The sequence below is a fragment of the Bactrocera dorsalis genome, chromosome 2 (genome assembly GCF_023373825.1).
Source record: "Bactrocera dorsalis isolate Fly_Bdor chromosome 2, ASM2337382v1, whole genome shotgun sequence".
Lineage (NCBI taxonomy): Eukaryota > Metazoa > Arthropoda > Insecta > Diptera > Tephritidae > Bactrocera > Bactrocera dorsalis.
This window is the reverse complement of record NC_064304.1, coordinates 12501843-12646021: the sequence shown is the minus strand read 5'-3', so window position 1 is coordinate 12646021 and position 144179 is coordinate 12501843. Positions and strand designations below refer to the sequence as shown.

At 35.7% G+C, this 144179-nt stretch overlaps 3 protein-coding genes, 1 long non-coding RNA gene and 3 other non-coding genes across 15 annotated transcripts; 4 read left to right on the top strand and 3 right to left on the bottom strand.

Moving 5' to 3' along the window:
• Nucleotides 1-64588: 64588 nt before the first annotated feature.
• On the bottom strand, nt 64589-65891 carry LOC125776311 (uncharacterized). The gene is made up of 3 exons (XR_007421625.1): nt 65329-65891; nt 65137-65261; nt 64589-65075 (listed from the first exon to the last, which is right to left on the bottom strand). It is a non-coding gene; the product is annotated as an uncharacterized LOC125776311 (long non-coding RNA).
• A 1295-nt stretch (nt 65892-67186) lies between these two features.
• On the top strand, nt 67187-111339 carry LOC105227557 (transcription factor IIIB 90 kDa subunit). Of its 2 annotated transcripts, XM_011206961.4 has the most exons (8): nt 67187-67391; nt 67463-67952; nt 68024-68128; nt 105722-105871; nt 109263-109489; nt 109862-110616; nt 110684-110808; nt 110870-111339. In XM_011206961.4, exons 2-8 carry the CDS (start codon nt 67511-67513, stop codon nt 111010-111012), a joined length of 1947 nt encoding a protein of 648 aa, XP_011205263.2. In that variant the 5' UTR covers nt 67187-67391; nt 67463-67510; the 3' UTR covers nt 111013-111339. The 2 variants fall into 2 exon arrangements, with proteins under 2 accessions (XP_011205263.2, XP_011205262.2); XM_011206960.4 differs by having other exon boundaries at nt 67187-67952.
• Nucleotides 69119-93802, bottom strand: LOC105227556 (BTB/POZ domain-containing protein 6-B). Of its 8 annotated transcripts, none has more exons than XM_011206952.4 (7): nt 93331-93802; nt 77426-77997; nt 72341-72871; nt 72118-72268; nt 71836-72052; nt 71312-71769; nt 69119-71249 (listed from the first exon to the last, which is right to left on the bottom strand). In XM_011206952.4, the coding sequence occupies exons 2-7, from the start codon at nt 77823-77825 to the stop codon at nt 70721-70723; spliced, it is 2286 nt and encodes a 761-aa protein (XP_011205254.2). In that variant the 5' UTR covers nt 77826-77997; nt 93331-93802; the 3' UTR covers nt 69119-70720. The 8 variants fall into 8 exon arrangements, with proteins under 8 accessions (XP_011205254.2, XP_011205256.2, XP_049306586.1 ...); XM_011206954.4 differs by having other exon boundaries at nt 72118-72265; XM_049450629.1 differs by lacking the exon at nt 93331-93802 and adding an exon at nt 91900-91921.
• Nucleotides 108946-109018, top strand: Trnak-uuu (transfer RNA lysine (anticodon UUU)). Its single transcript has one exon. It is a non-coding gene; the product is annotated as a tRNA-Lys (tRNA).
• On the top strand, nt 109660-109732 carry Trnak-cuu (transfer RNA lysine (anticodon CUU)). The gene has a single exon. It is a non-coding gene; the product is annotated as a tRNA-Lys (tRNA).
• Nucleotides 111340-112208: 869 nt separating the features above from the next.
• Nucleotides 112209-113834, bottom strand: LOC105227555 (serine--tRNA synthetase-like protein Slimp). The gene is made up of 2 exons (XM_011206951.4): nt 113385-113834; nt 112209-113312 (listed from the first exon to the last, which is right to left on the bottom strand). The coding sequence occupies exons 1-2, from the start codon at nt 113739-113741 to the stop codon at nt 112230-112232; spliced, it is 1440 nt and encodes a 479-aa protein (XP_011205253.2). The 5' UTR covers nt 113742-113834; the 3' UTR covers nt 112209-112229.
• A 2417-nt stretch (nt 113835-116251) lies between these two features.
• Nucleotides 116252-116324, top strand: Trnak-cuu (transfer RNA lysine (anticodon CUU)). Its single transcript has one exon. It is a non-coding gene; the product is annotated as a tRNA-Lys (tRNA).
• The last annotated feature ends 27855 nt before the right edge of the window (nt 116325-144179 follow it).

Here is a 144179-nt window from a genome sequence, read left to right as displayed (position 1 = left end):
AAAAAAACGCATAAAATTTGCAAAATCTCATCGGTTCTTTATTTGAAACGTTAGATTGGTTCATGACATTTACTTTTTGAAGATAATTTCATTTAAATGTTGACCGCGGCTGCGTCTTAGGTGGTCCATTCGGAAAGTCCAATTTTGGGCAACTTTTTCGAGCATTTCGGCCGGAATAGCCCGAATTTCTTCGGAAATGTTGTCTTCCAAAGCTGGAATAGTTGCTGGCTTATTTCTGTAGACTTTAGACTTGACGTAGCCCCACAAAAAATAGTCTAAAGGCGTTAAATCGCATGATCTTGGTGACCAACTTACGGGTCCATTTCTTGAGATGAATTGTTGTCCGAAGTTTTCCCTCAAAATGGCCATAGAATCGCGAGCTGTGTGGCATGTAGCGCCATCTTGTTGAAACCACATGTCAACCAAGTTCAGTTCTTCCATTTTTGGCAACAAAAAGTTTGTTAGCATCGAACGATAGCGATCGCCATTCACCGTAACGTTGCGTCCAACAGCATCTTTGAAAAAATACGGTCCAATGATTCCACCAGCGTACAAACCACACCAAACAGTGCATTTTTCGGGATGCATGGGCAGTTCTTGAACGGCTTCTGGTTGCTCTTCACCCCAAATGCGGCAATTTTGCTTATTTACGTAGCCATTCAACGAGAAATGAGCCTCATCGCTGAACAAAATTTGTCGAACAAACACATTTCGAACCGAACACTGATTTTGGTAATAAAATTCAATGATTTGCAAGCGTTGCTCGTTAGTAAGTCTATTCATGATGAAATGTCAAAGCATACTGAGCATCTTTCTCTTTGACACCATGTCTGAAATCCCACGTGATCTGTCAAATACTAATGCATGAAAATCCTAACCTCAAAAAAATCACCCGTTACATGCAACATTTACACATACCCTTAGCCAGTAAGTGTCTACAAAGCCACCGAAAAGGCATTTCACACTCCTATCCAACAACAATGATATTTATCTCGTCTGCGTTGAGTAGCCAGAATGTCTTGTTTCTATGATTGATAGCGTTTGTAGCCGCAAAGGAAGCAACTACAAACGGCCAAAGATAACCAGAAGATATATAATTCTTTACAAATACTCCAAAAAAATTAAAAGCAAAACCCAAAAAGACATAATAATTTGAAATAAAAAAGTGTCTGCTAGCAACAATGTTGCTTCCACCTGTAATAAACACATCGCGCCACAGCCGAAGTCTGCCTCAAAGCAAATTCAACGTGAACCCCAAGTCAAGTTCAACTCAATACTACTGTCGGGTGTGTTGGCTGTGCCGCCACCAGTCAAGTGCAAACGAACTCGAGGCGAGACACAACTCAAAGTCAATTTGACTACAATCCACCGCAACTGATTGCCTTTGAATCGGCAAAGACGCCAGTGATCGTTATTTATCTGCATATGCATTTATTGTGTGTGTGTACGTATATAAATCATTTTGGCATTGCACATGTATGTGTGTACTCGTTTTTTGTGCGGCATGGAAAAGGTTTGTCCAAAGTATTTGTGGCTGCTGCGAAAATTACATTTTAAAGCAATGCAAAGTGCCACAGCATCTTCTAGGGTTATTTGCTATTAAGTTGTTGGCTGTGGATAGGAAATTGTTGTTATCATAAAGATGAATGGATTACTTAAAGTACATATCAGCCGGCAATTCATAATGCAGCCTGTAATTCATTGTGCCTATTGACAGGCAATGGAAATCGCGTCTTTCAGGATCAGCTTTAGTAAAGCTTCTTTAAGGGGTTAGGTGGGTTTGAAAATTTCAAAAAATCGATTCTTTTTGTTTGTTTGATGTAATAAATTCTACAATACCTCTAGAATATTGTCCTAAGTTTTAAAGTTGATCTGAGTAATAATTTCGGAGATACAGCCTTGAGAACTTGTGCGCTCGAGGCAAACTGCGCTAAGTGCGCAAAAACGTGTTTTCTCGAAACTGTGTTTTTGAAGTCGGTGCACACGATTTCTCGAAAACTTATCGACCGATTTAGTTCGTATTGTGTACACGTTTTTTAAGTAACATTATCTAGTTATTAAACGAAGGATTTTTTCTTGTCTCATTACAACTTATTTTTTTGACCAATAAATGGCGAAAATTTGACCAAAAAATTTTGTTCAAAGTCTGTCAAATATCTGATTGCTTATATTAAAAAAAAAATCGTAAAAATACCTTTTTTTGTACCTTTGAAACCCACCGTCTTCCATCTTCCATATGAAAGACCAAAATCTATAGCATTCTTAATATACATCAGTAGGAGCAATAGCAGTGGTAGAAAGAAGAGCTATAACTGTATCATAATTTGGTATTTGGTAAAATATGATATTGACAACATACAAGAAGTAAAATTTTAAGTTTTCAATATTACATACTTTGAGCTGAGTTATATATTTTATATACATAGTTACACGTAAACAAAGGCAATACAATTTTCCTAAGCAATATTACGTGCCACAAACGTGTGTTGCAATCGAGTAATTAAACAAATGGAAAAAAATTTCATCCGACCTCCCTGTAAAATCACCACACACTTAGGTATTTTGCTACAAATTTATTGACATCAAAAGATATACTTTGTTGTATTTGACGCCAGTAGCCAAAAAGGCAATGCGGCAGCCGCAAATTAGCCGTGGTTTTTGGCTAAAACATTAAGCACTTACAAGAGCGCCAAACAGCAGCGTGTTAAAAGCAAGACAAGAAATAAAAATGAAGTCAAATTAAAAAACCAAAAATAGAAAATGTAGCAAAAATCCGTATTTGGCGCAACTAGTGGGAGTAGAGCGCTAGCGCTGATAAAGACGCCCGAAACGGCGGAGCACCAACGGCGGGCAACGTTAATTTTTATATGCTACTTAGATATACAAAAGTACCACAAGTATATATACATATATATATATAAATATGTGTATGTAGCGCATTTATAAGTGGTGCATATCAGCTCCAGCGTAGCGACTACTTGAGGTGCATACCTCCCATAAATGCCTTGCAGATAAATTATTCCCAATTATATCGAAAACAGCGTTGCCCACCCGCTCATACGGTCGGCGAACGGACAGTTACACTCATAGATTTTGATATTTATCTGAGTGTAAAACTTTATTTTAATTTTTTATTCACTTAAATTCACTTAATTGAATGCGATTTGATTGCAAACTTTCGGCGTTGCTTTGGAAATGTACCGACTTTCGGTGGCGATGAAATGATAACAAATTGCTCCATAATATCTGGAAAATCGCTGGCATTTGCTAGTGTTTTTGCTGAAAGGTTGCAACTAATTTACTTGCTATTGTTGTTGTTACTTGGTGGTGCACAAATTGCCGTTGTGCAAATGGTAAAGAGGGCAATTGCGAGGGCGTAATTAACTGAAAGTCTTGTTGAACTGTGATAAAAGAAACATGTTGGACCGTGTCGGCAAATAGGGTGTCTTGAAAAGTCATTTTTGATAAATTATTGAAAAAAGTCGTCAAACAAATTTTAGGGGCTCGGAAGATATAACGATAGTCAAAATAATTTTTTCCAGTAATTTAAAAAATTTTATTATTATATAAAGAAAGCTATTAGCAAATTCTGCCATATCGAATTTAATATTTAAAAAACTTGTATCATTTGTAGGGACTACCATTATGGAGTTCAATTAACATTTAGCTCGTAGAAAAATCTATAAAAAGGAGGACAGAAAGCTGAAGAGCATAGAATGCAGTGGCGGCTTTCTCCTTTTTCAAATTAGTTCTTTTAATCTGAACAGGCAATATCCATTATTATCTTGCGTTCTAACGTTGGATCTATGTACATGCTGTGAAGTCGGCAAGCTCTAGTCGCCAATCACAACTTATGCGTCTTCTTTTGGCTCAGAGTAGAACAAAAGAGGTCTTTTATAACAAATTTCTTGTAAGCTCAAAATGGTTCGTCGATTTATGAGGGTCTGGATATTCATATCTAGGAAATTTGGGTGTCATAAAGGACCTCCGCTCCCTAGCGTCGAAGTAGGATCTTGCATTAGCTTTGGTGGGAGAATCATCCCTACGACGTAAACGTAGCTAATCTAACTTTTTTCCAGCGTTGGGCACGGATGTTTCAAAAATGTGATCATAAGGCACGGTAAGGTAAGAATTATAAGGTACGGGAACATTTTTTGGTTGTGGAAAGCATTTTAGAGTTTTCGCGTCTACTTCGGAGCTGTTTACCGACGAAATAGTTCAATGAAGGCTTGGCTCTGATATTTATGTAGAATTTGGGAGTGCTCAAAGTATGCCTTCGCTTCATTGAATTATCAAATCGCAGGTCAGTACAAGTGGCAAAGTTGGGTATATTTTCCCTTAGCTAGAGGCGGTCTAACTAATTTTTATTTCTCTAAAATTAACCGCCGCGTATTCAATTCCGGCTCCAATAACCTAAAACGATCTAACAAAAAATTTTTTGACGAGATGAGGCATCAAGAGCTGAAGCCTTAACCCCCAATATTGGTAGTTACTCTTAAGCATCTCCATAAAATTACAAGATTCATCGGTTATGCATCTGCTGCCATTGGAGAATTTTTGTAACCATTTGTTAATTATTTTCCTTTCTTTTTTTTCTTAGTTTAATCCGAATCTAGCATAACCTGACTTAAATGAACACTACCTAACCTCACATTGTCTTCACATCATCAAAAATTCGCTTTATACCATAATAATATTTTACTATTTGTTTTCCTCTCATAAAATTCATTTATTACTTATTTATTTGCTTCAAATTAATTAGCAATCAGCATAAAAAGGAGTAACGCCAACGGCTTTCAATAACTAGTTTGCTTGTCAATCAAATTAATCATTACAATTGTATAATTATTGCATTCATTTCATAAAACGTGTCTCTATGTATGTATTTAATTTATTTAGCCACTCATTTTTGCCAGCATTAAACTGTCCGTTAATCACTTGTTTTTTATGTGAATTTACCGACTTCGTTAGACGAGTGGACGCCAGACAGCGCTCATTTACTCAAGCACACCGTTGGCTCATTAACTGACGGAGACAATAAACCGGCTTGCCAATGTTGTCTTTGTTGCTATTTTTCCGATTTGAAATTCGATTTTCATTGCGATTCATGATTTTTTTTTTTATTTCTTTTAAATTATTATAATTGTTTGCATTTTGTTATGAATTGGCTGGCAATGCAATTATCTAAAGCCGTCACAGTGTTTATATTAATGGCGGCACAGGTGTTTTTGAGCTGTTGCATTAATTCGATAATAAAAAGCAGTTTATGTTTGAAAAATAATTTTATACAAATATGGCAGTTTGCTTAGGAAAATGTCAATCTTATTTAATTTATTAACTACTTAAAATAATTTTGAGGTTTCGAACTTAAAATTACGGTCAGATTTGCACAAAAATTTGTACTACTGTTGCTACTTTGTTGGTCTCACTGATTTTTGAATTGATTGAACTTTCAATATGAATAGTCAATATAATCAAAATATAAAATCCAATTTTATTGCATTTATAAAATCAACCAAGAGTTTAAGCAATGATTTTGCTACAATAATTGTGTCGCGATTGCCCACCAATTCGAATGCACGTTACTAGCGCAGCCTGCGCAACTGCCGGCACTAAAACTTTATGCGCAACCATCAGCCGCTATTCAGTCGGCATAACACAGAGATAATTGCAATTTACAAGCAATCGACGGGACGATAGGCAGTCGTAAGATTCGCTCTATTTTCGGCCTAAAATTTAATAGCAAAAGTTGAATTATGACCTAAGGCCATACACAACAACCAATGCTCACTTATATATAAAAATAATAGCACAACAACAACAAAAACAGATCAAAGTGAAATCTGCAAATGTTATGTTCGCTACATATAAACAGGCGTTGGAATTAGAGAAAAGCCAGGCACCGGCGATTGTAGGTTGTCAGACTGCGCACATTTTTGCAGCACTAGCGATTTGTTATAGCCATAAGCAAATGAAATTTCAACTAAATAAAATCGGCAATAGAAAGTAATTTGCATATCGATTATATCGTAAATAACAACAGCAACAACACTGTAACTGCTGCTTGGCACGTTGGCCGCAACGGTTATTGCGCAGACGGTAGACGCGTGGCACACAGCTTGTGGCAATGATTTCAGTGGTGAGGGTGTTAATCAGTACCAATAACAATTGTTTGTGGGCTTTTTGGCACGATTTTGCTTTTTTGTTACTCTTTCTGTAAAACTTTTAATAATTTCTGCATTTAACTGAAACGAGTTCGTTGCTAAAGTCTTTCGTATATGAAAATTTTTTTTAAATGCAATATTTTAGTAAGTAAAAATCGAATAGTTTTTAGCCCTTTTATGTATAAGTAAGTACATTCATATTACTACCTTAAAACCGCATACATCTTCTCAAATCCCCTCAAAACTTCTCCTCATGAATTTGCACTCATTTTATACAAACTTCGCAATCTGACCTCCAAGTTCAACTTCAAAGGAATGTACGAGTATTATACAAGTATATGCACAAGAAATTGCAAACACACATACACATACAAAATACCAAGTGCTTTCTTCCCAACCGCTTGTATACCTTTTTCATATCGAAGCAACTTCCGTCAGCAGAAACCACAATCGCGAGGTTAAAGAACCGCTCAGCTAAGTTAACTGCGTGAAATTCCTGAAATGCTTGCGGATTGAAATAAGAACCAACACAACAACAAAGAGTAAACAGTATTATATTCTAATTAAGCAAGGAAAAGGCAGTCATGCTAGTATAAGCAGAAATCTACTAACCACGACGCTGACACTGCTAGAGCCTCAAATGTGCACGTGCAGCAAGTTAAAGAAATTCGAATTATTTAGGTGCTACCGTAAAAGGTGCAATAACAACAATTGCAAATAGTTGCCTGCAAACCGTTAGCGCCAATGCACTTAAACGATAATTAATTAGAGAAATTGGGTTCAGCGCAAGCAAACTGCAGAAAAAAGAGAAAAAAGAGCGAAAGGTATTCTAGAGATCACTTAGAGAAGTCAACAGCGATATTCTATTGAAGCTAAGCGAGCGCCAAGATACCTAAGCTGAAGGCAACTTGTGCCACATTTGCATTGTGGGCATTAGAACATAGTTAGGCGTGGCAAATTTACTATGCAATTCACCAAATTAACTGGGCACCTTCTATCAGTAACTAATTGTCGTAACTTTCTCTAAAGCGTTATGTAAAGCAGATTCACTGAGCTGGAAAAACTAACAAAAGACCACAAAATACCAACCAAGATATAATTTCCGTTATTGTATTAGAGTTGGAGATGTTTGCGACTGGTGGAGTAAATCTCAGCCAAATTAAAAAGTAGCTTTCATTTGTAGTTAAATCTCAAACTGACGACACAAAATATGCTATTAAACACATTTTTAAATAGAAATATTCCTTGGGAGATGCTTGTGATAAGCGATTTTATAGACTACACATCTGGCCTTAGGTTTTGAAACTATTTCGAAGCCTTGTATATACATTAAGGAACCATGATTAAAAACCTGAACCCTTTTCAACCAAATGGCGCATATTTCAATCACATTTATTAGCAAGAACATTTACTTAATAGCAATTCTCAATCACCTTAGACAGTGTAGTGCTGATGTTCTTATAATCCAATAATTATTAGCTTCAGAAACTGTGGATCCGGAAACATCGGTTGACAGACAATATGACCACTTTTAGTCATCTGACATATAGGCATATTTTTCTTTTCATAAAGTGAATAGCTTGATAAAAACTAACATGACGGCTTGACACCACTCACACGTGATCTGTCAAAAAAAGGTTACTGGAAAAAGTACCGATACTTGGATCACCCGTTAAAACTTAAGGTTGGTTATAACTCGGCCTCGTATTTTCTATAAAAGTTTTCTATATTTATAAGCATAACGTACGCATTACTTACAATATAATGAATTATATTAATGTCTATAAAATTAAAATTATGAGTTTTCGGACAAATGTGAATTGGTATGCTCATCGTAACCTTTCATCTTTCTTTAGATAGTTTATCAAGTCGGATAATTCTGTTTTCAGTTTTTAATCGAGTATAAGATAATGCTTAAAATGTAAAACCTTGAGTAATGTAGGGTAAAAAGATATATTTTCTTGTATTTCATTAGCGGTTATATCGTTGTTTTACAATTAGGCGAGCACCTACTTCTCTTAGGGACAATTTTTTTTACACCTGTACACATGCAAATATGTACATACGAGTACACAAACGCAACTGACGCTTTGAGTATGTGTTCCAAAAGCAAGCTTTTGTTGCTTTTCAGATTTCAAGTGAATGCTTTGTTTGTACATTTATAGCTTTCAAATGTAATTGCGTGTCTATCAGCAACAACACGCAACCTGATAACAGGTATTTTGTAGCACTAACCACCACCTCCACCATAACCATAGATACCGCCTTAACTACCTCCACCGCCACAACAATCGACCAACTGGTTACTGCTGCTGTCCAGTCCATATCTGTGCGAAATGCAAAACGAGTGCACCAATTCACCGTTACCCCGCTTCTACGCTTCTCCCACCGTAAGAACTTATTTATGTTGGTGCTCAACATGAGAATTGCATTTTGCTACAGAAAAGCCAGCCAACGCAACCTACGCAATCGGCTGGGTGCTGCACTGCATGTTGCATGTTATGAGTGTTAGAGTTGCACACACACTAACACACCTGCACACTTCGGCCAGCGTACTGGTGTGGGCTGAGTTCTGAGAATTAATGTGATTTCCAAGCTCATACATATTTAACCACTTAAATGCAGGTTAAATGTTTCTCTAATGAGTGCCGTTAATCAATATAGAACGAAATTAATTCGAAATCTTACAGTAAGTGATCGCAAATTTCATACTAAATATATGTACAAGTATATACACATATATATGTTCTTGGAGATATGGTAAAATATGGTATGTATAGTAACAGTGTATTATAGTCTGAATCTAGTGTAGTAAACGCTTCAAGAGGTTAAGTTAGGTTAGGTTACACTGCCTAGCTGTCACGCCATACATAAACCTACGGGTTTTTTGTAATGCCAAATGGAGGTTTATTAATACGAGCTGAAGTGTTGCACGACCTTCAACGTTTTCAGTTAAGTTTTATAGAGTCTTGATAATTAATTATGATACTTCATCCAGTTTCTTTAACTTCGAAGCTCCCAGATATCTACGCCGAGTTCTAGATAAGAGCAGACATAAGCAGAGGAAGTGTTCCAACGTCTCTCTCATGCCAACTTCCCTGTATTTTTCTCATCAGTCATAGTTAATAATGTCCATATGGCTCTCAGGTGATGTCAGTAAGTTCTTTGACTTTGGACAACAACCGTCCCTCAGTCTTTTCGAGATCGTATGAGTAGAAAACCTGTATGAGATCTTGGCGATCTTTCAGCCGCATTCCCGACTTTGTTACAAATTATTCGGAGAAAAAAAGTTTGGGTTTTTCATGAGTTATTTATAGCTAGTTTTTTTTAGAAGTATTCAATAGACTTTTTTTGAATAGTCGATTATTTATTCCTGCTGAAGTCGAGAAAATGTGTGATGACCTTTTGTTCACGAAAAAATTAACGAGATGTTTAACTTCGGCTGTACCGAAGTTGTAAAATCTTTCTTTTATTGATGTACGAGGTGTGTTCAAAAAGTATCGCGAATCGTAACTGACAGTTTTCTTCGATTGCAGGGGCGTGGTGCATCATGACTCCTTGCCACAGGGAAGAACGGTCAGAGGAATATTATCTGCATGTTATGCGCAATTTGCGCGAAGCAATCCCACAGAAACGCCCGGATTTGCGGAAGAACAAAAATTGGCTTTTGCACCACGATAATGCCCTTGCTCACACATCGTTGCTTGTGCGCGACTTTTTGGCCAAAAACAACACACTAATGATGCCGCAGCCACCGTATTCCCCAGATCTGGCCCCCTGTGACTTTTTCTTGTTCCCTAAACTGAAGAGGCCCATGAAAGGACGACGTTACGCTTCTCTTGACGAGATAAAGACGGCATCGAAGGAGGAGCTGAAGAAGATAAAAAATGATTTTTTGAAGTGCTTCGAAGATTGGAAAAACCGTTGGCACAAGTGTATAATATCTCATGGGGATTACTTTGAAGGGGACAAAATAGATATTCATGAATAAATAAATAATTTAAAAAAAAAAAACACAAAATTCGCGATACTTTTTGAACACACCTCGTATCTTGATTTTAACCCGTCAGTTTGAATGGCAGCTATATGGTATTCTGATCCAAGCTACATTCATAGATTGTAGCATTGCTTTGGACAAATTTTTGTTACATCCTTATATAACAAATGATCCAAGTAGAGAAAAAAATGTTTCCGTAAAGAATGTGTTTCACGCGTTTCACTTAATTGATGGTCACCGTCCAGCACGCAGTGAACAAAATATAAGAGTCATAGCTGAGAGTGTACACGAAGACCGTGGAGAGTCGATTCGGCACCGCTCACAGCAACTCGGACTGACGTACGGAACGACTTGGCGCATTTTACGTCAAGATCTTAAATTGAAGGCGTACAAAATATACATAGCTTGTGTAAGAACTGAAGCAGTTCAATTCCTAAGTACAAAAAGATCCGACATTTTCGAGCCAAATTTTGTTCTGCGATGAGGCGTATTTCTGGCTCAATCAGTATGTAAACAAACAAAAATGTCGCATTTGGGAAGAAGAGCTACCTAAATTTATTGAGAGAACACTTCGGTAAGCAAAAAATTTTGCTTTTTGGGCCAGTCGATTGGTCACCAAGATTGAGTGATGTCACACCTTTAGACTTTTCCCTGTGGACATACTTGTATGTAAAGTAGGGAACCTCAAAATGGATCACCCTTTATGAATCTTGTAAATATAAATTTAAGAGGTGATGAACTAGTCCCTTATTCTACTATGTGTCTTTTAGTGAGAAGCGCTTATATAAATGTATATATAAAATTGCTGCTGCAACATCACGCACGATATTTTGACAGCTTAAGGCTAGACGTAACTCACTTCTGTCTTTCTTTGTCTCTTTTCCCATACAATTGATTTGGCGCGTCGACGCCAATGCTGTTGAGCATCGTTTAACTGTTTTTGCTGACTTCACGGTTGTTTGCTTAGTTGTTGTTATTTTTTTGTTTGTTTTTGTAAACAAAAATGCCGTAGCTTGACACTTTCGGCTCATTTGCGCAAGCCAAAGCAAACACACAAATCAAAGGTGCTGCAACATGCACGTGCAACATGCGGCACGAAAAACTGAAAAACTTCAAAAATTTTAACTTTTAAGAAAATTTGATTGCTTGATTGATGATTGCCATAAAATGAGGTTGCACGAAACGCAAACAAGCCGTGCTGCATGTGTTAGCTTCACACCAGCCGTTGTGGCAGTGGTTGCAGAGAATGTGTGGAACAGTTAGAGCTAACAGAAGACACAACACTTTGCAATCACCCATCAACGTCAAGTGTCGGCAGCAACTACTACACTACAATTGCAACAGTTGCTGCAGCACTACCGTTTACAGTTGCACCGGTGCCGTGCAGCAGCAGCACTTGCTTGTTGGCAAGTTGGTCAGCCGCTTGATTTGTTGCTACAACGGCAGTCGTTTTAGCAATCACACCAATTCGGTTGACAGGCGAACTTCATGCATTTGATTTTATTGTTTATTTTTTACGAACCTATTTCTCTAAGTATATAGGGTGGTCCTAAAATTAAATATTTTATTAAACTAAAATGAAATTTAGCTTTTAAGCAAGCATAGTAGATCTGCATTTGAATTGACTTGAAACTAAGCAATGGGCGGGCTATCGCCTACTTTTAGGTCAAGTCTCATCTATTTGAAATCAGTAGATCAAATTGTACCAAACTTGCTACAAAGCATCCTTTCGACATCCTTCCATTATCCTTTAAATATAAGCACTTTAACTAGAAATAACCCTTTCAAAGCCCAAGACACCGAATATGAAGACCTTAGTGCTCCTCGTTAAAAAAATAATAGTTCTGGAAATACCTTAACCTAAAAATATAATTGTTTTTCCACAATCTCTTAATATCTTCGAAAATAATTCAACAAAGAACTACACAAATTTGGCTCCAAAATACAATAATCCATACAACTAAAGATTTAAGCCCAGGATGTTCATTAATTACTGCAATTATTGAGACATCGTTACTTCGATATCCCCTTATCTTTCGAGAATCTATAAAACCGACAATCTTTCATCAGAATCATTATTTTTTTGGATCACCCTTATATGTCGATATATTGCTTTTATTTGTTATTTTTTGTGTATTTATCAGCCATTACTTAGTTTACTGTTGCTCTCATGCACGTTCGCTGCCCAGGGTGCACGCAGCAGTTTTACCTTTCACAATGACTATTGATTTGTTTCTACCATTTATGACAATTCAACTGCGTTCATTCATTTTTCCCCTCGAAAATTTGCCGTTTTTCCTCAGTCACCTTAAATGTTTGTTGTTTTTGCCTTCAAACATTTTCTTATTGAATTTATGACAAATGTCATGTCGTTGACACGATGACGCCGTTGTCCTTCTTTGAATGCACGAAAAACACTTTTTCTACGCTTCCAAGTCTCCAAATCATTTACAAATAAATATACACACATACATAAAAAAACTTTTTATAAGTATTGATTTGTGTGTTTGAGGTTGTTATGAAGTGTCGATTGTGGCGCGTATTTGCTTGTAATGCGCGTTAATTGTTGTAGCGGCAGCAGCAACTCAGACAACTCTTCAAAATCACAACAATCATCCACACACACACACACGAAGTGTCACACATACATATGTACACATGTGTGGCTGCCCAAAAATGCATCGCCGGTTGAGTGGCACTTCTAATTCGTCCCTGTTAAAGTTTTTAGGGAATGCCGCTAAGGCACGCGGCGGCGCAATGTGCAAAGACTTGAAATAAGCGTTAAGCACGCTCATGAGTTGGTTGCTTATGAAAGATTAAACGCCGTCGAGTTGCTCAAGTGCTTAACGTTTATACATAAGTGTGAATTTCCTCTTCATCTTCGGCGCGGTAATTTCAGTTTGAGTATTTTCAATTGAAATTATTTAGGTAATTAATGGGCAACTGAAATTTGGAATATTATTATCTGAAACGGTTTTGAGAATTAAGATGACGAAATAGCAATAAAGAAGACGACAAAGCTATCTTCGTTACTCGTAGTTTCCCCAGAAATCGAGATAAACCATTTCTAACCCTTAAAAATTCCTGAAATTATCTGCTCAGCGGAGTATTCTCTCAATAAATCTATCCACTGATACGATGTGTTGGAAATGACGCCATTTTGGCGAATTAAATTTCGCCGAGATCACGAGCTTCGATTTCAGGCATCAAATAGTCGGTAATCATAACGCAATAACGCACCGACATCATTTTTGAAGAAAAATGAACGATGATTCCATCAAAATGTTTTATTTTTTCTGGATTTAATGGCCAAAAGCAGCAATTTTACTTGTTTATACATATACCCATTGAGCCAGAAATCGCTCAAGAAAACTTGGCTAAAAAAATTCGGATCTTCTTGGTACTCTTCAAGAGACTATTTTGTTATTCCACATATACTACCGAGGTTACTCAAAAAAGGTATTCGAAGTGTGACTAAACCTCAAAGAATCAGTGAAAAAAAGCTCCTGGACTTCGATCGACCTATTACCCTCTTAGCAATAGTAATGAAGTACATTCATTAACAAAATATGATCGTATGAAAACACGCTTTATGTTTAGGATTCAAGGGAGCTCTAACTAATCAGATACAGGTATTCTAACGTGCAAAGTTGTATCGGACAGATTGTAGGAAATATTGAATTTTCTCGCTGAAAAATAACTTCCTTAACATAGTTTAAACATCCAACATAACAAAAAGAAGCTGAGCTAAAACTCTGGTCTGTGCTGACGATCAATAAAATCTCCAAAAATACGTAATTTTGAATTTGTTATAATATTTTTCGTACGACAATTATTTTGTAGGTTCCTGTTATCCTCCCATTAAAGCAATTAAATTCACGGTATATTATATTATTTTTCTATTAACTTGCAATAGAAGGCTAGGCGTTCTTCAAATTAACTAGCCATAATTGATTTCTAAATCAATTAAATTCCAGGCAGCCCTAACAGCAAGAATTCTTTTCACTTTCCACTTATCTTTAAACAAATTTATTTATTCCTTTTGTTCTTTGCTCCCAACATACTGCCAACCACCTGAAGGAAACTGGCAACGCCACTGCCACCCCACGTTTAATACTCGTTCATGACATTTAATGTACAAAGATGATACTTGCTAACATCAACCGGGTTTATCCAATTAATTTTCTGTTTGCCTTAACTGATCGGTGACTAGCAAAGTGCGCCTGCACCAAATGGGCCCTCTGCTTTGTTGAGATATTAATTGTAAATATATTTATAGATAATAGATATTGATTATTTGTACTTCGTTCTATCTATGCCTAGTGGGACTATCTTAAATCTAGAGGATTTTTAATGCCTGAGATTAACTTCAAGGATTTGCTCTTGCAAACTAGGTTAGGTTTTCTGTATAATGATTTATTGAAACTATAACGCTCAGCTCTGATAAAAAGGTATGTCGTTTCCCTAATATTGAAATATGTTTTGCTTATAGGACCCAAAAAATAATCAAATTCAATATCAACAAATTATCAATATTATAACAGATATTGATTTATTTTTAAAATATTTTACTTCAGCAAAGGAAATTTTTTCATAAGTATTTAACACAGCTATAAAATTTACTAAAATCTTACCTAACTATATTAAAATCACTAAATTTGGTATGCGCCTTCGATAAAATCATTTCAAGATGAGCTTAAATATAGGCAATAGTTTCAGACATTTTTTTAAATTATTTCTGATTTTGGGCGATAGTAACTGTTGTTGCTATGAAGGAGGTTTCTAAAACCTTAGGAAAGTATCAGCTTCGCTTTAAAAAAAGTTGCAGTTACCTTATGTACTCAACATCCTAAAAAATAATGCTTTTGATTGTAATAACTTAGTTGAAACAACTGATATCATAACCAAGTGTAACATTTTAAATGAACTCTAAAGGCTTATGCCGGATCACGATATTTGACCACCTACTGTGTCTTTGATCCATTTTTTTACCCTGATTATATATTACTATCTCAGAAATTTTACACATGTTCTTTTCTCACCAAAAAGCTGCGCATTTCTAGGAACCGGCGTTATCGGACTACAATTGGATATAGCTACCTTACAAACTGAACAATCAAAATAAAATCCTTATATGGGAAAAAAGCTTTCCAAATTAAAATTTAATTTGACAAATTATTATTATTTTACAGAAATTAGCATTATTATCTCAAGCCAAAGTTAAAATCTTCATAGAAATTATTTGGATTGGATCCCATTCCACGCTTGTTGTACAAAAATGAATAAGGTTTTTGAACCCAAAAAAGATTCACGTCTCTTAAACCACAAAATCGTTTGAAAAGTCAGATTAGCTTATTTTAAAAATTGTATAAAGACTTTGTGCCTACCAAGCTATTTATACCTATAAAGCTTTGAGAAAAATAATTCTGAAAATTTTACTACGAGATTTCGAAAAGTTCTAGAGTAAAATCTCAGCAGGAAAAGGAGTTTTAATTTGACATCCCATATTAACAATAACAAAAAAATGGGACTCAACAAATTCGTTTCTCATGTCTTTGGCTTGCAATTTCAAACAAGTACAGGCAGCAAGTGTACGGCAAGTTCATTGCAAATAATTCAATCCACGCCCAACAATACGTAACTTCTCGACTGTCAATTTGCAAACCAATAAGATATGTATCGCTAAACGAACCATTAAATTGGCAGATTTGTAAGATGAAATTGTCCTCTGATGATCATCAATAGCCACTTAATTGCTTCTCTTTGTTGTCCACTTAGAGATATTGCCGCTGATAAGATAAATTTTCTGCACATGCACATATCTGCCTAAGTTCTTACATCTTTAACTATATACTTGTATACGTGTATATATTTTTAAATATATTTGTGTACTTGTGTATGAGAAATATATAGGTTTAAAAAACCTGTACCTACTCGCTGCCTGCATTCTAATTGCGTCATTGTATGCGCAGCGGCAGCAATTTATTGCAAGTGACTTGATTTAATTTCTATGCTTTTAATCGTTGCTATTACAACCGCCGCAATTTGTGGCTCGCGTGTCGCGGCAGGCAACCAAAGGCAAAGTAAGTTCATCATTCTGCTACGCTGTGAGTCGCTTGTGGCAGCGTCATCTAATTAATACACAACGGGGCGTCCGAGTTACGGCGGCAGCGCCACTTCTGCTTCGCTAACTCAGCAAATTTGTTGCCTCTACGAGCTTTCGTACTTATGCAGCCATTTGTTACACCACTTGCTGCCATAATACATATATAAGGTAAAAGTACCCAGTTTTGGTTTTGTATTTGTGGTTTGCACTGTTGGTTTTGCTTTCTTAAGAAGAGTCTTTTGAGAATTTGTTGCTTTATCCACATTCAGTTTGGAGACTTTTAGCTAAGCCCAGCTTACTTGGTCTGCTGACTTCTTTTGTGGCGCCGCCACTTTGCGACATTTGCCTGTCGATGTGCTTTAATGTCTTAGCAAATGGCTTCAAGTGAGCGGCTGCTTGTAGTGCAACGCCCTTTTTCCGGCTTCTTGGCAATCTAAATATTGTAGCTTTATCTTAAATACAGTCCCTTTGATACCGCGTACTTGTCACTACCGGAAATGTTGTTTCTTACTATTGCTTTCTTCACTTGAAAATCGATACCAGGAAGTTCACAGCGAATAAGTGATGTAATGTGTGATGAAAACAACAACAAGAAGTAATTTCATTCAGAAACATAGACTATTTGATTTTATCGAAGTTATATGCAAATATTTAATAATACATTTATAATACAAATATATTCCTACCGACACTTTACTCAAGTATATTTTGTATATTTTTGTCAAAATTTATGTAAGCGCCTTCGGAGGCACTAAATTAATTAAAAAAGGAGGTAGCCTACATTTAGGCGCTTAACTTAACTGATTAAAAATGTTACAAACCGAACAAAGGTATTTTAAAAATATTTTTTATGACGAATATTCAATACCTTTTAATTATAGATTCCTTTTGAACTCTCCTTTAGATGAAAGAATTTAAGTCTTCTGTGATTTCCTAGGTGTTTGAAACTTGTAGAAATGTTCCACAAGCTTCGCTAACTTTAAAACTCGATTCTTAAACATTTTCTCATTCTTCGCATGCACATATATTTATTATATTAAAACTCAAAAAAGGAAACCTCTAAAAGGACCCTAGTTTTTCAAAGAAAAAAAAAACAGGAACTTTAAATTTAATTATGAATATTTATTATCATTCGAAAGAACATTCTTTGGCTTTTATTTTTTGAAGATTATCTCTTTCAAATGTTGGCCGCACCTACGTCTCAAACGGTCTATCCGTTGAGTCCAATTTTCGATGACTCGTAAGTATGAGCACATTGTCCACATAGACTTTAGGCTTTACATATCCTCACAGGAAAAGTCTAAAGGTGTGATATCACATGATTTAAGTGGCCAATCTACCGAAATTATCTTCTCATCGAGATGTTCTCTCAATAAATCCACTGATTGATGGGATGTGTGAGAAGTGGCACCGTCTTGTTAAAATCAAGTGTCGCCGAGATCACGAGCTTCAATTTCTGGCATCAAGTAGTCAATTATCATGGCGCGATAACGGTAGCCATTGACGGTTACGTTTTCACCGGCAGCATTTTTGAAGAAATGTGGATCGATGAAGCAAACCGTTGTTTTTCACCTAGTTATTTTATATTATTTTATTTTACTCCTTGTAAAAAATATGCATTTATTGATTCAGAGCTCAATACATGTTTACTATTCTGCGCTTAGTGTCACACAATTCTGCTTGGTGGCAACTCTAATTAAATTTTCTTTGCCAATGTGAGCAAACGGAAAGTGGCACTTGCACCGTCTGCCACTTATAGCCACAGAAGACAGATTATAGTGCCCAAACGAGGCAGGCTTTCCGCGTTCCTCTAGATTGTGGCTGGTTGTGGTAGCGAATGTCGGATATCCCCGCCACTCGGCAAATAGCTTCTTACAAGTGCCATGCTAATGACGTTAATGACATTTCTATGTAAATGTGAGTGTTGACTGCGCTGAGGCGAAGGAGCGTCGTTTGCTGTCGCTGAAATGTGGCAATATTCAGTCGAGCCAACACAAATGTGGCTTGTAGCCGTTCAGTTGGAAAATGAAGCATGTTGCTGTGTGACTTTGCATGCACAGCCTGTAAGCTGTGCTCTAAGTGATTGTGCCACATTGAACGTCTGATCTTCAATTTGCATTTTAAATAGCTTTAAATGCTGCGCAGCTAGTATGCTGACAATGCCGCTGCTAACTAAGCAAGGTGGCAAGAAAGCAATCTCGGCAAGGCAAACAAGTGCACTTAAGCGCTCATTTCGTTGCGTACATCTCTATATTGCTCGATGTGTACAGGTGTATATGCGTGTGTGGGGGGAAGTAGTTACTGCCAAGTAAGAGGAGGTGTTTAGAAAGTTGATTAAGGAAGCAACCAGCAGCCGTTGGCCATTCAATGTTGATTGCTCGAGCAGCGGGTGTCATGTAGAACATAAATCAAGTTGCTGAGCAGCAGCGAGCACAACTAAATTTTAGCACACAAAGAACAGCATAGCCTGCAGATGTGGAGTCACAGGGGGCGTTGGAGAACATGCGCAAGCGACAATGTTGTTGAGAGTACTACTTGCCGGGTACGCTGCTGGGTGTTGAAAAGCATGTAAAAATGTTGCAAGCGCAAAATGTTGCTTTGCACTTTGCTGTTGTTTGGTTGATCAAGTTTAATGACTCCCAAAAATTTATTTATATGTGACCATTCTTTAATTTCAAAGTGAACAAAATACGTAAAAACATTTGAAAATTTGAAAATAAGAAATTAAATTTTACTGCACTAATCTAGTCTTTTACACCCTACATACATACATTAACATTGATAAAAAATGGCCCACAGCAATTCACGCTACCATCGCTAATCCATTCCGACACACCAAATGTTATTGCTTGTTGCTGGAGCCAACAGTACCAAGCGCGCCATAATAATAATGGATGCGATTTTACACCTTTAATTATATGGCTTGATTTTCAACCATTGCCATCGCAGTGAAATGACAGTGAATTATGTGCAGCCGATAGAAGGAGCAGCCGCAGCCGCCTGCCAGCGACGGCCACTGCGATTTCGATTTCTTGCACATTTTGATGTGTTTATTACGAGCGGGCGTGGTTGCCGCTTAGGTGCGCGCTCGCTGCTGCTGTTGGTGGCAAATAATAAAAATCGCCAGCCGCCGAGGTGCCGACTCGCCAAATGCGGCTTGTGGCTTATCTACAAGCCCTTAAATCCAGTGTTGGCATTTTGAATTATTATTTGCTAATTTAACCAGCTTTAGGTGTTGAATTTTTCTCTGATTTTAGCGCGGCATATAATTGTTTCATAATTATGGGTTCGGTGATTAAGTACTAGCCGATTATGGTCATATACCATACTTTTCATTATCATATATCTTTGGACGTGTACTTGGTGTAGCAGTTTATCATCGTGAACTCAAAATCAAATGTCAAGGCAAACTCGATTTTTATTAAACACCACATTAGGACAATTTTTCAAAACTCCAAAGTGATAACCTCGAGTTTGTGCTTAAACTCAATTTTACCGTCAATCCAGAAATAGTGTAATTAAATTACCATTTATAAACCATAAAAGGAGGTCATCAAAGTGCATCTCTTAAAGCAATTGGATAGCTGAAAAGCCGCTCTTCTACGCGCTTCTTAAAATGATGAACGAGCCTATTATTGCGTCTATAATTTCCGCAATCCATCAAATGGTGGTGTAATTAAAAACATATTTACCAAAACGTTGCTGCGGAGCTGACACGCAGACCGTTCTGCGGAGTGCTTGCTTTGATTCTCTGTTTTCTGCTTAGTATGCAACTTTATTGTGGCTTGTCACTTTTATTGCAGTATTCACCTATTTTTATGACAAGCCCAAACTCTGTCTATCTTTTTTCCAGGTTAAATTCCGCAAAATTTTCTCCATGCAATAAAATATTTAAGCTGCAGTGAAAAGCAACGCTTAGTGCACTTTTTCGCTTACTCCTCTTGGCTGTAGTATATTTAATCTGACCATAAACTACCCTGTAGGGATTACAAAAATAAACTTTTTTCAAGGCTCGTGAATAAAATAATTCCATGTTCCATGTCCTGAGCCTAGACCAAGTATAGCATTTAGATAATACTTTTAATAATCGTCTTATTTCACTTCTGCATTTCTCTTTCTATGGCATATTCAACCAAAATAAATATTATATATACTCTGATCTACCGATACCAGTTGAAAATATGTATACCTATGTTGCCTACAATTACGCGCTTTCTGAAATAAATGTTCCAGCATATATTTAGCAATGTTCCCCACCATATTTAGCAAGTTTATATTTTCGTTTATATCTTGATGTTCTGCAAGTTAGGCTAGCTTGGGTTAATCTAGTAGGCAATTAGCCACGCATAGACCAGTTTTGGTCCTTTACAATACCAGATGAAGTTCAGTTGCTACGTCCATGCGGAGTAGTCATCGTCTAGGATGTCTATGCTTGACGCGAAATTCAACAGGCTCTGTGGCCTCACTATCGATACGTAGCGTAGTCTTGCCAACGCGGGACAAGTGTGAAAGCAAGAGATTCTCCATTCCCTTTCCGACATTTCCTGCAATCTTCTCGATCTGTGAGTACGATCTCTTCTATCGAGTGCCAATATGAATTTTTGCAGTTTGCATCCAAGTAGCTCATTTCATCGGGTTGCGATTTTCTTTACCATGCTTCTTTCGAGATCCTCGTATAGACAATGTATGGGGTTTCCAATATTTATCATGTTTTCGGATGTTCCCTACCATTGACAAACTCCTCCACTATTTCATTGCCCTCGATGTTTCTATGGCCTGGCACCCAGTAGAAGTGGAGTTGCTTGCTTCTGACAACACTTTCCACTGCTGCCCTACTTCTCTAGACACTTCTGGCCGATATGCGATACGAGGTTACTGGCTTGAATATTACTTTCAAACGTGAGAGTACTATATGCGATATTAATCACAAGTCATACTTTCTATATGTATCAACAAAATTAGAAATATCTTCGGTATCATATTCAAAAACTTATGATGTTTTTTAGCATATATCTAAGAGACATTTGAATATCTGTACGAAATACCTTAGACTGATGTTTTTACTTTCAAATAATATCCTTTGAAACCGCACATGATTCTGTTACCACAAATCTTACACGAATAACTAAAGTCGTGGTTCCCGTTTTAAAAGTTAAAGTCCCAATTAGGTTTGATGTAGAAGTCGGAAAGTATAGGAATGTAACATTCCTACTTCTCAAATCTTAACCTTTTTAGAATGGTGTCTGCTAAGAACTATTAAAGAGACCATTGCCTTGGTATTTATGAACCAGAACATAAATATAACTAGTGTTTTCCTACAGAGTACATAGCCCACCATCCAGCTTCTTTCTCGATTAGTTATAACTAACGACTAAATGAACTAACTTTATTTTACACAGTTGCTTATGTAAAAGTGAGTATGAGTGTCTGCAGCAAATTCCGCTTAAATGAATTGCACTAATAATTTACAATACTGCCTTGTCACAAGCACTTTATCTCTAAAAGCTGTTTTGCAAATCTGCAATGCCTTTGATGACTTCATTTCGAGAAGCCAAAATACACATACTTACCCGCACATCAAACGCGGTAGCGGCGGCAGTGACTATGATGAATTGCTACTAACCTCCTTTAGGCGCAGAGAAGGCGCGTCTCTCTTGGCACACGCCGCTATAAAATTGTGTGCAATTTGAAAGTTCTAGATAAAAAATAACAAAATTTACAGTTGAAAATTGGGCCGAAGCCACGTCGTTTAATAGCTCAACTTCCCTTGTGTTCCCAACCAAATTCTTGTCTAATTTCTTTCTAACTTTGAGCGCTTGCAAGCCTTTCTTTCTTATGTGTTCTTTCCGATATTTAACAATTGCATTCACCCATTAACTCTTGTTCAGTACACTAATAAAAAAGAAGCAATTTTCGTTTAACTTTTTACAGCTACAGCAAATTTCCATCAACTTCTGCCCTGACACTGATCGGCACAAATAACATGCATTCATTAAAAAATATTTTACTTCCGTTTGATGTCCGAAAGTTAACTTCATTTTTATCTTGCCTTTATGTTGCTTACTCCCTATTTTGCCTTGAACTCGCGCAAAAGCTGATTACAGGTTTTTTTTTGTATACATAGGTAGATTTAAAGTCTACTTACGAGTATATTTGATTTTTTGCGTACGCCATTTTTTACAAATAACTAATTTCACATTTTTAGTACATTATGATGCAGTGATTTCTGATATGAACTGATAGGATGAAGAGACTAGCAAAGTATTTTGGTTCATTTAACCTCATTTTTTATTACCCGTTCAGAGAAATTAATGATCGTTCAATATTGTTCCACGAATTTAGCTATTAGCTTGTGATGGCCAAATAAAACAAGCCTATTAAACATATACAAAGGAACATAAATATTTTGAAATAAGCAATAATATTACTTGAAGATTTTTTATTATTATCTTTTTTACTTTTTAAGCCCATTAATTTAAATTGCTAAATAAAAATAAGATATTCCAATTTTTCAAGTCTTGCTTGCATTTAATTGAATAATTACCAAAACTTGTATAGCTTCCAAAAAAAATTAAAAGGAACTACATACACATATGTACTATATGTTATTTGTAATCACGAGTTCCCCACCTTTGAAATGTATGTTATTTTCGCTCCTTCGAATATATAAAAATATACATGATTGCATTCTGCGTACAACACTGTGTTGTCATGCAATAAATCTAAAAAATGCATGTCAGCTTGTACGCAAACATATATTTTTAACAATCTCAAGCTCGCCTGCAAGACGTTCAAGTGAACTTGCATTTCAAGTCGCATTGCCAATCATTGAAATAATTAATTTCTGGTAATCCGATATTTCAGTTTTTTATTTATGTTTGTAAGAATTTGTATGAACACATATGAATTTATGTAGACAGTTTTTCAGGGGCGTCTGCGCTGGTCTTAATGATGTCAGCTTATTCACATCTAACATAAATGCTTGGCAAATAAATAATGAAAAAATCGATTTATTAATTTGCATTATGTCCAGCAGAAAAAGAATAAACTTACGATTTCTTTATTTATGAATTATTTATTTTTGTGGTTTTGTTTTATTTTTCTCTCACACAATGTAACCATTAACTTCTTCTACAAGCAGCCACTATAATATTTTATTGCCACACCTTTTTACAATAACTAACAGCTCGTTAAATGATATTGTTATAAATTATGTGCATAAATTTTATTATTTTCAATTGGAAATATTATTATTGACAATTTGTTTTAATCATATAATTAATGTCATAATTATGATATATTTGTAATAAATTGAATGCTAGTCTAGTAGAAAACCTTCGACGGAGCAACTGGTTTTATTTGATTAACTAAGTGCGATATTTTCTATAACGAAATTAATTATGCAGTGATTAATCGTGTAACGTTTTGATTTGCAAATTGGTACTTTGTTATTGTTATTTCTTAATCAAGGTGAAAATGTTTTTAGGTTTTTCAAATGAAAAATATAATTGTTTTATTTTAACACAATTTTTGAAAATTTCATGAAGGGGTGCCAGCCAAACCACCTGTCAATGTAAACGCTCGTGACAATATATAGGGTAGTCGAAAAAGTCTTTTCGTATTTCTAATTAAACTTCAACTTATTTTTTTTATTGTATAATAAATAAATAAACAAATTTGTACCATTTTGCGCGACCACTTTTTGCCATTTTTCCGGTAGAGACATTATTCTACCAGTGTAGCACTTTCATCAATGTGAATCGAAATTTCTAGAAAGGAAGCGAGCGACCCTTGTTGTGCTACACGGTACTTCACAAATTTCAATGATTGCCATTCTTCTCTATTTTATACAAATATTTCAAAAATTTTCTTCCATTATTTTCACTAATTTTTGAACAGTTGTATGTTTTTTTTTCAACTTCCTCGAATTTAATTTTTTTTTCTTAAATGAAGCTTAAAACCTCACCCTTCCAACACTTATAGTATGACACAATTGGTAGCACTGGAGATATATGACTGAAACGACTACCCAATATATGATATTTTGGCAAGATGGCATGCATTTTTTTTGTCTCGAAGAAAAAAAGAAGGATTAAGGAATGAAATGATCTTCTTTTATTCATATTTTTCATCTAATTTCAATATCTTTTGAATGGATTTGTTCTACCTTCAACCGAGATTCAAAGTGAAATATTCAGAAGAAAGTTTTTTCGGAGTTTTGTAATTAAAATTTTTTGTTGTATAACAAAAACTATATTGGGCTTAGTTGTCTAAAGCTTAAATTACCAAATTTTGAAATCGAGTTATAACTTAACTTGACTGGCAACACTATGCGCTGATTTACTTACAAGTATGTCATTGAGTGCAGGTATGCAAAACGTGCTTGTCACATACAACGGTAAATAAACAAACAGCTCATTAGTGCAACATAAACAGCTGAGTTCAGCTGTGGAGTCAGTGCAAAGTGATTTCAATTTGGAAAATATTCATGTTTGAGCTGTCACCTGTCGAGTGTCAGCGCAGCAGTAGCGACAGTTGTCAGACTAAACAAAATTGTCAAGCAACAAAATGGACTCATTTTTAAAAATAATCCGTGTATGTGAATATAAAACAGACATTTAAAATTTTTGTAAATGCTCATATCACATCGCGCATATTGGAATATTGGAGCACATATTTGTTTATTTACTTATAAAAGTCAGCGCGTCTGGCATTGACGAGCAAATATGTCTGTTGCAAGTTTGTTAGTAAATTAATGAAATAATAAATTGTATGAACACACACATGTGCACAATTCTGTAAATTTATGACACAAACTGCTAACTTATAGTCAACAGAGTTATTCAAAATATTTACCAAATAAATAAGTTTTCATAAAGTGTTTTGAATTTTTGTTCATTTTAATGTCTGCTGCAACATGCCGACACGTAATGCGCGCATAAATCATTGTCAAATTATGACAGTCAGCGTGAAAAATTGCTAACATGAAGATAATGCGTTCAAAATGTATAGTTGCATGTTAAGTTGCAAGTGCTTTTGCAGTTGTGGCTCTATATATGTTTGAACTGGTTAAATATGAAATAGCAGCCTCGTATTTTCATGCATAGTTAATGGCAAATTTGAACGAATGAAGACATTTTGCGCCTAACTGTAGATAAAAGTTGGCTGGTAATGCATGTTAAATGCGAGTTTGGATATTAGTTATTACTTTATTTACTTTAATTGGAATCTCAAAGCGACGTCCAGACTTACTGCGGAATAGCTGATTTTATTAGTAAAAATCTCGACAGTTTTTTTTTTATCTAAATTATATACCTGCATAGATTAAATTTAATACGAGCATATACATACATACTAAAAGTACACGGAAAATAAATATAAAGTTTATTATATCGGCTTCAAAGTAATAAATAACATACATACATATGCCAACGATTTTTCCAGTCCTTGAAACATTTTTTATAAGCACTTTTTTGGGTGGCGTTCAGCTTTTTTAGGGAATTTTTTTCTATCTCTTCGAACGAATACAAACGGGTTCCACGGAGCAGCAGTTTAATTAAATTGGCGCCAATAAGAAAACCCGCGGAGCAAAATCTTGTGAATGCGGTGGTTGATCGATGGTGGTTGATCGATGGTATTCATTGGGCTTCGGTCACAATCGTGGGTCGATATGATGTGCATTGTCATCGTGTAAAATACATGAATTACTCTTCCACAATTCTGGCTGCTTTCAACGGATGTTCTCACGCAAACGCCTCAGCTCTTAAGCGTCTGTCCCTGATGCAACAATCCAGGTATATATTTGAAAAAAAAAAAAACAATTAACATCACCTTGATTCTTGAGCGGCTTTAGCGTGGTTTTCTCCCCTCCATTCCGATGATTGTTGACTTATTTGCATGTCAAACCTATAAACCCATGTCTGATCGGCAGTTATAATGCTCTGCGCATTCTGCGCACATTCAACCATGGCCAAAGGTACCTGTTTACGGTACTATGTTTGAAAAAAATTCAGCTTTATTGGGACCAGTCGAACAAGAACACGTTTCATACCCAAAATAACCACCAAAATCACACCAACGGACTGGCGAGAGATGACAAGCTCTCTTGCCATCTCTCTAACATTTCCCTGACGATTTTGAAGCACCATATCTTTCACTTCATCATTTGAGAAGGTCGAAAGTCGTTCAGAACGCGACATGTCTCCAGCGATCTCTCGTCCGTCTTTTAAGGCTTTGTACTACTAGTAGGTTTGCTTTTGAAAAAAACTGAATCACTCTTTCAGTGATCATAAATGAAGTTCGAAATACCAAATTTGAGAAAAATTATTTCTTCGATATTTCTGTCCATTACAAAAATAGCAACCTAACTTAGCAAAATACACTTTTTTGAAACATCATTTACCCGGGAAATTTAATTACAATATCCGGGTGCTTTTATGTCACAGATTCGAACTTAAGGGGGTAATTATCTCCTAAACTTGAAAATACTTTTTTTGAGGTGGTTGACATGATATCTCAAGTTCTACAGAACCCATTCCTTTGAAATTTGGTATATATTTTCTTTGTACAATGCTCTATCGTGTCTGCCTTGGACTCCTAACATTTTGATTTGAAGTATTTTTAAAAAATTCGAAAAGGTCGAAAAAATCGGGTAAAAAAAAAATTTCAAGTCGACGCCATTTTGTTATTTTTATTTTTTTTACTAATGAAGATTATTAACGACATCCTTACTAATGAAAAATCTTCTGTATTTTTGGGTGTTTAGATCTCTACAAAGGTTGAAATCTCGTCAACCCGGACGCGCCGTTTTTTTAAAAGCCCCCACTCCACCGGCCCGTATCGACGTGTTTTGGGTTTTTGTCGACGAATTTTGGTTTTTTTTCTTGAATTTTTTTTTGATATTATTATATGTTAATAAAAAATGTATAGTAAAAATGTTTTTAATTTTTTTATCTTAGTTTAAAAAAATGCCTAAAACTCATGCGTCTAGACCAGAATACCCCCTTAAATGAAAAACCACTATAAGTGCTGCCATCCAATAATTTTTCGCTTAATAAACCTCTCTCAAAAGCCTATATGTAATGGGTGAAATATAAAATAAAGAAGCACTAAACAAATGCGGAAGGTTGTCAAAGATGCTGTCCTTTGCTCATAAGCAAAAAAACCTTACAAGCGATTACATGCCACTGGACCTTAGAACATATTGAATGAATAGCTTACTACCAGCAAACGCCTCTGGGATGTTGTACAACAACGTGCAATGCGGCAAGACATAACAAACAAATTTTTGCTAATTGCATTTATTGGCTTGAGAAATGTGCAGATGTCGTGTTCAAGGCGTTGTTTGGTATTTCTACAAAGACACGTTGTTAAAGAGTTTTAATAGCAGCGATTAATGATTTTTATGCAAGTGGCAGACGGTGAGGAATTTTAGCGAGGAAAAGCATTAAGAAAAAAAATAGCGAATCAAAAATTAAAGCATGAAGAACCATGTATTAGGTAAGGAAGAATAAGTCAGCTGAGAATTAGGTACTCTATTCGGCTAAAAAAAGTTTGTATTAACCTAAAATGCGTACTGCAAAGTAAACGTTCTTAAGATCCTGATCAGGTATTTCGTTGTGAGATCTAAAACTTGCTGGACTATCAGTCATCAACTCGTCAGGCACATTTATTAATAATCCCAGCTGCTTCGAACGTCAAATTGTTGGCTTGACAAATCGCACAAGCTATAAATATAAGAATGTCATCTTACCAAAGTCAACTTACTTGCCGAATAACAAAGAGCAGCTCGCTTCATTGCAGATGACGCGGGTACTTCGCTCACCCGCCAGCCCCGCCAATCGGCACAGGTATCACAGCACATACGCTTGGCTCTTGAGCAAATTGTCCAGCAGCTGCCAGTCAATTCATTTTTATTTTTTACTTGATTCTTTGGGCTCTCAGCATTTTTTCCGCCATATTTTCATCTAAGCGTAATCTTACTTGAGTACGAGCACTGCTTTTTCGGTTAACATGAATAATTTATGAATGAGATGCGCATTGCACCCAAAATGTGTGACTACTGACGACTGCACAGCTCGCAAATAATCGCAGATATGAATATATTTTGCAAGCGAAGGTATTTGAAGGCTTCTCGATATTTTTTCCTCGTTTTTTTATTACTTCAAACATTCGAAGCATTGAAAATTGTTGTTGTATTTATGGTGGTGGAATGCTTGGTGGCCGCTGCTTCTTGGCCGCATCATCCATAGCTGCAAGACCTTTTTGCTGTGTATGTCATTTGAAGATTTACAACTTTGTTGCCATATTGAGTATTGCGACAGAGTGACAAATTTCGGACAATACTCGTGTGCCCATTGTGTGTTTGGTTTTTTGCGAGTGAATATTGGTCTGTGTACTTATGTTGCAAGGTAGGTTTCAGTGATATTCGCATGTTGTTATGGTGCAATTTGTGTATGGAAATTGCGCAATACTTTTGACATTTGGTATTTAGCGTCATTTTGTTAGGTAAAATACTGAACAGTGCTCGACAGAGGACAGAGGGCATTCTACTTTTGTGGAGTTAATGTAGTCATAGACTAACTATGGGCTTGGATTATTTTTCATAAAATTATTTGTTGAATTTAAATTAAATTCACTATCTTCAAAAAATTCTAAACTAATTTCCATTGACATTTTTCTTCTTTTGAATTGCGTTTTCAACAGATCAACAGCTCGCGAATGAATGACTGGTTTTATGATACAGACTCTCTAGGCTAAATCTAAATATAAATTGTTTGTTGACTAAAGATCATATTTAAATAATTAAAAATGCAGTCACGGAAACGATGTTATCATTAAAGCACACAGCTGGACATAAGTCTTCTCACGGATATTAGGCGCGACATCAAGCAATATCCATTGACTCCACCAACTGAGTTATTTATTGGAAACATTAAACTCAACCAAGCTCAAAACAAAGTTTAAATTTTGAAAACAATAACAAAATGTACCAAAATCACTTTCAAAATCCATGCGGCTTAAACGCTTATTTATATACTCTTAATTTTTATTTGCTCATACATAAGCTGCCTGCAGTCGGCACCGCACTTTGCTCTATTTTGGTCCAATAAAAATCGCAGAAACACTGTCACCGCCACAAGACAAATACGAAGCATTCATGATAAAAACAGGGGAAAATTGTGGATTGAATTGTTATTTATTTGATTTCCTTTGTGCGCCAAATAAAGAGCGCTGCCAAGCAGCCAACATGCACATAAACAAAACACACACACAAGCGCAAGCTGTAGCTTTTGGAGGCACAAAAGTCAATATCTAATTGCGGGCAACAAATATATATTGTATATAGTAAGGTGGCTGTTGGCTTTGTTTGTCGTTTCACCGCAACTTTGCGTCAAAGCATTTGTTGAGCAACAGGTTGCCATGAATAACTTCACTTGCAACATTCCACGCAACGCAGCAGCGACAGCAGGCTAATGCATATTCTGTTTGTTGCTGGTTGTGGTTGCCGTGTGTCACATATGTAACGTTGCACGATAAATAACACAAATTACGCCATCGACCCATTGGGTGATTGGTTGGCAATTGAAACGCATAAATGGAAGTTGCAACTTGCAGCTTGCAACGGCAGTGGATAACAATTTAGTTGATGTGTTGCGCTTTGTTTTGTCATTACTTCCTTTGTCGCTGCATTAGTTGTTGGTCTGCTGCAGTTATGTGCCAAATGCTATTATAGCGTTTTTGGTTGAAATTTGATAGCGCAAAGGCACATTTATCTGCCACGCAATTTACAAGCCCACACATTATCCATTATTACATTTATTTTGCATGAATTAAGAGCTCAAGTTGACTTTATTTAATTAAATATTAATCTCAAAGCAACATTGTCTAAGTTCTTTATCAAGCAACTGTTTCTAAAAAAGAGAGTTGCAGAGGAGCCTCTGTATTGAATACATTTTAAGAATTTGATTAGGTTATGTTAGACTTATTTCTGTGTAGGAGACAGAAAGTTGAAACACCGGTCCTTTGTGGTGTCAAAACTGCTAATGTATGAATCAAGTTGGATATGGCTAATATCTATTCAAACCTTTTCTCCAGTTCACGGAAGATATACAGGTAAGATCTAGGATGTGGAGTGACAGTCGAGGATAAAGTGTGGATATATTGCCAACTCGCTGATATTTGAAGAGCTTTGATGACAAACTAATTCGCTTAAAGATTCACTGAAATATGTAATTGTCAAGGTTTATATATCAATATGTTTGGGTTGTTGTTGGACGTATGTATTAGAGAAAAAGATTGGTTATAAACCAATAATTGTTGAATATACTTCCAATTCCAGCAGGTGATTTGCTTCGGGGAGCATGGATCAATACGACAACTAATATCCCTATTATTATTAAACAGCATGTACTAATGAAATCTGAATCCTTGATAGGAAGAGTATCTCTGTCTGTGCTCCATTGCTACCAGTGATGGAAGGCAGCCGAGGAACCGCAGTAATTGGTAAGCGACTAAAACACGACACAGCAAGTCATCAAACATCCAGCCAGTTGCCTTAATATCTATTATGCTGAGGGTCCAAAATATATATTGGCAGCACCAAGGAACGATTTGTACCGTGAAAATCCAAGGCACTAATTATACTTCAACACTTATGTTGTTGTTTTTGAAGCAATTCTTATGGGCAATGTTGTCAGATAAAAATCAGGATCCAGTTTCAGTCATTTAGACACGACAAGTATGGGGATGAGCTCTTACGGAAGTGCTTTTACGTTCGTGAAAGGTGTTGGAAACCAAATAATTGTTAAGGAAACCTCAAAATAAACTAATTGTATAAAAATGGTTTAAGTTAGTGGCTAACAACAACATGAAAAAAAAACAATTCTCCCAGATGATACGGCAAACGGAAAATTTTAAGCTGGCTTAAGTTTGCGAATTTTTGTAGGAGTTAGAAAAAAAGATTTTCTTCTTCCTCCCTGAAGAATTGTATTTTTCTGAAAACTGTAGTAACCACCATGCCAGTATGCCAGTAGAATTGCTGAAATAAACCAACACTTTATCTAGTTACTAAAGGTGTTGTTATCAAACCGTTATACAGCAACAGAATGAATAAAAGTTCACGAATATTCAGTACTGAAATTGCGACTGTGACCTTTAGAACTTATTGCAGCAAAAAACTCCACCACACGAACCAATGACCCAATGAACAGCACAAACAGCTAAGCCGAATCTATGTGAAAAAGAAACAGTAAAATAAGAATTCTAATTCCATCGAAAAATGCAGAAAAGTACGAACTTAAGCACGTTGTAGATATATGAAGACTCTTTAGCGAGTTGAATTATCGCTGATTCGTGGCGCAAGTACAACTGCATTAAGCAAAGCAATAGAATGCAATTCTAGGTGTTTCTATGCGCTTTGGCGTGTCGCTGATCAAAATGATAGCGCGCTGATAAATTACACGCTTAGCGGTGCTGAAGAGGTAAGTGAATACACCGGCATTACTCAGTATAATCGATTGTGTTGAGTGCCTGACTACAAAACGGTGAGTTGTGTGTTCAATTCAAACAATTTCGATCAGTCACCTAGCGCGGTGTCTTTCTTGGCTCAATTCATCAGAAAGTATGGACAAATAATAGCCATTACGAAAGTGCCATATTTGTATTATTAAATATTTTTATGAATTTGTGCTTCAACGCATTTACTGTAAAATTATTATGTATTACTAGAAAATAATAAATCTCGTAGGTGTTACATCGCTTTCTCATTGATTTTAATTTGCTGATAATATTAGAGAAATACGCCGCCGGTTATTTATTTGTTGCTCGTCTGCAGCTTATTCATTTTACTTGTATCGATGAAAATTGAATGATATGAACGCTGTGGAGTGCAACGAGCAGCACAAATGGCGTCTAAAAGGTAGTATTAGAACACAAGTTTTCCAATGGCAAGATTAGGTCCGTTTCTTTCAATTCATTATATAGTAAATGGTAGGAAAGTACCTAATTCCTCATATTTCGAGTTTAAAATAAGGTTAGATTACACTGCCCCCACACACCTACCCTTCCAGGTTCTTTGTAACGCCAGAACAAGGTTCTTAGGGGTTATCAGTACGAGCTGATATGACTTGATATCTAATTCTGATACTTTATCCAGTCCATTGAACTGCGAAACTCCTGGATATCTAATCCGAGTTCAAGATAAGGTCACACATAGACAGAAGAGATGTTACAGCATATCTCCCATGCCTACTTCGCTGCACTTTCTTCTTGTGTCATTGTTAGTAACACCCATACGACTTGCATGCCAGTAATTTGTGGTCTATAACTAGGACAACAACCTTTCTAGAGTATTTTGAAGACCGTGAGAATAGAAAGCTTGCGTTCCTTTCGCTCCCTTCCACAAATTATATACTGTCGTTCACGTCCCTAAGGCATTCCATCTCATCCTTATACTGAGTTTAAGGTAAAGTGTTTCTAAAAAATGTCTATTGCTTTGCTCAAATGATTTTCTCTTTTTTCATCGCAACCCGAATTTTAAAACCAATCTTTAAGCACCTTCCTTAATCTTTTAACTAATTTACTAAAATCAGTGAAAACTTTATCAGCCAAGCTATCTCATTTACGCCTTCTTAAAATCCCCTGAGGCACCTGTCATGTTCGTTACTTTAAAAGCCGCAAAATTGAGTGCGATTTATGTGCATTTGCCTCCAAATGAAAAATCCACCAACAGCCACGGTATTCGTAATTCACACCGCCACTTTCACTGGCATTTGACGTTTGTGGCTGGCTTGAGGATAAAATGCAAATATTATGTAAAATGGTCGCGTGTTCGCCTACCTCGTTCAAAGTAAGAAATTATGCGCAAATTTTCCTTTATTATATCCCCTTTTAGCGTTTTTGGTCAGTTTCATTTCGCTTTTTGCGGATAATCAAAATTCAAATTATTTTGTCATAAAGTGAAAGCAGGAAAAGGAAATAGTAAAAAACTGAAAAATAAAAAGTAAAAAATACGAAAACTCACCAAATTTCCAACGCTCACAAAAGCACTAAGCCGCTGCTTGCTAGCAAATCGATGTTGCCAATTGCAACACTTCGTTTTGTCGATTTCTTTTACTCATTGTCATTTGCATGGTTTTATGCAGAAATTTTGCAGATTTTGCATGCAATATTGCATCCAGCATCATTACCGTTAAGTAAACAACAATTGCGCGCATGCAACAAAACAAATCGCAAACAACAAAATTTTATTGGCAGCGTGCAACAGCGATTGTGTGGGTTAGATGCTGCACATAAAGGATTTATCATCACTTTTTCTTATGGCTACGCTTTTCTCGTCTTTCCTGTGCACTTAATGCCACTGTGGTTATTATCCGAAGTGATGGATGACACTGAAATTAATGATAATGATAGGAAGATGGTTTTTATGGCACGCGATATGGCCATATTTTGTTGCCCTGCCGATTGGATCTTTTGATCGAAGATACTACATTTTTTTCAAAGCGGGGTCACTACTTAATATTTTCGGACATATTTTTATACTCTTGCAACATATTGCTACAGACTTCAAAAACATTAAATTTTACCACCAAGATGACATTAGACAGCATTATAAAAACCAAGTTAAAATCTGAAAATCGTTGTGGCAACGCCTTTTTTTAGGTGAAATCACATATCTCGAGACCCATTCGACCGATTTCAACCAAATTCGGTACAGAACATTATTTTGACATTACACAATTTTAAATTCCTTTTGATTTTTTCACTTTCCGGCCAACAAATCAAGAAGCAATTAATATAACGAGATGAAACTTTGCACGAATAGTAAGTATGTCTGAAGTATGGCACCTTGTAACCAAACATTGTTCCAACCACAATTGCTTAAGCCCTTAGGTACCAAATATGTGAACCCCAGTATTTATAGTTGACTTTTAATCGAAAATATTGGTCAATGTGTGAGATATATAATTGAAATTAAGACAAAAACCTTTCCTTGCAATAGTTATTCTGTGTATCAAAAATGGGTTGAACATAAATAATATAAAGATTCAGACTTCTAGGTGTCTTTATACCGCATATATCAGCCAATATTTGAGTTATCAAAATGAAAATGAGAGAAAGTGTTTTACGCATAACAGTGTATTTGCGCATAAAAATAGATAAATTTTAGCGAAAACTTGACTTACCCCCCAAATATGTAACTAATATAAGGATTTTCGAACATCCGGCTAGCTTTACTCGATATGATTGATTTTTAGTGAGTAGCATGTTAATATAATATGGTATTTGGAGTCGTAATTGTTCGAACGTAGTATGGAGGAGGTTTTAACAATTTAATCGAGACATACGGTTTCACAAAAAAATAGGATCATACATGTATCAAGGGTTTGGAAGCGATTGTATCGATTTGCTGAAAAAAAGCAGTGGAGTGAGAGCAATTCGAACGAACCATTAGCTGTTTCCTCGGCCGTTCACTATGTATCAATGGGTTAAGGGATGTGACAACAACAAGGGAACTTGGTGTATATCGATCATTTGAAAGCTTTATCCTTTAATTTACACTCTATAAGTAAACTAACGGGTGATTTTTTTGAGGTTAGGATTTTCATGCATTAGTATTTGACAGATCACGTGGGATTTCAGACATGGTGTCAAAGAGAAAGATGCTCAGTATGCTTTGACATTTCATCATGAATAGACTTACTAACGAGCAACGCTTGCAAATCATTGAATTTTATTACCAAAATCAGTGTTCGGTTCGAAATGTGTTTCGCGACAAATTTTGTTCAGCGATGAGGCTCATTTCTGGTTGAATGGCTACGTAAATAAGCAAAATTGCCGCATTTGGGGTGAAGAGCAACCAGAAGCCGTTCAAGAACTGCCCATGCATCCCGAAATATGCACTGTTTGGTGTGGTTTGTACGCTGGTGGAATCATTGGACCGTATTTTTTCAAAGATGCTGTTGGACGCAACGTTACGGCGAATGGCGATCGCTATCGTTCGATGCTAACAAACTTTTTGTTGCCAAAAATGGAAGAACTGAACTTGGTTGACATGTGGTTTCAACAAGATGGCGCTACATGCCACACAGCTCGCGATTCTATGGCCATTTTGAGGGAAAACTTCGGACAACAATTCATCTCAAGAAATGGACCCGTAAGTTGGCCACCAAGATCATGCGATTTAACGCCTTTAGACTATTTTTTGTGGGGCTACGTCAAGTCTAAAGTCTACAGAAATAAGCCAGCAACTATTCCAGCTTTGGAAGACAACATTTCCGAAGAAATTCGGGCTATTCCGGCCGAAATGCTCGAAAAAGTTGCCCAAAATTGGACTTTCCGAATGGACCACAAAAAGACGCAGCCGCGGTCAACATTTAAATGAAATTATCTTCAAAAAGTAAATGTCATGAACCAATCTAACGTTTCAAATAAAGAACCGATGAGATTTTGCAAATTTTATGCGTTTTTTTTTTTTAAAAAAGTTATCAAGCTCTTAAAAAATCACCCTTTAAATACTGTGAAGGGTTAATAAAAAAGTTACAGCCGTGGATAGCTAGGCATAGCATCAACGTGAAACCTAACGCGATAGATTAAGTAAGGTGGTAGTAAATAAACTATCGATTGGAAAATTTATTGACATCATCTATGTACTATGTAGAAGGAAAAGAGAAGGCAGACTTTGCCTTTTTATATATATTTAATTCACATCCTTCCTTCAACCGATCAATACAACGAAGCACATTTCCGTGAGACGAAAGTTGTTATCAAAATGCTATTTTTTATCAAATATAATTTATTTTTAATATTTGAATGTACTATTGTGGGGAAGAAATTGTGAGGTCCGTCATAAGCTAAACATATGTAAAGCAACAACACGTGCTTCACTAGCAGCATACTTGCACGCTGCCTGTTCTCAGTAACGGACATAAATAATGCATTAGCCTTGTAATTGTAAGTGCAATACTAAGCTTTAATTACACGAAGGTAGGCAGGAGTTGGAAATAAGTGGAAAATTCAGTATTTTTTCTCTCTTGTTTCACTATTTTACTACTTTTGACATTTTACACCTATTTTTTATTACTACAGAAAATCAACACGAACATCTTCACCGCTGGGCAACAATTTTTTTTATAATTTTTTGGAGTTTTGTAAGCATTGGTGATGTGGTGTGAGCGATGAGCAATGAAATGGTTTCGCAATCTTGTGCATTTACTGTGTTCAAAGTGTGTGTGACTTTTTGGTTGTTTCTTTGAACCCTTCATACTTCATGGTCGCCTATAATCTTGAAATGAAATCTTCGCGCGTACTTGTCGCTGCAACATGCAACACTGATGCATGTATGTACTCATATGTACAATCATACATACATTGCCGCCTACTATTTGTTTGTATGTTGCTTTTTTCTCGATTGCTGTGGCACGCAAGGTTGCAATATCGCAACAAGTTGCTGCAGTGGGTTTCGTGTGTGTTTTTGGTGCTTTATTCTACTTAAGTTTGACAATATGTATTTCAGGCTGCTATTAAGTCTTTTACTTCTGCAAGTTCTAGTAAGTATTTTACAGCTTGCGGACTGATCGCAGTCAATATACATATGCTATTAATATCAGCCCAAAATTGAGTCTCCTTGCTGGGATTTTGAGTTCAAAGTGAACTTACAGATAATGAGTGTTAACAATACAACATATTTCGGGATGCAAAAAATAGTTGGGATCAAAGTACTTTTCTCTATATGTACACCGTCTTACATCTCAGTTTATGCATATGTTTACCTACCGAATACTTGTTTAAGTTCATATGTATATGTATGTACTATGTGTGTGCAGTTAGTATTTATCAACTGAACTTCATGTTGTTACTTGGAATTTAACGACAATTAAAGTGCTAAGTGCATTAATTTCAAATATTTTCACTGGCTTGTTTAGGCTAATCTGAATCTGCCGACTGCGCACATTTCCTGTGCTAAAAAGTGACGCGAAGTAAAGGCTTTTCTAGGAATTAGTTAATTGGAGCATATATAAATTTCGATGGTAATTTGCATAATAACTTATTTTTATATTATTATTTTTTATGCTCTTGCAACATGTTGCTGAGAGAGATAACTATAGGGTTATATATTAGGGTGATTGCAAAAAAATATATATATTTTTTTTTTCGTTTGGTACTCAGAAAATTAGACACCTCTAAGAAAGCCTCTCCAAGCATGAATTCTTAATTGTAACGGGAAGGTCCTCCTTCTTACAGTTTTCTATTTTGTTCTTATTATCAGATATAGCGAGATTTATATCTCGCTTCCAACTACTTGAAAAAATATCTTGTGCCTTAGATTTTGTAGGAAATTGAATGCTCTACAAAAAAGGATATTTTCGTAAACCCAACCGTTTAAAAGATATTAACGCTTGAAGTTTGATTATTTTTGGGAAAATTTTTTATTTTTTATGAATTTTATAACTCAATGAAAAAAGTCATTATGAAAACTTGAAATATATTTTGAAACTTTGACTGCTGCTTGTAATTATTAAATGGGCTCAGGGAAATTTCTATGAAATAGAGAAAGAAAATGTTTGGTATCTTCAATTTATTTAATAGTTATTACTATTAATATTGAAATTTTATCAGTATACTGTAACTTCAAAATCGTTAACCTTACCAAAATCAAATGACTTATTCAGCGTTACAGACATATTTCTCCCACATACACAACTCACATACGAACACACTTCTAAACCTTCGTGTGCACAGCAGTTACGCTTGCGCATTACACTTACATGATAAATGTCAGCGTCAGCGCTTGCCAGTGGAACATAGTTCCAACAACATCATTGGCTGCTACTGGTCATGTTCGTGGCATTCCGCAAGCATTCGCCAACACAATGCTGCATCCTAGTTGATTTCTATGTACTCCGTGTCGGACTGTGAACGCAGAAAAAACACGCAAAGGCAATTAAAATTATTTAATTGACATGAGTGCACCAGCAACACCAACAACCACAAAGCGTGCAACAATAATGACAAAAAACATTAAAAATAAAAGAAATCGCATTTAGGAACATACGGACCAAGTGGAGCCGGATTTAAGCTGAGATTATATCGATGCATGCAAGTGGCTGTTAAGTGAAGAAGCGACACCGCTCTGCTGAGCATACAGACTGTGGTGTGGTGGGTTGCAACTACGAGGCAATTGTCTAAGACCAACGCCGTTGCTTTGGACAGCGCAAGTTGAGTGGAAATGTGGGGGCGGATTGTAAGGGGTTTTGTTTTATTATTTAGCTTAAACCCTAGGGCAAGAAATTTAGGTGTGTCCGGTTAGAATTTTTCACAGTTAGCTTAACAGGCGGAACAAAATATTTCTTTTTTAATGATAATTTTTTTTTAATAGACGCCGAGGCCTCTCAATACTTTTATTTATGAATTGTTTATTTTAAGAACTGCTACACACGAACCGAACTCAAAACTAAAGTTTAATAAATTACTTCTCAAATTAGAAAGCATAAGAAGAATACATTTGTACTCCCTCGAGGCATTCCTAACCTCAAAAGTAGTCAATTTTAATCAAACCCCCACAATTCTGTTCTTCTTTAATCGAAAGATTCTTTCTGTGCAGCAAATCACAAAAACGCTATCCGCTACATCCACACTGCCAAGTGCTTTATACCCATTTGCATTAGGCATCTCAGTTTATTGATTCAAATTATCGGTTTTGTGGTCATTTCGGAAGCCATTACTGCAATTACATGCACCTCACTTAGCCACAAATTCGCATTTAATGGCTTCTCTTGCTTTATTCTTGCGAGATAATCGGTATGTTGTTTTATATTATTGCCCAGCAGCGGTTGACTGCAGTGACTTTAGCGCTACGCTATAATTTAGTCAGATACTCACTAGTCAAAGCCACAATTGTATGCCTTTCTAATGCTTTGGTGGAATCTGCAATCAAGAGCTTTGCTTATAGCATGACTGCTAAAATTCCGTAAAACAAACATTTATACAAACACTTATTCTAGTGCTAAGAGTGTGCACACCCATAAAAAAATTGTGTACATAAAAGAAGCCATTGTGGGTGAATGTAAATGTAAAAAAGGATTTTTTTTTCAGATTAATTATTTTATCAACTAAATTGAAGGAAAATAAGATGAAGCGTTAACTTCGGTTGTACTCAAGCTAATTTAAATTTGATTCTCAAAGAGCGCACGTGGAGTACTATACATGTGTAGTGTGAGGACATAGAAAAGAAGAATTCCTGTGTTCAAATTTATAAGTTAACAAAACGCTTAAAAGCCAATAAAAAAATTGCACAAGCGCTTAATTTCCATTCCCACCAGTTCGGTGGGATGTCTGAATGTATGCGCTCCCAAGTGTTTAAGTCTTGACATCCTAAAATCGGGACAGTCAAGAAGGAAATGTCGAATTGTTTCCACCTTATCTTCTTCCAAACAGCTTCTGCAGATAGCGTCTGGTAGGATTCCCAGCCTTACTGCGTGGAGGCCAATAGGGCAATAGCCCGTTAAAAGCCCCAAAAATAGGGAGAGGCAAAGGGATCACTAGAGCTCTTGCGATCAATCTTAGGCCAAAGGCTTTTGCGACAGCGCATGTACCGATTATGTCCAAGTGCTGGCCAAACTTCCGAAAAACCTAGCTATCTAGTAGTAGAACACTCCGCTCCTATCGATAGCAGTTCTAGGAAGCCTTTTCTTGGTAGCTCATCAAATTTACAGTTTCCTGCGATTCCGTTGTTCCCTGACACCTACACCAGTCTCATCACAAAGACACTAGATGCTATTGATAGCGAGGTTAGGCACCATTTTCTCTGTACTCCGGCGCAATAAATCTACTGCTACCTTAATGGCTGCAGCCTCGGCCTGGAAGGCACTGCAATGGTCAGAAAGTCTAAGGCTGGAGTTGATGGAGAACTCCTGACAGCAAAGCCCTCCACCAACCTGCCCTCCAAGCTTTCACCCATTCGTTAAGATGCTCACTGCCACTCTCCTTCTACGGCTTCTTCCCACCCACAATTCCCTCGTCGGTATATGAGTAAAAGTAGCCGGAAGAGTTCGGTTTGGCGGCACCATGATCCAAAGTCAAAGTGAGTGAGGATTATCGACTGTTCAGACAAATGTCCTTTTAGGAACCCAGACTGTTTAAGTCTAATGGCCGCTTTTGCAGCCATACACTTTCCAGTGATGTCCACGTGTAATATGTTCAGGATGGCATTGAGTGACATGGTTGGGGTGGACCTTAGTGCGTACTCAGAAACTTTCCTTAGACCATAAGCATTACATCGTCTGCATAGGCAATCACCCGGCTGCCACTAGCTTCAAGTTTTTTAAGCAGGTCGCCTTAATAGTCCAGTCACTATAGTAAGTTCACCTCGGAATTCTATATACCCATTTATATGTCTGTAAATACTAATTTAAGCTTAAATGACTGGGCTATAATATGGTTCGTTAGTTCAAATTGTTTCGCAAATTAAACACACTTCCTCATTTCGCACTAAATATGCGAGTCTTGACGTTCATGTAAATTTGTTCACCATAAAATACGGCAGCACTTTTTATCTTGCAACATTGACACCTGTCCTAACTACATTCACAGCTGGTGACCACCCATTGCGCTTGGCATCTGTTAAGACTGCATGGGCATGTTGATACAAATACTGCCACAAAACAAAACACACTTCTATTTTACAGTACAATACAATACAGTACTCGCAACTGAGATCACAACAAAAATTTCGATTGCAAAAGGACTTCAATAAACATAACAGCAACAATGAAATTAACATCAAACGCAAGAGAAAATAAAACGCAGCCAACCAAGCGAGCGCACGTACGTGAAAGTCCAACAGAAACCACACACAATGTCGCGAGCCATGGCATCGCTGCCGGCAATTTGTAATGGCAACATATTTTACACTTAAAATGTCAAATTATTTTGCTGTCGATACGCCTAGGACATGGAGGAAAACGTATAAACATGTAACGATGGCGCTCAGCTGCGAACACAAGCTGGACAGTGACACGGCTGACTGGACATTAGTATGAATATATACTAAATGGATATATATATATAATACATGTGAGGATGTGCGTGTGTGAACGTCGCTTATCACTACAGAGAGCTTAGTGCTATAAACAAAATATGCAAATGCATTGTCACTACGATCGTTTGCAGACAATGTATTTTCGCGATAAGCGTACTCACACATTCGTTAGACTAAAATACCAGGAGACAAAGCAGAATATCTGTGGTGGTTGGTGTAAGCATGTGAGACTTTGGTTAACTTACATATATTCTTATAAGCGATGAAAGCATGGACATAGAATTAAAATTACCAATACCATTACAATTACAATTACCATTACAATTATAATTTCAATTAAATTTCAAATTACAAATTACAAATTACAAATTACAAATTACAAATTACAAATTACAAATTACAAATTACAAATTACAAATTACAAATTACAAATTACAAATTACAAATTACAAATTACAAATTACAAATTACAAATTACAAATTACAAATTACAAATTACAAATTACTAATTACAAATTACCAATTACAAATTACAAATTTCAATTTACTAATTACAAATTCTAATTACTTATTAAAAATTACAAATTACAAATTACTAATTACAAACTACAAATTACCAATTACTAATTACAAATTTCAAATTACAAATTACAAATTACAAATCACAAATTAATATTGGAAATACCAGTGCCTATAGTCAATAATTGAATATAATTCTCAGTTTCTACTTTTTCCTAGGCAAAGGTAATCCATTACATTAATAATAAAACCGGATATGAACTCTCCAAACCTCCAAAGTGATTCAAAAGATCTTATGCAATAACTCTGCTTACCTTCAATCCCTTCTGAAATCGATTCTTGGCTCTCTTTTAATGATTGCGAACACCTGAGACAACAAGCAGGCAAGTCAAACAACCAATACAGTTCCTGCAAAGTCATTGAAATATTAGCCACGCATTGCTTATAAATATGTCCATATGTCACGTTGTATACTTTTGTGTGTATACACTTAATCTTTGCTCACCAACTGCAAAGAACTGTAAATGTGCAATAACAAACAGTCAAGTCATAACTGGAAATTTCAACAAGTCAGCAGCGCATTCGTGGCAGGTGTGGCTTACGATGGCACTTGCGATGACCAACTGCAACGGTAGGAACCATTTGGCCGTTACTCGGACGACGCATTAACTGTTCGAAGCTACAAAACGAACATTAAAGGCAAGAGTTTTACTGTGTGCTTTCTAGTATTTGTTTAATGCTTGCAGTAGATTACATTAGCAGAGTTCTAAAGCCTTTGCTGACTTACCTTTAGTGTTGTCGTAAAATTGGAAATATATGACCCTACTTTCACATGAATTTTGGATGACTGTGGTGCCGCGTGAAGTGTTCTTCCTGCAATTGCAGCTAGTATTCAAGTTTATACTGCAGATTTTTATACTATCTTCTGAGATTACTTAATTTACAAAGTTGCTTTACTTATCATACAACTAATTTAAAATTAAAAAATGGTGGAATCGCCTTTCATAATTTTACAGTAGCGGTAAGGAACAAGCAATCTTTATTTAAACTTTATACTACTATTAATTTTAATATAAAGATTTCAGTATCTTCTTAAACCCATATGTTTTTATTCATCTTAGCCACTCACAAAGTAATGAAAAATGGAATGGTAAACAGAACAGAGAAGGCAAACCATATATATATTAAAAAAAAATTTCTAAATTCATTTACTTTATTCTATACTGAAAAAAGTTTAAAAATAATATCTAAAATAAGTATCTCAATATATGATAATGACTTAGGTTATTTTAGTACTTTCTAATTCGTGTGACCTCTTTTTTCATTATATAAAACTAACTAACTAATATTATACATGTAAATTCAAAATAATATTAAAATAAAAACAAAACTTAGAAAAAAAATAAAAATTTAAATTTAAAATAATTTACAAAGCTATTGCATATTTATGGACATAAATATATTTTTAAACAAATTTGCACCGTAAAGATGTATGATGGGTGGCAACGCCGTTATGAAATATTTTTGTAATAAATATTTTATATAACAGCTGTGCGTTAGTAAAAATACTGGACTTTTTTACGAATATACATATATAGTATTTAATTAATGTGGCAACGCCGTTTCACTAAAAAATTTTTATTCAAACTGCGAACCACTTATATTTTTGAACCCTCAATAAATAAAAATACTGGATTAATGTGGCAACGCCATTTCACTAAAAAAATTTTATTCAAACTGCGAACCACTTATATTTTTGAACCCTCAATAAATAAAAATATTGGGCTTTGTTTCGAATACTAAATTTAATTAAGGTGGCAACGCTGTTTAACTAAAAAGGTATATTCAAACTGCACTACTTACTATATACTCGTATATTTGAATCCTAAATAAATTTGTATTTTCTAAAAATTGTTATTTATTATACACCAGTTTAAAGAAGGTGGCAACTCTGCAAACTGTGTTTTTTAACGTTGTGATGAGCTTTCTATACTCACCTCTTTATAAATTTGTATACAACTTGTATGTTTTTTATAACACTTAAATTGAAAACAGGTGGCAACTCCATACAAATTTTTTGCCTTATAATCTTTCCAGTTATGGTTTACTACTTTAAGAACGCATTATTTGTGTAATTCTGCAATATATATAATTTCGAGGTCCTGTTTCTGGTAATATAGACATACGTATATGGATACCCCTACCAAAAACCAGTTTAAGCAACCCATATCAAAGCAACAAACAAATCATTGGCAGCTGTCCCGATTACTATTATTTATTGCTTTTATTAGAGAAATACAGACTTTCAAAAATACATATACATATTTGTAAGACCGCCAAACAAAGGTTGGCCGTGATATGCTGCTAACACAAAAGACTTAAGCGACAAACTCGTTAGCCCATATCTATTTTTAAACACCGGACACACAAAGCTGCCTTACGCATTTGCATTTTTCATTGTTTGTTTACCAATGATGTGATTTCCGATCATTTTTGGTGTGTTATCTTGCGAATATCGATTCGTCCTGCTATTTTGCACACAATTCAAAGACTTAAAAGGCGCACACCACATTGAGATGTGGACAATGTGTGGAACACAATGGACAGGCGACGGCCTGCCAAACCACATGTGCAACCAATGCGTAACGCATAATAAAATCGTATAAATATGTATGTATGTGTGTGCGTTCCGTTTTTCACTTTTTATCATTTTTTTCACGACTTTTCTCTCGCCATAAAAACGCACGCACTTGCATTGTTGGCGTCGATAAACTCGTTACGCGTGCAAACTGGCTTGCAGTTTTTATACAAACACATTTGTAGATTGTAGATTGATTTGTGTATGGATGTGTGTATGTTTATAAATATGTATGGGTTGTAGTTGATCTTATAAGGCTACTTTATGCCACCTTATATACGTATCTGATGTGCCTTGCGAATGTGTGCGCATGCGGTTATCACAAGCACACACTTGACAAATGTATATGTATGATTACAATTTTTTGGCAAGCAAAGCAGATGGCTGTCAATAGCCTGACCGACAGGAGTATTTGTGAAGAATGCGATTTTTAAAATGCTTATTGCTCGATTTTTAATTTTCCTCTTTTTTCTCCATTTTCTTTATACAATTTTTGTTTTTATAAACAACTTTACTTTTCACTCACTTTCTTTGAGCTGATGGTTAACAAATTTATCGCCATTAATTTGGAGATATATCATTGACAATTTGATAGAAAAAAACAAAGTAGAGAAAAACACTGTTAAGGTGTCATGCAACTGGTTAGCACCTATCTGAGCGATCTGCATAAGACTGGGTTACACCCCGGGGACCTGGAAACGAGGACTTCAGACCCATCATCCTATCCACTATCTTACTAAAAACTCTGGAGAGATTGATGGACTGGTACATAAGGAGGCGCATTCCGAGGAACTATGTTCTATGGAGTTTTTATGTGGTGGAAGGCTCTAGAAAAGAGGACATTTGCAAAGAAATCGGGAGCGTTCATCAACATGGTTTGTGCACTAAGGTCCACTCCAACCATGACACTTAACGCCATACGGAAGTTGTATGGCTGCGAAAGTTGCCACCAAATTCGGAGAGTTTGGGTTTCTAAAAGTACACACGTCTGAACGCTCGGAAATCCTCACTCACTTTGACTTCATATCGGATCACTTATATCAAGAAGTCGCCAAACCGAATTCTGGCGTCTCCTTCACTACGTATATACCGGCGAAGGAGTTGTGGGTGGGAAGAAGCCGTTGGGGAATAGAGACTGCGAGCTTTATCACGGATGGGTGAAAGCTTTGGAGGAATGGTTTGTGGAGAGCTCTCTATCATATCCACTTTCAGACTTTCTGACTAATTCAGTATCTTCCAGACCGAGGTTGTGACCATTATGGTAGCAGAGCGGCGATACTAGCTTTGAACTAAACAGGTTCAAGGCTGGTCAAATAGTACCCAACCTCGATATCAATAGCATCGAGTATCTTTGTGACTGGTATAGGTGTGAACATACAGCAGAATCACAAGAAACTGTAAAGCTGATCAGCTTTGACATAAATCCTTTTCTCTTGATAAAAGCTTTGATTTTCTAGCGTCATGACATATCTTCAAACCATTGAAAGCCAAGTCATTTGGTTGTAAATGAGAAGAGAAGTTCGGCTAAACATGCGCCAGGCTTTATGACCTAACTGACATTACTTATTATTACTTGCCACTTGTGTAACATTTTTGACACATTAAATCTACCAACAGAAATCTCGGCAACTTACATGAATATGTAATGTAATGGCTTATACAGCATTTACAATTTGCTTGCTTAGATATATGTATGTATATACATACATGTGCACTTGTGACCTGATTCTTCGGTACCGTTACATTTTGACCAACAAAACACGGCAAGAGCAGTCACAGCAGCCGATCAGTGCAACAGCCACAACAAAAACATTGAAAATCAATAATTCCAACCAAACTGAAGCGAGCGCTACGTGCATTCGTGTAAAGAAATTGTACGTGCAACATATGCAACTGATTGCGGCATTCGTTCATATGCAACCTACGCATTTCTGCACATTTTTCACACTTCTATGCCATAAAAGCAAAAAAAAAATAAACAAATAAGTCAGGCTTAAGTACAAAAGCACAGCAAAGTGGACAAAAAGTAATAAAAGAAGATAAAAAACAAACAAAACTTCAACTAATCCACACACGACAACTAACGTCGTCGCATGTTGCATGTTGCATGCATGCTAATGTTAAGTATTTCAACCTTCGCAGGCACACAGAGCATGCACGTGTGTGTGTTAAGTGATGGCCGCATAACGAATATTTGGCCAGCCATTAACCGTTGCTAGAAACTTATAAGCTTGTGCCTGCATGCATCTACCACTGTTTGAATGTGCGTGTTTGTTAATGGTGGCAGCAAGTGTGAACATAAATCGTTTTGACACGAGCTCTTTGCCGCAGCTGTGCAGCATGAAGTTCGCATAATACATACCATTAACCCCCCTCTGTAAGTGTGCATGTAAACGTTTGTGCTTGTGTATTTTGTACCGTTGCTCATTCGATGTATCATATGTATGTAATGTATTTTCGTACTCATAAGTGGCTTTTAAATGCTGGTGATAATTTAAACGCTATGAATAATGCTTTGCTGCTTCATATTAGCTGGCGAAAACGCATATTTAACAATGTGGAGCCATAAATTTTACAGGGAATCGACATAATTAATAATTTTACTACAACAGTTTGAGAAATAAATATGTAATGCACATTGTGTGTGAAATTATAGTTTTTAAATTTGAGAAATATGTTTTTGAATACTTATTTTAACAATTAGGTATTAGTGCATGTACCGAGGTTGTCCGGAAAGTAAAAGGACTGAATTTCTTCAGCCGCGACTGTACTTGGGAGCGTGCGCGCACGGACTGGATTCGGTAGAGGGCGTTTCTAACTAACGAACGAGCGGCTGGTCAGTTGTCTCCGAGCGCCTGGAGAGTCAGGACAATTTCGCGCGACGTGCTTCTGTGAGTGGTGCAAGCCGAAAATGTTGCGTGAAATTCGGTTAATCTGCTACAGAGACGTTTGATATGATCAAGCAGGCATTGATGGCACCAGGACTTTTTGGAGGGCCGGGAAAAGGTCGCTGATGAAGACCGGAAGAATGAGCAAATCCAAAGTGAAAACGATGTTTATTGTATTTTTTGACATCAAAGGCATCGTCTGCCATGAATTTGTTCCTCCTGGACAAACCGTCAACGCCAAGTTTTATGTGGAAGTTCTCAAGAGACTCAAACGAAAGATCAACCGGGTCCGACAAGACGTTTCAGATGATTGGAAGTTATCCCACGACAACGCCTTGGCTCACACTACCTTTCTTGTGAACAGCTACCTAACCAAGGCATTGGCCCATTGCTTTCGCAGCCACTCTACAGCCCAGATGTGGCCCCTCGGACTTTTTTGTTTCATTGCCTGAAAAAGCCGATGAAAGGGGATCCAAGCAGCAAGCACCTCGGCTCTCAAGGCTATTCCGGAGAATACCTTCCGTGACGCCTTCAGTGCTTGGAAATCGCTCTGGCAGCGCTTTTCAAGAATAATAACGATTTGTTCAATCATTTTTTTTAATCAACTCAGTCCTATTACTTTCCATACAAACCGTGCATATATAATATATATTCTATTTGAAAAAAAATTTTAATGTTTTGTTAGTACTTATAACTAACATCTGCCTTAAAATTCATCGTCAAGTCAAATTGGATTTAATAGAATACCAAACACATTTCCAGCTCCTTCAGCGAATTTTCGATCAACTGAAAATGGAACCCGTGAGCGACAATTTCAATTTCAGAAACAAGAAAAAATCACACAGAGCCGAATTTTTTGAATATGGTGATTGATCGATGGCATTCATTGCGTTTTTGGCTTTAAATTCGGACACAATCGTGGTTTGATGCGATGGTGCATTATGATAGTGTAAAATCCATGAAATGTTCTTCCACAATTGACCGTCTTTCCGACCTGAATAAATTCATAATGCAACAAGCCACGAATATCGAAAAAAATTAGCAGCACCTTGATTTTTGAGTGGCTTGGGCTGGGTTTTTTGGGTTTCAGCTCGTTTATTCCCTCTATTCCGATGATTATTGACTAGTTTACATGTCAAACTCATAATCCAATGTCTCTTTGGCAGTTATATTGCTCTCCATGCATGTGGGATCGGAATCAAGTATGCCCAAAAATACTCGTTAACGATACTCTTTTTGACAAAAATTCAGCTTTGTTAAAAAAGTTCTTACAAGGATTTGATTTATATCGATCACTTTTTATGACAGCTCTATATTATATTGTATTATAATAGTCCGAAATAGGCAATTTAAAGTAATGAGCAGTTTATTGAAAAAAAAGCTTGTGCAATTTTCTTTACACTTTAAAAGTCAATTACTTATTTATTATTTTTTCAATTTTGTGGGTTCAGTGACTCCTTTGTTGACATTTCCTGTGGTCAATGACCCATTCGTTTAAATTTAATCAAGTCAACAACCTTTGTGACCACATAGCCCAGTTCACAACCTTCCTTTACATTTAACCAAGTCAAGAACCTTTTTCATAATGACCACTTTGTTTACATTATAAGCTCAATTACTATTGTTTTAGATTTTGCCTATGTCAATGACCAAATATTAGTATTACATTATACTTAGAATTCAAGGAGACGTGGTTGTACTTGTATAAATAACTCTAAAAGGTTGGGTTGAAACAGCAAAGAATTAAAGTGCGTGGTTGAAAAAGTCAAAACTCAAGCCCCATAATAATGGAAGTAGGTTCTTTCTGCGTCTTTTCTCATACAAATGTTTATATTTCAAAATGGTGGAAGAGCATTTGTTTTCCATAATATTTAGGCTGTTCACGATAAGGTGGTTATCGGGTTATGTGGTTATGTGATTAAGTAAACAACAACAAAATGCGTTATAACAAAATAACCAAAGTTGACCAACCTAGGCCCTTGTTTACAGATTATCTAGTTGTTTGCTTATTTCCAGTGTTAGAAAGTCGTTGGAATTTTACTAAATGGCAGCACAAAAAATAAATAAAACAAAGCGAATGGTATTTCCATTTAGATTTTCTTATTGGAAAATCTGCTATTAAAAGCTGGTTTTTGTTTACAATCAGCAAATTATGCAAGATGTCTGCAAATTTTATACAAAGCATTTTTTGAAACCTTAAAATTCGGATTATTTAATAAGCACATACCTTCAATAAAGTCCATTTCCTAAATAGCAGAACTTATTTTAAATTAGATTTTTCTGCTTTTTAAACTTTGTTTAGGCATTTTATATTTAAACAATGAACAGCTGTTTGTGTAAAAATAAGCAAATAACCATACAACATAGGGTGCTCCCGGAGCATAGAGGTTATTTTTAATCTAATAATCACATAACCCGATAACCACCTTACCGTGAACAGCTTAATTATAATTTCGTGTTCAAACTCTCTTAAATGCACTTTTAATAACTTATATAAGAAGATATATACTTCGACATGTGTACCTCCAACATTTTCAAAGCTCAACCAAACAAAGTTACTTGAATAATTTGTTTGATGATTTTCCGTAAGTAATTTTATCGACCGCATTGGCAGTGTCTAAATTTGAAGTTCATTGTAATAAAAATCAATTGAACTGTCGTTAGAGCACGCTTTCGGTGGGCATATCAAATACGCCGAAAGAAACATTCATCTGTCAAATTGTTAATGGAATTGCCAAGGCATTGCACCAGCTCCGCGCTTACAACAACAACCAATATGTACTATATGCACACACCCACAACTGACTTTCCAATCAAACGACCTATCGCCGAGCCGAATGCCATAAAAGGATTTTTACGCTCAAGTTGTTGTACAAATCTTCATGCGGTTTTGTTGCTGTTGCACTTTGTGGCTCACTTTTAACAATTTGCCACAGCTGAAAGTCGCAGATAAATTGCTGCCCGATTGCTATATTTGCTACTGTATATTGTTACAATGACAAACATATATTCATGCATTAATAAATTTGTTCATATAGGCATGCGCTTGCGCGTGGATCGTCGTTGGCGTGGCCAAGTTTGGTATCCGCAAAGTGTTTTGCTGTCAATAAATTTATGTGGCAGAATCATTTTCGAACAAGTTTGATTTTTGCCATAAACGGTACTATTGAATGTGTATGTGCTGATTATATTGTGTGCAATTAGATTTTAAGTGCACTCACAAGTGTAACTCTAAATACTGGTGGGAGATGAGATCACTGGGAATTGCTAGGTAAATAACGTTAATCTTCGTATGGTAAATAATGATGATGAAAAGTAAATCGAAAAAAATATTTCTTTGTTCTTATTTTTTTGAGTTTTTTATGCTTTAATTATTCAGAACTTTATCTGCATTTTGAGTTAAAACAATAAATGTCACACTGAAGATAAGTGACAGAAATTGTGAGGTAAGGAACTTCACTTCCTTTTTAACTAACTACTAAAATATACAATATTATGGTCTCTTTTAATATATTTAACCTTTGGCTTAAAAACAACGCAAGCGTAACATCAAATTGTAAAAAAATTGAAATTTGATTAAATTTTTCTTATATTTTCCAGAATATTTTATTAAAGTTATACTTTTTTAAGGGTTCAGACTGGCATAAGCCCTTAACATGGTTCGGTTACCAAAATCTGAAGTTTATTTCACGGTTTCCACATTACCTTAAGGGGTTACATGGGTTTAAACGTTTCAAAAAATCATTTTTTTTTTTTAATTTTATTAAAGTCTACAACATCTCAAGAACATTGAATTAAATTTTCAAGTTGATCAGAGGAATAGTTTCGGAAATACAGCCTTGATAACTTTTGCGCTCAAGGCTAGCTAGGTAGGCTAATTAAGGCATCTTTAAAAGCGTGTTTCTAGAAACTGTGTTGTTGTTGTTGCTTGAACAATGGAATTCTGCCCAGTTGACAGTTCATGACCGGATAAAAAATCCTGGTTCGGTCCAGTTACGGAGACCCGAATGTCATGGGAACGGCTCGAAACTGTATTTTTGAAACCGGTTAGCAAAATTGCGCGAGAACTACTCCACCGATCTTTTTGAAATTTTAAGCAGGATTATATATGCACTTATATGAAAAAAATTTCGCCAAATTTTCAGTGAAATTTTCATTTTTTTGTAAAAATGTCTGCCAAAAATCCAATTTTCAGTTTTTTTCTTTGTCTATTTTCTACGTTATAGTTTTAACCAAATCACGTATTTTTCACTTTAGATGATCCTGTAAGAAGCTATCCTGCCCACGGGCGCAGCTTTTTTCCTTGGGGTCACCGGAAATGGCGACTCAATGAGCGAGTTTAAAATATTTTTTACCAAAAATTTCAGAGTTTCTTTGTTCATAGTGTATGTTTGTAACAAAAAAAAAATCTAATAAAATATTTCATTTATTATATGAGAAAAAAAAATTTTGTTAAAAGACTGATTTTTATCCGAGGAAACCCAGTAACCCTTTAAAAGATGGCACATCTTATGTATTTTTCCTTGTTACTCGATTTCATTTTAAATTATAATAAATATCCTAAAAAAAAAGCAATATTTAAGATCTACGAGAAGCCTCACGAAAACCTAATACAAGGTAATGAAAAATTAACCAAAAATATTGAGAATTCCAAAACGATTTTCTTCTAGTGTAAAAAACAAAAAAAAATGCATTTTCCGTAATTGTATCGTTTTTCTATATTTTATTCGTGTGGTCCTTCTAAAAAATCATTATGTTTTCTTTATGGGAAACTAAAATAGCGAGTGTTGTAAAATCATAAATAAAACTAATATTAATGACCAACGGAGAACTTAAAATCAATAAAAATGTGCATTTAATAAATAATTGATAAATAAATATCAGCACATGAACAACTTTTGAAAAGCGCAGTAAAATTCCATGCAAGCCACGTTTAATTCTGCTAGTTAATAAATACAGCCATTATACTACCTTTTTTTCATATAATCACATACCATATTTATGTGCGTAATAATTTTCTAGTTGCCGACTCACTAACAAATCACAATAGCTATTTATGACCGGTGATTTAGTTTTCAACAAACCATTGCGCGCAGCCTAAGCAACAAACGAAAGACTTAAGCCACAAACTCGATTTCATGTGATTAATTTATTAAAATGTACTTACGTGTACCTTGCCTTACGCTGCACGGCGCAAAAATATTACGAGAAAACAACAAAAACAACTTGCTGTTAATTTCATCTGCAATTCGAACCGGTTTCGTGGGCCACTCAGATGGCGATAACTTGAGTTCCTGCACCGTCAAAGCTATGGTAACTCCACATTGACTGGCGTCACTTTGTCTCCGCTGCCATCATAATCTCGTCAGCGTGTTGGCGTCTTGCAAAAAGCTCCAATAGCGTATAAACCCAGTTGCGGACAACAGTCTCTATGCACCTTTGTGTATGTGTGCGTGTGTGTGTCATGTTGTGTGCGTCTTTTTAGTTATATACACCGTTTGAGTGTCGCTTGAAATCGCTTCAGACGGATTGGCTGCAATTAAGCCGAACTAACTATGTTGTTTGAAATAAAGAGGAATTAATTACTTGTTATAAAGCCACACATGCACATAGTTTCGTTCATATTATATAAGCCGTCATATACGTATGTTCGCATATTAAATAGCCTCATTGCATACATAAATAATAATATAAAATAATAGTTATTTTCTGTGTCCAGCAACATTTAAAAATATTCATTATAGCTACATTGGTGTGAATTGGTATACTTTTATGAAGGAATAATATTATTTTCGATAAAAAGGATCGCTTTACAGTCGAATTTGCATATTAATTCGGCAAACGCTTAGGTCGCTAATGTTGATTCCAAATTTCATCTGTTCTGTGGCTGCTGGTGGATCCATGTCCAAGCAGCATCAAATACCTTAATGAAATCATCTCCCGGTAGCGCCGACAACTTCGTCATGACTAATATTTCTTGAAAATACATATACCCCAAGCGGTCTCCTGAAATGTCTACAGTGTCAGCTATCTCTAGTACGATCAGTCGAATATATAATATTCGCACATTGACTGTTATCAAGTTATAAGGAGAATAATCACCACATAAATTGATTTACCTTCCAAGAAGAAACAAGAGTATAATTACCGACCGTTATTGTTATTTTTCTACACATCTAAAATCCTCTGCCATGTGAGTTCCCACACGCGGTCAAAATATAACTAGACTGACAGCTGAATTGATGTTAACAATGAATGTGGCACACGATAGAGAATTTCTCTAATGAAAGTGACGCCAAAAGGCAGGTGATTTTAACTAATTATTTACTAATTTTTTTTTAGGATTTGAGTATTTTTATAGAATTTTACAGAGGTCCTATTTGTGATCACATGGCTTACAGCCTTTTAAGCTTTTATAAGTCGGCTTCTCTTCATTTTTTAAGTGATTTATGACTATAACTCACCCTTAGAAGTATAGTTATCCATGTTTCTGACTAACTCATATAAATAAATTGAATTTATAATCACTTTCGAAAAAGTTGACGATCTCAAAGGTATGCCTTATCATATCGTGCGAATAAACCTAATTGTTTAATTTTATTGTCACCAAGTTTCTATAATAAAAATCTATGGTCTATTAACATGCTAATCCAAGACTCTGATTTTTAAGGATTTTTAAGTGTATTATTTTTATGTAAATAATAAAATTTAAGAAAAAGAATTCGAAATTATTTTTTAATAATCTCGATTCTAAGCCGAGCACTCAAATCGAAATATACTCTAAATATGTAGCTAAAATAAAATTTAAGCAGTATTTTTAGTAACGACTTTAATCGTTAAATTGTTAACATTTTTCAATCTTGTCAACGACTTTTCTGCAAATTAGCGATAAACACATAATCAACCTTTTAGTCACGGCATAATGTCTCTAAAGCCTTGTCTCCAAAGCCTATCTGTGCGCTTATCTGTCAATTTATTTCGGCTCACCTGTCAACTGCCCACGCATTTGCATATTTGCACAAAAATGCGCCAAAATCGAAAACAAACCGAAACTGCACCATGTCTAACGGTGCAATGTGTGTGTTGCCACCTTTTCATTTTCATTGCGGCGCTTTAGTATTATTTTCAACTCATTGCATTAACAAGTGTGCCGCCACAGCCTCTCCGCCTACCTCCGAATAGCGGCCGAACTGTTGTTTTTACGAAATTTTCCAATTAAACCAACCTGCACCTGCAGAAAAATACCAAAACTCCACAAATAAATGAACTCAAATTAAATAAAAATGTACAGTTATTGACTGTCCACAAATTTATACGCCAATGTATGAGTGTTCGTATACGAGAACGGTCCAATAGGAGCTTAGTCTGCAAAAGTAAAATCAAAATTTTAGAAAAATGCCGATTTTTTTGGAACACAGTCGCCTTTTAACTCGATATACGTCACCCGGTGATAGTTCAATTTCTTTACCCGACTGAAAAATATGTTTTCTGGTGGTCTGTAAAGTACTTAGATCACCTTGACAATGATAACCTCCTTATTTGACCCAAATCTTCGGAATCGGAAAGGAACTCGCAGTCAACGCTGGACTACACGAATATATCTGCCGATGTATTGCCATAGTGGAAAAGCAAATTTCTTCCCAAAATGCTATGGTTTCTAAGGCGGCTATTACGAATGAATACTCTCCGAACTGGAGTGTTTTCTTTCATTCGAACGATATGACGTAGCAAGCTGATGTTTTTACAGAAATTGGACAGTACTCGATATAATATTTCTATTGCGATTTGTCGGACCGATCTCGTATATTAAGAAGCCAGCACCCCACCGTCACTTGCACTTTGGATGTGTTCACAGTTATACGCTTGGGCTGCCGATTGGCAGCGGCTGATAAAGTCTCAGCGAGTGTGGTTTCTCGCGTTTACTTCCAAGTCAGGTATTTGTTAACAGTGTTGCCCATTTGTGGCCAAAAGGCGCAGACAACCTGTCGTGGTGCTGCGCACGCGTGCAACTTGGGCGCCTGCTGTTGCCGATGTTGATTAGATAAACAACACTCCAGCAAATGCGCCATTAAAACCACCAACAACAGCACGTACAAGAGATCACAAAAGGCTCATTCATACGCATATACACACACACACGCTCGCATGCGTGCAACCATTCACAAATTACACAAACGTTTAACTCAGTATGGTTGTTAAAGACAGAGCCGTGAATTGATTGCAACATGTACTTGTTTGGCGGTGCTGCAGTCGTGCCACCAAACGTTGGTGAACAGTGAGCGTGCTAGGCGCGGTGTACGGCCCGGGGGGATGTGCTGCGTGGCTCGATTTCGAATTCCGCTGTACGCGCAAATAAATCTGCTGCTGCAATATTTCCTGATGCCGCGGAATGTGGCTGCTTAACTGTCCGCCCATTGGGTTAAGAGGCTGTGCCGCTATTTGGTTACCGCTAACCAACTTGTGCGCGTTTGAGTGTTGCATAGCCTGATGGCTGACAACTGTCACAAATATCCAAACACACACACGCTTACATACATGTATATCTCTGTTTTGACACTTCTTCTCCTCTAACTGTTTATGTTTTCATATTTCTGCAGTTTCTTTGAGTACAACGTTGATGTTTTTGTGCTTGCAACGCTCTTATTTTTTATTAGCGCACGCTTCAATTCATTTGTGTCAGCAAATCTTTTCGCATTCACACCATTTAGCCGCCAGCCTTGCAACTAAGTCCGGGCACGCAGAATGAAGTTGTTGCTAAGTTGCACCAATTTTTATTCGCACATTTTTTATGCATTCACACATGCACACATACATATGTTGTGTTTGAAGACGTGGCATGAATGGCTTTCGCTTTCGATTCGGATTTGGTTTCGCTTCGTATGAATGTATTTATTGGAGTATCAATTGCATTTGCAACCAAAATTTACGAGATCTTACAAGTAATATATGTAAGTGTTCATTTTGGCTTGGAAATATATGGTGTGAATTTTTAGAGTGAAAAGTTTCTCAGTATTGAAGCATTCAAAGTGAATGCAGGAACTTTTAATATCTTTGTCCCACAGAAGACTTTCCTTTTTCGCATGGTTGTTCCAATTTGCTGTATTTCTTTTTTGCCAAGCCTACTGATTCGGCAATGAATAATTGAAGGGTTACTTCCTCTCCCAAGGAGCTTTTTTACCACTGTAATATTTTGTGATGTTCAACTGTTTCTCGCAGCGTTCGTAGAGATTGTCTTTCCATTTCATGTGTTAGGTGCTTAAGAAAGTCTAGAAGGCATGCATTAAATAAATTAAAATCGTTCTTCTACGTTATCAAATTTTCAGAAGAAATCACAAACCTGAAGAATTTTTGCTTAATGCCTCTTGTAAATTGCAGTGGCACGGTCGAGAATTCCTCAGCCATGCAGATTTTGGGATCATCAAACATTATGAAGCAGGCAGCGCACAGTTAAGTTCCACGGACAGACATACTATACTTTTTGCAAAAAAGTATCAATTTCTGCCTATTATATTGGACGAGGATAGCTTTAACCCTATACAAAAGTCATTAAAGTTAGGTGCAGGAGCAGTAATTCAAAAAACAGTCTTCTGTGTGAAAATTTCCACGGGTATGTAACTCTGTTAATAACCCGCCCACCCCTCATGTAACGGTAATGTTGAAACGACTAAAAGTGCAATAACTCACTACAAAAGTATTGTTAGAAGCATAAAATTTCACTGCTATACTCGTATGATAAAGAAGAGCCTCATAGGAATCCGTATTATACTCCGTGGGCAAGAAATAGTAAGACTTTTTAATATTAATTTTGCGCGAAAACCTATTCATCGAAACATTTTTTCTAAGTTGGTGTGACTGTCAGTGACAAATGTCACATTAAAATAACCATTTGTGCATTGGGCGATTTTTACGATGAGCGAAGTAAATCAACAACAATCAACAAAGTTCCATTAAATTTTGGGTGCGGAATCCAATTTCTGGTACCGAAATGTTCCGAATGTTGGACTTCGGTGATAAGTGTTTGTCGCGAGCAAGTGTTTTGTTTGGAGCAAATTATTCTGCATCAGGTTAGGTTACATCCCGGGGGCCTGAAGACGAGTCAAAGTTACGTTCATCCCGAAGGCTGGCAGGGGCTCCCATCTCACGGCCAAGGATTTCAGACCCATCAGCCTCTCCTCTTTTTTGCTTAAAACTTTGGAGAGACTGATGGACTGGTATTTAAGGAGGCGCATTCCGAGAGACTACCTATCAGGAGCGCAACATGCGTATCGTAAAGGCAGGTCGGTGGACACTGCCCTGCACACTATCGTGTCGTGGCTGGAGGAAGCCATCGAGGCTAAAGATTTCGCTGTTGGGACCTTCCATGATATTGAGGGAGCTTTCAACAATGACTTGCCGGAGACAGTCATAACTGCTCTAGATGGTCTTGGGGTTGAATCGAACCTCAAGCACCTCATCTTCGTTGTGACAGAGTGGTCGAAACAGAATGGGGCAGGGCGCGCGCGCGGCGCTATGTGAGCAGGCGAACCCCTCAGAGCGGGGTTCTTTCTCCTCTTATTCGGATCCTAGTCGTTAACGACCTTCTTAAGAAACTAGAGGATTGGGCTGCTGGGTGATTGCCTATGCAGACGATGGAGCACTTATGGTCAAAGGAAAGTTCCTTCCTTAGCACCGTATACGAGCTGACGCAGGGATATCTCGGCGTTGTAACAAATTGGGCGGTCGGAAGTGGACTCGCCATCAATCCGAATAAAACAGAAATGGGTTTATTCAGTAGAAGATATAAGATCCCAGTGGCACCGTTACCGCAAATGGGAGGTATTCGCCTGCAACCGGCGGATGCGGTGAAGTATCTAGGGCTCACCCTGGATAAGAAGCTTTCATGGAAGCCGAACATCGAGGAGAGAGCCAAAAAGGCATCGATTGCCTTTTACTACTGTAGAGGAGATATCGGCAAAAGGTGGGGCCTTCATCGAAGGTGGTCCTCGGGCTCTATGACACCATAGTAAAGTCCATAATGTTCAATGGAGTCTTTATGTGGTGGAGAGCTCTACAGAAGACCACACTTGCTAAGAAACTCGAAAGCGTTCAAGTTTCAAGCTTTGACTGCATACCGGATCATCTGAATCATGGAGTCGCCATATCAAACTCCCGCGTTTTTTTCTCTACCCATATACCGAAGAGGGAGTTATGGGTGGGAAGAAGCCGTTAGAGGAGAGGAAGTTTAAATACCAAATATGATTTTAATGCATTGGCGATTTCATACTGAATTTTTATTCATCATTTTAAAATATGAAGTTTTACAACTCCTTAAGGTACGCCATAAATAAATTTTCGGTTACAGCCGAATGCTTCCTTACTTTTTTTACTTTACACTAGTATTGCCGCAAGGTTCTTTTGGTCTTAATAAATCGTTTTTCTTTAGTCATGAGTGTTTTAGCCTTTACTTGTTCAATTTTAGTCTACGCAGTAAGGTTACATGTTCTCAGTTCTTTAAGAAATTTAAAGCAATCTTTAAGTCTTGACCTCCTCATCTGTCAGCTATTCGAGCAAACTAGTTGAAATTGAAATTTTTGAATTTGAAACCACATGAGTTTTCTAGCTTCACAAAAGACTGTTTAGCTATTCAAGTGTAAGAATCATCTTTATATTCGACCTCAGAACTAAGCCTAATCTGAGCAATGCCTTTCCTGACTTTTTATAATACTAACGATAATACCCTCTTAGTACTCACAAGAGGTTGTGGCGGATTTGCTGGCATCGCTTGTCAATAAAATTTATTCTTTTGTCCTTTGTTAAAGCTCTTCATTAATGGAATCTACTTTGGAAAAAAGTAAGTTCCTCTTTAAGTGTGTTCTATGTATAACTAATCTATGACGATTCGGAGGTATGCGCTGTATTATGGATTGCAATTAAAAATTAGCTCCACATAAACAACATAACAAGGCAGACTTTTTTTTTTCAAATACCCATTTATTGAAATAACGGTAATATATACTTAGTAATCCGTAAAGGAATTTTTACCTAAGTTAAAATACTGCCACCAATTCCTGGCACTAGTAACGGAAGATTACCCACAGGTGAAATAGCGCCACCTACCGCATCGAGGAGGGGAGGCAAAGCCTCAATGACAGGAGGCAACCCCCCCACGATATCATTCAGAGTGCCTGTAACACCGCCGAGCGTACCACCTACAGAAATAGAAGGGGTGTCCTGTGGCCTACAATCGCCACCGACAAAAAGCACTAGAAACAAAATATGAAGTTATTAAGACTATAATTTATATATACATATACTATGTAACAAAATATATATTATATAAACTTACTTGTTAGAAACAATGTTGCAAAAGCTATGGTGCTGATCCGGAACATGTTGCGCTATTGATAACTCAAACAAGATTTAGCTAACACTCTTTTTTCCATCATATTTATAGCGAAATTTTGTTGCAAAAAGTTAATAGAAAACAACAACATTGGAACTGCAATAAATTCATAACTAGATAATATTTGTTAAACTATTTTAAGCATGCATGTAATGCATTGAAATTAATTAGTTTACATAACCATAGTTTTGAAGTTAGTTTTCTGATAAAGCAACGAATTATCGCTTCGGAAAGTGTGCGGTGAGGCACGTATGCATTTGCATACATATGCTCATACATGTATGTGGAGCCTGAGAAAATTGCGGTTTTTCAATTAGTGCGCAAAATTGTATTCACTCAACTTCATACTTGAAATAAGAATAAACACAAAATTCAATTTAAAAGGTAATAAACAGAAATGAGGAAATAATTATTATAAAAAAAATACAAACAATATATATGTATATAAATTAAATAGTAATGCACTGAAAATGAAGTGAATACATTACAGCGTATCCTTTGAATTTGTTTAAAAGATATAAATGCGGTGTTGGGATGAAGTCTACGAACTCTTCTCATTGTTGAAATTTGTGTGGAATCCCGGCTCTGTATAAATATCGTACCAGCGGTTTCAAAATTTTTAAACAAACGAAGGCATCTTAAAAATGCTTAGGACCTTAGTGGGACATAAAACGAAATATACAAACCAGTCAATATATCCACAACATTCTCAATTTATTATGGAAATACCACTATAATCGAAATATCCGATTGCCAATAGGCGACGGACCATTTTGGTCGACCACTTTTTGCCATTTTTCAGCTAGAGACATTATTCCATCCGAGTAAATCGAAATTTCCTGAACGGAAGCGAGCGAACCATACTTGACTTCACAAATTTCATTGTTAGAATGAAGTCAGCGTCCAAATGTCTTCTCCAGGTGTGGATAGGTCTGGTGACGTGCCTTTGTTCAAGCGGGTTTCAAGCAAAAACATTTTTTAAGATATCGTTTGCAGTTTGTCTCATCCACGCCCACTTGCGTTTAAGTATTTCGATACGAAATGGTTTTTACTACGTTCCGCCACATAGTGCCTGATTAGAGAAAATACTCGTATTCAGAGAAAATTCGCAGTATTTTGCAAAGACGACAGACAATTTTTGAAGGATTGCAGTCGTCCCAAATCAAAGTGGTGACCTTCCATATCTGCCTGCCATAAAACAAACATAACTTATATTCGATTCAAACGCAATTACTCAGATGGATGAGGTTATTTTTAGATATTTTTGAGCATTCCAAATGTTTGTTTTCTTTTCCGATGCGGTTACTTATATCAGAGTAACCAGAGTATGTCAGAGGCATGCATCTCTTGGAACGATTGTCGTGCAGCCAAGTTGTACAAAGGATTTAGCATCTTTTATATACTCTTCTAGTATATGCTGACGATTTTAATGGTCAGTGCTCAAACACATTTAATCTAATATTTGCTTTAATAATTCGCATAATTCAAGTCTTAAAGCCGAACAAACCAAATTCCTAGATCTTTGAAAGATACTTATAATGAATAAGGACCGCCAATTAGCAGAGTTTTCACAATAATTGCCAACATAAATATTTACTTGTATGGTACATGGTCTAAGTATGATCTTCCGGTACGAAAACCGGCCTGTTCATTTCTAAATGCATCATCGCGTCTCAAAGATATTCATTCGCTGAAGGGCAACATCGGAGAGCACCCGATACAGTTGTATTTCATAGACCCTGTAGCAGAGTTTGAACTCTCTCTCAACGTGACGAACTGAGTCGAATTAGCAATATCCGTCTGTCTGCGTATTTTGCATACGACCTTCTTTCCACAAGAAACTACTAACTAACTACTAACACTTAATAAGTTGATATGCAAAAAATTGATCGATTAAAATTAAGCTCTCGTATGGAATCCTTTTTTTTTGTAAATCAAAATTTGGTACTTTTCTTCCTTAGCAGTAATTAGAAATTTCTTCAATCATTTAGATTGCAAAGACTTTCTGAATACTTAATACATATATGGACACATCAGCTTCTTAGTCCTAAAACATAAAGATAAACCAACCGCAGTCCAACACAAGCATTTCGCGTTATAATTTGTAACAACAAGAGTAACAGGTTCCTGCGGCGCGGCTTGTAGACGAATAGAACAGTCATTAAATTGGATGCTAAATCAAGATCAAAATCGAAAAACAGAGCAAACACAGCCAATAGGAAATAAAGAAATATGGCAGAAAAAGAACAATCAATGGCAATAACAGGCAGTCAAACTGTGACAAGAAATACAGTGACGATCGAAATGAGCCAAACAAGTGTATGCATATATATGTATATGTATGTGTATATTTGTGGCTGTGTATGTATAGCCTATTAACATTATTTAATTGCAAGAATACGCTTCCAGCTGGTTGACGGCCCAATGCACAAACAAAAACAACAGCAACACACACACATACATACTAGAGATTCCACCGCCCACAATGAATTGATTATTTTTCACAAAGTTGCAGGTCCTTAGTGGCGCTATAGAACACCATCCATGGTTTGGAAGCGTAGTTTTTAAACTTTTCTATTTTCCGTTTTAAAATATTTATTTTGCGCTTTTTTGTTGCTGAAACGCTGCAACGTTTTTAGCTTGCTTGTTTTTGTTTATAATTTTATTGGTTTTTTTTTTGTTTTGCCCTTCTCACTCACAGTTGGCTGTCTAATTAATGCACAACTTGTTGCCGTTTCGTTAAAATAAGGGCTTACGATATTTGCGAGGCCTGAAAGTCCATGCGCTCTTCTGCAGTTCATTTGTTTATGTAGAAGTTCTTGTTCGTTTTATACCCATAACAGGATACACATTTTGGAGAACATATGTATAAAATATACTTAGAATTGATCAGCGTGGCGAGCTGAGTTGATTTAGCCATGTCTGTCTATCTGTATATACTCGAACTAATTACCCAGTTTTTGAGATATTGTTTTGAAAATTCACTCGTCCTTTTCTCACCAGCAAGCTTTCATATGTGGAAATCGCCGATATCGAACGAGTATAGCATATATCCGTTGTGTGGAAAACGTTTTTATTTAAAAGGTACTTTCGAAATTTCGCACAAATTTGGGCAATTTGTGCAAGCCAATTTCAACTTTTAATCAATTTACCAGATCGAACTATTATACATATAGCATATAGCTGCCATACAAACTGAACGATCAAAATCAAGTTATCGGTAACTTCTTTATTTGTGAAGGGAATTCTAGTTTCGGTGCAATCGAAGTTAAAGATTTTTTTGTTTAATTTTTGGTTTTGGTCTTTCCGCAATTTAGAGACATGCCCTGACGTGCTTGTGTCGGCTGATGATAAGTTGGAAACCTTGTCAGCGTCACTTTACTTTGAGAAATCCAAACAGCTAACAAGTTGCTGGAGTTTGAGGCTAATACATTGTGTGTATGTGTATATTTGTGTTAGGTTTTTTTTTAATTTTTAACTGACGCGGAACTGATTTTTCACTGCCATGTAGTTCGCCACGGGACAGAAGCCAACCGCCGGATTGATTCATATGTTGGACAACTTCATCTCGCTGATGCGAAAAGCGCTCCAACTACAACTCTTCTAATCTGCCTACCCATATGACCGTGTGTGTGTGTTCTTGTTTTATGCAAAATGTCCACTCCGGTCAATGTCAGCGTCTAAATGAAGTGACTATTCTTGCCGTTGGTGTTATTGGGGGCAGATCGCCGGTTAAGTGGTTGTTGTTGCTAAGATCGTACAGTGTGGTTACCATAACGAATGGCGTAATTGAGACCATTCAGCAATGAGTGGGAGTAGAGAAAAACAAACATCAAAAGTCATCTGATTTAATTCCTTTGCTTTCGCTACCAATTGGAGTTTTTGGTTTTTTACTTTTGATTACAAATACTTGGAATTTCTAACTGTAGTCTGGGAGCACTATTAAGCTCATTGTTTTACTTTCGCAACTGGTTGCCATAGAATATAATACTTAGTTGTTAGGTGAGCAAAACTATTATATTCTATGGAAGTATACTTGTACATATGTATGTACTACTGTGATCTAATTGGAAAGTGAATTTTGTAAATTTCATTTCGTTTTCTTCAAAGTAATCCCCTCCAGCTGCAATATACTTATGCCAACGAATTTTCCAGTCATATACATAAGTATAGCTCCTCCGTCGAGCCTTTTTCGATTCAACTTTTATATTCTCAATTGAGTCAAAATGGTGTCCTCGGAATGGAGTGTGAATTTGCTGAATAGCCAGAAGTTATACGTCAAATTATGTCCAAAGAAACCTGTTCACGGTATTCTTTTGAAAATGAAATTCGTGAAAAGAATGGCTATGCTCTTCCACATAACCTCGAAAACTGTAGGCTGCTCGGTGATCCTGATAGTATTAAGAATTGTATATAAAATCATTATTTGCTTTCAAATACTTATTTAAATAAAAACGTGTTGGGTAAAAACGCATTTAGTAAAGTTTATCATGTTTTAAAAAAAATTATTTATTTAAAACGAAATTATTCAAAGAAAAAATGGTGAAACAGAAATATACTATATTATTATTTTGCCTTTAAAATATACCATATTTACCAAAATCGTAAAAAATAAACATTTCTTTGATGCCGTATGCGAGAGAAAAAAATTGGCTAAACGGAAATTCCTCGTTCGGCTAAAATCCTATGTTGTGACACCAGGCGCGCAGAAATGCACAGCAAGTGACAAACACCTCACCACCACCATTCGCTGCCACTGACACGAGCTGCGCTTTATGCGCACCTGGGGAATTCCCAGTGCATTTTTGTGCTCAGCAATGATCATGTTATTAAAAGCAACATACTTTTAGGCGCATACAAACTGCAAAGCACAACGTGTAACCTGTGACTATTTTATTATGAGAAACATTGTATATTTTTTCGTTTGTAATTAAATAGTAGTAGTAGTTTGTCGCTGATGTTGCGCTTTAAAGTAAGTCAAATGCAGATTATATGAGAGATCCATAGATAATTGTTTTCGTCACGTGATCATATTAAAGAAAAATATCTAAGCTGTAATAGCTAAATGTATATAAATATTGCTAGTATACTTGTATAAGTAAGTTAGCTGGCATACTACAATAAAGTATGATTCGCTCGTGTAATAGCATATGGAACTCCATAGACCTCTATTAGGAAGCAAATATTTCCAAATGGCGGTCAATAGTCGTCGTAGCCGTAGTAATCATCTTCTTCACCATCGTTCAGCATATCCTACAGCGAGGAATATTCACGTTCCGGTTCAGGCTCTACCTCAGCATCGCCGTCCGCATCTGCATCATCGACGCACTCATCCAGGTCATCTGCGCAAAAAAATTAACCGTTATTGGTGCGTGAAAGTTCAAATAATGGCCAATTGCTCACCATTCTCGATAACCACCGGCTACTGCTTCGTTGGTGTTGCCGCTTCTTCTGCCACGGGCAGACCCATCTCTAATTTAGGCATTTTGTCTGCCGCTCCACCAATTTTGTAAGCTTGTTTGGCGCGACTGAACAAAAAGTATTAACATTTTTAGTAAATAAATTGCAAAATTTCATTAAAAGTGCAGCACCCACCTATTCTTGTGCTTAATGGGTCCCGTTTCAATGATTGGCACATTTTTCACATCTAAAGCCTTATCGCAACCTCTGTGGCTGTCGTGCGGACAGCAGTTACACTACCTTCCGTCAACGTACGCAAAATATCATAATTGATTTTGCTTGAGATCTTCTTTTCCTGCAGCATTTTCTCGATGGCCTCTTTATATTTTTCTATGAAAATAAAACTTCCGACACTCACCTTGAGTACTCAAGTAAATAGACATGTATAAAATATTTTATAAATGAGTGTAACTTACGTTTTAAAATTAAATAGTCCATGCATTTGAATATAGTCAATGACCTTGTCATCAAGCAAGTGTTTCACAGACTCATCGCGCGAAATAAGATGTCGTATCATTGTTGAACTAACCTCGTTTGGTACTAGAGATGAGCGATATTGCGATTTTTAAATCACTGTGATTTCAGTGATTGCTATTTTTAAATCACTGTGATTTTATATTGCTATTGCGATCGCAACTAAGTCGACGTTCAAACGGAGACCTTTTGTTGTTGTTGTTGTAGCGGCAGATCGTCCGGGTTCGTTCCACTTACATACGTAGACCCGACTGTCGTGGGAACGACGGAAACATTTTGTCGTTATTGGCGGTAAATTTTCTTTTAGCTCCTGTAACTCAAGTCAAGTTTTTCCGCTTTTCCTTGCACAACATTTTCGCAAATGTTGGAGCGGTTCGGCTACCTGACCCGTAGAGTGTATTGTATAGTTCATTTGTATGTTGGTATGATGGTTTCATACATTTTTTAGAAGGGATTACCATTAGTGTGGTTGATCATTTGTTTGTTTTGAATACCCGCTAAAAATATTTTCAAGACCAAATTAATAACGGGAATTTCCTAATTTTTGGGAAAATATTAAAAACCCGTAATTTTTTTATTCCATAATTTTTTCTGAAATCAATTAATTACAATTCTTGTTTTAAATTAAATTATATTCGGTTAAACGAAATAATTATAAGAGCTTCTTAATAAAAGAATAAATAAATATACAACAGTAGAAGTAACTCCATTTTTATTAAAATTCATATAATTTATTAATTTATTAATATTATTATATGTTATAAAACTTAAATTAAATATTTATGAATATTACAACCATGAAAACGTTACTTTTCTGCTATTTGCTATTGTGATCGTAATTCACAGTTTCGAACTGCGATCACAATCACTGGTTCGAACTGCGATCACAGTTTCGAACCGCGATCGCAATCACTGGTTCGAACTGCGATCACAGTTTCGAACTGCGATCGTAATCACTGGTTCGAACTGCGATCACAGTTTCGAACTGCGATCGCAATTCACTGGTTCGAACTCGATCACAGTTTCGAACTGCGATCGCAATCGCAGTTCATAGAAGCGAACTGCTATTTATAAAAAGTGATCGCAGTTGCGATTTGCGATTTTTCAATCACAGTGAAAAAATCACCGGTAGTGAAATATCGCTCATCACTAGAAGGACCCACAGGCTATTAAAATTATCCGAGGCGCATGCGCAATCCATTTTTCCATCTTCAGTTGTTAATAAAATTTGAATTTTTCGAAATTTCTAGTTTTTAGTCTGACAAAACCGATTTTTGATCAGAGTAAACTGGCAGGTCACAGGTATAAATTCGAAGAATGCCGCTTTAGCAAAACACAAAATCAAAATCTTTATGAAATATTAAGTTTTTGGAAATATTTTTTGTTGAAAAAAAATATATGATTACAAAATCTGTTAGTATTAAAAATAAATCTTTTACAATCTGGGAAATACAACTCTGCAGAAAAATCACCTGTAAATAATGCCCACAACAACAAATGTGCGTAACAATGCCCCACAATGTTTTGACAAATTTCAATCCTTCACTTTGTTAAATGTTGGAATGTGTACAACTGATTAAAAGTGCATTTGAATTGCATATTTTGTATAAAATATGTAAACAATTAACTTTTGCGAATAACATATGAAATAAAGTTTTGTAGGAACCCATAATACCCAATACAATAGTGAAACAGGCCTCGATATTCAATAGCTTCTGCTAGACGTAAGCAAAAATTACAATCAATTTTATTAATTATTAAAAGTATAAATAAACTTATGTTAAAAATACTGCAGTTTTAATCAGTTTACAAATAGTGGACAACACACACACTGTACAATAAAATGTCGTCGGGTTTAAAGTGTCGCAATTGTGGTTCCACCGATATCGAGGAAGACAATGCACGTGGCGATGCCGTTTGTACCAATTGTGGTTCGGTGTTAGAAGATTCGCTCATTGTATCCGAAATACAATTCGAAGAAATTGGCCATGGTGCGGCGGCGATTGGTCAATTTGTGTCCGCGGAATCGAATGGCGGTGCGACAAATTACGGTTATGGTAAATTTCAAGTTGGCTCCGGCACTGAATCTCGTGAAGTGACAATTAAAAAAGCTAAAAAAGAAATAACACATTTGTGTCAGCAGCTACAATTAACGCAACATTATATTGATACGGCATTGAATTTCTTTAAAATGGCTTTGGCACGACATTTGACGCGTGGCCGCAAGAGTACGCACATTTATGCCGCCTGTGTCTACATCACTTGCCGCACGGAGGGCACATCACGTAAGTTCACATATTCACGTACCGTACTTTGGATTGTTAAGTGTTTTATTTTTTTTTATTGTTTGCTATAGATTTGCTGATTGACATTAGTGATGTGCAGCAAATCTGCTCCTATGAATTGGGTCGTACTTATCTGAAGCTATCTAATGCACTATGCATCAACATTCCATCAGTCGGTGAGTCTTTTGAACATATTTTTGTATTGAAAATTCTGTGAAATATAGTTTAAAGGTGTATTATGTGTTCTGCTTAGCATCTTAAAAGAAAACAAAGTAACAAAAATTGTAGCAGGTTAAACTCCTATTTATCCAGAATAGACCTCGACATACCCAATGTATGTCCTGCATGCAACGAGTCTCCGCATGACACTGACCATGTCTTTGCATGGCCTGCCAACCCTACTCATCTAACACCCTTTGCCCCGACCCCGCCGAAACAGCACGTTTCCTGGCCCTCTCGCTAGATGACGTCGACGACAACATAGATAACCCTTATCATCCTAACGGGAATTGAGAATCTATTAAAACAACATCAACAAGACAAGTAACATTTTTCGTCAGATTTTTTTATGTTACAAAAGCAGTGCCTCACCAGTATTTCTAGCCCGAAAAGTATATTAAACTTACCACGAACTTTGTGTAACATCCAGAGGGAGGCTTGGAGACCCCTGATAATATACATATATACAAATCATCCGCATGTCAATTTAGCTGTGGTTGCCTGTTCGTCTCATTTGTATGTACGTAGACAAGTTCCAAAGTTTCTGAGATATCGATCTGAAGCCATTCCTTTATCGGTACCGCCGATACCGACCTATGATAGCAATTGCACCCGTTCCCACGTCAGTTGGGTCTACGTAACCCCGACGGGATCGGGATCTTCACGAAATTCGCCACAAATTATTCTCCGACGCAGCGCCTCTGAACAAATTGGTCAGATCGATTTACTGGGGCATATAGTTGCTATACAAACTGATTGGTCTAAATCAAGTGCTAATATGTAAACTTTTTTATTTGGAAGGGTATTATAGCTTCGATGCAACCGAAGTTAATGTTTTTTCTTGTTTTTATAAAAAAGTGTTAATTTTTTTTTGGATTCCATATTGATAGTCATGATGATAGGCACCACTCCTTAATAACTTTTCCATAATGAATCAAGAAAATATATTTCAAAGTAATCTTAAAGATTTTTATTAAATATTATTCAAAGGTAATATCGACAGATTGTAGTAGATAAAAAAACTAAACCTTAGCAGTGAAAAATCTAAAAAAGTACATATCTTTATATATGTAGATAATAGTACAAAAAGTCATAACTTATCTTTAAAATCAAAAAAGCTCAAATAGTTTAGCCAAATAGCAGTTGCAATATATGTACATAAGTCCAACACTCCACCGAACTGCTGCGTTAACTCATTACTGGCCATTCCCCTATTCTCTTAATGCTAAAACGCAACACAACCACGGAAAATGAGAACAAAAAAAGGCGCTTGAAAAATATTCAGCACAAATGCAAGGCGTTGAAAGGAAATACAGTTAAACAATTCATAAAGCGTTAACTATCATAGTAAAAAGCATAAAATATTCCAATATTCATAATGATTATATCCATGTATACAGGACAAACGCTAATATGCTACGTGAATACTAATTGATTATTTCGACTGTGATGCGTGCAAACCCTTTTCAATGTACTATGTATTTTCGTAAATGTATTGCATTACTAATGAAACTCGTAATTACTCGCAAATTCAACTCATTATTACTACAATATGTAATGTTATTTAGGCAAAAAGAGTTGTAATATCATTACTTTTGCATTATAGTTGCGTATATAGTATGAATATAGTATAAGTATACTTTTGTTTCTCGCATTTCTTTTGGGTATATGAAAAAACTAGTGGAAAAAGTACTAATATATGCCTTGTATGCATTTATATATGTATGTATATGTTTTCATGTAATTGTATATAGTATGTGTATGTGTTAATTTGTATGCATATAAACTTTTTAAACATTTTCGCCCTAATAGCCTGACCCTGTGCCGTTCTACAACAGGATATATTTTAGATAAATACATAACTTATTTTTTTGTTTTGTAAAATTCTTTCCTTTGTTTTTGATTTAGATTTTCTTTTGGTTTTTTAATGTATGAATTCATATATGTATGTATGTAGGTATGTCTGTAATATGCAATTGCTTCTTTGTTTACTTCATTTCCCAGGTTATTGTGTACGTTTTCTTCTCAAAAATTCTACATTCTACAAGTCTTTGAAAATCATGTGTAATATTAGTTACAGATTTTGTTAGTATTTTTTGTGCCTTTAGAATTTGTTTAACCAAATTTGATTGCCTTTTCCCCCTAACCTTACCTCCAACAAACGAAGGAAGTGCGTTCCTTACACATACTTTTTTTTGACTTTCAATTGCATTATTATACATACATTTGTATACAAACTTTAACTTTACTTTCTGTGGAAAACAATTTGCCTGCAATGGCCTACTTTTGGCATTACTTGTATTCCTTTCATTGTATGTATGTATGTATTTGTAAATATTGCCTGTATTTAATTGTATTTGGTTGTCGGTTCGCTCACTTGCCACTACTACCTACATATATTTATATGTATGTATTTATGTATAAACTATTTAATCATTATAGTTTCTTTGTAAATTTCACATTGAAAAACCATAGATTGCCATTATTTGTTACGCACGCACTGCTCAATAGAGTTCCGCATCATCGCTCTTGCAAATTTCGAACATTTCTCATGCGCTCAATGCGCCACTACCGCCACCGTCACTGCTACCGCTACCCAATAAGTCATCACAATTTACATGTAAGCCACCGCTATTCGAAACGCCGCCACCGCTGCTACCTGCACCAATTGGTGTGGGACACAGTGAGTTAGTTGGTGAACTTAATGCCGTTACTGTTGTTGGCCCGTAAAATATCAGTTCTGGTATTTGACCGCCCTGCACACCGGTACCGTTTGTGCTCTCCGACGAGCATTGAAACTGGAAAGTTACATTGCCCATGCATACTTCGGACATGCCCTCCTGACCGAAGAAGCTCAGTTCGTTGCCGTCAAGTATGACAGAAGCGGTGTAATAGCACTCGGGTTCAATTTGTATGGGATTCTCGAAAAATACGTGGAATGTGTTGCTGGAGCCATCCGAAAAGAATTTAGTATCGTTTTCTGCGAGCGTGCGTCCCAGACGTTTCAATTCAATTTTTACATTATAATTAGCAGCACCGGTCGAGGAACCGTACAGGCCGAAGCCAACAATGAAGATTCTGTAAACAAAATGTCATATTAAATGCACATAATATTTGTTACTTAAGTAACGAGTACAAACCTGCGATCCACAGAGAATTGTATGGAATCGCAACGGCCGCGATAACGCCACTGATTGGAGCGATAAGCGCACGACTGAAAGCGATGGCATACTTGCGTTTTGAGGCCTGCACGCGCACGTGTAGGAAAACTTAAATGCGGTTTTGATTGTGCGGTAAAATGCAAAAATATATCAATAGTCTCTTGTGATGTGAGTATGCCCGTCTGTGCGACGCCGTTCGCGAACTCCTCCAGCGTCATGGTTGGTATGCGTATTAAATGCAATGCTTGACCCAACATGCTGCGCTTATTCGGTGCCGTCACGTCAACACCCATCTTCTGGCAAGCATTCAGAGCCCAATTGAGCGCTGCCTCAAAGAGATGTATCTCCTTGCAGTTGAGCGTCTCACGCGACAATATCGACTCGAATGTCTTGAGGTCGATGTCGACAAAGTCTTCTGATTTAATCGCCATTTCGGCCTAACAACAACAATTATAAAACAGTTTTAAGATTGGAATAGTAATAATTTAGGTTATGTTACGCACTTGTGCGTCGATTACTTCCCAGCAACGCTGCATCAGCTCGGGCTCTTCGAAAAGACGCGATTGACTGAGAAGTAGACAGGCGTTTTTTGCCGTCAATTTGACTTCTAAATAATTGACGCAGGCGCGCGCTAAATGTGGCACAATATACTTTTTGGCTGCATACAAAGTGGCCAATATATTATCAGGTTCCAATTGAATCTCATCACAATATAAATATCTGCGTGAATATAACAAAAATATTAGTTTTTCTTTTGAACTTTACAATTTGCTGCTCAGCATTACCTTAACAGCGTTAAAAACGCCGATGGCTCCACATCAGGCACTTTAATTTCCTGTTTATTTTCGGCCAGACCGCCATAAAACATAGCGTAAAACACCGAACTACCCGTGGCCAAGATGTACTTGTGTGCCGGTATTGTTTGTACACAATCTGCTGGCGTAAATAATTTGAAAAAACACATATGAACATTTTGAAATGTTAAACAAAATAATGCTCAAGACATACCGAATTCTCCTCCCACAACAAATTTGACATCCGACATCAATTCATTGTTGAACATAGCCGCATTCCGCTCCAGCACCGTCGCTTTGGTGGCCTGCCAGTTGGGATCAGCCGTGTCGACCGCATTCATAGCTGCATTACTTATTTGATTTGCAGCACCGGCTGAACACACATACGAACCACTGCCACTACCGCCGCCACTGCTGCTGCTACTACCGCCTGACGTAACACCTGAGGAACTCGATGGCAAACAGAAGAGCGCCGAGCTGGTAATAACACCAGGCGACGCTAGGGGCGATGATGGTGCGCTGATTGGTTGGGTTATTTGTATATTATGCTCACCACCGCCCGTTGCGGTACCGCTACCGCTGGTAGGGCCACCTCCGCCGCTGCTGCCGCCGCCACCACCCGTTGCTGCGCCGGCACCTGCAGCTGCAATGGCGCTTCGTTGTTGTTGCTGTTGATGGTGATTATTTGCAGAATTGTTGTGTGGCGGCGATAGCAATAGCCCATTACCATTGTTTAGTGTTTCCACTGTAAACACAATATTTGTAAACAAAGATGTGTAGAGTATATATATAGATTAGTGAACTTGAAATGTAGATAACACACGTGCATGTTTACAATTTGGTTTAGTCGTATTAGTGCGAAATAATTTTCGAAAATCGAAATTCCCTCTTGCCGATTTGTTACCCGTCGTCATTGACTTGTTTGCGTTTCTGCTCATCATAATACATATGTATGCATGTATTTACGTGTATATGACTATGTATATTCAAATAAATATGCTAACTTCACTATCTTCTAATTGTTTATATCACTGAATTTTCATTATTATTTCAAAAAATGCGCTTCTTTATTTTGTTGTGACGAATACGAGACACTTGAAATGTTTGACGTGATTCTCGAAGGCGACTTGACTTTTATTATGATTTTGGGAAAGAGTAAAATTGCATTGTGGTGAAAAAAATGTAACTTCTTATCAGTGAAAGTTGAACACATACGCAGTTATTTGCGAATTGAAATTGGAAATAAAATGGTTGCTGATTTTATTCTTATTAAAAGTTTCAGAATAGTAATAACCCGATTGTTTCGTCATCGGCGATTTGTTCTAAGAATTGTATTAGTTGTAAGAAATTGCAGAGAGGCCTACAATAGTGCTAAATTTCGCACATTTTACTTGTTTTAGTTTTAGAACTTTTCAATACATACTTTACATATCAAGTACTTTTTTAAAATTATTGCAAGGCAATAGATATTGTTGCTTATAGAAACATTATTAACCAGGCCGTACGGCATATTCCCCATTGCCTCATTATTTTTTTAATCTTTAGATGTTTTGTATACATACATTTAATACCAGGGCCCTGCTTAAATAGCTATTATACGTTCTTCTGCATACGATTTACCTATAAACTTAACTCATTATATCATCTGCACTTCTTTAAATTAAAAACAAAATACACATTTGATCAGTTAAAAACGGAATAATGCAAAGGAGTAATAAAAAAATCAATATGCACACTTAATATCCGCTACTCCACCAGCACGCAAGACAATAAAGAAACAAAAACAGTTTGATAGTTATTTTTAGAAAGGAAGTATTCATAAGAGTCTGTCCAACAATTACATACACATACCATTTATCCAAGCATTCATTTGTGAATGCGACATCGCCTCCTGGTTACGCTTATTAATCGACTTTAGCGAAAGTCTATTGTTATTCGCCATTGAAAATATTGCTACGCTCAAGGACTTGCAATATGATTGGTTGTGGCGAACAAAAGTATACACAAAAACTTGAAAAAAGTTTCACAAGTATGCACTAGAGCAGCTAAAAAACGCACAAAATATTATTTAACATAATAATTCAAAGCACCACAGTCTTTCCTTTTACTTTCCAACAATTCTGTTGTGTTTTTTACAATTTAAAATTCATTTATCAACACTTTTTTCCTTGATTTTCATAGCTGCCATTTTCAACTCACTTCAGTATAAATTTTCCCTTGCATTTAGGTTGCATTTCTGTTCTGCGAATATGGTGGTTGAGAGAAAAGGCAATTGGAGCTTAAGTGGTGTAGCCACTTGTCAATAAATTAGTTTTGCTTGTGCTAGTTTTGTGGCGATGTTGTTTGAAATGCTTGAAAAAAATACTTGTAAACTATTTTGACAATCTGGCAATGTTGTTAAATTGTGTTCTCTTTACGTTCTGTAGTCGCGTGTGTATGAAAGAGAAAACATTATTGTCAGTTTTAAGAGTTGCATGTTGTTTTCAAATAAATATTTTTGAATAAATACAGTTCAGCTAATGAGATATTAAGTCGGAAATAGTAAGTTTTGAAAATTTAAAAAAAATGTATGCTTTTTATTAATAGAAGGTTGTAATATAATTATTATATATATATAATTTTTTTTTGCAATTTTTGTTATTGTTACATATACAACAAAAATAATTTATACTGGACACAGTGTTTCTGTCAAGTTGCCTTATTTAAGGCTAAAGCGAGGTTCGCTTTAAATCAGTTTCTGAGGCTTGATTTTCATAAGTTTTTGTAATGTCTCATACACATACACGTACATTTTGAAATACATATGTGTGTGTATGTAAATGTTTCAGTTAATTCACATTGTGTTCATCATTTAGTACATTTATATGGACTTTCCAATTTCGCATATTACGTGCCTTCCGTTCGGAACTTAAAAAGAACAATGCCTATTGCAATAATTAGCAATTTGACAGTTATTTGCTTAATCAGACAATATACATACATAGATATGAAACAGTACCAACATTGAAATTACAAAATTTTGCCTATCAATTTCCTTTGATTCCTTCAATTTTCCTGCTCAACTTTTGCACAAATTAACTTTATTTCTTTTTAACGATTGTTTTAAGTATTCAAAAGAACATAAAATTGATTTGCTATCTGAAAATAAGTTTGGTAATGAATTAACTGTTATTAACAACACTTAAACTATCATTTACGATTTTCAATTCAACACAATTTAACTACTTGTTGTTCATTGACATTCAAAGTGTTTTAGTTTGAATGCTTGAGTGTTTAAGCAAATAATGCGTTTAAAGTGTCTGAAGAGACTTCTCAATGATTTTTTTTTGCAGGTTTTTGAAACGATATTTTAAATTGAGTTTTTTGACAATAAACATTTGTTTAGTTTTTTTCGTTTTAGTTTTTTTTTTTGCATTCAAATGTATTATATTTTGTTACACATTTATTTCCTTATTTGGAAAAATCGCTCGCTTTTCATTGTCAAATCATGTCATTTTTACAAAATTATCCATTTGATTCTTTACTTTGCCAAGATAGCAATAAATAATTCATATTTTGTGTATTTATGGCCTTCATAAGAGCTCACGTTCAGTGGTCCACGCCATCACACCGGAAAACATTGTAGGCTGTATGCATGTTCTTGAAGACTAGTAGGTGGAAGATTATTAATTGATCTTATTGAGAGACCAAACAGACTTAAGAAAATTTAAAAATATCTCGGAAGACAAAAAAGGAAAATTAAATAAAAGTAAATAGAAACATAAATTAATTATAAAAAAAAATATAAAAAAATTTTAATTAAAAAAAAAAATATTAAAATAAAAAGAAACATAACGAAACCTTGATTAAAATAAAATATAAAAAAATAAATAAATTAAACCAAATAGAAAAAAAAATTTCATAAGATTACAACAAAAAGGTTATAGTACCGATTAGAACTCCTCGAATTTGGTACAAAAGTTACACAACAAGAAACTGGCCATTCGAAAAAGTGGCCTCTGGTGTTTTTTTATTTTAAGAAAATTTAAAAATATCCCAGAAGGAAGTCACAGATAGTTAAATTAAAGTAAATATAAAAAATTATGAAACAAATAAAATAAAAATTAACGAAACCTAGATTAAAGTAAATAAATTGAAAAAAAAATTAATCAATTAAACCAGATAAAAAAACTGCATAAGATTACAACAAAAAGTATGTATGTATGTACATATACTTTAATGTAAAAAACTGTTCTATGCGATAAAGATATTATTTGTGAAACAAATTAGTGTTTATAATAAATTTTTGATACATATATCAATTTTTTTGAAACATTTTTAATTATTTTTTTAAGTAATAATGGTTGATTAAAAATTGCATTTTTTTAATTAATTATAATTATAATAAATTTTCATTAGATTTACATTTTTTTTTTTCAAATTTTCTCACCTTTGTGTTTTGAAAAAGAAAAAAAATCTGTCAAAAAAAAAGACGCATGCCAAATAATTTTTTATCACATGAGAAAATCTTATTGAAATTTTGAAAATTAAAAATTTGCATAAAATTTAAGTAAAATTCAAATGTATTGAATTTGCAATAATTTTTGATGAATTAAAATTTTTTTAAGTTCTTTTTTTTAGTTTTTTTTATTTTAATTTTTTTTTATTTTATTTTTTTTTTGTTTTTATTTTTTTAATAAATTTTTTATTTTTAATTTTTTAATTGTTTTTTTTTTTATGTTTTTCTTTTAATTTTTTTTTTTTTTTATTTTTTTTTATTTAGTTTCATAAAACTTATCCCACAACTGTCTATTTTTATCGAAATTTTCTATTACAAACTTCGGCCCAAAACTGAACCTCGAAAAAGACAGTGTTATTTGCTTTTAGTTTACTATAATTATTATAGCTTTTTTCAAGGCTTGCTTACTTTATTCATTACGTTCTTTATTGCGCCCATCTTCGATGGCCACTTTGACTACTAAGCTTTTCTAGTATGAAGACGCTAAATATTTGGCTAAATGCTGTCAAAAAAGTTGATGACCTCTACCAAATTCATTACCAATTTCCGATAACATACAAACACACATACATATACATATGTATATACACACAAATAGATAAATATGCACATATTTATGTGTGTATATAGTCAAATAAATATATTTGTCTGCACATTGAAACTTTAAATGTGCTAACTTTGATTTTTCGATATTTTACTGCCATAAACACACAAGCAACTAATCCAAGGTTCACAAACTTGTTAATTTCACACTTTGCCTATATGTATGTATGTAACCATATGAAATTTCATTAAACTCACTATTTGGATTCGAGGTGGAGATGCGGTTGTTATTTGTTACATTATTTCCACTTGTCACTGCTAGCACACCAGCTGTTGTCGTTGTTGTTGCTGCGGCCGGTAGCAGTATTTCACGACTATTTGCTGAGTGTTGAAGCACTTCCTGATTGCCATCGTCACTCGCATATTCGGGCTCATAACTGTGCCGATACGCGCTGCCCCAGTGGCCGTTGAAGTCCTCCTCCTCGAGTGTTAGCAGGTGGTCCAGTACCTGAACGCCACGTTCAAGTGGACCGTGGAATTTGTTGATTAGCTCGGTGAGACGCAGATTGAGACCGTTCACTTCCGGTTGGGACGCTGCCCAGTAGAATAGATGTCGCCCCAAATGACTACCCAAACTATTGGCAAAGGCTTCGATCATCTTCTACGCGCTGCAACGCAGACAAACGTCGTCGACATTATAAAACTAAATTGCATAATTCTCTAATTTATATATCACGATTTCTTTGAAGCTTGGCAGTTGTGCTTGTGTTTTGTTCCTAGTGGGTAGGCGAGTATGTGTGGTTGTGTGTGAGAATATTTTCAAATGCGATCTGAAAGCAGAAAAGAGATACATTTTGAGTGTTAAATAGGTGTGTTTTAGTATAGTCGAAAAATACGTTTGTATAGTATGAATTTAATTTTAGTTTTGAAACAAATTACTTGTTCTTTATGTTTATTGGATGACATTGCGATTTTTTGTTTGATTTTAGATTTTTTTTGGTTGATTTTTTCACATTTAGCGGCTTTAGTTATTATTTTATAGTTGTATATGTAATTATTATTATGTATTAATATGTTTTATAATTTTTAAGTATAATAGTTTTGTTCGCCTAACGGTTATTTGTTACACCTAAAGCTTAATGAGGGAAATGTGGAGTTATGTATTTACATACATACATATATACAAATGATCAGGATGACGGGCGGAATTCCACTTGTTGGCTAAAAATTAAAAAAAGTGGGCGTGGCTTCTACCGATAGTGGAAGATCCTTGGAGATTGCTAACGGTAATTTTACCCTGAGGTATTAAATTTTACCCCAGAAATGGTGTAAGATAACTTTAAAGGAGCAGGGACCAAAATTGGGCGATGTGGGTGGCACTGCCCACTTTTAGGTGAAGCCGAGACCCGCCCGGTCGATTTCAACCATATTCGGCACATAACATTCCTTTGACCCTCCTATGTTACAGTACGAAATTAAGTGAAATCCACGCCTACTTCCAATACAAATCAAGAACCAATTAAAATATAAGGAAAAAATATGCACGAATAGTGCCTTTGGGGTGTAACACTTTATTACTAAAAATTTGATCAAATCGAACTAAAACTGTTCAAACCCCTAGGTCCTGAATATGAGGACCCAGTTTCTATAGTTGACTTTTTACCGAAAATATCGGTCAATGTTAGAGATATGCAATTGAAATTTAAAGAGAACCCTATGTCTGTTTGTTTTTTAAAATTGGGTTGAATCGGGTCAATACTTCCCTTAGCCCACATATGCCTAACATACAATTTTTTCGAATTTCCGAGTGACTTCATACCACATATGTATAGTATATTGGTTGATATGTGAGTTAGTTCAATAAAATTGAAAAAGGTTGATTTTCTTATAAATTAGGTTGAACATTTGCCCTAGACCCTATATAACTAACAAGCCTAATTGTGCCAGAAAGTATTACCCCGGCTTTAATCCTTGCAGGTATGAAATGTTCAGTTCTCTTTCTTACTTGTTTTCTTATTTTACTTTTAAATTAATTTTTTTTACTTTTAATTTAAATTTTTTAATTTTTTTTTTGTATACTTTTATCACAATTTTTTATTTTTTATTAAATTTTTTCTGTATCCATTATTGTTATTTTTTTTTTGCTTTTTTGTTTATTGCTCATATATCATTTCATTGTTTGTTTTGGTCATATTTTCCGCGTTTTTGTTTTCCATTTCACATTTCATTCCATCACCGAACCGAAGTTTCACGTTTCCTCAAATCCGTTTTCGGCCACTTTCACCTTGCTTTGGCTTTTCATGTTACAGGAAGTTGCATGCTTACATACAAACATGTGCGTTTGCATTGCATACATTGACTATTTAGTATGAGTCTTATATCCGATATGATGATATTTGTATTTTGGTTTAGTTAACCGTACTCATTACATTCGTTATTTACAATTTGCATTGCTTGGTATTTCATTAGCATGCACATTTCTCACCTGTTTCTTCTCTCTTCCGCATTTACTGTGTACTTATATTTTCAAGTGTAAAATAATTTGTTTTATCTTTCGTGGTCTTTACACTTCTTTTTATGCAATAGTAACACAGACACTGAATATAGGAACAAGTAATGAAATTTAATTAATTCAATTTTATTTTAATTTTTAATTTTTTCAACTAATTTCCGCTGCAAACAAACAAAAGTTCATGGCGTGCTCTCTTAGGAGATATTGATATAACGAAGGCAGAACCAAATAAAACTGAAGCTTTTTAAGATAACGGTGATTTTTTTTTACTTTCATGTATTACTAGAAAATACCATGTCAAAATAGAAATTAAAATTTTTTTTTTTTTATTCAAAGTTTTTTATAAATTCTAGTTTGCAATAAAATTTCCGAATCAAGTGGTTGTATGGATAAAAATTTGAAAAACACTGTTTTGAGAAAAGCTTTCTTGGTGCGGCAAACCTTAACTGCTATGTGGCATCTGATCAAATTTGATCCGGACGGACGAAAGCCATATTTTATTATAAATATTTATTATCGTCTTGACAATAGACCCCTTCTGAATCAATGCAAGTATGCCTATTTTCATTATTAGGCCAGAAATATATATAGCAACCCTCGTATAACTCTTAGTGCATTCAACGAATTGTGGTTTTTTTTTCGGTTTCGGCTCATTTTGTAGCGCTATTTGCTAGATTGTTGAACAGTTTCGAATTCAAATTCATAAACACACCTCTCACCAATAATGATACGTTTTAAGGAACTGACTGTATATAAAAAATAAATTAATTAGTGGCAATTTTTTATTTAAATTCCATTTAATTCTGACAATTTGCGTGGGTGTCAATAGTTTAGAAAATAATAAGTCAGAAACTATTAAGAATATACTCGTACTATATGAAAAGGTATTGGGTAAATAATTATTTCGAAATAAACATTCAATTACAATTTTATTCACTTAGTATCAGTAATTGGCTTCGAATGTAATTATACTATCATTATATTGCAATCATTGTTTTTGTATATAATTATTGCTAAATTATTGTGAAGTTTACTTATTTTTGATTGCTCAAAAATATTTATCTGATTGTTTAATTTTGGTTTATTAAAAGTCTTTTAATTTGCCATTTAGCTTGTAGCAATTTTAAAATTTTGTTTCTGTCATCAAATGTCGCTGGTTTGTTTATTATCAACAATTTACCATAAATATGGCAACGCAGCAACAACCTTCTTTCCGTAGAAAATCCAAAATGTACTGTGGGCAAAAATAGTAAGACTTTTTAATTTAAATTTCGCGCGAAAACCCATTCGTCGAAATATTTTTTTCTAGGTTGGTATGACTGTCAGTGACATCTGTGCCAAATGTCACATCAAAATAATCATTAGTGTTTAGTATACGCTTGTCTTTCTGAAGTAACCAAACTGTATTCGGCGATTTTTACGATGAGTGAAATTATTCAAAACAGAAGTACCATTAAATTTTTCTAGTGCCGAAACGGTTGGAATATTGGAAAGGGCCCTCGCTGATAATTGTTTGGCACGAGCAAGTGTTTTGGATTGAAACAAATTATTCGAAGAGAGTCGAGAACGCTTTGACGATGAATCACGCCCAGGACGGCCATTACCATCAACTGATCATCAACACGTCAACAAAACAAGCGAATTGGTGCTTGAAAATCGACGCATAACAATCAGAGATCTTACTGGCACCGTTGGAATAACGGAAAGACCAGTGAAAACCATTTTGATCATTTTGGTTCTAAGCAAAGTGAAAGCACGATTACTTCCAAATCACTAAATTTTTTCGTTAAACAGCTTCGCGTTAACGTCTGTGCAACAATACTTTCCGACGACCAGGATGTCATGAAACATATTATTACTGGCGATGAGTCTTGGATCTCTGCTAACGACCCGGAAACAGACGATCAATCGGCCGAATATACTAGGAAAGGTAAGCCGAAGCCGAAGGCTATTCGTAAAAAGAGGCCGGAATTACGGGTCGACAACACTTGGTTTTTGCATTACGATAATGCACCGTCGGATACCGCATTGATTTTTCGTGAATCGCTACAGGAAATCGACTTAAACAACTTTTTCGTGGATTGGCAAAAGCATTGACATAAATGTATTGGGACCAAGGGTGATTACTTTGTGGAGGGTGACATAGATTTTGAAGAATAAATTACGAATTTTAAAGTTATTAACAAAATCTTACTACTTTTTAGTATGTAAGTGGTTTGTTGTTGTTGTCGTGTCATCATAAAATATTCCCAACAATACTGCTAAGGTGCCACTACTTGGTCAGTTATAATGCCAAACTCATTCGGGGTAGTTTTACGACTGTAGTGGTTACGTAGACTATTTGGACTATCCCTTCAGGTATCCAATTAACATTTTCCAAACAAGTTGCTTGATAGTGTGGTAGCAGCCGTTTGAAGATAACTAAGTTTTGTAATTTGGACAAAACAGCTTGCAAAAATACCACACCTCTTGTAAAGATGACACTAGTCAACAAATCTGAAGGAAAAATTTGCGAAGGTGTAAAGAGGTCTGTGGCGTATTTGAGAGCTCTTGAATACGAATTTGAGTTCAAACATTTTTCATCACGTATAGCTATTTTTGTCATTTTAGTAAATGGTGGTAGTTTGACCCCTACACCTCTTGACTATAACACACGTGATAAGACTTTTTTACAATATTTTCGGTTTTAGCTAACCAAAATTAGCAAGAAACAGCCTTTAACATCAGTGGCAAAATTGCTGTAAAAATCTTGAAAACACCTCAATGAATATACATATCTATACAGACCACCTTATATCATTTATTGTCCACAATTGCTGCACCTTTTCGTCATCATTACAATATTTTCATACAAAAATACGGTACCAACATTTTCAACGCCAAACTCAAGCAGCAGCGGTAGCCAACACCAACACAAACAATAAAAACAGCAAGTGCCGCAAACTACATGCAAAAGCTCTATTACCGTTATACAAAAAGGTTTTATTGTTTGCCGATGCGATATACCATGGATGGCACCGCTGGTGGCTTGACACAGCCGCCGTTGCTAATGTCCGTCCCCATGACGGCGAAGAGCAGCGTTGATGCTGGCGCTTGCACGTATGAATTATGCAACGCCTTCCAACTTTTTCTCGCATTTCTGCATATGTACAGTTATAAATGTGTCTGCAAAATGATTTTTTCGCCTTGACTATACGGTACTGAGAGCAGCGTGGGGCAAAAACAATAGCACCAATTGTAGCAGCAATGTGTGAATGAAAAGAAAATGCAAAAGGGGAATGTGAATTTGCGTGCATTAAGAAAAACGTCATCACATTTCAGTGGCTCAAAGCCCTCATTATTCTTCGTCACCGGGTGACGGCGGTAGCGATGGTTGTGACGCAAGAAAAATATATTTTTTTATTTTATTTAATTTTTTTTTTTAATATTTTTTTTTTTTTTTTAATTTTTTTTTTTAATTTTTATAACGTATATTATTTTATTTTTAATATTTATACCCTGAACAGGGTATATTAAGTTTCACACGATGTTTTTAACACTCAAATGAAAAAGTCGAAGACCCTATAGAGTATATTTTGGTTAGTCGAAAAAGTCCTTTCGTATTTTGTGTCATACCATATAGTGCTGGAAACGTGAGATTTTAAGCTTCATTTAACCAAAAAATAAAATTAAATTCGTTCGATTCACACTGATGAAATAATGTTTCTAGCGGAAAATGGCAAAAAGTGGTCGACTAAAATGGTGGCATCTCAGGTTTTGAGATATAGATCTGAAAATTTCCACAAACTTTTTTTTTCCTCAATAAGCTGCTTATTTGTCGGCACTGCCGATATCGGTCAACTATATCATACAGCTGCCATACAACTGACCGATCAAAATCATATTATAAATATTTTTATACCTTTTTATGCTTAAAAAAATACACCTGTGAAGGCTATATAAATTCGGTGGATCCGAATTTAACGTTTTTCTTGTTTTTTCTAATATTGTTTTATTTTTTAATTTCATTTATTTTTTTATTTCTCAGTATTTATCTGCGTACATTTTGCGCTCCCGTTTGCTGCTTGCCATTCCGTGTTTTTTGCCTAGCAAATAGTCGCAAATGATTTTTTATTATCAATCGAATTATAATGCCAGGCGCGTGCAATTTCACGCTCACCTCTCCGCCCATTTCGCCTGTCTTTACACAGCTATATATATACATATGTATGAATATGTGTACATATGTGCTTGAAATACATTAAATGCATATGCAGAGGCCTGATTAGTAGTCGAACGGCAGTGGCAGTGTTGCTAAGAAGATGTTATTGGTATGCCAACTTAGTTTCCGGCAATCATGTTTTTTTGCATTTTGTTGTTATGGACTTACGTACATACATATGCACAAATAAACGCTTTTAGCTTTAAATTTGTGAATTTGTGCGTACTTTTTTTTTTGAATCGCTTAAATCGCGCGCTGTCCGTACGCGCCCTGGTACGCATGCGCAATTGTAATTATTTGTTTTTTTACTATTTTATCCTACATACATACATACATATACATATCAACAGTGGTATTTACTGCTAACGCCCTACCGGCATACCCATTAACCAATTTTTTGTTTGCCATTTATTATCCGATTCAATTGTATAATCCGTTGACTGAAATTCATGCTTATATAAGCACTTATGTTTATTGGTATGTGTGTACAAATATTTATTCACATAAATTTCGTTGATTACGTACAGCTAGTTAACGTGTAGAAATTAAATGAAGATGTAGCCAGTGTCTGAGAGTCGCCAACGCTAATTACAGCGCGCCATCTCGCTCATTAAAGGTGCACGCCGCGCAAATGAAAATTAAAGAAAAAAAATATGTAAGTATTTATATAAATTGAAAATAATAATAAAAATAGCAAAAAGGTCCTCACTAATCATTTCATATGACTTTGATGATTATTTAATATTATTTAATGACACAAAGCACAGCAGCCAGTGTGGCACACAAAAATTTTCTCAGCTGCATTTGCTCTCCATTTGTAAAGTATAAATTTCGTCTATGAATTATTACTTTTTTATTTTCCCTTTTTCGCATTTTCCCATTTAATTACATTCAAATTCATCTCTTCTCTTATTTTATTGCTATAATTACATGCAAAGTTGCTCGCTATCTCGTGATTTCCCACCGACAGTAAACCTGCATTTGCAGCTTTGTTATTGTTGTTGTCTTCACTTGGCGCCCTTTCGCGTTTCTTGCTCCTCTGCTTTGATTTTCATGCAAAATTTTGACCATAACACCATTTCGTCAACTGTGCTCTTTGCTATTACCTCATTGCTAATTGATGTTTTGGCCATTTGCGGCGTTTTTGTTTTTGCTTTTTGCAGTCGATTTAAGTGTTGTTGTAAAACGTACGACCCACATACCGGTCGCACAATTGGGGTATTACAACTGTCGTTACACTATTGACATTATTTATTTGCATTTCTACAGCCAACAGTGCCAATGAAGAGGTGGGAGTTGGATTCTTGGTTATATGTTAAAGACATGTTTTCACAAATCTCGGTATAAAAAATGTAAAAAGACCCTTGAAATGCTGTACCTTCTATGAGAAAAAAAAAAAAAAAAAAAAGATTGGTTTGAAAACTTCCTGTGTTTCCAAACATTTGTCATATGAGACCCCCCAACTATATTTTCCACGTATTTTAATACAATATTTTGTTATCGTCTCTAAAATAGGCCCCGAATCAATACAAGATTTATCTCGACTAATCCAAATTTCTATACACCGCTTGAAAGCTCGACTTTGATAACCTTTAATGCATTCAGCGAATTTTGGTTTTTCGGTTTCTGTTATTTCATTCATTGGATCACTAATAGCTAGATTATTGGACAGTTTCGACGTTATATTCATAAACCAATGTTTTGTCTACAGAATTAATGTTTTTGACGAATGTAAGGACTTCAGCTACGTCTTGAAGCAGCGCTTTTGAGACCTCTACTAAACGTCGTTCTTGCGAAAGATTTAGTTCTTCTGGCATGAATCCAGATTACACTCTTCATACCAAAAACAATAGCGAAAATGTCTTGAGTCGATCCACAAAAGATGTTGAGATCTTCTGCGATTGCTCTGATGCTAAGATGACAATTATCAAACACTGTTATTTTTCGATGTTGTCGTCGAGTTTTCGACTACTTCATAATCCTTTTTGAATACTTTCGGTCACTCAAATACTTGCGTTCATGTCAAAGTAGACTCCATCAAATACGTCTGCAACATTTCCAACGATTCCGTAGTGATCATTCACTCAGATAGCAGAGCGGCGATACTAGCCTTGAACTGACTTATAGTGCGTTCAGGGTTGGTCGAGGAGTGCTTAACCTTGCTGTCAATAGCATCTCTCTAGTTGTGGGGCTTTTAGCAGCCGTTACACTATTGGTGCGCATACTGTAAAGTTGAGAATCTTACCAGACGATGTTTGCAGAAACTGTATAGAAAAAGATGCCGTCGAAACAACTCAACACTCCCTACTTGACTGACCAGCGTTTGAGAAATCAAGACTTAAACACATATGTGGCATACCTTTAGACATCACACCGATGATGGCGGGAGGTGAAATTAAGCGCATTTTGTATTTGCTGCAGAAAGGTCTACATATACTAGTCCACGTGCAATCATTTAACCTAACCTATTGTAAACTAAGTTACAGTACAGGTTATGCGACCTGTATTGTCACTAAATCAGTCGGTTTACAATGTCGCACGATATTAACTCTTTCGAATTATTAACTCATATTAATTTTAAAATATACTACAAGTTTCTAATTAGAAAAGAACATATTGTTCTCTTGATAATCCGCAAACAAATATGTAGCAATTAACAATTTCACACCCACTAAAGCTTCTTTTTCTTGTTCATAACAGCACTTCCATTATGAAATATTATTAAGCGTGACTTGTTTATGACTTAATGCACACTCAACATCTGAACCTAAAGCATCATAACAACTATTTCATCGTATATATCTTATTTATAGGGTACTAAACTCGAGCCTTGTACACATACAAACATACAACATACTTAGACTGTCGTTGAACTATTCCCAGTGTTTATTGTGTTTTAAGTGAGTTTTTTTCTTTCATATTCTTTTTTGTTTTTTCGTATTTGTGTTTTTTTGTATTTGTAATTATTATAGTTGCTCTTTACACTTGAGCGATTAATTTGCGCCAACAGCAGCAACAACATTTGTCCACAACCCAAATCATTTGATCGATTTGACTTGAAGTGCCGCAACGGCATTGAGTAATTTGGCGTCCGAACGCCGCAAAAACTGCAGAACATATTAGAAAACCGTTAAATTTTTGCTTAATCACAGCTGTCGAATGGGCCCTTTGCATTTTCACGCCGTTTCATTGCCTAACATACACTATTTTTTGCTCACACTTGCACTCGAACTGGCAGGCACATGTGATCATGTGATTAAAGTGTTGATTGTCGATTTTTCTTAAAGTCATGTTGCAACAAAATTAATGATTTGCTAAAATTCATACTATTTAACGTTACATATAGTGTTTACTAAATTAATTTATGAGTTATGAGTGTGTGTGTGAATAAATATTTGTATGGGAAATATTTGTAAAGTGAAGGTTCACTAATGGAAAATGTGCGGAAAATAGTGTTCAGGCAGGAAAATTTATAATATTTTAGTATAAAAGTGTTTCTTTAGCTAAAGTCTCATAGTTTTGGTTATATATACAATGTATACATATATCATAAAATTTGATTCGGACTGTTCTATTTAAACTGCTTTGGGTTAACCGAATAATTTGCTTACATTTTATAAATATTTTTTCCTAGACTGGTACCACCTTTTTTATGTTCTTGCGAAGTTCAAACTCCAATGTCAGTTGGTGTATGTTAGGCAGCTGTTTGTTTACGACGCGAAAAGTTTATCATGAAAAAAAATATTGAACAACAAGTTTGCTTGAAATTCTGTTTTTTCAATCATGGATACGAAATCGTTGAAAATGTTGCAGAAGTATTTTAGGGAGTCTACTTTATCACGAATAAAAGTATGGTATTTGAGTGGCACAAAGTATTCAAAGAAGACCGTGAAGTCATCGAAAACTTGTCTCATATGAATCGTCCATCCAACTCGGTTAATAGCAATAAATTTGAAAAAGTTAAAGAAACAGTTATTAAAAATCATCATGTTGGCGTCAGATAAACAGTAGAGGATCTCAACAACTCATCATCTTATGTTATTGATTCAGTACATTTTGATTAATGTTTTGGGTATAAAGCCTATGAATTTGAAGCTTAAACTCATACCAAAAGACCTAAAGCTTTCGCAAAAACGATGTTGAGTAGAAATCGCAAAAGAGGTGCTTGAGAACCTATGTAGCTGAGGTCTCTGCATTCATCATTATCGGTAACGAAACGAGGCTTTATGAATATTACATGAAAATTGTTCAACAATCTAGCATTATGACATTCCAAATATGAGCCGAAGCTGAAAAAACCAAAATTCGCTGAAGGTATTGCAGGGCATGCCAGTCGAGGCTTATAAAAAATGTGTGCGAAATTTGATTAAACGTTGATATGCTTTCATTAGCTTCTATAACATATTGAAAGGCAATAGTAAAGATTTGTAAAATAAATGAAATAAATGCAGTGTCAGTCCGGGTCAATTTTGATCACATGTCATAAACCTTGTCGATTCTCCGATAATAAGGATTTGTATGTAAAATACACGAAAATCTAATGTAGCGTCAGTCCGGGTCAATTTTGATCAGATGGTACAAAACTTATCAATTCGCCATTTCTCTCCTCGTCATCTTTACTACTGCCCTTTTGTTAAAAATTTGTGTCTGAGAGCAATAACAAAATTAGCTATTTGAATTCTATACGATAGCATGTCTGTAGGCATTCTTTAATACCACCAAGCTGTGTTTGTTACATTTTAGACCAGTTTTACTATTGCAAAGATCTCAAATGAAAAATTGCTGATAGAAATAAAAATACAAATTTCTTTTGAATGCTTGAGGCAGAAAAAATTTAAATATTTATAAAAAATGTGAGGCACAGACACTACTGCAACGCAGAAAATTTACAAAATGTACACGAGAAGAAAGAAACGCAACCCAATCGTGCATGTGTCGGAGAATATGTCAGTCCCAATTTGCCTCACTAACGCTGTCAGTCTGTTAGCATAGTAGTTGGTAGTTCATTCGATTCGCTACTTTTTAACGCTTGGCGCATCGAAGACACTTACACTGCAGAACTGATACATAATTTACATCGCTTATAGTTTAAAAGCTCTGCTGCCAGCTTCAAAGTAGACAAAATACGAATTCTGAAAATTGTAACTGGTTCTTCCGATATTGAGAGTGTCAAGTTCCACGCATGATAATTACGATAAAAGTCCAAAGTTTTGACTCTCTTGCACTTCACGACTGCAACACACCGTTAACCTCTTAAATATTCAACATTTGTGTTTGTTTATATTTTTCTGAAATTCAAGTACTCTTTCTACATTGTTTATGGACATATGTATGTATTCGTATTGAAATTTCTCTGGTTACATAAATCGTAGGCTAACTGCATATTCAGTATTTGGTGAATTCTACCATATACTTAAAATATTGCTGCCAGCTAATTTATGCGCATATGCTAAGCGTCTTTAACCTTTTCCAATTCTTAATAAATTCATTAATTCCAAATATACACACACCATAGTACAAAACATAGCTCAAGGGCTTACATATGTATAAGCACAGTTACCTTCAACCAAATATAAATATACACATATTTGGTATAGGTAAATAGCCACGTGATTTTGTCAACGTATTTTGAAAAGAAAGACGCCGCACCGCAAGACCTTTAACACATCGCCAAAAATGTTGTCTGCTGCACGAGTCTCAAAAAGAAGCGGCGTAGCAGCATTGATGGTTAGAAAATAACTAAAACCTGCTTGTATTCACCTTGACTTTGCCGGTTTTTATTTATACCATTGAACGTTTATCGATTTAGTTAATGATATATTTTTTTATACATATATGTATATATTTATGTATTTTTTTTATGTATTACTATAAGTATATATTTGTTATTATCTTAGTCGCTTTGTTTTGTTAAAATTTAGCTTTGTCAAATTAAAGCTTTTTACAAATATTGAAGAGAATTTGAATACTATACAAGAGGTCGTAAACTCGTTGATCTTTTGTCTTTTTTTGCATAAATTCATATTTCTAACCACAAATTTTCCCAAAATTAAGCTTTTTCTAGCTTTAAAACTGGATTTATTTTTTTGTTTATAATTCAAATATAATTTTAGTGTCTTAAAGTATTTTTAGTCGCACTATTTACCTTTTCTATAATGAATACAATACCTAACAGGAAAAGGAAAGTCAAGATCTTAAAAATATTTCTTAACAAAGGCAAAAAGTTTTAACATAGCTTTGCAGGATTTAAAATCACAAAAATGAATTTGCATTGTGGCAAAAAATCATGCGGAAATTGTAAAAATACTTATCGACCGTATCAAGAACACATGCCTACGAGTGATACAAAGACTTCAAGCGGTCGACCGATCGTTGAAGTCATATCTCGTTCAGGACGATCTTCGACCTCTTCAAATGATAAAGGATATGGTGCTTGTAAATCGTCAAAAGCAAGTGTTAGAGAGATAGCAAGTGAAGTTCGACATCTCTGGAGAGTCTATTCAAATGACTATTGTGGTTAGTTTGGGTATAAAACGCGTTCTTACTCGACTTGTTTACAGTTTTTTTTTCAAAAGATATTGATAAATAATTAAATATTCTGCATTTTATTTACAATTTCCGAATACTTCACTCCACATGCTTACTCAGCTTTCAAATTATTTGTGTAAAGTTTTATTCCGCTATCATCATTGGTTCCTAATGTATGTATTATACAGAGAAGGCATCAGATGGAATTAAAAATAGCGTTATATTGCAAGAAGGCGTGGTTGTAAACCGATTTCACCCATATTTCGTACGTGTCATAAGGGGAAATATTATATACCGAATTTCATTGAAATCGGTCTAGTAGTTCCTGAGATATGGTTTTTGGTCCATAAGTTGGTGGTGCCACGCCCATTTTCAATTTTTAAAAAATGCCTGAGTGCAGCTTCCTTCTGTCATTTCTTCCGTAAAATTTAGTGTTTTTGACGTTTTTTGTTAGTCGGTTAACGCACTTTTAGTGATTTTCAACATAACCTTTGTATGGGAGGTGGGCGTGGTTATTATCCGATTTCTTCCATTTTTGAACTGTATATGGAAATGCCTGAAGAAAACGACTCTATAGAGTTTGGTTGACATAGCTATAGTAGTTTCCAAAATGTGTACAAAAAACTTAGTAGGGGGCGGGGCCACGCCCCCTTTTCTAAAAAAATTACGTCCAAATATGCTCCTTCCTAATTCGATCCTTTGTGCCAAATTTCACTTTAATATCTTTATTTATGGCTTAGTTATGACACTTTATAGGTTTTCGGTTTCCGCCATTTTGTAGGCGTGGCAGAGGGCCGATTTTGCCCATCTTCGAACTTAACCTTCTTATGGAGCCAAGAAATACGTGTACCAAGTTTCATCATGATATCTCAATTTTTACTCAAGTTACAGCTTGCACGGACGGACGGACGGACAGACAGACATCCGGATTTCAACTCTACTCGTCACCCTGATCACTTTGGTATATATAACTCTATATCTGACTCTTTTAGTTTTAGGACTTACAAACAACCGTTATGTGAACAAAACTATAATACTCTCCTTAGCAACTTTGTTGCGAGAGTATAAAAAAGTGAAGGATATGGTGCTTGTAAATCGTCAACAAGTGTTAGAGAGATAGCAAGTGAAGTTCGACATCTCTGGAGAGTCTGTTCAAATGACTATTGTGGTTAGTTTGGGTATAAAACGCGTTCTTACTGGACTCGTTTACAGTTTTTTTCAAAAGATATTGATGAATAATTAAATATTCTGCATTTTTACAATTTCCGGATACTTCACTGTACATGCTTACTGATCTTTCATATTATTTTTTGTGATGTGAGTCGATTTAGAGTTAATTTTCAAAAATCTCCAACACTTCATTTCTCTATGAAATAATTTGTGTCTAGTGCCAAATTGCTTTGCGAACTTTCTTTCTATATTCTGCATGTATTTTTTTTAATATTAATTATCATTAATAGTCGCTTGTACAATAGTCTATAATTTATTTACCGTTTAAAGGAACGGCACATATAAAAACACGTTTTTACTGCATACAGAACTACTTAAATGTGAGCTTGCCACACTAATTGCACGCCAATTAACACCTTCTGATTTATTTTACATACATATGATGTTGTTGTTGCATTTATACTGGCAAGCAATTAGAAACAAAACACAATACATGCATATGTCTGCATTTTAAACGGCGAAGCGGAAGTTTGAGCTGCAAATGAAATAATTTTTTTGTGTAAGCTCCACTTAGGAAACTCACTTCACTTCTTCCAAAGAGGCACTCAATGCCTTTTTAATGCAGAAAATATTTATTTTCTGTAATAAATCCACCAAAAATAGCAAATAAGAGATTTTTAGCTTCAGTATTTCTGAGAATTTAATTACGAAAATTAGTACATTCCACTTTTAAAAAATTAAATGGAAAGTGATTTAAAAAGATTATTTAAAAAAAATCACATTTAGGCCGCCAAAAAAGTTGTATTTTTTATTTACAATTACTTTACTGCTTAAGAAATAATCAACAATCAACATTTATATTTCATTGGTAAATCACTGTGCTCTTTCAAACTGGTTTTTTGGGTTTCCCGGCTGCTTCATTGTGCTTATCAACTGTGGTGAAGTTTTTTGTTAATGGTGGCTGCTCTATAGCTTTAGTTTCTAACTATTATTATTGTAATTTTTTAATTTCATTTTTGTATATTATTTTATGATTAGCTTTATTTAAAAAAAAAATTTGACTGTCAATTTTTTTTTCTATTATTATTATTGAATTTTTTAATTATTATTTGTTTTAAATTTATTTTAATTTTAATTTTTTTTATTTTTTTAATTTTAATTTATTTTATTTTTTTTATTTTAATTTATTTATTTTTTATTTTATTTTATTTTTTTGTTAAAAGGCGAATTTTTCCAATTTTTTTATACTATTTTTTCATCTTAAATTTGTTGAATTATATACATATGTACATACATATATGTATATGAAGTTTTTTAATAATTTGTTATACATTGAATACTTTATATAAATTTTATATATTAAGAGCATTTGTATAATGAAATTTTTTCGCACATTTTTTTTTTTGTTTTTAGATTCTGTAAAATGTTAACGAAATTGACGAAAAAAATGTTTCACTCATTTGTAAGACATTTAATTTAATTTTTACATAATTTTTTTATATAATTTTTATATTTTTTTTAACAGTTACTGAGCATCATATTTATAATATTTTTTTATTATATAAGCAGTATGACACTTATTATTTTTGTTGCGTTTAGCACCACATGCCAAGGCATTGTAACAACAACACCCCATTCAAATCGATATTGCTCGAAAAGCACACATAGAAATATATATACAAACATACATATCAAATGACTTATAAACAAATATAGAAATGCAAACACTACGTAATCATCACACCAACTAACCCGTTCGTTCCGTGTAGCATTGACTCTATGCACGCGTAAAAATCGTATCAATATCGCTTTGTATATCTATTTAACCAATTGGCTGCCAAATCGACCATACGGCCGACTTTCTGTCGTATGGACGCTGCACTTCACGCACTTGACCACGTCCACTACTATACATAGGTACGCATGCGCACACGCACTCAACCTGATTCGACACTAATTTGCTTTTGTTATTTACTTTTCGTTTCAAACTCGCTCGCACCGGCGCATACAAGTCAGCTGTGCGCGAATTGACGCTCTGCTTTGCTGCTGTTTAACACTTTTTGTTAAAATTAATTTTATCTTTTATTATTTGTTTCGTACTTATACACTTCGCCACAATGTTCACAGCGAATTTCGTTTTTAAAGCGATTGATTTGCGCGCGCCATCCACCGATCGCCCAACCAACGACTCGCTCGAGTCAACGTACGTTTGCGTTATGAACAATGCTGAGACAACAGCAAAATGTTGCTGACTTTTGCGTTGTCGCTGCGATCGTCGTCGTGACTTTGAAGTTGGTCACTGTTGTTGTTATTGTTGTTGTTGTGCCTGAGTTGTGGTTTCGCCTTGAGCACGAAATTATGCTGAGCTCAGAAATTAAGTGTGAGATGTGTGTTTCGCAGCGGCGTTGCCGTATTAAAAATAAAATAATTTAATTATAAATATTTTTAATAATTTAAAAAATAAGAAAATTTTAAAAAATAATTATTTTCATAAACTTTCAAAAAAAAAACATAAAAATACTTGAAAATTTTATAATTTTTTAGAAATAAATTTTTTAATAATTTATTAATTACTTTCTTACTCAATAGTTGATGCATTAAGTAAATACCTTTTTATTAAATTGTTAAAATATAGCAAAAAAATTGTATTAAAATATAGTTCTTTTTAGAAAAAAAAATTTTTTTTTTATTCCTATGACAAGATGTCTTAAAGACTTTATACAAGAGACTATTAAATTAGGGATTAAATAATTAAAATTTTCTGAGCCTACTTAATTTAATAAAAATATAGAAAAATGTTTATTAAATTTTTTTTCTTTAGAATAAATATAAATTTAATTTCTATTAAATAATTTTTTTTAATATAATTTTTTTTATTCTTTCAACAAGATGTTTTAAAGACTTTATATAAAAGTCCGATAAATTACGAATTTAATATTTTTTTTTTTAATTTTCTGAGCCGATTTAATTTTTTTCTAAGCTTGCTTTTGAAATTTTTTTTAGATTTTATTTTTTCGTGTCATAAGAAAAATTTTTAAAATTCTAAAAAAACATTATAATCTTGTCTGTAGTAAATCGCACTAAGCCTAAATTGGGTCTAGATATCTTCCAATGTTCACGGTTACTAAATTTTCGAAACAATATCTTTGCCCACAATTTTTAATATAGATCTACAATTAGACCTCGCTTTTTAGAAATTCTTTGTAAGTTCATAAGACGTCTATTTGTCCCAAATTATGTGGATCTGGACTAGTCAAAATATTAATATTATATTTTTAAATATTATTACTTAGTAAATCAAGTCTATTTTATAGAAAATCTAAAGCTTGATAAGCTTTTTTAGCCAATTCTAACTATAATACAAAATATGTCGTGATATCTCCAAAAATATAAAAAAAGAGTAAAAAATAATTAGGTGGCAACACTGTTCACTTCACAGCTGATTGTAAACGCGACGACACGCATACGTCACGCTGCACCACCTCTGCTGTCTTCACTCCTAAGCTACTATTTAGTAATCACCCAGCAAGCCCATTAAATACATTTGTACGTATATACCTGCCTCTAAACATTTCCGCTGCGTCTCCACGTTTGTTTACTTTCATCCACGTTGTTGTTTTTGTTTCATTGCCCATAAAATTTTCAGTTTCTGCTATCATTACTAATGATTACTTAGTCAAATTAGCACATCTCCACCTATTTACATAATTTACCTTTTGCCGGGCTGCCTTTGGCAACGTTTCTTTCACCCTCTCTTTGATTCACGCTCCGCTACACTACCTTCGGAGGTGTAAAACATGTTCAAATGCATGTCGAATGCGATAATCTTTGCTATTAGTTGAAACCTTGATATTTACTTGTATATAAACCAACTAAAAACCGTACAATCAACTCTAGCATTTGATTATTTGGTTTATCATATATGCCCGTATTTATTGGTTTTATATTTTAAGCCTAACTTATTAAATTAAATAATTTACAAATTACTATAATTTTGTTATATATGCATAGCTGTTTAATGGAAGGAATAAATTTAATTATAATCAACACTTATTAGTCGTTTTTCTTTAAGTAATATTACGTTAAACTAACCTAGGTCGCTTAAATTGCTTGGTTACGAGTAATTACTGATCTATTTCGATAAAATATAATTTAAATAAGATGGAGACTACACTTGACATGGGAACACACAGATCGATAAAGCCTTTTGGAAACTTCACAATAATGTTTAGGACTCTATAACTGACATCCTGTAAGATTTCTAAGTATACGGCAAGGACACCGATCCGATTGAGCGATGACAAGTTAAAACTTCTCTAACTAAATTGTTGGAGTTGAGTTGTTTTTGATAGATTTTTAAAAATTGTTGAGGTCTTCGTACCAAATTACTTGAAATCCTCGTCAAATCAAAAAGTTTTTCATACAAGCAGTTGAATTAATTAGCTACGGCTGCTATATTTTCTTCACTGCGTTCTGGACGTGGTCTATTCGGTCGAATATTATCCAATAATGAATGTTGGGTCTCAAGATGGGTGATGGTGTTGCGAATGGTACGCTGACGAAATGCCAAATAATACTGAATAAAAATACTTGAATCACCCGTTATGTTATCCATATTCTATAGTGGTCTGATCTGAGCAATTTCTTCAGAGATTGCACTATAGCCTTAGACAATAAACCAAATTTTTAGAAATGTCAAATGAAAAAGTTGTTCTTACAAGCACTTGATTCTGATCATCGTTTCGACAAATACGCAGTATCTTGGTCGTGTGCAATAATTCTGGTCGATATATCAAAAACCAACTGACTACGTATTAATTCAGACGGGCGGATAGAAATATGATGCGCACACTTAAATGCGGCGATGGTTCACTTATGGTGTGAGATTTCCACGTTACCTTAATTAATTACATATAATCTAAATTAAAAATAAAAATAAATTATTTCCTGAAATGTTGTCAAACTTAGATGAAACTTCGTTGCAAACTATGAGCAAAAAATAGTAAGATTTTGTTCATAAATTTTTTTAATGTATTCTTCAAAATCTATATCGTCCCCCTTAAAGTAATTCCACTAGGCCACATTACACTTGTGCCAACTTTTTTACGATCCTCGAAACAGTTGTTTAAGCAATTTGCGGAATAGCCTTCAATACGAGAAGCGATTCATGTTTCATGACTTTAATTGACTCAAAATGATTTCCCAGAAACTGTCGTTTGAGTTTGCCGAATAGCCAGAAGTCACGCGGAGCTAAATCAGGCGAATACGGTGGTTGCCCCACCATATTAGTTGTAAATTTGGCGAAAAACTTACGAAGAATCAATGCAGTATGCGTTGGTGCAATATTGTGCTGCAAAAACCAAGAGTTGTCGGTCTATAATTCCGGTCTCTTTTTACGAATAGCTTCGCGTAAATGACGCATAACACTGATGTAGTATTCCTTGTGAACAGTTTGACCGGTAGAATGGAATTCGGAGTGCACCACACCTCGATAATCGAGGAAAACTGTTAACATAACCTTGATTTTTGACCAGCTTGGACATCGTTTAGGCTCATCTTGGCACGATATTCGGCCGATTGCTCGTCTGTTTTCGGGTCGCAAGCATGAATCCAAGACTCATCGTCAGTAATAATACGTTTCATGACATCCTGGTCGTCGGAAAGTATTGCTTCACAGATGTTAACACGACGCGGTTTTTCGAAATAGTTGAGTGATTTTCGAACCAATCTATCGTGCTTTAACTTTTCTTGAGCCCAAATGATATTTCAAAATGGTTTTCATTAATCCTTCCGATATTCCAACGATGCTAGTAAGATCTCTGACTGTTAATCGTTCATTCCCAAGCATCGATTCCTTTATTTTATTGACGTGTTGATCATCAGTTGATGTTGATGACCGTCCTGGATGTGGTTCGTCGTCAACGCGTTCTCGACTCTGTTTGAATAATTTGTACCTATCAAAAACATTTTCTCGCGACAAACAATTATCATTGAAGGCCTTTTCCAACGTTCTGAACATTTCAGCACCAGAAATTTGATTCCGCACATTAATTTAATAGAACTTCTTTCTTCGATAATTTCACTCATCATAAACTTCAAATATCTCTTTCAGAAAGGCAAGCGTATATTTATTTCTTCCTACGTGTTTTCGGTAGAACTCATAATTCAACACTAACCTTGAAAATTCAATGCAAAGAATATTTATTTAAAAGTTCGCATTTATCAAATAGAGTTATTTCTTCAATGGTGGCCTAATTAGGAAATCCAAAATGTTGCCTCTTGAACTTGCATTAAATTCAACTAACTTTTCGGTTTCAATCAAAAGAAATCGAAATAATTGAACTGCTGGCATTGGAAGAATTTATACCAATACAAGGGAGTCGAAAAAAGTGGGTCATAACTTGCCATTTCTGAACTCTGCTTAATTTGAGTTCTCCCTCAACAAATTGTTTGCAAATTTGTTGCCACTTAGCTAATATCCCACACAAACCCCCCGCCATAAACTATAAACAGCTTGGCTGAGTTGGCTTGTGCTGCTTGTTTACAACATTCAATTTACAATGGCTGCAATCAATTTGCAACAAAACTGTTAACTGCTTACAAGCTCCGCGCATTTTTGTTGCAACGAAGGAGCAATAAAAAAAGCTAGAAACTTTTTCCGCCACAACGCTTCCCAAAGAAAAAAGCGAAGTTGACGACGAGCAGGAAAGTGTGTGTGTGTATGCTTGCAGTGCTCTGCAGTAAGTTTGCGGGATTTGTGCTTGTGTGCAGCGCGCTGGTGAAAACATATTGCCACTGCCACTTTGGATTGTTGCAACTTGATGTAACTGCAAATGATGTTGATGGCTGACGGCGCCTGCTGAGCACTTCAGCTCACTTAGCGCCAAAAGTTCAAATGAGTAAATGCATTTATTGCCAATGGCACAGCAGGGTGGTGCTTGCTTGCTGGCTGGCTGAGTGGCTGACTGACCGCCGCCTGTCCAAATGAGCAACACATGCGCACATTCACCAACTGAGTTGAAAAAAAAAAACCAACTGAGTTAAAGTCTAACTAAAGCTGTGCGCAGTATCCGCCGGCTTGTGTTGCATTTTATATACTTGAGTATATACCTGCTTATGTACTTATATAGTACATTGCTGAGCTTAATGTAACTGTGGCAGGCGTTTAGCGCTGAACGCTTGTCAGCGAATGGTTCAAGTAGCGGCTGCGTTTGCCAAAAAGCCCGTCAAATGCTTGACATACTTTGAGGCGCTCAAACGCTCATTTAGTAAACTTAAAAAAAAAAAAACAAGTGTTGCCACTGGCTCTTCCTGCTGCAGCTGCAACGGCGATTGTTGCTGACATTGATGCTGTCGTTGAAGTTTCTGCATTTTAGTGCAATTCACTACGCTCTAATTCGATAAGTATTTAAGTAGCAAACATTCCTTTTCGTTGCACGGTCAGCCTGTCCGCGGCAGCTGTTGGTCTAAAATGAACTTACGTGCGCGCTGACTCTCCTATGTTCACCTACGCTTCTTAATACTTATCACTATAACTCTTTAACAACATTTCTCTTCTAGATTCTAAAATTTTAATAAATGCAGGTAAAAAGAAAATTTGCTATTTATAAGGCTCAATCATTGCAATTAATATGCATCAATATTCATTATATATTGTAAATTCATTATATATATACATGCATTTGTTTGTATGCCTTTATTTGTGTGTGCTAGTATGAGAGATTTCAAATTCTGTTCGAAGTACCATATTTACTAATGGCTTTTTAATGCCGCCTCATCGCCACTTCGTCAGCGCAACACCTCCTCATTCTCCGTCAGCAACTCTTCATTACGTCACAATTTTTTATTTCATCAAATGCTAAGTTGCAACGATTGCATCACTAACTTCAGCTTATGCCGATAATTTTATGACTTCTAAATTAAGCAGCAATATTTTTATCACTGATTTTTGGTGAATAAATGTGCGACAACATTTTTTAGGTTAAAAGGTATTGCCTACTTTTATTAATGCTTTTACGATAAGTGAAATTATTCAACACAGAAGAACATAAAACTTTGTGTACGGAATCAAATTTCTGGGGCCGAAAGGTTCAGAATGTCGAAAAAGACCTGGTAATTGCTTGTCGCGAGCAAATGCTTTTGATTGATACAAATTTTTCAAAAAGGGTCGAGAAAGCGTTGACGACAAACCAAGTCCACGGCGGCTATCAAAATTAACTGAAGATCAACGCGTCAAGAAAATAAAGGAATTGGTGGTTGAGAAACCATAATAAACAGTCAGAGCTCTTACTGGCATCGTTGAAATATCGGAATGCTCAATGAAAACCATTTTGAAAGATTTGGGCCTAAAAGTGAAAGCACGATTGATTCCAAAATCACTCCTTTATTTTTGAAAAACAGAGTTGCGTTAACGTCAGTGAAACAGTGCTTTTCGACTACCGGGATGTCATGGAACGTATCATTACTGGCGGTGAGTCTTGGATCTATGCCTACGACCCGAAAACAGACGATCAATCGGCCGAATGTCGTGGCAAAGGCGAGCCGAAGCCGAGGAAACCACGTAGGGTCAAACAGGTCAAAATCATGGTTATGTTGACATTTTTCTGCGACTATCGAGGTGTGGTGCATGCCAAATTCCTTCCGACCGGCCAAAGTGTCATAGTTTTCAGTACTCTTATTAATATGTATATTATATAGGTTAGGTCAGGTTAATGTGGCAGGCCCAATAAGCCACGCATAGACCTGTTTTAGTCCTGTGCGATATCAGATGGAGTTCAGTTACTGGGTCCATGAGGAGTAGTCATCCATTAGGATGCCTGCGCTTGATGCGAATTTGAACAGATCTGCAGCCTCACTATCTATACCTTCTGCAGTGTATCATACCGTGGGGACACCGGATGCTTACAGCGTAGTCTTGCTAATGTGAACAAAAGATGCACCATTGTTTCTTTGGTGCTTTGTTCTAGATATTTCCTGCAGTATTCTCGATCTGTCAGCTCCATTCTGCGGGCACACAAATTATATAAATTTTTCAAGTAAAAATAATTTTTTTGACATCATTTCAAAAACATTCACATTAATATCTCAGACTTCAACAGTATTATATATACAGAAACTAAAAACATACCCGAAACTAACATACACATAGACTCTTCAAAACTAGTATTGAAATTACAACACATGTTAGGTGGATTCGAGAAAGTCTACAAATATTTGTGAAGAGACTGCGATTTCTATACAATCCCGATAAAATTACAATAACTTCTTTAAATTTTAGTATGAATAGGATCAAGATCAAGTATTGAGTATCACGCTCATCTCTAACATGGAAAAAATACAAGGTTTAAATGCGCAAAAATATCTTGTTTTTGATTTAAAATTAATTACACTGAAATTAAAATTAAAAAAAATGTACCTTTCTTACAAAGTGTGTGGGTTTAATACTCATTTTAGCGAAATATATGATGTTTGCTTCATTATTAACGAAGCAAATCAATGAAATGCAAACAAATTCCAGTTTACAAGACAATTGTGAGTCAATTGCCCAAATTTATGCATAATTACATTTAATAGAAACGGGTTTAAAGCCGTTATTCTAATGGATTTCAATAATTGTTTCTTCTCCTAACATGATTTTAGCTTACATAAAAAATTACCGTTAAGCATATTACTAATAATAGCGGTGCAGACACATCCATACAAAATTCTATTTCACTTCTTTCTAAATATTGTCGAAACAATTTTTCAATTTATTTTGTATTTGTTTCGAAATAAATGCATTCTAACTGCTAGCGATCAGCTGCCAACGCCGTTCTTTGCTACATTTGCTTGTGCTGCTGCTGTGGCTACCGCGGTGACCCTGAAAAATACAGTCATATGCATGAGAGATTGACACGCACGCAGCAAGTCAAATACTCCAACAATAAAACAACAACATTTGTCGAGATTTGTGTTCTTTGGAGGCTGCGCTGTTTGCTGCTCTTTGCTTAATACGCGCTACTAAAGTCGAAGAATTAAAGCAAAATATTTATTAATAAATATATGCGCGTTAGAATCGAGGACAACTTTGCTTTGGTTGGGTTTGGATTAATTTGTGCGTGCGCAGAGCAAATTGTGGCGGACAAAAAGTCATGAAAGAGAGATAAAATTATTACTGTGACCAATTGGCCCCCAATAGGTCTATGTAGCTGTATTGGTTGTATGTATTTGTGTCATTGGATCAAGTACTATTGTTGCGCAAGGTCAGTTTAGATTATGGTTTTCAATGCGGGTACATGAACATGAAAAAGCAACTTTAGAGTAAATGAACGAATGTTTCCGCTTTGAGTGGTTATTTGTTGTTCTTTGAAATTATAGAAAGAATTATATACATTGTACCTCATGTACATACATATATTATATATACATTAGAGTGGATAAAAATACGATTTTTTTTGGCTTCGTACTCTGAAAATTGGTTGCTAGACACCTCAAGAAAGCTTCTCCAAGTATCAGCTTTTAATTGTAACGAGAAAGCGTTATTCCTACTACTTAGATAAAACAATTCGTATCTCGCTTCCAACCACTTGAAAAAAAAAAAAATATCTCGTTTATGTAACAGACTTAACTGTCTAAGATATTAAAACCCAAATAAACTGTAAAAGCTGGGATAGAACCACTTGATTCTGTTAGCAATTATGATACCGGTTGGGAGTCCAAAAAATGTGTGACGGTAATTTAATTTCTTACAGTTGATGTCTGATGTTCCTGTTGGCATTAAACCCAGTACAGAAAACCAATAGTTTGCTTTAAATATTGGGTAGTCGAAAAAGTATTTTCGTATTTTGTCAATAGATGTCGTTGCAGTCGTATGTCTCTAGTGCTACCTATCATATTGTATCAGAGAGGTGGGATTTTAAGCTTAATTTAACCAAAACAGTTTAAATTCGGAGAAAAAAGTTAGAGCTGTTCAAAAATTAGTGAAAAAAATGAAGAAGTTCGCTATATTTTGAAAGTTTTTGTAAAAAAAAGGAAAGAATGCCACACAAGCCACCAATGACATTTGTGAAGTTTACGGAGACGATGCTGTGCTCGTGTAGCACAACAATGGTTCACTCGCTTCTGTTCTAGAAATGTGCAAGATGCACCTCGATCTGGTGGACTTATAGTTGAAAATTTCGATGAAATTATGGCAATGATTGACCAGGACCGTCACAAAAGCAGCCATGACATCGCTAAGGAACTTAGCATTCATCATCGAATGGGTTTGAACCAGTTAAAAAAGGCTCGCTACAAAAAGAATCTCGAAGTTTGGTTACCACATGAATTATCTGTGAAAAATTCAATGGAGCGAATTAACATCTGCGATTCTTTGCTGAGACGAAATGAAATCGAACAATTTCTGAAGCGAATGGTAACAGGAGACGAAAAGTGGATAAAATCCTACAATAATGTGTGAAAAAGATCATGGTCCAATCATGGTGAAGTCCAAAAAATGGTCGCAAAGCCTGGATTGACGACTCGAAAGATTATGCAGAACTGATCAATTCGTCTTCCATCAGCACAACGCTAGACCACACACATCTTTGATGACTCGGGAAAAACTGGGAGAGCTTGGCTGAGAAGCCATATGGAGCTTGGCCACCATATAGCGTTGACCTTGCACCATCGGATTATCATTTGTTTCGGTCAATGCAGAACTCCCTTAATGGAGTAAAGTTGCCTTCAAGAAAAGTCTGCGAAAATTACTTTTCGCAGTTTTTCGTCGTAAAACCAGAAAAGTTTTACACTGATGGAATAATGTTTTTACCGGAAATTGCAAAAAGTTCGACCAAAATGGTACATATTTGGTTCATTAAAGTACATTATAGATATAAAAAAAATTAAGTTAAAGTTTGATTAGAAATAATAAAAGACTTTTTCAACTATCTTATATATCGTATGAGAAACACTAGACCACAATTAATGTAAGATTACGCCTTTGTCGTTCTAAAAAAAAAGTCGAGTATCTATACCTATGAATATGAGATGAATGCTTTATTAACAGAACTATTCCCCTTCGGAATATGTTGCTATATCATAGTATGAACGACAATTAAGTCCGATTTGAAGCTTTCGCAACACTTTGTCTTGTTGTATTGACTATGATTTATTATGACTTTTTTACACTATTTTTTCTGTAATTTCTATAAATCTTATATATTTTTACCACATACTCCCAACTAAAATTAAAATATGTTTTTATATTACTTCTCCAAAATTGTGAAATATCATTTTACTTCATAGAACTTATTTTATTTTATTTATTTGTTGTGATTATTGTGAAGTATTGCTTTTTTATTTCATAACACCTACTTCTTTCACGACTTAAAACGCTTTACTTGTCTCACAAGAACCCCTACCTAAACTATTCAATGTAAGCATCGACTTATGTTTGTATGTGAACACAGGGTGCGGCAGCTTTTATATCGGGATATTAATATTGAATATAACTTTTACACCGAAAACCAGCCGCTGAAATATAAACGATATTTTTAGAGATAGCTAGGTCAAACAAAGAAGTCTATTTGAGTAACTGAAATTCATTCGTCATCAATGTAACGCTATTGTGTAATCAAAAAGTAAGCTAATATCTTTGAAAGAAGCTGATGTCAAAAAGCGATGACGTTAACGAGTCACGCATATCTCCAGATTTTACTAACGCTGAGTTCTATTAAAATTATTTATTATTATTATTTGTAAAGCAATATATAAGCTCTCCAGACTATTGATGAGCTCATGTCAAACCGTCATATTTACATACAAAATATTTATTTTTTCAATGTTAATATGCCGATATAACCGATGTGACACCCTTTATCTCATACGCGTATTTGCATAAGTTTACTGTCCCATTTTTTAGTTCAAATTACATACAAAACAAATACTTAGTTTGAAAATTAAAGTACGAAGCCGTGAAAAATCTACAACAACAACAAGATACAAAAACATATTTGCGAAATTTCGTGTAAACAATAATAAATATGAGTTTTTGCGGTTCCCACCGGCCGGCCGGCGTGTGAGTATTGAATATCACTTGATGGTTGCTTTGAATGCGAGTTTGTTTCGTAAGTCTTTCGTTTTGTACTCACGACAAGCACATTATAAACAAACGTAGATTACTATATACTATATGTGTCTATATTATGAGCAATTACTTATTTTTTTCGCTTATCGATAACGATATTCAAACTTATTATTTTATTATCTCTAAATTTTTGTTTTTTTATTTTTTTCTGTAAATTAATGACAGACATTTTAATCACTACTTTTACACACACATTTTGCTGCGATTAATTTACAAAACAGCAAAAACAAAAATTATGAAAGATAAAACACTCAGCAGACGAAAAATGCAAAACCAGTCTTCGTTGCCGTAGCATTCCTTTCGCTTGTTGTTGCACATGTATTTGATTCGGCGGCGGGCTGCCGACAGTGCACTTGCTCAAGATCGGGTTCAAGATTTTTTTCGCTGCCAACTCCGACTGCGACTGTAGTCAAGCGTCGACAGCGAAATTTCAAACTCAGCTTGGATTAAGCGCTCACTGCAAACCGGCCCGCGACTGCTGCACGTCATCACAGGCGGCTGCTTGCTTGAGCAAGTTGCTCTTTCACTGACAGGCGGCCTGTCCGGTGGGTTGGTCCGCCGGCCATAGCGGCGTGTCGTCGTACGAGTGAATGCCTTGACGACTACGAGTATTTTTGTTGATATTTCAAGGTCAAATTCTTTACTTGTCTCGACTTGTCTTTTACACGTTTGACAGACAGCGGCAAATTTGTGGTGAATAGCTGTTAAATTTTGATTATTTTTTTGTTGGTTTACTAAAATCCGCAATATGTGTAGACAATATTGAGAAGACTCATAATATTTTAGCTTTAAATTAGTTTATAATACTGCGCGCGTATTTATTCTACTACATATTTATGTCTCTTAACGCGATTACTAATAGTAGTTAGCATTTTCTTTTGTGACTTTTGCATATTGACTTTTAAATTTTTTTATTGACTTAAAAAATCATTTCCGCATTTACTTCCTTCTCCGCTCTTTTGTATATTTTTTTCAACTTCTAAATATGTATATTTTTCATACCCTCAATTAACCACGCTCTTTTGTTCTTTTTTCTAGATCCCTGCTTATACATTATGCGCTTCGCCAATAAATTGCAGTTCGGCGCCAAAACCCACGAGGTCTCCATGACCGCTTTGCGCATTGTCCAACGCATGAAGAAGGATTCGTTGCACTCGGGTCGCCGACCGACCGGTTTGTGTGGCGCAGGTAGGTTTATGATCGCGATTTTATGCATACTTAACCTATAAGCTTACACATGTATTTAAATATTGAAGCGCGCGTCTATTTATAGCGCAACATGTTGCTTTTAAATTGGTTTACATTACCGGTTGTTTTGCGTAGGATCATTAATTGGATTGATAGGACTGTGGGCATATTTTTATATCGTTGCATACCAACACATTGGTATACATATGTATGTACATATACAGATTCAGATTTTGCAGTATACATTTCTCAATTCCTTGGTATCCACAGCAATTTTGAATTTCTTTTAAACATTTCAATACTTTTATCTTAAGTTGTTAAAAAAAAATTAGACGATTTTTTAGATACCCTTTAGAGATACTTTTTGTCAGTAGTCTTTTTTTAAATAGATCATGGGTAAGTCGTGCTGTCATATTATTTTGGTTCAGTATGGTTTGGCATTTCCTCATGGAAAGACTTAGGTCCAAACGACGTTTACAAAGCGGTCAACTTTATTACAAAAATTCACGTTCTGTAACAAAATTGTTTCACACATTTCGCTTAACTTATGGTCAACATAATCGGCCTTCTAATCGTACTATTCGCAACATAATCATCCATCTTGAGACTCAGCATTCATTATTGAATAACAATCGACCGAATAGACCCCGTGCTGCACGCAGTGAAGAAAATATAGTAGCCTAAAGAATGTACACGAAGATCGTGGAGGGTCGATTCGGCTTCACCGATGAGGCTCATTTCTGTCTCAATGGGTAAGTAAGCAAACAAAATTTCCGCATTTGAGGCAAAGAGCAACCTGCAGAGATTCAAGAGCTGCCATTTCATCCAGAAAAATTACGGTTTGGTGTGGTTTGTGGGCCGGTGGAATCATCAGTCCATGTTTCTTCAAAAATTATGCCTATGAGAACGAATTAGTCCATTCTTCTGCCTTGTTTACCAATCAACTGTGACGGTTTGTAACGAAATGAAGCTTTTGTTACTTAATTTATAACTAACTCTATATTTTCTGATACCTCTCAAAGTACCAATTTTTACGTATTCTAGACTATTTGAGAAAGATATATAAATTTTTACTGAAATTATCGCTTACACGTCCAAATAAGTATAACCCGGATCATTTTGATATATCGCACACTAATTGCAAAAGAAGTCACAATACAAAAATTTCTAAATCAATTTTTTATATAATACATCAATTTGTAATACACTTATGTATCTACTTGCCCACGAAATTTCATTATCATCATTATCTCACTTTACTGGAAAATTACCGTTAAATCTACTTTTGTGATAATTGCGTCCTCTGCCTCCAGAACATTTACCATTTTTCGAGTTGTGGCACATATCGCAGTATATAGCTCATTATCTATCTCGATAAGTTTTAGATAATAAGGAAAGGTTGTTCGGTAAACAAATCCTCAGTGAAACAATTTGTCATATTCATATTTTTTTGCTAATTTGGGTTGCTAAAACTGAAAATGATAGCACAAATTTCATTACACGTAAGATTTTTGTATTGTAGTCAAGGGGTTGATTCCTACAACCACCCTAATTTACTAAAATGACCAAAATAGCTGTAAGTGATGCAAAACTTTTGAAATAAAATTCGTATTTTGGACACCTCAAATGCAACACAGACTTCTTAGCACATCCGTTGCAAATATTTCCTTCAGATTTGTTCTGTAGTGATATTAGAGATATTCGTGATCAACATCATTTTCTGTATTTCATATTCTAGGGGAGAGCATAGGGCCTCAATAGAATAACTCTATATAATCCTATTCTATCCTAGCATCTTTAGTTCATTCCATGATTGTTGACATTCATCGATTTCTTTTTTTTTGGGGGGAAGTTTCTCCTTGACCATCGATTTCATATGGTCACATTGCGACCTCTACGCCTTCCTTGGGGGTTTTAATCCAGAGTTTGTAGTTCAATTAGCGCACAAACTTCGATGATTGATTGCCAAGTGTTTTTGATTGGTACAAATTATTCAAAGACTGTCGAGAACTCGTTGATGACGAACCACGTTCGAAACGCCTTCAACGTCTACTGATGATCAACAACGTCAATAAAATAAAGGAATTGATGCCTTGAGATCAACGATTAATGGTCTGAGATTTTACTGGCATTTAAAAAAGAGTAAAAGCACGATTGGTTCCGAAATCACCAATTTTTCTCAAAAAACAACGAGCGTTAACGTCTGTAAAACAATGCCTTCCGACTACCAGAATGTCATGAAATGTATTATTACGACCCGGAAAAAGACCATCAATCGGCCGTATGGGGCATAGGAGGGCCGCAGTCGCAAAAACCACATCAAAGCAGGTCAAAAATCACAGTTTTCTTCGATTTTCTAAGTGTGGTGCACTCCGAATTCCCTCCGACCAGCCAAACAATCAACAAGGAACACTATTTGAATGTTATACGTCATTAGTGTGAAGCCATTCGTAAAAAGAGGCCGGAAGTATGGGCCGACAACTCTTGATATTTGCTGTATTGATTTTTCGTTTGTTTTTCCCCAATGCCTGATTTAGCTCCGGGGAAACCGTTTTAAGTGAATTGAAAACATTAAACGAGAATCGTTACGAACATTGAAGGCTCCACCTGAAATAGACTTTAACAATTTTTTCGAGGGTTGGAAAAAACATTTCCACAAATTTATTGGGGCTAAGGTGAATTACTTTGGGGACGACATAGATTGTTAAGAATAAATTAAGAATTTTAAAATTATGAACAAAATCTTACTATTTTTTGCTCATAGTAATATATGGGAAATTTTCTAAAAAAATACAAACAATTACCCTACCAAACGATTCAAAGTTTCTTTTTTATTTCATCCACCTATTGTATATTAAATACGAGTACATCGTACATTTTGCCGAAAATACATATGTATGTGTACACAAAAACACATGAATTGGACACACATTCAACTACTTGCTTATGGTTCTCGAGTTTGCAATTCTATAAATTTCAAATTGTTTAAGCAAAATGGAAATGGCAAGAAAAATGACTAAATATGACTTATCACTCTGCGTTCTTAACAAATAGAATTTCCCATATTGACATGTGCCCGGGTAGCTCAGTCGGTAGAGCATTGGACTTTTAATCCAAGGGTCCAGGGTTCAAGTCCCTGCTCGGGCGGTAATAAATTTTTTATTAATTGAATATAAAATGAAGAAGAACTCTTTATGGATATGTATATATATGTATATGAAAATGAATGTAAATTAAAAGTAAAGCATTAGTAGTAGGAAATCTATGAGTAAAAAGTAAAACCTATGAATATTCTTTCCTTGAATGAAAACTAACTAACTGAAGAAATTAATTCAATAAACATCAAACATCTTCAAGAATCACTAAAATATATCATTACGTTTAATTGTAGCTTTACTGATCGCCGCACGCATGCACGAGTTCAGCCGCACGATCCTCGACATTGTGGGCATCGTGAAAATACACGAATCTACAGTGCGCAAGCGCTTAATTGAATTCGCGGACACACCCTCCAGTGCGCTCACCTTGGATGAATTCATGTCTGTCGATCTGGAAGCGGAACAAGATCCACCCGCTTTCAAGGCGGCACGGAAAAAGGATCGCGATCGCATTAAAGATGTGAGTGTTTTATTTAAAGTTATGATTTTTTACATTGAGCATTATTAGTATTTGAGCATTTGTGGTTCCCGTTGTAAATCTCATTTTCCTAAATGATCGTGTCACTTAAGAATAAACTCAAAAACATTACCTAGCATTGATGTGTCATATTTGACAAAATGAGTACAAGTGCCCGGCTAGCTCAGTCGGTAGAGCATGAGACTCTTAATCTCAGGGTCGTGGGTTCGAGCCCCACGTTGGGCGAAGTTAATTTTTTTTATTATTTTTATTACAATTTTTTTCTAATTTCACACTATTTCTAGTATAACTATATTCCAATATGACACATAAAACTAAATTACCGATTTCTTTATATTCATGTACACTTCACAGATTGGCGAACATGAGTTATCCAAATTGCAAAAGGAAATCGATACACACCTCGAAAAAGATCTCAAGCGTATACAAAAGAACACCATCAAACGTCTGACTGGTGGACTTGGCGATATAGGAACCGACAGCAATTTCGAAGAAGTCGAATCGGCGAATTTCATTGAAGAATCCAATCTTGAGGCCATCAAAGAATGCCTCGCTGGCACACCCGATGTTATGGGACCACAAAAAACAGAGAAAATCGTGCTAAGCGGTCTTAAGCCGGACATCGAGTCTATGTGCCGTCCAGCACCGAGTGAACTCCTCGAAGTGGAAAAGGCCAAAGAGAATGATGTCATGGAGGACTTAGACCTGGAAGGACTAGACGATGAAGAAATCAACAATTACATACTCACGCACGAGGAAGCGGAGTACAAAAACAACATGTGGAATGCATTAAATGCCGAGTATTTGAAAGAAATGCGCGAAAAGGAGGAGCGTCTGGCCAAAGAACGTGAAGAGGGTAAGCCGGAGAAGAAAAAGCGACGGCCACGGCGCAAACCGATCGGTCCCTCAACCAGCGCAGGAGAGGCTATCGAGAAAATGCTGCAGGAAAAGAAGATCTCAAGCAAAATCAATTACGATATTTTGCGTACGTTGACAGAAGGTGGTGTAACTGCTGTCAGCACGACAGCCACAGAGGTTGCGGCAAGCGAGGCTTTAGATGTGAAAAATGTGCCAATCATTGAAACGGGACCCATTAAGCACAAGAATAGGTGGGTGCTGCACTTTTAATGTAATTTTGCAATTACTTTATTGAAATTGTTATTTCTTTTTGTTCAGTCGCGCCAAACCAGCTTACACTATTGGTGGACCGGCAGCCAAAGTGCCTAAATTGGAGATGGGTCTGCCCGTGGCTGAGGAAGCGGCGACACCAACGAAGCAGGAGCCGGTAGTTGTCGAGAATGGTGAGCCATGGGTCATTACTTGAAATTTCAAGTACCAATAACGGTTAATTTTTTTGCGCAGATGACTTGGATGAGTTCGTCGACGATGCGGATGCGGACGGCGATGCTGAGGTAGAGCCTGAACCGGAACGTGAATATTCCTCGCTGAAGGATATGCTGAACGATGGTGAAGAAGACGATTACTATGGCTATGATGACTATTGACCGCCATTTGGACATATTTGCTTCCTAATAGAGGGCTATGAAATTACATATACTATTACACGAGCGAATCATACTTTATTGTAGTAAAAGTATGCCAGATAACTCACTTATATACTAGAAATATTTATATACGTATACATATTTAGATATTACTGCATAGAAATTGTTCACGTGACGAAAAAGATTATCTAGGGATCTCTCATGTAATCTGCATTTGATTTACTTTAAAGCGCAGCAGTATCCAGTATAAATAATAATATAGACGGCACAAATAAGTGCATTTTCAAATGAATATTAAAAATAAAAACTATAAAACTCTTATAATAAAATAGTCACATGTTTCACCCTGTACTATGCATTTTGAATGCGCCTAAAAGTATGTTGCTTTTAATAACTCAGTCATTGCTGCGCACAAAAATGCATTGCTAGTGTCACTGAGAACTCCCAAAGCGCGCATAAAGCGCAGCACATGTCGGTTGCAGTGGGTGGTGGTGAGGTGTTTGTCACTTACTGTGCATTTCTGCGCGCCTGGTGTCACAACATAGGATTTTAGCCGAACGAGAGATTTGTGTTTTAATAATTTTTTTCTCTGCCGTACGGTATCAAAAGGGAAAATAATAATTATGACATATAATTTTGTTTAAAATATTTTTTTTTTAATAATTTTGTTTAAAACATTTTTTTTTTTTAATAATTTTGTTTAAAATTTTATTTTTTTTTTTTTATAATTTTGTTTAAAATATTTTTTTTTTTTTTATAATTTTGTTTAAAATATTGTTTTTTTTTTTAATAATTTTCTTTAAAATATTGTTTTTTTTTTATAATTTTCTTTAAAATACTGTTTTTTTTAATAATTTTGTATTAAAATTTTTTTATAATTATGTTTTATATCATTTTTTGTTTTAATAATTTTGTTTGTAATACTTTTCTTTTTTTTCTTATATTTATCTTAATAATTTATTATAAATCATATTAGTTTTTTATTTTATTAAGTTCTGTTCGACAGGTTTATTATGAAAATATAATAAATATAAAGAAGTTAATAACTTTTCATGGAAATCAGCTCAGCGTATTGACTATATAATCATATAAATTTTTTTCATGTTTCACCATTTTATATATTAGTGACATCATTTCGTTTTTCCACGTACTATAAAACATAACAGACTTATAAACCATGATAAACTCTACTAAATGCGTTTTTACTCAACACGTTTTTATTTAAATAAATCTTTGAATTCATCGACAGCTGCATTTACAGCCTTCTTATCACTATCTGGATCACCGAGTAGCCTACAGTTTTCGAGGTTCACACCATTTTCCAATAATAATGCGATTACTCGCGTTACGTGCAGCACACTGCCGCTCACTATATGTGGAAAAGTATAGCCATTCTTTTCACGAATACAAAACATTATACGTTTCGACACGAAATCGCCATAGTTGCTAACATTTCCCACACATATGTAGCGTTGTTCTGCCGGTGAGTACATTTGTATACTTGCACGTAGACATTCGGCATTAGTTAGCGCACTCGCGTCCTCATAGATTACACGAAAATGCACACCCAATTCTTTGTAGAAATCTACGGCTAAATTTAAGATCTTATCCATTTGCTCCTCTGCTTCCTCTGCACTTTTGGTGGCAACAAACGTTTGCACAGCATTTGTTTGTGTGGCAGTGAAGAGGTTGTCAACTTGCCCTTCTTTATTTGCTACTTTCACGTAACTTCTACCGGGCGCCACCATAGGTATTGGTAAGGATTTAGGAAAAACTACCAGACGTGCAAAAGCTGCTAAGAAACCTTCAAAAGTTGCACCACCGGTTAAATATGCACGATTAACTTCACTAATTAAATCCTCCTCTTTCACTAAGTGATATTTTTCCAAAGGTGTTGCACTTGCCTCTAAAAGCACCAGACGCGCAAAGTCCGGGTTAGCCATTTGTAGGAAACCACCTTTTTGCACGTAATAATTTGTCAACGCTTGCATGCTGTATACATCGAATTCTGCTAGTGTTCCGAGCATATAGTAGCGACTATTGTTGTAAAAACGTATAAGTTCTTTATTGGCTAAATGCGTGGGCTGCTGCTCTTCACATCGTGGCGTTGGACTGCGGTAAAGCAACTTCTCAACATTGCCTTGTGGACATTTTGGATGCAAATGATTCGGCAAATTTAGAAATGAGTGTATAAAGTCTTCTTCAATTGGATAATTTTCTGTCTTAAGTGATTTCAAAGCATTACGCAAACTTACTCCCTTCTCCTTCAATTGCTCGATTTCTTTTGTGGCAGCGCCCACCTGAAAAAAAATTTTAAAATAAATATATAACTTAATCAATTTGAGCATATTTTCATACCGCTTTCCACATACTTTATTTAGCTCCTTCAGTTTTTTCGACACTGACTCACGTTCTTCCTCCACTTGTTTTATTTGATTTTTCATACTTTGAAATTTCGCATATTTTGTCTTTAATTCATCAAGATTTATCTGCAATTTGCGCGCTTTTATGCTTTCTTCCAATGGTTCGTGTTGGCTGAGGGTCTCCTCAAAATCCATGTACGGTTGAAGTGGTGCATAATTCTTTTTCGCCTTATCACCGGTTATGTAGAGAGCAGAAATGCTTCGCTTAATTGGCAGCTGCTGTGCACTTTTTAACAAATATTTCGTAGTATATCGAAGCAAATACACCATTGTCGTATTATTTGTGTGTGACTGTAAAATTCGCATTTACTTTTATGCAATAAACCTAATAACTATGTTTTTTTGTCAACTAAAATGAAATGCTCGTGTTTGAAGGATACGCAATGAGAACAGCTGATTATTGTTTACGCAATTCTGAAATGCCGTGTTGCCAGATGGTGTTTACTGAAAAATACAATCAAATATTTTGAACAATGAGGTATTCAGTATTATTTATATGAGGCTATTTTGTGAAAAATATAAGGGGTATTCTTTTGCTCTTGAGTTTTATTAGTAATTTCGTAAAGTTTTGAATTTAAAAAATTAATAAAAAATATAAAAATAATAATTAAATATATTTAAAAAAATATTCTTAGATACAAAAATTTTTTTATGGAAATAAACAACATAAACATTTTTATAGATCGGTACAATTTTTTTTTGTTTCGTGGATAATTGGATCTCCATATGATAGTTAGTGTTTGTTTGAACGCTGTTTGAGATTCTTATATATTGAGTAAATTAACTTACGGTGTTGTAAATTCAAAGAAACTGTAAACACACATTATAAACTTACTTAATATTTAAGTTTCCGGCAGGTACATCGTCGAATACTCTCAGAGTTGGAGTGCTTTCATCCATTCGGTCGACATCTTCTCGTCTCTTAATTAAATGTCGTCGTGGGAGACGGAGCCATGTTTAGAAGTTCACGCAAGTGAGAAGCGTTATACACTTGGTAGTGGCCAGAAACGGTTCTTTTACATCTAGTTCAAGTAGCTTTCAATTTGCGGTCTTAGACCAAGTACCAACCTCTGGATAGCCAAAAAACATCCATTTGAAGGCGAAACATCCCTCCCCAGGGTTGTGCGTTGGGTTTGGGACCCGCCACGTAAAAAACACCCCGAATAAAAAGAAGAAAGCAAGTTTCATATATGTACATATCTGGTAAATAATACATACAGTCGCATGCTAACTGAAAAGTGTGGAAAACCCTTGTATATACATACATATGTTTATGCTGCAAAAATTGAAATAATATTCGGGTATTAATTAATCTTATTTTTTCATATTTTTTTTTTAACCATATTCCGGAAAGCAGTTGTACTTATTAGCTCATATTCCATTCAAATCGAATGAAAAACCAGCAGGGTTGTAGTTGTTACTAATGTAGTGTAACTTTTGATAAAGATATTTAAAATTTTGCAGGTTTAAATTATCTTATAATTGCTTGTTGTTATTGTTACACATCTACAACTACATCTTATGAAATTATATTTTTAATTCTTGAAATTTATATACGAGGTGTGTTCAAAAAGTATCGCGAATTTTGTGTTTTTTCAAAAATTATTTATCAGGGACCGTAACTCTTATGACTTTTATCGAAAAAATCAAAAAATAAGAGTTATTTTTGATTTTTATATATTTAGATCAAAAATAAAAATTATTTTTGATTTTTATATATTTAGATCAAAAATAAAAGTTATTTTTGATTTTTATTTTTTTAGATCAAATATAAAAGTTATTTTTGATTTTTATTTTTTTAGATCAAAAAATAAGAATTATTTTTGATTTTTATATTTTTAAATCAATAATAAAAATCAATTCAAAATTTTTATTTATTTATTTTTTGCTGTTATTATAACCGTATTAAGAAACATATTATGCCACAAATTTTGAATTTATTTTTATTATTGATTTAAAAATATAAAAATCAAAAATAATTCTTATTTTTTGATCTAAAAAAATAAAAATCAAAAATAACTTTTATTTTTGATCTAAAAAAATAAAAATCAAAAATAACTTTTATTTTTGACCTAAAAAAATAGAAATCAAAAATAACTTTTATTTTTGATCTAAATATATAAAAATCTAAATTTAAAAATCATACAATATTTCGCATATAGTTCACCTAAAAATCATGATGGTGTAAACAAAACTTTTCTACGATGTTCCTTTACGTATGATTTTTTTTATTAAAAATTGTAAAATAACTCTTATTTCCGGTCCCTGTTATTTATTTATTCATGAAAATAGATCTATTTTGTCCCTTTCAAAGTAATCCCCATGAGATATTATACACTTGTGCCAACGGTTTTTCCAATCTTCGAAGCACTTCAAAAAATCAATTTTTTTGTATCTTCTTTAGCTCCTCCTTCGATGCCGTCTTTAACTCGTCAAGAGAAGCGTGACGTCGTTGTTTGGTGGGCCTCTTCAGTTTAGGGAACAAGAAAAAGTCACAGGGGGCCAGATCTGGGGAATACGGTGGCTGCGGCATCATTAGTGTGTTGATTTTGGCCAAAAAGTCGCGCATAAGCAACGATGTGTGTGAGCAGGGGCGTTATCGTGGTGCAAAAGCCAATTTTTGTTCTTCCACAAATCCGGGCGTTTCTGGCGGATTGCTTCGCGCAAAATGCAATTTTTTTTTAAGTTCTTTGTCGATCTGGCAGCACAATGCTGATCTATAAATAGGAGTGATCACTTCAAAATTATACCAAATTTAAACTTGTTTCTCGCTCAGAGTCATTTGAAGTAATTAATTTGACACAGAGATTATAACAGCCCGGCTAGCTCAGTCGGTAGAGCATGAGACTCTTAATCTCAGGGTCGTGGGTTCGAGCCCCACGTTGGGCGCACAATAAATTTTTTTTTATTTTATTGAATATACAATACAACAATATGTAGTTTAAGTTTATGAAAATTGTTTATTATTTGTTAGTGTTTAAAATACACAACTATTTCAATATCGCTTGATTGAATGATGTTGTTTGCTATATACATACATAACATCACATGACACACACACTCAACGTGCGTATCTTTCTTCTGTAGTTAACACGTGCTGATGGCTGTCAGGCCTTGACAAATGGAGGAACATATTGGTTTTATTTCTACTCTAAAAAGTCTTAGGAGTTTTTGAGATGACTCTTAATGGAAGAACTACGCTCTGAAGATGTTCTTTGCCTTCTAAGGAACGACCGCTCAAAGAAAAAAGTTTTTAATGTTTTTAGCTTGGCTCAAACTCAGGCTCTGTCCAGTTGTAAGGTAAAAAATATTCTGTAAATTTGTAATTGCCAGCATTCTACATAGTTAATATACACCTGGAATTCTTTTGCCGCCCCAATAACAACAACACCAATGGTCAGCGGTTTTTTACTTCCAGTCTGGCCAAACTGATTTACGGCTATTCGATTTACTTTTACTCAATTACATTTAATTAATTTTATTTTTCCTTCGCTTTATGTAACTTTATATCATTCCCCGCTCGTTTGGTTATTGTCCTCTTTTGACTACTTATGTATGTGTATACCTATAAATGGTTGTTTTATGTCTGAAAATATATTTGCATCCACTTGTATTACATGTATACTAGTACGAACACTTCCTGTTCGGCAGAGAACATGGGTTAATGTAGATTTATTTTTGAACTTTTAAACCCAAATTCAATTAATAATAATACTTCTGATATATAATTATCTATATTTGGGATATACTTGTATTCACAATTTTCGATCATTTTCTCTTATTTATTTTTAATATTTTGTATTTTCATTTAACACTACAACAAAACATGAAACAAACTAGCTGATCTTTATTGTATCAATTTTGTTTTTAAAAATAAAGAAAGAAAACAGAGAGAAAATTGTCGAATACATACATATGTTAGAAGTACATATATAGCAAAAAAAACTCTTTTTCCATAATTCTTTAGCTGGAAGTCTCTTTTTAAGGAACAGCAATTCTGCCACCATTTGGCGATTCCAATAGTTTTGATAACTCCTTTTCCTTCACTTTTAGATCCTGGAGTAGCGGCCATTTCTGTTCCTCACTATGATTTCCAAAACTATCCGAAAACTTATCCAGGTGATTACGGAGATAGTCTAATTTACTACTCATATTTGCCCCAAAAAAGTTTGTCAGCAGATATTTTTCACAATTTCTTCATAATATTGTGCTTTATAGTTACTTAGGAAATTTCCCACCAACACAAAACTTTTCCAATCTTCAATTTCCCGAACAGTCGTAATATCGTTCAAATCTGTAGCTTTCATTAATTGCCGTATTTGAGGATCATTGTAAAATTTTCCAACTTTTAACTTCTTTCATACTAAGCTTCGGAAATATTCCATAAATGTAATTAAAACAGTTTCCTTCCACGTCCTCCACTTTAATAATATAAAAGGTAAATTGATCACGTATTAAATCACTGAGTTAATTTTCAGAAAATAGCTTTGGCGTTGCTTTTTTATATACCCAGATGTTGCTTTAGACAATATTCCGAGTGGCACACGCAGGCAGCTCATCGCCCAAAATAAGGGGAAGAATAAGCAAATCCGAAGTGAAAACGATTCTCATTATCTTTTTTGACATCAAAGGCATCGTCCACCATGAATTTGTTCCTCCTGGACAAACCGTCAACGACAAGTTTTACGTAAAAGTCCTCAAAAGACTTCAACGAAGGGTCAAACGGGTTCGACAAGACATCGCAGCCGTTTGGAAATTGCACCACGACAACGTCCCGGTTTACAACGCCTTTTTGTGAAGAGCTACCTAACCAAGGCCGGCATCCCAACACTTCTGCAGTCGACCTACAGCCCAGATGTGGCCCCCGGACTAGCCTTCTTTGCTTGGAATGCGCTGCAATGACGCAGAAGGTAGCTGTAAATCAAGTAACTAGTAGAGAGATCAAAGATGTAATAACAACTTGAAAGCTTTACTAAAGTGGTAGTTCTGTAACAATAATTTTTATTAATGTTTTGTAAATATATTCACGACACATTTTAAAAAACTCTACCAAAAACTGTTTTGATATATCCGAAATAAATTTAAGAACAAATTTACTATTTACTAGTTATTTCTTTAATGAATTTTTTGATTTATGGTTTATTTTAATTAAGTTTAATAATTTGCAATTCATGCTTTTCTAACTATACAGCTTTACCCATAACCGCAGCAATGTTGGCGCCTATGAGCAACCATACAGTAAATATAATATCCGAATTAAATAGCTGCAAAATCATTTAATATGAAAACTGGCATTGTAATGCAATAAATGATACCCTGTAAGAAAATGTATGGCTGTTGATACCAACCGAGTTGATTAAATTTATTTGAAGTATTTAAATAAGAAATTTACCATTTGATCACATTTAAACCGGACTGAGAAAAAATTTTTTCGTATTTTAATACGATAAATAGATGAAGATTGCACCGGGATCTTAGGTATATTCTGGTCTTGTATTTTAATAAAATTATTTGTAATCGCCTTCAAAATGGATGCCTGAGCCGGTAAGTCTCGAATGGGATGTTCTTAAGCGAGTTCTGATTTGATATTGATTCGAACCACTTTTGGAGTTCTTTTGCCCTGTGGTGCCCATAAACTTAATTTGGCTGTAGCCGACTCGACCGAATGTTATCCTGCATTAATTTGTTTTGCTAGCGTCCAAACATTTTTTAACGTTTTCAGAATCAGTACACATCGTTTTGATATTCTGAAATCCAAAATATGCAATTCATTTCACTGTCTTTCTAGTGAAAAGTGTTAGTCAAGCCATTTGCAAAAAATCTTCCCATACTGACAAATACTTTGAAAGAATTTAAAAAACTTAATCTTATGGCAGAAACTAATCGGGATATTGATGGCATTTCGAAATATCTGAGTAAATTTAAATGCGTATTGATGGCCTCCTTTTGATATAAAATCCATCAGTCAATCAATGAAAGAAACTTGATTGTAAAAAAGATCAATCCGACTATCGACCATGACCTACATATAAAGGGTGATTTTTTAAGAGCTTGATAACTTTTTTAAAAAAAAAAACGCATAAAATTTGCAAAATCTCATCGGTTCTTTATTTGAAACGTTAGATTGGTTCATGACATTTACTTTTTGAAGATAATTTCATTTAAATGTTGACCGCGGCTGCGTCTTAGGTGGTCTATTCGGAAAGTCCAATTTTGGGCAACTTTTTCGAGCATTTCGGCCGGAATAGCCCGAATTTCTTCGGAAATGTTGTCTTCCAAAGCTGGAATAGTTGCTGGCTTATTTCTGTAGACTTTAGACTTGACGTAGCCCCACAAAAAATAGTCTAAAGGCGTTAAATCGCATGATCTTGGTGGCCAACTTACGGGTCCATTTCTTGAGATGAATTGTTGTCCGAAGTTTTCCCTCAAAATGGCCATAGAATCGCGAGCTGTGTGGAATGTAGCGCCATCTTGTTGAAACCACATGTCAACCAAGTTCAGTTCTTCCATTTTTGGCAACAAAAAGTTTGTTAGCATCGAACGATAGCGATCGCCATTCACCGTAACGTTGCGTCCAACAGCATCTTTGAAAAAATACGGTCCAATGATTCCACCAGCGTACAAACCACACCAAACAGTGCATTTTTCGGGATGCATGGGCAGTTCTTGAACGGCTTCTGGTTGCTCTTCACCCCAAATGCGGCAATTTTGCTTATTTACGTAGCCATTCAACCAGAAATGAGCCTCATCGCTGAACAAAATTTGTCGATAAACACATTTCGAACCGAACACTGATTTTGGTAATAAAATTCAATGATTTGCAAGCGTTGCTCGTTAGTAAGTCTATTCATGATGAAATGTCAAAGCATACTGAGCATCTTTCTCTTTGACACCATGTCTGAAATCCCACGTGATCTGTCAAATACTAATGCATGAAAATCCTAACCTCAAAAAAAATCACCCTTTATGAAGAATTTTATTCGATCATGCTCGTCACAGGCGAAAATTTCAGGGCTTTCTACACTGTTCCTAGAGGAGGAATTAGCCAAGAAGTTGGAATTCCTATCAGCGAGTCATACCCTGCCGCCGCTTCATTTAACCAAAAAAAAATTAAATTCGGGAAAAAAGTTACAGCTGTTCAAAAATGAGTGAAAAATATAAAGAAATTCGCATCAAGACCCAAAATCCCACAAAACTTTTTTGACTATGTTTCTTTTATCAAACGACGTAGTTACCAAAATAACAACTCTCTCTCTCATTATATCCGCATTTTCAACCAATATATTTCTTACAGGACAACAACTTATACACATATATATATGTATAACGCATATATACATATATGTATGTAGGTATACACAAGCACATAATTTCTCTGTTTTTTGCTGGACCTCGAAAAAATGCGTTGCAAAATTCGTATAAAAATTAAGCGAATTAAATGCGAAGGCATGACCAAAGCCTTGTCAAATAGGATTACTCAACAACTTGCACTTTGTTTTTTTTTTTGTTTTCAATGCCTGCGCGCCTGTGTGTATGCTTAATGGAAGTGGCGCCACTACTGACCGTATACTGATTGTCGCCATAAATTTTTTAATTAAAAATTGCTACAAAAAAAGAGCGTTGCGGCATAACTTTCGCCTTTTTCATTTAAATTTATAACTGTAAAGTAGTTTTACGGTTGAAAAATATTTGCTTTGCCGCTTTTTACACGCACACCAACTGCCCGCCTATATACATAACTCGTGTATATAAACATATAAACTATTTATATAAGCGCATAAGTTCAATATATTTAATTAATTATGCTACTTAAGCACGCACATAAATATAAATATGCTTTTTTGTGGAATATTTATTGACATATTAATTGCAAAAAGTGCCACGAAAAAAAGTGCGGCGAAATTGATTGGTGGAAAGTGAAAATCATTTGAAAAAAATGGAACATTTTTAAAATGTGAAATTTCTACGCAAACGCTGCGAAAAAAGCGCGCAAATTAATAGTTATGTAATGGCGCATATGTGTGTGTGTTAAACAGCGTAATGGTAATGTAAGTTTAGTTGCGTAAAGTGATTAATTGGCGTTGCTAAGAGCTTGTCGAGCGACACATCACTGCACTTGTTCGGTTAATGAGCGGTCGCGTCCGCAGGGAATTCGTAGAAAAAAATAATTAAAACATGATATAAAAAATAATTTATTAAAAAAAGTGATTAAAAAGCCCAAAAAAGTAATCATTACAATTAAGTCAGTGAAGCTGATAATATTTATTAAATGTTGTTGTTGCACTTACTGTATAGTTTTTGTAGAAATGTGCTAATATGATAAAAGATTTTGCGGCGTACGAAATATTTAATTAGCAATCAATTTTTTATTAGTTTTGTTTGTATGCGTGCAGAGCTTCACGTAATTGCCGTAGAATGTAGCTGTCAATAGATGCCAAACGTGAGCCCTGAAGTTCGCTGCGCATCAATGATAATTTTATTTACAATTACAAAATTAATTGCTACGAGAATAAATTCACAACCCTCGGACTTTTTTTATTTAATTAATAATAATTTTAACTAAAACACGTACTCAAACCAAGCAAAATGTTAAACTTGAAAACAATGTCGATGAAAATATTGATTTTTTCAAAGCTTATAGTGCATAAAATTTATCGTTCAAAGAAATTGCTTCGATACCATTCATAAATTTAAATTTCCTAAACTTTCGCCTGCCTTATGAAGAAAACTTTTATTGTTTTCTTTTATTTTGTTTTCTTGTCAATACCCAAAAACTATCTTAGTTTTAAAAGCCATCAAAGTACCAACGCTTTGATTCCGATTTATTTGGTGTCGATTTTTAGCAGATAAAAAAATTATTATTTTTTGCTATAAGAAACTCGAATGGTTCATGGTGTAAGTCTGACACAAATAAAACCCAAGCATTTTGTGAATACCTGAAATAGATTTTCAAACCGCTTCCATTCAACAGCCACTCAGATGAGGAAGAAGTTATGGGATTCCTAGATGTTGGCTGTTAAATGAACCTTCTAATAAAACATATCTCACAATTAGAGATTGAGAAGGAAATAACACTTAAAAACTCGAAAGCACCAGGTTATGATGGTATTGATGCAAAAAGGTTTAAAGGTTCAATCAATATTTAACGTTATATATTCATTATTTTTCGAGAAATTATTTTAAAAAGTGATTTAAGAAAATATTTACCTCTTACACGAACTTTTGTAATTAAGATTAAAAAAAATTGAGGAATTTAGAGAATAATATTTTTCAACTTTGCAAACCTTCAAAGATGGCAGATAATGGCATTAAGGCGAAGATTTTACCGATAATAAAGTCACCTAAACCTGGTCTTAAAAAATTTTGCACTTTTCCTGGTAAAAGGCTTAACTTTTAGTGAAACCCTTAAAATAAAATTTTCTTTTTCCCAGTCGTCTTTTTATTAGAACATTCTCTCAAACCACTTTTGGCAAATAATATTTTCAGTGAAAAATACTGATTTTTCTGTCATAATTGTTCGACAAGGGCGATTGTCAGTAATAGTATATGTATGTACAATGTGCGTTTCAAAGTAAACAGGACTTAAAAACAAGAACAGAACAAATTATTCTTTCGGCAAAATCAATTTATTTTATTCAAAATAGTCTCCTTCTGTTTCAATACAGCTTTTTGCACGGTCCAAAAGCATGTCGAACGAGTATTTTAGCTCGTTGGCCGGTATGGCCGCCAGTAGGCCGGCGCAAGCCTTTTGAATGGCCCCTACGTCTGCATGACGCTTTCCTTTCATGGGCAAATGCATATTCTTCGAAAAGGAAGAAGTCGCACGGTGCCATATCAGGTGAATACGGGGAGTGGTTAATGTTTAAAATGTGATTTTTGGTCAAATAATCGTCCTTCGAATGTTGGATTCTGAGCAATTTTGGTCGTCAGTCAATTTGTGCGGAATAAACCGTGCACACACCTTTCGTAATCCCAAATGTTCGGTCAAAATGCGATAAATCTATGCTTTGGAGATGTTCAACTCCATTTCCATGAATTTCAATAATGATTTCGGCAGATTTTTGATGAAATCACGCACAGTTTCGATGGAATTTCCGGTGATCACGGATTTTGATTGGCCCACATGTTGATCGTCATTTATGTCCTCACGACCACTTTGAAAAAGTTGAAACCATTCGTGCACTATGCTACGGGATAGGCAATCATCGCCATAAACTTGTTTCATCAATTGAAACTTTTTCGTAAATATTTTACCAATTTTAAAATAAAATTTAATGTTGGCTCTTTGTTCGAAGCTCATTTTTCTCAATCGATAAAGATAGCAGATTCTAACCCACCAGTCGTCATAAAAATGGCGCCACCAGGGGGCGCTAGATTCAAAAAGTCTTGTTTGTTTTGGAACATGCCTTGTACATACTTTAATATTAAGGGGTATTCTAGTTTTTTATTTTTTTTTTGTATTTCAAAGTCTATTTATTCAAAAATATGTTTATAAGATGCTTTTTAAAAATTCAAACTATTTTCGGAAATATTGTGGATATTATGGAGGTATTCTACTCTAGAAATCAAATTTTGGCCAGTTTTTTGAAATTTATTAAAAAAAAACCAAAAATATTTTTACCATCCATTTTTTATGGTGTTAATAAATGATATCTAAAAATTTACAAAAAAATATTAAAAATTAAAATAATTAGAGGGGGGAGAGACAGGTGTAAAAAAAAATGGCGCATTTTGGTAACATTGATCCTGACTGTCCTGGTGGTCTGAAAAAAAAAAATCAAAAGAAATTCTTAATCAGTAAGGATGCTGTTATAGTCCTCACCTCAGAGAACACGAATTTTTTTTTTTGAAGATAAAGGATTATATAAAGAAGGTTCACACAAAATTTCAAGTAAATCGGTTGTATAGAACTTGAGATAATGCCGGTACCGTGTGGAAAAAAGTAGTTTCGAGAAAAACACGTTTAAAAAAGTGAGTCTACCTACTTACCGGGCTAGGTACTGCGTCCCTAAAGTAACTGTAGCTCTTAAAATAATTTTAAATTTTAAAAATCCTTTGGAAGATATGTTCTTAAGAGTCTAAACGTTAAATATATGAAAAAAATCGAATTTTTCAAAATTCTGGAGTAGAATACCCCCTTATGCTGATCCGGCTTCCAAACTGGTTGGGCTGTAGGTGAAAGTTCGAACGCGTTTTTTCCAAACTGTGTTTTCTAAAAGATGTCCACAATTTCTCAGGTTGAACTGTCTTCTTTATGACCTTGTCTATATCTGATGTCTGGAACTAGAGTTCGAAGCAGTCAAAAAAGATGTAAAATTTTTAATTTCGGATTGCGTGGAGCGTTGAAATCATGGGCAAGGTCATGGTTTGGAAACCACCTACTTTATCAGATGCTTTTGAAATTTTTAACTTTCATTTTTACTTTTTCCTGTATTCTTGTAATTTTACAAAATAACTAAGAGAAATGTTTAGTAAAAAATTATTAATTTCCTTTTTCTTACAATTCTTCAAAAATTACCTGAAATTCATTCCTCTAGATCAGAATGTATATGTTATGTAAGTCAAAACAATATGGAGATAACCGGGATTATTCCACATCCATGCGACAGCGTCATTAAAATAGCTCTACTAATTTTGTATAAGTGTTAAGCGGAACTGTGTAGGTCGTACTACTATTTCATGGGACTTGAATTCGACAAAAGTGACCATCTAGTATCAATACTATTAATTTAATAGCTTAGTTTGCTAGACTATTAAATGCTCTCGATTTTTCGAATTTACAGCAAGACGTGCATTATTAGTAGAACACGAAGATAAGTCAAGATTCTATCACAGTTAGGTAATATACATAAATAGTATTACTAGCCCTATTTCAGCATGTACTAATTTTTCTTAAAAACACAGATTCTCAAATTGAATATCAATCGAATAAATTCTCTACTTTCAAATTCACAATAAATTAATTGAAATGAAAATCGTTAATCCCCTCACAATTACACGGATCAATTTGTCAAGCGTCTTCAACAACTTGACAGCGCAGCTCATTCGTGCTGGAAATGCGAAATTACTTAATAAATTAAAATTTATTTAAATGCGCTGTGGTGTGGGTGTGTGTGTGTGTGTGTGTGTGTGTGTTTGTCGGTAAAAAGCATTAGAATGCCGCACGCAACACTCGTAATTGCCCAAATCGTCATTCATTTGCCTAATTAATCATCAATTATTGTGCACACTGGCACACAGTTGACGAGCCAAAATCTCCGCATTACGCCATACAATTGCTGTTTGCAACTTGCAACAATTTTATGCTACATAAAATTAACATAATCTTTGCCAATGCACTCATTAAATATGTGCATGCCTGTGCACACTCCTGCTCCTGCTCCTCTACGTATGTGAGCATGTGTGTGTGTGCTTATGTGGCGCTTTCTGGCCAGACATGCAAGCCTTGAGCTGGCGGAGCTGCTTTGTAAGTGTCGTGTGGCATTAGCACATTAAACACCCCACAGCAGTCACTTGAGAGCGCCGTCGTGTGTGCGACCAAATACTCGATTTGTTTGTGTGTGCGATAGCTGTATGAGTATGTGTCGCCTCAAACAATGAAGTGTGCAATTTGCTCAACTGCTGCTAATTTACATTTGCCTCGGCCGCAAAAACCAGCATCAGCAGCACTAGCAGCAGCAGCAGTGGCAGTTAGTGAGCTAGCGAGCCAATGTAGTAGCAAATTAGTTGCAGATATGGCAGACTGGCTGCCTGACTGACTGGCTGGCTTACTGGCCGGGTCACCAGCCGACCACAATCGGGCAGGCGGCAGGCGGCAGGCAGGCAGCTGGCTAGCCAAGTGCCTGCCGCTTGTCATTTTATTACATCACATTTGGCATATTGGCATGCAAACGTGTATGAGTGCATTAACACACACATACATATATAAAATATTTACTCGTTTGTATGTGTGTGTGCGTTTGGTACACTTTCGTGTTGTTGCTTGAAGTTTGTGACGTTGCCATATCAAGAGGACAACGGCACGAATGCTTCACCTCAATACACTTCACTTGCACTTATCTGAGTGCATGCAAGCGCAACGGCAATTTTAACGGCATATGCATTTATACTCGGATTCACTCGTATTCGGTCGACATATACAAATGAGTTGACACAGACGAATGCATGATGACTTCAACTGATGATGATGATGGCGAAGGCACGTTGAGGATGCCAATGCCGATGAGCGGCACCAAAACAGATGCCCGCCACATATTACTGCCACTTACTTATTACGGCAGGCATCGCTGCATTGTCCTATTACATTACTGCCGCTCTTACTCCAGCTCATGGTCAGCGCTGATTGGCCACTTCACTAACTGCTCAATTGTCTTGCCAATATACTCTTGTCTGTTAGCAAGGTGGGGGAGTGGAAGGGGAAATTTTGGCAGGCTGCATTAACTATCTTCATTTGGTGAATTTGCTCATTAATTTTATAATGCAGGAGGGCGAGTGATATGCATTTAAGAGAGATACTGATAGCAAAATAATACTTGTGAGTGCCTAAGCTTTAAGTTTTTCTAGAGACGTTGTACCGACGAAATATTTGTTAAAGCCCAGTAGGCGCTGATTTTCAAGTTATTTTCTTTTCTTCTTCTTTCGAAACCTTTTTGATAGATCCACCACCAAGAAAGTAAAAGAAGAGGGCTGAAAATGATAGGCTAAGGAAAAACAACAAATTACAACTGCTTGACTGGGCTTAGCCAGACCTTTTTTGTTTCGTAGTTTGGCCAGTCATGGACGAGTCTGATTTGATTCTAAAAAATTGTCATTGGCTTTTTAATAAGAGCGCTACAAAAGCTTTTTTAAATGTATTTTATTGGATATCGATGAAATTCTTTCTTTCTGTGCCACTACGTATGGAACTCGATTGATTTTGCATGGCCACCACCGGCACGCTTTCAGAAGTCCGGACACTTAACCTAATTTTGACGGTTTTCAAGCATAAAGCGGCCGATACTGCTGCAAATTCACCTTCGATATTCGTACGAAGTTCATCAATCGCCGCTGGCTTGTTGGTATAGACCAAAGACTTGACAAAGCTTCACAAAATATAGTCTAACGGCGTCAAATCACACGACCGAGGCGGTCCATTTCGTGAGATAACATGTTCACCAAACTTAGTTTTCAATAAATTGATTGTAACAATCGTTGTGTGGCTTGTGGCGGCGTTCTGCCGGAACCACATATTGTTCTTTGATAACCGAATATTTTTGGTCCGAATTGGCTTATACGGACACAGAGTATCAGCCAATTCGGACCAAAAATATTCGGTTATCAAAGAACAAAAGACGATTCTGGTTGTCGAACAGCTTCTTGATTTGATCTTGTAAGGATGTAGGCCAAAACTTTCTCGCAAAATTCGCCACAACGACGTCACAGAAATCCCTAATGCTTGAGAATGACGTCTGCGAGAGTGATTTTCTTCCTAAATTAATGCCCCAGCAGCAGCAATATTCTCGACCCTAAGAGCACTTCTTTGTCTCACTGGCACCAGAACACTTTGTACTCTCTCCGTGCATTCAAATTTTTCCACTAGACGCTCAATGGTTGATTTGACAGGACGATTATGTGACCACTGGCTCCAAATTTCGATAGTAAATTTTAATAATTTCGACTCGTTGTTGGATTGTATATCTTTTCATGATGAAATGGCAAACCTTATTGAAAAGAAGTGTCAAATGAGCCCGAAAAAATATGGCGCCGTTTGCTGTCCCTATCGGTCTCAAACCTTTTTTACGGCCAGGTGTTCATGCAATATCGAATGTATGCTGGTGAGAGAAATGCATAGGCATGCCTCTATCTGAAGGTATGTTACATGACGGTCTTGCATTATCTGTTCACGTACGGCATCGATGTTTTCTGGCACAACGGCTGTTTTTGGACGACCTTCGCGGAATTCGTCTTTGAGCGAGCGTCGGCCACGATTGAATTCGTTGTACCAGTTTTTCACAGTGCTATAGGATGGTGCTTCATAGCCATATAAAGATTTTAGTTCATCGATGCACTCTTGTCGTGATAATCCACGTCGAAAGTTGTGAAAAATGATCGCACGAAAATGTTCACGAGTTAATTCCATTTTTTGGCCGAGATGAATTTTTTAATTCCCTGTAAATAAAACAATTCACAATTAAATGACAAAACGTTCTGAGTGATGTTATCCTAAAAAATGTCAAACTTTCCAATGGAAATGTCAGATTGCACCTGCCAACACTTAGTGTTGCCTAGGCCTGAAATATATATAGCAACCTATGTAATAGAATAGAAATTCAGCTGTGAAAGGTATTATACCATTATATTACCATTTATCCCATTTATAATGCAAATTTGTTCGACTAAAACGTTAAACGGTTTTTGACAATAATCTAATTTTGCCGAAAATATAGTCAAAGCTAAAAACTTACGTATTTTTTAATAGCAAGTCTTATGTATTTTTAAGATTTAATTTTTTATTTTTTTTCAGATAGCACGAGTCAACAAATTGGCCCATTAGCCGTCATTTTGTATCACAATTTTTCCATTTATTTTTTTTAAACACTCAAATAAATTTCGAAGAAAGGTTAAAATAATCGACTTGTTTGCGTAAGTCTCAGAATATATTTTATATTTAGGGTTTTTTTTTAGTTTTTTTTAGAGTAAAGCTGCGTACCCGTTCTGCAGCGAAATAACATAAATTACAAAGGAATACCGTTTAATTTACTCTATTTTTCTATTTCGAGTGCATCAATTCTAAGGCATAAGCCCTACAGCTCATTACTTCGCCACTGATGCTTAGCTTTTGTGGTGTTCACTGCTTGAGTGCCCGCACGGCGTACAGGGCGTATGAGCAATGCAAATTATCATACAAACGTGCAGTGACCATGAAATGCCAACAACAATGCAAATTCAAATGTAAGTGGATTTCCAGATGCACATGTGACCCAGTAAAAGGTGTTGTTTTCACAACATTTGCATTAAAGGCACACAAGAAGGAAGCGACGAGTGCGGTGAATCAGCAGCTAAGGAGGGCAGTGAGCAGATCACACGGCTACCCCAATACTTACGTGTGTGTGGTGAATATTTGAACACATTTGCATATACCCGTAGATATTTAGGTATTTAGGTACTTAGGTATATGTGCATTTAGGTGCCTTATAAACTAAACTATGTTAGAGCTTTGCTGAAAATCTTACTGACAGTTATGGAAGCACGTGAACTTATGCAGTTTAAAGTATTATGCAGTCGACGAAATGCAGCAGTATTTAAAGCACACACATACATATATGCGCAATCGCTTGCCGCATACACGCTGGCAGGCGAGCGTTTCGCCCTTGTGCGTTGGTCGTTGAGAGGGTATTCACTGCATCGCTGCGCAAGCGAGTGCAAAAGGACGGCTCAGGGCCGAAGGCAGCAATTCTTCCACTTAACTATTTTTTCTGCTGCCTGCCAAAGTGCGAGTAGAGAATGATTTAAATGCATTAAAAATAAATATATAAATAAATAAATACATAAATAATAGCAAAAGGCATGAAACGACGCACGACTCTACTATGAATGCGTGTGTGTGTGTGTGAGCTTCAAGAGGCTGACGTAAAGTTTTTTACGCAAAACCGCTCACAGCCAAACGAATGTGCACTTCACACGTGCGCTCGAGGGCACTCAACGCCGCCGCAAACGCAGCTGGCGTCGCAGTCGCAGTCACAGCTGCAGCCCAGCTGGCCGTGGACTTTAAATGCTACAACCTTAGGCGGCGGGCCGGAGGATTAACGCCAGCGTGTGCGCGTACAGTAAAAATGCCTGCAGTAATCTTAAACCGCAGGTAAATATTTCAGTGGAATAAATTTTACAATTTTCACCAATTCGCATTCATACGGTGCGGTGGTTATGGGCGAGCGAGCGCCTTAAATATCACTCATACGCCAGGGCGGCTAAGTGGCCGAAAGCGTTCAAGTGGCGACCGTAGCGATTGAGTGTTGAGCGAACGGTGAAAGGCATGGCAACATATAAATCCGAAGAAGAATTTATGTACATATATATAGATATACATATATATATATGTATATACATATTATGTTTCCGCTGGCAGCTTTTATCGCTGATGAGTAAATGCAATTTAATGCTCATTTATTGTAAAATTTATTACGGAAATAAAGAACCGAAATAAAAGTGAAAAAATAAAATAAGCGCGCTTTTCCATTGTTGCACGCATTGTTTATTATTATTTATGTTTTCGCATTAAGTAATTAACGTTAAATTGCATTTAAGTGGCGCGAGCGGCGTAGCGGCTCAGCGGTGATGAGATAAAAGGTATTTCCCAGCGCATAAATGTGGATGTGTGTGTAAAAATGTGTATGCGTGTGTGTATAAAAGTGTGTGCGTGCACCATTAAAGCAAATTTTTAACGAAATATACGATTTATAAGTGATGACACGGAGCCGTTGGTAAACATGTCAGTTACAAGCGGCTCTGAACGCCAAGCCACACAGACACACTATCGAATAAGGCAGTTAATACCTGGTAGGGACAATTGTAAACAATAATATTATTAAAATAATGAAAGACTTTGGCTGTGGTTAAATACATGAAAAATGGGTAAAATTATATCTAAATTTTTTATTCTTGTGAATTCGATGCCATTATGTATGGAACTCGATTTTTTTTTCATGGCCACCACAGGCCCGCTTGCAGAAGTCCAAACGCTGAACCCAATTTTCGACGGTTTCCGAACATAAATCGGCCGATATCGATTCGATATTCATACGATGCTCATCAATCGTCGCTGGCTTGTTGGCATAGACCATAGACTTGACGTAGAAAATGGTCTAACGGCGTCAAATCGCAAAACCGAGGCGGCCAATTGATTGGATGACGTGTTTACTCAACTTGGTTTTCAATAAACCGATTGTAATATTCGCTGTGTGGCTCCTGCTGGAACCATATATTGTCCAGGTTCATATCACCCAATTCACGCCAAAAATATTCGGTTGTCATTGAGCAGTAGCGTTTCCCGTTCACAGTAACGTGCCGGTTTTGATCATCATGGAAGAATTACGGCCCATGACGCCGCCGGCACGGTGTTTGACAATTAAGTAATGAGACTGATTTTATTGCCGCGCTTATGGTAAACCTGTGACCTTGAAATTCCTTTTCTCTATTTCCGGCATCCCTAGTTAATAGTTCGAATGTTGGCCTCGGAACTGAGTATGAACCGTGAAACAGTCAGACAAATTTTAACCGACGATACAGGGTGCGCCCAGACATTGCTGGTAACTGGATCCTTCATCACGACAACGCACCGTGCCACACCGCCCTCAACGTGTCTCAGTATTTGGCCTCTAAAGAGATCGCTGTGTTGCAGCAGCCGCCTTATTCGCCCGACATGTCACCCTGTGACTTGTTTTTGTTTCCTAAAACAAAATCGGTGGTCAAAGGAACCCATTTTGAGTCGATTACGGACATCCAGGCGGCCGTGACGAGAGTACTCGCGGACATCCTAGTCGAAGCGTTGCAGGGATGTTACGAAGCATGGAAAACGCGCTGAAATCGCTGTATAGCTGCCCAAGGGGACCGCTTTGAAGGGGATGGCAGAGTTGTAGAATAATTTTCGAATATAAGGTTTTTATGGAATCAGTCATTGGCGACACTTGCTGAAGAGAAATGTCAAAAGAAAAGAAAAAAATTTGACGTCGTTTGTTGTTCTATCGGTCTACTTTTATAGCGTTTCTATTGAAAAACTCTATAAATTTTTCGATTTTATTTTGGTACCTGACTTTTACAAGCGTTTTCAGGCTAAGCTTTCGTCCAATAATTTACTCTCAATTACGAAATTTCAGGTGACCACTAACCGCATCTTAGCACTTGCTTTTATGTATCAGTCTGCAGAAAATCCAATTCCGTTTCATATCCTGCGGCGAGTCAATTTTCAATGCAGCAGCCGCCCGCGTCTTGACAAAGTCGTTTAATTTCAACAATTTACAATTTACCTGCAGGGTACAATGTAAGCACGCATACATGTGTATTATTTATTTAATTGATGGACGTTGCACGCAGGCCGCACACGCTGATCGCTGGCAGCTTAACTACACATTACATTGACTTTTGATTGCTTGATGGATGATGTTATGAATTCATTTAAAACAACTTCGCATTGACGGCCAATGGCATTTGACCAAGACACATGCCACTTTGTAACTCGTTGCAAGCGACTTCATGCGCATACACATACATTTGCGAGTGTGTGTGTGTGCGTGCGATATTTGTTGTTTAAATAATGCAACACAAGCCAACACATATGCTATTTATGGTGCAAGCATTTAAGTCAATGTAAATAAATAATATATGAATATTATTAACAAAGGTGCAAGTAATAATAATTAATAGTCATAGCTATACATGTGTGTATATAAAAAATGTTTATACATATGTACGCAGGTATAAACCATTTGCATTGGAAAAATGTGAAAAAATATAAAAATCTGCTGATGCGTTGATTATATTATTAATTAATTTTTATGCACATCATAATGAGTTACATACTTCGGCGTGCAACTGATAAAATTGCTGTTGTTGTGAGCCATTAAAACGGCTGCTTTTTCAAATACTTTATTGCAGGCAGTAAGAGCTTAAAGTCTGTTTAAATTTTGTTAGTGCAAATTTAATGAGAAAACTAAGCACTTGTTGTTTTTTTTTTGCGATGTGGTCTATTTACTTTTACAAATGAAGCGTTTAACTGCGTAATATTGTAAAAGCTCGGCAAAAAAATATTTAATCATCAATTAACAACTCTGTGTAATCTGTAGATGACTGCTGAACCTTGTATAATACGTTTGAAGTCGAAATGGAAGTTATTTTTTATATTTAGTTCTCAGGCTTATGCAGAGAAAGCAACAAAAAGTTGCCCACAGTAAGGCGCTATGGTAAATAAATATAGTTTAAAAAAACTAAAAAACACGCTTTTAAGGCATATCAAACTATAAAGTGAAAAATAATTCTTTGTACAAACTAACAATAATAATCAAGGAAAAATTCCTGCATTATTGTGAAAATAGCGTGGAATGCTCGATATATGAAAAATATGTCACAAAGAATTATTTTTCACTTTTTAGTTTGATATGCCTTAAAAGCGTGTTTTTTAGTTTTTTTAAACTATATTTATTTTTAATTTTTTAGTTTGATGTGAGAAACCTGCAGCAAACAGTCGAGAGCCCAGATAAATGACTGCATGATCTGCTATACAACCTTGCATCGTATGAACGGTCGACGCCCAACTCAGTATTATTGGCAACATTCGTCTCTCAGCGATTTCATAGCTGTATCTTGCTGGAAATTGTATCGATATTGGCTTAATTACGTGTTCACCATCTGAGCTGCTTAAACTTACCGTCGCCGTCCTACAGTGTCGCTCAAATATTCTACGTTTCAGTACCACTTAAAAAAGTTGCAAACATACATACATACATACATACATACATACATACATACAGGTGAAGCTAATAAAAGCGTATTAAAAAAGGAAAATCATAATTGTTTTTTTGTTTTTCAATATTGCTGAATAATAATTTTTTTTATGGAGTTTTGGAGCGGGTAAGCATGCAAAGGAGTATTTTCAATTTGCAAAATGGAAGAACTAATTCAATCATTATTTTATGTTTGGAAAAATCAAAAAGTCGCTGAGAGAAACGAAGACAGACTGATGTTCACATTCAACTGCATGAATTAAAGATGTTTCAAATGTTGGAGAATTTTTTTGAGTTTTTTTGAATGACTTCCCATTTTTATGATGAAGATCAGGATGGGAATCTGAATTTCGTATGTACCACGGGACATTTTATAGAATGACACTTCCTTGGGGATATCTTTTCTTATTGGCTGCAACGTAATATATGATTGTCCCTGTTTGATTCTGAAGTAGCGGTTGCTCAGGTACATAAGTGGTTCAGTGAGTTAGTGTGGAAAAAAAAGTCTAAAAGTATGTTCCTTTTTGCGTTAGATGAGTACATCAGCAGTCACCAAGTCGAAGCCGGCAGCTTTCTTTCATTTAAATCTAGTTTTAATGATTTTTTCCACTCATTTAATTGTGGTTGGTTGGATTTCTCCTACGTATTGCGATCCTTCCAGCTGCGGTAAAGTTCCATGGACCACAAACGGACTAAACGTTTTAGTTAGTTTCTTGAAAAAACTTCCGCTTTTTCTTCATTGCTTTTCGCCCGGGATTTATTTGGCTTTCTGAGGCGTGTGTACGACAATATTGGTTTCCTTGAATGTTTTACATATTTCCAAAGAAAATAATCCGTATGTTTGTTTGGCTTTAACAATTAGAAATATTTCAATTTTAAATAATTTTATTTTGGTACTGAGAATATTAGTTAAATTGTTTATAAACTTTTTCCCCCCGTAGTTCCTAGGTGGTTCCAAGGAAGCAAAGGAAATGGGTGTGGCAGTGAACGAGGGCAAGACGAAATATCTCCTGTCATCAAACAAAAGTCCTCTCTCGACAAACAAAAACCAAACTCTATAAGTCACTCATAATTCCCGTCCTGATATATGGTGCAGAGGCTTGGACGATGTCAACAACGGATGAGTCGGCGCTGCGAGTTTTCGAGAGAAAAGTTCTGCGAAAGATGTATGGTCCTTTGCGCGTTGGCCACGGCGAATATCGCATTCGATGGAACGATGAGCTGTACGAGATATACGACGACATTGACATAGTTCAGCGAATTAAAAGATAGCGGCTACACTGGCTAGGTCAAGTTGTCTGGATGGACGAAAACACTCCAGCTCTGAAAGTATTCGACGCAGTATCCGCCGCGGAAAGCAGAGGAAGAGGAAGACCTCCACTCCGTTGGAAGGACCAAGTGGAGAAGGACCTGGCTTCGCTTGGAATATCCAATTGGCGCCACGTTGCGAAAAGAAGAAACGAATGGCGTGCGGTTGTTAACTCGGCTATAATCGTGTAAGCGGTGTCTACGCCAATTAAGAAGAAGAAGAAGTTCCTAGGTGGAACATAAGGCTTCAAACATAGTTTAATTCTGTTTTATATTGAGGAAATCGCGTGATTTGCCATTTTTTTCTCTTTTTCTTTATGAGATCTAAAATGCCTGAATTAAAATTTAGTATACAAGTTTTTTTGTTTCGGAGTACTTTTCCAAACCGATTCTTGAATAGTTTTCGTAAATATATGAACTTCCTCTTCTAAAATATCTTGAGTTGTTATATTTACTTTCACATCAATACTTAACTTTAATTTTCTCCCAATCCGTATGCCTATTAGAAAGGTAAGGCGGTATGTCGATTTCTTTTAGATGTCCAAGTGATGAATAAGTCGATCAGGTCAAGTACGGAGGTAAGTCGGCTTGCCAGTAGACATGAAGTCGCATGCATTAGTCGTATGGGATCGTTCAGAAGGTTGGAAAAGACTTACAGACTTATGGTGATTCAGTTTTATTAAAATCCAAAGTCTACGGGTGATACAAAGCGTTCAACGACGGCCAAGCAATTGGTGAAGATATGCCTCGTTCTGGGCGACCTTCGGCTTCTTCAACTGATAAAATTATTGAAATAAAATAGAGTGAAGGTATGGCATACTATATATGAACGTGTCAGCTGTTCACGTGTTAAACACAGCAAAAACCGTTTGAAATTCTATGGTTACTGGTGATGAAAATTGAGTCACTTACGATAAATATATTAAGTCTTTAGTGGAAGTGGCTTAAATCATCTACCATCAGTTTCTTCCATATGACCAAACCCTTAATTCGGAGCTGTATTAACTACAATAGAATTGTCTAAAGGAATAGAAAAAGAGAGAAATTCTTCTCTAACTGGAGAATGATAAGTCACACACATCGATGGTGGCTCGCCAGGGACGTTGGTAGTTTGGCCGGGTGGTTCTTATGAATCCACATTTTATGGTTTTGTGAATGATTTTGTTGGTACAAAAAGTTGCCTCAAGATAAGCTTGTGAAATCAACTGTCTCAACTTTCTGCTAACAAAACGAGGGTTTATATAAGAATGGGATTATGAAATTAACCGCAAAATGGCAAGAAGTTTCCGAACAAAAAGTATAGAAAGGCGTGTTTTTGATCGAAATCAAATAATTCTAACGTTCAATTTAATTCAACAATAATGGATTTGTGTTTCATTTTACACGGAAAAGTTGAATTGAAAAGAAACAAAAGTCGTAAAGTATGGGCGTCACATATGCTCCCGTCAAGCGCTTTCAACCCACAATCAGCTAGAAATACTACACATGCAGATAATTTATCATCGCCAATATTTTTCCGGGTTTGATTGTTTGTGCATTGGCAACGTTTACAACAGATTTTCATTGTTTCAAAAATACTAATTAATCTTTCGCTTTGCCAACTTCCCACAAGCAACAAAAATGGATTATCTAATTTCATTTTATATTAGTTGCCTTCTGCTTTGTTTTTGTCTTTGGCAAAAAGCACAGAAAAATTATGAAATTATGACAATTTCAGTTAACGATGCTAACTTTGCTGCTCATTAACAAATGTCGCTGTTGGAAAGTTGCGCCAGCAGTTCGTAGCACCGTAAGCATATGTGAGGTTGTTGGCACCATTAATTTACCGCAAAGCTGTAAATATGTTCTCAAATGTATTTAACTGCTTAGGCAGCCGTTTGCGCCACGTTAAGATATTTGAGGCGAGCAACGCATTTCCGCCGAACAATCAGTTGCACAGTGATTAATTACAACGTGTGTTTGTTGCTGCCATAGTTATTGCTGTGAATATGTTCTGTTGGTATTAGATGTGTGTGTGGGTATTGGTGCTTGTTGCTGTCGCTTACGGCCGTTGTGTATGATACTAGTTTGTTTTGTTGTTGTATTGTTAGTAAATCAGTGCGTGTGTGTTGCAAGCAACATATGCAAATTATGTGCGCTCATAAATTTAATACCTCACTGCCAACACCGATTACCATCTTCCTCGAAAGAATTGTGCAAACATTTTGTTATGCATGAATATTATGAAGAGGCACCAATTCATCACATCGCCAGTGGCGAGATAAGATACGAGTTTGGGTTTGCGGAAGTGTTAGTGTATATTAATCATAATAGTTTTTTTTTGATCCTGTGCTTATGTGCTAGGCTGTTAATACATAATGTGTATGTTATATATTTGTTAGGTCGGTTGCTAAGCTTAAGCACACGAAAAAGTCAATATGGCAGAGTTTAATGTGTGTTTATATGCCTTCAGCGTTTGTCATTGGTCAGTAGAGAAGTGGGGGTTATGTGGAGTTATGATTTGATGTAAGGCAAACAATTTGCTTTATTTTTATACAAACTTCAAGATAAATTGGTTATAAATCGCTGAGTAAAGTTCTGATATGTACCCTATATGACCCTGTGTGTGAAATATGTGAATCATATATTCGTACTGCTGGGCAGCAGTTAAATGTTAATTATATAATGTTCATTACATGATACCAAATACTCATAAAAATTGTGTTCTAACATTATATTTGTCTTTAATATATTAGAATATCAAAGTATATCGAGGTAAACTTCTTGAAAATTTATGTATTCAAGGTTGGTTGAATTCTAAATATAGACTGATATGGAGACCGCATCGAAATCAGTACAATAGCAAAGTTTCAAATCAAGTAGAGGTTTATTTATCATTATAATTTGAAATGCAATATATTGTTTCGCAGAGATCTGTTAATACTTATGTTAAGAATTTTAATTAGTATAAATTTGTGGTTAAATTTAGCGACAAAATTTGCGAGCCAGAATTTTTTTTGCCTTATGAAGACCACATACCACCTGTGTTAAATATCTCTTGTAATCAAACAAACAGTCGTCCCAGTCGCGATTTGGCACCCACGTCACTGTTGACAGTCATAATATCGAAGTCGTAGATAATCTCGTCTATCGTGGATCCACCATTTACATCCTTGATCTCATGAGTCCACGTTACGAGTTTTCGAGAGAAAAGTCCTGCGGAAAATTTATGGTCCTTTGCGCATTGGGAACGGCGAATATTGTATTCGTTGGAACGATGAGCTATACGAGATATACGACGACTTTGTAATAGTACTGCGAATTAACAGACAGCGGCTACGCTGGTTGGGTCATGTCAACCGAATAGACGAAAAGATTACAGCTCTGAATGTACTTGACGCCGTACCCGCCGGCGGAAGAAAAGGAAGAGAAAGACCTCCACTCCGTTGGAAAGACCAGGTATTGAAGGACCTGGTTACACTTGAAATTGGCGCCAAACAGCGAAAGGGAAGAACGACTGAAGAAGAAAATGGACTTCATATCAGGACTCTCAATCTCTACAGTCTAGATAGGATATGGTATAGATAAATGCTGGTAAATCTTATTATTATGATTCGTACAAGCTCTTAAGTTTCAATTTGCATAGAAAACACTAACAACTTTACTTTCTTTCAAGTTTAACTTAAGGAACCAACAGTATTCTAATAATGTGGTCATTTTGATCACGCTAATAAACACATATCTGTGTCAAACTAACCCCATTTACATATATACAAATGTACGTGTATATTTGCGCACACAAACCCAAATTAATGTTAACAAATCTTAGCAGCTTGCTCGCATTTCCGGAAACAAGGTACGGCAACCCTTTGCGCTTTTTTGTGCTGCTGCCAGAGTTTTTTGCTGTGATGTATTTCTTCCTTAGCTGCGGCCAATAGCTTCAGCTAAATCGACCTCACCGACAATACATCATTGTTGGGAGCATGCAAACGCTGCCTTTTTTCGACACACGTACGCATGCACTTACACACATACAACTATTACATGACTTCCGCATGCTGCTACCTTTTTGCTCTGAGCACACTTACCAGCAGGCTCCCGGCTTTCTTGCAACAACCTTTTTTTCTATTAAATATTTGAACTGTTGGTCTGCTTTGGTCAGCGGATGGATAGCTGCACGCCGATATCATTCTTGGTTTTTTAGGTTTCCTTCTGTAGTTGAATAGTTCGGTTTGCTCGGTTTCGCTTGATGCATCGATTTACGTAATTGCCTTCATTTATCCTGCTGGAGTTTTGCGGCGGTAGGTTTGGTGGAGGAAATTTGCTCCTAACTTGGTTGCGGCATTCAACCTACCTTAGCTTGTATATATTTATATATGTAGGTACTGTAATGTATGATATGTGTGTGAGTTGGGATTCACTTTTTTCTGCGTCGAACTGACTTCGATTTGGGTTCGACTTTGCAGTTAATAGTTTAGCCGTTTGTCTCGCACACGCGCACATATGCAAACACACACACACATACACATTGACTGCTTTAAGTGTAAGCGGTAGATTCGAAGCCTCTACGGTTGTTGCTTATTCGATTTACACCAATTCGTTTTATTTATTTAAATGTATGATATATTGTGACGCATTGGTCCGAAACATTTGCTAAACTGAGATTTATTGTCTGTAAACAAGGCTTTCGATCTGTGGGCGAGGGCACAGGCCGTTGCCAAGAGTAAGCACAAACGTCTCAAAAAGATGTAGATTTGTTTCATAGATTTCATATACTATATGTGTATGTGTGTGTGTGTCTTTAGCGTTGATTATGCTTGTATTGACTCCATTACACATTTAATCATAAGCATTTAGAAAATGATTAACTGCCAATTAATTTACTGAACTATCATTAATTAACGTGCAGAGCAACTACTTATTCGCTGGCAAGGTACTTTCGCTTAATTTTCCCTGAGGTCAGCACTTAGGGGATTCGCATTTGATTAATTATTGCACTTGAATGCGTTTAAGATTTGCGGACGAGAGACAGTGATATGAACAGGAATATTTATGCTTACTTGTTTACGTTTTTTATATAATTGTCCTTCAGCTGCTTCTTGCTGCTGATTTGAATTTGTCTTGGTCTGTGGCATGGCTTCCAGCTACTGCTTTGCTCTCGTATAATTATCTGTATTTGTTTTATTTATATTCCTGACGTTTGTTTTGCTGCTCATTAACATTGTGTTGTCTTAGTTCCGCAAGTGGACATTTTAGCCAGATTAATAATGCATAATCATTAGTTACTGGTGACATCTTGAAGAAGCTGAAAATATATTGCACGTGTATGTTTAAGTCATGAGTGAGTCTATGCTTATTGAGACATGGGTAGCGTAGGTTTTTGAGTGTATGCTTTAGTAATTAAGCTATAATCTGTTTGGCTATATTAAGACAGTGGAATACTCGTATTATGGGTTTTTCATACGAAAGTTAATAATAATAAATAAGGAAGGGCTAAGTTCGGGTGTCACCGAACATTTTATACTCTCGCACGATAAAGTGATAATCGAGATTTCATTATCCGTCATTTACATATTTTTTTATTTTGCTGGAAAATTAATTAGAATTAAATTCTGAGAGATTTACCGATATTTTCGGTGAAAAATTAGGTTAGGTTAGGTTGGGCATTGAGTTCGTGTTCGATATCAGGGACCTTGAAAAGTTATAGTCCGATCACAACAATTTTTCCACAAGGGATACCTCAGCTCACATACCGTATTTGAGTAAAGTTTTATTCCGCTATGATCCTTGGTTTCTAATGTATATATTATACAGAGAAGGCATCAGATGGAATTCAAAATAGCGTTATATTGGAAGAAGGCGTGGTTGAGAACAGATTTCGCCCATATTTAGTATATGTCATCAGGGTGTTAAAAAAATATTATATACCGAATTTCATTGAAATCGGTCGAGTAGTTCCTGAGTTATGGTTTTTGGTCCATAAGTGGGCGACGCCACGCCCATTTTTAATTTTAAAAAAAAGTCTGGGTGCAGCTTCCTTCTGCCATTTTTTCCGTAAAATTTTGTGTTTCTGACGTTTTTTGTTAGTCAGTTAACGCCCTTTTAGTGATTTTCAACATAACCTTTGTGCATGGTTATTATCCGATTTCTTCCATTTTTGAACTGTATATGGAAATGCCTGAAGGAAACGGCTCTATAGAGTTTGGTTGACATAGCTATAGTAGTTTCCGAGATATGTAGAAAAAACTTAGTAGGGGGCGGGGCCACGCCCACTTTTCCAAAAAAATTACTTCCAAATATGCTCCTCCCTAATGCGATCCTTTGTGCCAAATTTCAGTTTAATATCTTCATTTATGGCTTAGTTATGACACTTTATAGGTTTTCGGTTTCCGCCATTTTGTGGGCGTGGCAGTGGACCGATTTTGCCCATCTTCGAACTTGACCTTCTTATGGAGCCAAGAAATACGTGTACCAAGTTTCATCATGATATCTCAATTTTTACTCAAGTTACAGCTTGCACAGACGGACGGACAGACGGACGGACGGACAGACAGACATCCGGATTTCACCTCTATTCGTCGCCCTTTGGTATATATAACCCTATATCTGATTCTTTTAGTTTTAGGACTTACAAACAACCGTTATGTGAACAAAACTATAATACTCTCTTTAGCAACTTTGTTGCGAGAGTATAAAAAAGTAAAAAGTCATTTCAGTGCTTTCCAATATTCCCAAAATTTTAATTTTTGACTTGCCGACTGGGTTTATATCATCACGCATATACGAGTTTAGGTCCTTTGCGATACCAGATGGACTTCAGTTGCTAAGTCCAAGAGGACTAATCATCCTTTAGGATGCCTGCACTTGACGCGAATTGTAACAAATTTTATGGCACTAACCAGTTAGTATTCCAATCATGTTCCCACAGTCTCTTTTATCGACTGCCAATAAGAATTGTGTCTACTTTCGAACTACCGTTTTGTACATGGCTTTTACAGTTTTGCACTCAGATAGCTCGTTCCATCGGGTTTTGATTTTCATTACCATGCTACTGTCAAGATCGTCGTATAGACAATTCATTGGTTTTCTAATGTTGATCACGTGTTTGGGTGTTAGCCATACACCATTCTTGACAAACTCGTTCATTTTTTCATTGTTATCGATGCTTTTGTGGCCTGGGACCCAGTAGAAGTGAAGTTACTTACTTCTGGCAAGACTTTCCATTGCTGTCCTGCTTACCAAGGCATATCTGGCCGATAAGCAATACCAGTGCCAGTTTAGTACCAGTTCAGGAACTGCCGCTGGAGTTGTTCTTAAAGCTATCGTTATGTGTAGCGCAGCGAGCCTCTGAATTCTTTCTATTGGCTTCCGGTAGGTGGACTTACTTCCACCTGTACACCATACTACTGCACCGTAGAGTAACATTGGTCTTACAATAGCTGGGTAGCGCCAGTGTATGAGAGAGGCAAAGAGCCCCTAGGTTATGTCGAGCACCTGCCTACACGCGTATAAAGCGTTGCTAGTTTTTCTCACTCTTTCTTCCACGTTTAGCAGTAGTTTGTTGTCCAAGACTACCTCAAACCACTTGGTGAGGTCCTTGAGAGAGGAATTTCCATAGAGGAATTTTGTGCTTTCTTGTGAACACAAGCAGATCCGTTTTTTCCGGGTTTAACCCCAAACCCCCTTGATATGCCCAATTCAGGACTGTTTTGGAAATGTTGGTCATAGTACTGTCGTCCGCATATGCCACTATCTTAGGGGCTGTCCAAGTCCCTGAGCAGTTTATTCACCACTAATGGACTTCCTTGATCATTCTAGAGTCGTTCCGTTCTGCTCTTATCCTTCTAGGGGTCAAAAGACGCCTGATATCTTCAGTTAATTTTTTCATTTTTTGCCTTAGCTTTGTGACTTTTAGCTCAAACACCCAATATATTTTGAATTTTAAAAGTATGACTTTTTTATTAAGAATTTCTATACCATAAATTACCAAATTAACCTAAATTTATTTACATAAACCCGAAAAAGTTTAATTTTACTCGATTTGGTATTAAGTAAAATTTAAGGTTACAGTTCATTAATGATTGCGTAACGAATACAAAACAACTATAAACCTTTTGGGTAAGCCGTAGAAATGCTTTGTGGCAATATCATTCAAAATTGAAGCATACCTCACGGCTGATAGCAAAGCTATGCCGCAAAATTTTCCTTTTATTAAACAAAGAGCGCATTGCCTCAACTACACTTATGTACATACATATATCTATCGCATTGAACCTGATCAGTATATGTCGCTTGCAGCGCTCTAGCTTCCACAAATGTTTACACACAATCCAAGAAAACAAGGCTTCATAGTGAATTTACCCATTGCATTTACCCCTACTTGATTGCGGCTTGTGGCGCACAATTGCATCTATTTGATTATGCAAATCATTGCGGCTCCTCCGCACTTTGTTTTGGCGCAATATATAGGTGTTTATGCGAGTGTTTATTTGCTTAAGACAAATCGTTCAGTTAAGCTTGTGAATCTGGTGCATTTGGCGCTGATGGTATTGTGGCGCAGGTGGCAAGATATTTATTTCTGTTTGTGCACTGAACTATTTAGAGTTTGCGTATCGAAAATGGGCTTAAACGATTTCTACTAAATGTTTATAACGTATACAGTGCACTCATTTGGGTTGCAGCTCCGATATATGTATGGTAAAGTGAGTGTGTTTTAAACGTTTAATCTTGAAGAAGTCTGGAGAAAGCTACACGAGTTAAAAAAATACTCTAAATTGGTATGTCTTTAGAGAAATACCTTGGTTGCAATTTTATAAGCTAAAAAGTATATTATGAGCAACTACAGGGTGCCTAAGGTACCTTTCTTGATCTTATAAATTTATAGTGAAATCACAATTTGTGGTCAAGAACGAAGGTTACCAAAGCAAAACTACGTCAAAACATAAAAATATGCTTTAAAGACCAAATGAATTTGTGGAAATAA

Bases quoted from the DNA above. Each gene is read 5' to 3' on its own strand.
- LOC105227557 (XM_011206961.4), top strand. From the start codon at position 67,511: ATGTCGTCGGGTTTAAAGTGTCGCAATTGTGGTTCCACCGATATCGAG. The intron at 68,129-105,721 runs GTGAGTCTTTTG...TCTTTTTTCTAG, and splicing joins CATCAACATTCCATCAGTCG to ATCCCTGCTTATACATTATG. The intron at 109,490-109,861 runs GTGAGTGTTTTA...TACACTTCACAG, and splicing joins ATCGCGATCGCATTAAAGAT to ATTGGCGAACATGAGTTATC.
- LOC105227556 (XM_011206952.4), bottom strand. From the start codon at position 77,825: ATGATCGAAGCCTTTGCCAATAGTTTGGGTAGTCATTTGGGGCGACAT. The intron at 72,269-72,340 runs GTATGTCTTGAG...TATTTACGCCAG, and splicing joins TGTTGTGGGAGGAGAATTCG to CAGATTGTGTACAAACAATA. The intron at 72,053-72,117 runs GTAATGCTGAGC...ATATTCACGCAG, and splicing joins GCGTTTTTAACGCTGTTAAG to ATATTTATATTGTGATGAGA.
- LOC105227555 (XM_011206951.4), bottom strand. From the start codon at position 113,741: ATGCGAATTTTACAGTCACACACAAATAATACGACAATGGTGTATTTG. The intron at 113,313-113,384 runs GTATGTGGAAAG...ATTTTTTTTCAG, and splicing joins AACTGAAGGAGCTAAATAAA to GTGGGCGCTGCCACAAAAGA.